General features: G+C 42.0%; 1 protein-coding gene across 3 annotated transcripts; it reads left to right on the plus strand.

Annotated features, from left to right (window-relative positions):
- Positions 1-15,993: 15,993 nt before the first annotated feature.
- PTPRJ (protein tyrosine phosphatase receptor type J) lies at positions 15,994-88,738 on the plus strand. Of its 3 annotated transcripts, none has more exons than XM_062000006.1 (24): positions 15,994-16,132; positions 64,443-64,461; positions 65,397-65,543; positions 66,312-66,572; positions 67,109-67,375; positions 69,747-70,013; positions 70,626-70,892; positions 72,028-72,294; positions 73,481-73,747; positions 74,676-74,942; positions 76,712-76,999; positions 77,247-77,381; positions 79,545-79,755; positions 79,897-80,015; positions 80,573-80,663; positions 81,725-81,766; positions 82,708-82,795; positions 83,864-83,954; positions 84,555-84,628; positions 84,771-84,905; positions 85,301-85,420; positions 86,127-86,287; positions 86,692-86,827; positions 87,750-88,738. In XM_062000006.1, the coding sequence occupies exons 1-24, from the start codon at positions 16,052-16,054 to the stop codon at positions 87,906-87,908; spliced, it is 3,960 nt and encodes a 1,319-aa protein (XP_061855990.1). In that variant the 5' UTR covers positions 15,994-16,051; the 3' UTR covers positions 87,909-88,738. The 3 variants fall into 3 exon arrangements, with proteins under 3 accessions (XP_061855990.1, XP_061855991.1, XP_061855992.1); XM_062000007.1 differs by having other exon boundaries at positions 80,576-80,663; XM_062000008.1 differs by lacking the exon at positions 66,312-66,572.
- Positions 88,739-132,732: the final 43,994 nt, after the last annotated feature.

Below are 132,732 nucleotides of genomic sequence, written 5' to 3' on the forward strand. Positions count from 1 at the left end.
CCAGAGAGGCTCATTCTTGCAGTTTTGGGAAGTACTTCCAGACAGCAGTGTGGCAGAGTGTTTAGTTTGTGTGTTCAACTCCAAGCTCAGACACAGCTACGTTGCCTTCAACAAACTGCTTAAAGGTGGCAAGTTAAATAGCCATGAGTACTCTGACAGATCAGAGGCTGACAGAGCAGACAAACACCTGCCAGCTGGAGGCTTTTTTCCTACACAGTGGGACCCTCTGCCCCAACTTTGTTTCTTTCTTTACCATATTGTGTCATGCCTCCTCCTCAGTTCCCAGAGCAACCAAGAAAAGCGCCAAATCTCTTTAGTGATTGAATTAGATATTTATTAGATAGGCAGAAATGAAGGACTGTGTAATAGGACAGTGCTGATGTTTCTGCAGTCTTCCTGAGAAGCTCTCCTTTGAATCATTTTGGTGCCATATAAGGGTCTTGCTTTTCATAAAAGTTACCTTTGGATGCCGGATTTCATGCTAATTCTTGCTAATTTCAGTTGTCTGGGGCTGATGCCAGCTGTCTGCCTTGCCTGGCTTCCTGTGAAGAGGAAGCAAGATGATCCTTTATTTTTCCACAGCCAGTCTCCAGAGAAGAAATTCCTGATTCAATCTGCAATGTTCTGCAATGCAATTCCCTCTTGAGGTCCTCTTCCCTTCTCTCTTTGTTGTAAATTGCAAGGACTTCATAATTTAGCTGCAAGCCTCCTTTGGCATCTACCTGTACCTGTAGCAGATAAGCAGTGTTTTCACATAACTCACTTCAAATTTGTGGGTTTGACTATGGAAACTTTGAGTGAGATGAACTATGGAGGATGGGAACAGTTGTAAAAATTACCCAAAGCAAGAAATTCAGATGTGTAAGAGAGACCAACACTAGTGAATCATCTTCCTGTTGGAACTAAGCAGAATGGTGACACTGCCCAGGAAGACTACACTGTTGACATTCTTGAAAATAAGTAGCTTATTTTCCACCCTCTTTAAGATAAAGGTCTTCCCCTCTTCAAGCTAATGAAACCACTGTCTGTTTACTGAGTTCAGTTAAATTTAAGAAACTTATGTGTATTATATCAGAACCGAGCTCCATGGCACATATACAATGGGAAAAAAGTCAGATGAGGAAAGTCACATTTTATGACTCAGCAACATAGTCTCAGTTTCTGGCTCTCACACAATTTCTTTCTGCAACCTTGGGCAAGTTACTTAATTGCTTACTGTGCCATGTGTAAAACTTCTCTTAATCTCCTATTTTATCTATCACCTCTTTATTGCAAATCTTATCCTACATATTTGCATGGCACTTAACAGCAAAGGAACTTTGTTTCTGGTAATCTCCAGGCACTGCTGGAATTAAGAGTAAAGTAGTAATATCTGAGCAATCAAACCATGTCATTTCCTTATTTAAACCTACAGACCTTTAACACGTCCTATGAATGTCTTCAAAAGTTGCCAAACTAGAAACTAAAGCACTAACAAGAATGTGTCTCCTGTCATGTAGTTTAGTTACAGGTTCCAGGAGCAGGGAACTTTCAATGCTGAAAGACTGAGCACAGATGCCATGCCAGCGGGGAACTCGGCTGCAGAGGGAGAATTGGAGCCATGAGCTGCCTGGCAGTTACTGCAAAGAATGAAATCCTATTTATTCTCTGCAACAATCTCTGTCTCATTTTCTTCCTGCCAGAGTATTGTGCATAGGTGGCAGAACCCAGAACACACACTTTCTTGCCTCCCTCTCTGTGTCAGGCTTAGAGTTAATAGGAGATACTTTTTTCCTATTGGATTTGCACCTGAGGTTCCACCTTCTGTAAAACAACCCCAGGTACAGCTCAAGTCAAGTAAGGTGAAGTAATCCCTAAAGACTTGTCTTTGGAGACTGAGAGGGATTACTACACAAGAGATACCATGAGATACACCTCTATACCTGTGTCATCAGTAGCCACACTTCCACATAACTAAAAAGCAATTCTTCTGAAGCTCAGACAAATCTGACAGCAGCCATACTAGTGGGTTTTGAGAAAAAAAAGAAATGCTCGATAGGGGAGTAAAAGAGAGCAACTTTCCTTCTTACTCAGTTTGAGGTGGGCCAAATTTTGCCACTCATAGGCGAGTGGGTGGGACTGGTCTCTTTGACAATACTCAAGGGCTTTTTAAGTATTTGCATGGCAGCAGCTCCCAGTTTGCTCTGCTCTCACAATCCCACAAGGAACATTTCTGTATCAAGACTCGGGAAATCCTTCTGCTGTATCTCCTGCCGTGTGAAGTAGCTCTCAGAATCTCTCTATAGAAATCTGCTAAGGTATGTGGGATAATTCTGCTTCTGAGATAGCCCAAGGCTTTGCAAGTGATGAGAGGATAGCACAGCCTTTCCAGAGTCCCCGTCCAGTTGAAGTGAGACTGGACGTTTACATTTCACTTTTCCTGTCAGAAGAAATAGCTCTGGCAAACAGCCAGCAAGCTAGCTCTAGAAAACTACTTTCCTAACATTTAAAAGCACCTGGGCACACTTTCCTTGTTCATCAGCACTGTCTAGCTAAGGCAGATCTTTAGAGTCAGAGATTCAGACACTGGATGGCTTTAGCAGAGGCAGGAACATGGGAATTCAAGGTGTTCCTTCTTTACCTTATTCGTCTTGAACGTCCATTTACAATCCAAAGTCAAGAGGACAAAGGACAGAATGATAGACTTTCATTTTGTCTCTGCAGGTGTTCAGAGATCATGAGATGAACATTAAATTACCCACCCTCACCCTCTAACACTGCCTTCTGGGTTATGATCCTTTAGAGAGTTCTTGGATCATGTTTCCAGGGTTGCTCCTGCAATCAGGAGGGATCCAATCATATTTCATTTTAAAGAAAATCTGGGAGTCTTTCCTGCTTGTGATGCAAATACAGGTCCTTCTGAAAGGAAAAAAACCCACTATTATGAGGTTGGCAGTCAAAATGTAAACAGTGGTGGTACTGCAGTTAAAAAACTGAATTGGAGAAACTGAGATGACTACAGTTATTTAGAGTTGGATGGAAGCAAGATCAGACTGTGCATTGCATTTAGGCAGCTACTAGTCAATAGGTATTTCTTAAAAAATGTTCTGCATCTAGCTGAAGTTGTCTGTGGCAGGAGTTGGGACTGTCAGGGTATCCTGAGAGAAAGGTTATCTGTTGACTAACAGCTGTCTTCCAGCTTATTTTGGCCCACATTTGTGGATAACTCCGTTGAAGAAGTCATAGTCATGAACAGCAGTTTTTTGTGTCCAGAAAAGGAGGTATGAGGAACAATGGGAGAGGAATCAGGGCATCTACTTGTCATCTACTCTCTAGAAAGGAATAGCACTAACACTGACAGCTAGAATCATAGAATCATAGAATGGTAGGGGTTGGAAGGGACCTTTAGAGGTCATCTAGTCCTGTTTTTTCGCCTATAGCTGTTGTTTTTCTTTTGCCGATGCATGCTTTAACCTCTCCCTCATCCCACGCTTGTATACAGTGTCCCAAAGTTCAGTAAGGCCCACCAGAAAGGTCAATTCCTACAGGAAAGGGAGGAATTACTGCACCAAACTAAGTATTTACCTTCCTGTCTTAAATCCTATAAAGAAACATTGAAATTACCTCTCTTAAAGATAAGGCTTGTTTAGGAAATCAAAACTTTTAACAAGCACTTAGACAGTAACCAAGATTAATCCTTGTGTCTCTCAAGGCCTAGACAAGCCAAACCCCGAGGACCTCTTCAAAACAAGAGCAGCAAATAGAAATTTTGGTAGTTAATCAGAATCTGTTGGTTGCTAAGATCATCACATTTATGGTTTTTACTGTAGTTTTGAATTTTCTACCCTTAGACATAGAATTGTTGCATTCTGGAGATACAAACTTTCTGTAGAATCAGAACTGACTAATAGGCTAGGTACAACTGACGCTGGGACAAATCATTTAAAAAGAAGAAAGCTGGATTGTATAATCTCACTAAACTATATATTAATAGTAAAGGCAAGACGAAGTTCTGGTGCCGAAAGAATACCTTTTCTAGAAGAGAAATACAGCCAGTTTTACTCCCTAAATTAATCAAGTATGCTGGATTTAGGAAATGAACGAACTGTGCAAAAGCTTCATTATGATTCCCTCTAATAATCACTAAGAAGCGCAAACATGTCCTCCATTATCTCCTGCTGTCCTCAGCTGCAGGGATTGAAAATCTCTCAAAAGGACATGCCGCCTTTAAATTAGAGGACATCCACCTGCCTGGGACCCAAGCAAGGCTGGTCAAATTGTTGTGGTAGATAGGCATGGTGAGTATTCTCATGACAATGATTTTTCTCCTCTATCAGTTGTTAAGTGTCCCTCTTAGAGTACACTAGAACAAAGAAGCCAGTGACTGAGAGTGGAGAGCTTAGTCCTAGCAGAAAGCCTCAGCACTGTCTGGTTTGAATAAGATGACAGCATCTTCTTACAAAAAACCCATGCAACGTGTTTATGGCTGCTTCTGCAGTGCTTGCAGACACAGATTGAGCCCTACCTCTTTTTAGGCTGACGATGCAACAGCAGCAGTCCTCCTTCAACAACAACAAAAAATACTACTTTCAATGTTTCCCTGCTTTTGACCTGCTGTTTCATGTTGAGGTTCTGGACAGTTGGGTTTGCTCCTGATTAATTTTTTGCTGCTTCATTTTTTTTTAATTATTATTTCCTTGCTTTGGTGTCACCTGGGAGTATGAGTTTTGTGGAGAAATAAGGCCTAATCTGCCAATCCCTTGATATCTGTTTCCCTCTCACCCTATTCTCTTCCTGTTTCCTTTCTCTCTGGTCACTGTTAAGTTATTTCTTGCCAAAAAGGAGTGAGATAGATAATGTGAGCAACTGTACTGCTCAAGAACCATGTATACTATATATTTGAAGGGAAGTATGTGCTTAATCTCTTAACTAGCAACAGAGGTTGATGGTTACAGCTCCTTAGCCATCGTGGGGGCTAAAAGAGAGAACAAACCCCCATCACCTCTAGCAAAGAATATAGCTAGTAGAGCCATTGCCCTTCTGTCCTAGCTCACTTTGGAGTTACTCTGCTCTACAGCAATTAGCAAGGAGGGTGAGTATAGAAAATAACAAATGATTGTTTGCATATCCTGCAAAGCCACTGCAATAGCATATATCAGTGTAGATGCACTTTGGGAAGATCAGGATCTTTAGGAAAATGGAAGTTTTCATTTTTAAGAGAAAAGATTATTCACTCAACCTTTTTAACTGCCAGCTGTAAAATTAACTTGGACTGTTGCTGGTTAGTACCTGTTGAAGCAGCTGAATCTAATCCACTAGTTTTCAAAAGGATCTATACATCCTACAGGTTTTAGTGTTATTTATTGATATGTTTTCCTCACCTGTTGGACTCCTAGTTTTCTGGGGGAGCAGATGTACTCTTCAGAACAGCCTGTTCTTTAACTGAGGAATGGAAGGTGGAAGCATCACACATAGAAACTATTAATCCAAAGAGTAATCTGCTGGTATATCTTTTTTGTTCTTATGCAAGTGCATAGTATTACAACATGGAGGAATGGCAATAGCAATACTTCATTATTTGATTTGTAGCCTATTATTTCACTTACTAGAGTTTAGTGAACATAAGAGCTTTTCCCAGTACCATGAGAAAGCCATATAGCACTGACTATTCAAGTGGTAGATGGCAGGGAGTTTTTTAAAAATAGATTATATTTTTAAATGTTATCAAAAAACTGAACAAGGGATTTTTGAAAAGGGTATAAGCAACCTTGGTACTCAGCTCTCATTGAGAGCTGAAAAGCCAGCATAAGAATTTGGGCAGCTAAGCCTCAGCATGTCTTAAAGGATGTTTAGGGCTGTGGTGCCACAGTAAATAGCAGGTTGTTGCCAAAACATCATTTCCAGTCAGACAGGACAAGTAAATGAACAAAGATCATAGTGCATCACCAGACATTAGAATTGCAAGTGCACAGATGCAAATTCAGAGCCAGCGAATTCAGTCATGCTAGCTGGGATGTGAACTTGTAATTTTTTGATGTCAGCATTTGTTTTCTTCCCAGGCAGATGTCTTCCTAGCCTTCTTGATATCTTGCTTTTCAAGTTCAATTGATTGGTGTTTCTGCCAAGATGCTTGAAATCATCCCAGTTTAACCACAGTCATCTGAGCATATTAAATAGGACCTGATAGCCACCAAGAGGAGCCTTTGGCTATCTTACTTTGGCTATCTCAGTGCTGAATACCACTGCTCCAGGGACTGAGTCTTACCTCTTCCTTGACGTTTTACTTCCTGATATTTTTTTTGCATACCTTTGTAAAAAGCAACAGATGTTTTTGCCAAAAGCGGATATTTGCACAGGAGAATACTGGTTATATGTAGAACAGGCCAGTTGTGCTCCAGCTAGTAGTTTTACTGCTCAAATAACTTCAAATAAAGCTTCTCCGACTTTATTACAGTATTGCCAAATGTAGTTTGCTATGAAAATTGCCCATGCTTCAGTGCCATGTGTGAAATGAGTACAAGGTGATGTGTCTCCATCCCTCTTAAGGGCAATCTCCTCAATGGAGCAAAAATTAAATGACTCTGAAGACAATAATTACCCTCCTAGGTCGTCCATAAATGTTTGTTTTCTGATATAGTTGATATACATCACACCTGTTAGACACCTGCAATTTTGCATAATTTCTCCATGTTATTACTTTTATTTCTTGAGGGGATTTGCAAAACACATTATAAAACCTCAGCATTCAAGCTGTCCCCACACTCCAATTTGCAATGTCAGAAGAAAGGGAAAAGAAGGCTCAATCCTTTTGCCAAAAATTTCAATATATTTAGTTTTTAACCTTTTAATTTTTGCCTTCTGTAGCGAATATCTGTCACTTTGGGATTTGAGCAGTCATCTGTGACTCTAGAGATGACAATTCTGTGATGTGGAAATCTTGGCGCTGTTAAAGTATCCTTGGTTTTGCAAGTGCCACGGGAACATGGTTTTACAATCAAGTTTCTTAAGGTTTCAGTTCTTGGAGGTGGCAGGATCAAGGCAAATGGGACTCATAAATTGTCCAGCCACTCCCTTTTCTGCTGCCCTTGACAGAGGCCCCCAGTCATAAACACACTGGCTAGTTTACACCAGTCAGGTGACTTCACTCATTCACTGGAGCAGACTCAGCTATCATAATGTTTTGTAGTTCAAGTTTAGAAATTAGCTTGGTGTTATTCCACTTGAATTATATGGTGTCATTTGGGGGATTTAAATAGTAATGGAAAGAGATTGCACTGAAGTTGTATATGCTGAAAACCATCTATGAATTTCTTTAGTGAGGAGGGAGACAAGAACAAAAAAATTGGCATTGGAGAAGGGGAAATCTTTCTGCCAGCTACACAGGCTGCCAGCTTTTGGTAGTTCCCAGAAGCATGACAGTCACTGCTTCCTCTTGCTCTATATGCCATCTCAGACCTCTCTCCTGTGTGAGGCAGCTGAGCTATGACTGTGCCCTGTGGTTATCCCTGCAGAGACTTCCTGTCAATCATGAACATTGCTTTCTTCCCACTCTTTCTACAGATACAAGTGAAACTCTGATGTGTATTTAATTGTGCTAGAGCCCTTTGCAACCCATGACATTAATCCTGGCTGAAGACTAGTGATTACACGGGACCCTGCTTTTCTGGGGCAAGCTATAGGACCATGACCTATTCCCTGCTACCACTGAAACAAAAGTCCATTTGTTGCTGTGTAGAGGATGACCTGTTTAAAAGACTGATGTCTGTTTGAACTTGAGTCACTTACAAAGATGTTCTGTTGTGTTGGAAGTAGCTCAGGTGCTGCAGATGCTTTAGAGTGAGGGCACTTTGTGACGGTCCCTTTCTCTTTCCCATATTATTTCCCAATATTAATAGATTATATAAAATATATCCTCCCACCCACCTGCCTTCCTACACAGAAGAAACTGTCCATTTAGTGTAATGGATTGAAGGTGTTACTCGCCTGCACTTTTAAATCTTGTTGAAAGCTGGGTAAAGAAATTCACAAAAGCTTCTTTTGAATTTGTTCTCTTTACTAGCTCCTACTATGACCAAAAAAACCCCTGTCTTTCTCCTTCCCTTCAGTTAAATACAAACATCCCAAACCTAGCCTAGAAACAGAACTCAGGTTAACTTTCCTTTCATTGTAAAAAGTGGCAGGCCAATGGCATCCTGGGATGCATCAAAAAGAGTGTGGGGAGCAGGTCAAGGGAGGTTCTGCTCCCCCTCTACTTTCACTAGTGAGGCCTCATCTCGAGTCCTGTGTCCAGTTCTGGGCTCCCCAGCTCAAGAGGGACAGGGAACTGCTGGAGAGAGTCCAGCGCAGGCCCAAGATGATCGTGAGACTGGAGCGTCTTCCTTATGAGGAAAGGCTGAAGGAACTGGGGCTGTTTAGTCTAGAGAAGAGGAGACAATGGAGGGATCTCATTAATATTTACAAGTATCTAAATGGTGGATGTCAGGTGGTTGGGACATCCTTTTTTTCTATTGTACCTAGCAACAGGACAAGGGGCAATGGGATGAAGCTGGAATACAAAAAGTTCCATTTAAACATAAGAAAAATCTATTATGAGGGTGAGGAAGCCCTGGCACAGGCTGCCCAGGGACAGTGTGGAGTCTCCTCTGGAGATTTTCAAGACCCGCCTGGACATGTTCCTATGTGACCTGATCTAGGTGAACCTGCTTCTGCAGGGGGGTTGGACGAGATGATCTCTAAAGATCCCTTCTAATCCTTCCATTCTATGATTCTATGTGTTGTTTTTTATTATCCTGTCTGCTCATGTTTTACCTTCCATCTAAAATATGGCTCTGCCAGCAGGTCAACACAACTCTAATTCTTTGTTAGAAACATGAGAAAAATATATATTTTTAAAGAATTGTTTAGGGGATAAAATGCTACACAGCAGTCACCAGACAGTACCTCCTGCAGCTACAGGCTGTGGAGAGCCTGTACCAGCAGAAACCAGGTTACAGCCATGTCTAACATCTGAGAGCTTTCTGCAACACTTCTAATTGTAGGACCATCCTCAGATGCAGCATTTAGCCATGTTCTGCTTTTTCTCCAAAGCTGCTGCTGAGGCTATTACAGTGTTTGCTGTAAATTCTTCAATTTCTGCCCCCAGATTGACTCCCAGGAAGTTCCTCACCACTCATGAAGACATTAATCTCAATAACCTTTCCCTGAGTGTAACATCTTTCCCATGGACTGTTCTGTTCTCAAGGACGATTTCCTGTTTAATGTCCAGTATTTATCATGTTCTTGATGAGCTCAGGCAAAGAGACTGAATCATGTGCTGTTATCTTCCATTTCAACTAAGAACATATAAAACAAAAGATATTTGTGCCAATTCATGTTACTATTTTCCTCTGTGTGTGTGTGTATGTGTGTATATATATATATATATATATATATATAAAATCCCTTCACCACCAAGACCTTTAGTCAATCTTTTTAATTTCAAGGTTACTTTAAAAGTAGTAGAACCACATTTGTTTCTGGGATGACACTATCATTGTGTCAATGTATAATTTAATTTCCAGTCCATCAAGGATAGTAGGACAGTCTGGATGACAGCAGACTTCCCCTTGGTGGCTGAGGATGAGTTTAAAGACTCCTTGGGCAAGCTTAACAATCAGAAGTCAATGGGGCCTGATGGGATGCATCCAAGAGTGCTGAGGGAGCTGGCTGATGTGGTTGCTAAGCTGCTCTCCATCATTTTCGAACAATCATGGAGGACAGGTGAGGTGCCTGAGGACTGGAGAAAGGCCAATGTCACGCCAGTCTTCAAAAAGGGCAGGAAGGACGACCCAGGAAACTACAGGCCGGTCAGCCTCACTCCGTCCCTGGAAAGGTGATGGAACAACTCATCTTGAATGTTGTTACTAAACGTATGAAGGAAAAGACGATTATCAGGAGGAGTCAACATGGCTTCACCAAGGGGAAATCCTGTTTGACCAACCTAATGACTTCTATGAGGGCATAACTGGCTGGCTAGATGAGGGGAGAGCAGTGGATGTCATCTACCTTGACTTCAGTAAGGCTTTTGACACTGTCTCCCATAACAACCTCATCAGGAAGCTCAGGCAGTGTGGCTTGGATGAGTGGACAGTGAGGTGGATCAAGAGCTGGGCGAATGACAGAGCCCAGAGCGTGGTGATCAATGGCACAGGATCGAGTTGGAGGCCTGTGGCCAGTGGAGTTCCACAGGGATCGATTCTGGGACCAGTTTTGTTCAACATCTTCATCAACAACCTGGATGACGGGACAGAGTGTACCCTCAGCAAGTTCCCTGATGACACCCAACTGGGAGGACTGGCTGATTCCCCAGAAGGCTGTGCTGCCGTTCAGTGGGATCTCGACTGTCTTGAGAGTTGGGCAGAGAGGAACCTCATGAGGTTCAACAAGGACAAATGCAGAGTCCTACATCTGGGAAGGAACAACCCCATGCACCAGTACCGGCTGGGGGTCGAACTGCTGAAGAGCAGCTCTGCGGAGAGACACCTGGGAGTCTTGATTGATAATAAACTAACCATGAGCCAGCAATGTGCCCTCATAGCCAAGGAGGCCAATGGCATTCAGGGGTGCCTGAATCAAGAAGAGTGTGGCCAGCAGGTCTCCTCCCCCTCTACTTTGCCCTGGTGAGGCTTCATCTCGAGTCCTATGTCTGGTTTTGGGCTCCCCAACTCAAGAGGGACAGGGAACTGCTGGAGAGAGTCCAGTGCACGGCCACTGGATCAGGGGACTGGAACATCTTCCTTATGAGGAAAGGCTGAAGGAACTGGGGCTGTTTAGTCTAGAGGAGACTGAGGGGGGATCTCAATATTTATAGGTATATAAATGGTGGGTGTCAGGAGGTTGGGACATCCCTTTTTACTGTTGTAGCTAGTAACAGGACAAGGGGTAATGGGATGAAGCTGGAACACAAAAAGTTCCATTTAAACATAAGAAAAAACTACTTTACTGTGAGGGTGAGGGAGCCCTGGCACAGGCTGCCCAGGGAGGGTGTGGAGTCTGATTCTCTGGAGATTATCAAGACCTGCCTGGACACATTCCTGTGTGACCTGATCTAGATGAACCTGCTTTAGCAAGGGGATTGGACTAGATGATCTCTAAAGGTCCCTTCCAATCCCTACCATTCTGTGATTCTGTAAATTTATTCTCCCCTTATTCCTCTGTTGCAGCGTAAAAGGGACTTGTAGTCTTGCATTGTGACTTCGTCCCAAGAGATTCCTCTCTGAGTTCAGTGCTACTTGGAAGCCTGAAGGACTCTTTTGGGGTCAGAAGAAGTGGTGTAAATAAGAGCCAGAGCAATATCAACCAGAAAGAGCACTTTGGGTGTACATAGCCTCAGGGCACTGAGAAATGATGGACAGTGCATTTATCAATCTATGTAAGTCACACAGGTCTCCTCTGAATCTGACGACTTGCAATCACAAGCAAAAACACACAGTACTTCTTGGACCTCAGTGTGACATCATAACAGAGTGTTTCCTCTCTTATGAATGACAGTAGTAACATCTTTTCCTTGCCATTTTACTTGTCTTGCTTACTGAAAGCTGATGCTAGCAGACTTGTTTCTTGCTATGCTCTTCTATAGTACTTTGTGCAGTAAGGCTGTGTACTGGGCATGGCTACTGTAAGCAGCTAAGAGATGCCCTACTTGGTCAGACCAGCAATGAATCCATCCATCCCAGTATCTTGTCTCCAGCAGTGGCAGTAGGAGATTCTGTTTAAGGAAGGGCTAACAAACCCAACTACTGAGGTCCATTCCTCAGTCATCAATTAGGGATGTTTTAGACTCATCTCTACCTTTTTCCTGTTTATGGACACATTGTGTGTGAATTTGTCTGTCCTGTTTTTGGAACTACTCATAGCGTGCCTCTAAAACCTTCTGTCACTACACATTCCACAGGTTCTTTGCCTGCTATGTATGAAAGCACCTCATTGCATCTGTTGAACAAACCTCTTACTAGTATTAGGGAACCCTATATCTAGGTGAGATTTAGTGAACAAGTTTTTAATTCATCTTATTTCCAGGTAACTTTCTCCCCTCTTAATTGATAAGTCTCAGATTTTTAAGTCTCTCCTGGTAAGACAGCTGCACTGTCACCCACATCATTTTATCTACCCTTCTTTGGTACCTTCCATTGGTCCCATCTGTCCTTTTGGCAATGCTGAGAGCAAAGTCACACACATTAGTCAAAATGTGGGTGCACCTGGGGTTTATGCCTTGGCAAAATGATGCTCTCTGCATTGTTCTCTACATCCCTCCTGATGATGCTCAACAATTTGATGCCTCTTCTGGTTGATGCTGCACACCGAGCTGATGAATGAGGATATAGTACTGTGATCAAGGCTGGCTGGGCTGTGCAGTTAAATATAGCCCCACTGAATTTATTCTTTTTTTCAGAAACCATGTTTAATTTCCAGTCTCTGTGAAAGACAAATATTATCAGCCAGGGCAACTGCTCCGAATTGCACAGCTTTGGGTCACTATATTTTTGCAGTCTCCGCTTTCTCTCTGCCTAGAGCATTAGTGGTATACCTTACTGTGTAAACTAGAACACACATAAGTAATGTGCCTGCACATTCTTCCTGGATTTGTATGCAAGAGCCCAAGGCGACTTTTAAACTTGGGTCTGTTGTTCAAAAACTTGATTATAAGGATGTGGAAACCTTTCTGATGCTTCCTTTTGAAGAGGTTTTATGACTCATATGCAAAAATTAACTTCCAGATGAAAGTACAGTATAAGCTTTAGCCCAGAAGCAACACCTACCCAGTTTTATAATCCTGTCACACATACAGCTTTAATAAAAAGCCTGTAGAATAAACAAAACTTACCTATAGAAGCAATTAGGCAACAGCAGTTGTAATTCAGGGAATCTCCAGCAGATTAGTAACAAGCTGTGAAGAGCCTGTGGCCTGAAATGCAACCTTGAGCCTCTAATTCCTAGGAAATTATTTGTGTTGTTATGGTTATTACTGCTGAACAGTTAACACCTGGAAGAGTTTTAAAAAATTGGCTTTCAATTTCTCCTTTCTATTTTCAGCATGTGAAGTCTCTGATTCCGGCATGAATCACAGCTCTTTGCCATGCAGCTCTTCCATGGCCAGCAGTCAACGAGAACACGCTATGAAGAGCAGAGGCATTGATCCAAAGAAGCAATCAGGTACACATGTGACTCTTCCTCCACAGAGCTCTCAACATCTAATCAGAAAAGCTTTTTTGGAACGTTCCTCACGGAATTTTAAACAAACTGGAAAAGGCAAACATTTTATCAGAATCTGTACATTAAAAAAAAAAAGTTTGATTGCTACCAGTTTGGGGTTTTTTTTCAATGAATCAAATGGAAATGACATTTATGTTACATTGTATTACAGGTCACTCCTTCAGTGCAGACAGAGCTATGTCCTTGATCATGTACTTCCTGCACCCAAGAAATGTCTTTGGAAAGGAGTTAGCCCTTTCCTTGAGGCCTGGTAACAGTCAGTCAGGGCTGTACCCCAAAACAGTAACAAACTTCTTATGCTCTCTTTGTGCCAGTTTCACCTACTATGTATAAATCCTACTGATGACTGGCACTAGTTATGGTTATAATTAAAGATACGGATTAAGGTAATTTTATACTACAGTCCTAGAAAGACTCTGCTTAGATATCCCTGCAATCAAATTTAATGCCATCCTCTACTATACTGGATGCTCCAGAAGTCAAACTGTCTCCCAGAACATCATAGGCCTCGGTTCAGGTCTTTAACATGAGTACTTGTGAGGACTCAGCCACACATGTTATATGAGAAAATAATTCATCACAGATTCCGTGTAGCTTGTATGTGAAAAACCCCACTAGCTATACCAGATCTGAAGAGACATATTGTGGGGAAAGGAGTTTAGCTTCCTGTAATAGCAACATGGCTTCCCAGTTGTTCTCTGGAGAAAGAAGTTAACATAGCCTAGGAAATACAATGCCCCTTGGTTCTACCTTGGGTTATGCAGCCTGTTAAGGAAAGAAGAATGAATGAAGGTGAGTTTCTGGGGACATGCAGGCTCTGGGGGTGGCAACATCAGCTTGAAGATGCCTATAAATTTGAACAGGTCAGAATCCCAATTCTTTTTGTCAGGGTGCATCTTTTTTTTTTAATTTCCCCCCTCGTGGCTCGCTGCCATCACTACCAAAACCAGTGGAGAGATTCCCACTGAATTTCAGGGGCAACCAGATTAGTTACTAGGTTGTCATACTAGAAAGGCATGCAGTTACAAAAGCCATATTGTTCTCATTGACTAAGAGCCAAGGATGACCAAGTATGATTGCTCAAGGGCAGCTGTGGAGTGTAACCCTGATCTGGCATCATGAAGGTAGTTGGTTGCATTTCTGATGCAAGTGAAACCAGGCCTCGCCAGAAGCTGCAGTTTGGTAACTTAGACTCACCAGAGCTCTGCAGCAAGGAATTTCTTCTAAGAGTCAGAACTGTAATTTCCAAATGGTAGGGTTTGATCTGCAGAAGATACCTCAGCATAACAGCTTCAGTGTAGCTAGTGAGACTTCTGGCAGGTGTGTGGTTTACACAGACTGTTAAGTCCCAGCCTCATAAACAGTAAGGTATGCACATACCCTTACAGAATCACAGAATAGTTTGGGTTGCAATGGGCAGGGGCATCTTCGACTAAATAAGGTTGCTCAGAGCCCCGTCCAGCCTGACCTTCAGTGTTTTCATGGATGGGGCATCTACAACCTCTCTAGGTAACCTGTTCCCTTTTTTCACCACTCTCATCATAAAACACTCCTTATGTCTAGTCTGAATCCACTCTAAGTTTAAAACCGTTACACCTTGTCCCTATTGCTACAGGCCCTATTAAAAAGTCTATCCCCATCCCCACGTTACAAGTGTCATTGGAGTACTGAAGGGTCACAAAAAGGTCTCCCTCGAGCCTTCTCCATGCTGAACAACCCCAATGCCCTTATTTTTTTCCCATGAACTCCTGTGGAAGTTGTTGTTTCCATAATGCTATGCATATGTTTTGAGGGCTCAGGAAAGACAGGGAAATTACAAACATGTGAGGTCAAAACTTTTGAGAAAATGAAGGCTGCCAATGTTTCCATAATTGAAGATATGCTTTGTAGAATGAACATTTCTCTCCTTTTCCCTTTTTCAAGATGAATGAAGTGTGAAACAGTGCATTAAGCCCGGGAAATAAGGTTATAAAAGTGCACTTGATGATGTCATGTTCTTTTTGATGACTTGGATAAAATCAATCAAACCAGTGCCTGGAGAGGGGCAGGATTTTTTGGGGTGCAGTAAACTGAGCCACTCGCTGCAGCAAAATCACGATCCCCTCCGCTGGGCTTGTCAGCCCCTTACTCCTGACTGGGAGCCGAGGGGCTCTAAAGGGCCGCGGCCACCGCAGCTGTCCTCTACCACTACCGGCGGAGGAGCGGGCGGTAGGGGCCGGGGTTAACTTCATTTTACCACCGATCTTCCCTCATCTCACCTGCTCCCGAGCACCGTCCCAAAGCCGAGGCGAGCGCCGGGGCACTCACCGCGGCGCCGCTTCCTCGAGGGGTGCGCACGGACACCGGGAAACTTTCGGACAGAGCCACTTCCTCGCCCGCCCCGGCGAGGGGGTAGGTGTCAGATACCGGGAGGAAGGGCTGAAGGCTGGCAAGCGCCAGCCGCAGTCGCCCCCCCCCCCCGCCTGTTGCAAGACGGCCATTTAAGCCTCGGGCGAGGCGCCGGCGGGGAGGAGGCGGTGAGCCGCGGCGGAGGGAGGTGACCGCCCTGGCGCTCTCGCGGCCGGCTGTCTAGCTCGCCCCCTCAGTCCGACCCGCGCAGGGCTTACCCCGCGGCGGCGGCGGCGGCTCCCGCCACCCGCCTTTCCAGTCAGGGAGCGCTAGAGGGAGCGGCGGGAGGCGGAGGCGGCGGCGCTGCCGCCTGTGAGGGCGGCGAAGGGGTGGGACGCCGGGCGGTGCGGGGCTCGCGGCCCGGCCATGTCTCCGGAGGAGGCGGCGTCGGGCTGAGCGGCCGTGTGCGCGGCGGGGAGCGCTCTCCGCCACCATGAGGCGACTGCCGCTGCCCCTGCCCTGCCTGCTGCTGCTGCTGCTGCCGCCGCCGCTGCTGCTGCTGCTGCCGGCCGAGGTGAGACCGCGGCGTGGGGGACGGAGCGGGGCGCGGGCGGCGGGGGAGTCTGCCGCGCCGCGGCTGCCGCACCTGCCCCCGCCGGGAGCTGCCCTGGCGGCGGCGCCCGCCGTTCCGTGCGGAGACGGACGGCAGGCGGGGCAGGTGTGCGGCCGGGGCTCGGGCTTTGTCCCGCGGCGGCCGCGCCGGTGACGGTCGGGGAGGGAAGGGGAGGCCGTCCGGCAGGGTCCGCGGCGTGGCCTGGCAGAGGCGGCGCTCACCTGGGGCGGGCCGCCGGCAAGATCCCCGCGGCCTCGGCCTCCCCCGGCGCTGTCCGCCAGCCCTTCAGGGGTCTGAGACTCGCCCGGCCGCTGCATGAGGGGCGACCGCCGGCCGGCACTGGCGAGGACATGTTGGGGATACGACCCAGTGGTACAGTCAGCCGGCCCCTTGCGGGGCGTGAGGCTGCCCGGTTGTTTAACCCCACGAAAAGCTGCCTTAGGCAGAGCAGGGACGGTTCCCGTCTCCCTGACCGAGTATTGTAGCCTGCCCTCGCCGTGTCGCTGCTGGTTAATCAGTAATACGTTGTTTGCACGTCGCCCGTGCTGGTGGTGCACGTCAGCCACTGGGCTACAGCCTTCAGGAGCAGCGTGGGGTCTGCACAGGAGAATCCAGCTGTGGTGCGGGGAGAGCAAACCTGTCAGTGTTAGGGCAGCGGGTCAGCAGGGTCCTCTGCCAGCACACTTGGATTTCAAGCCTCTCTCAGTGCCCAAGTGTGTTGCAGGATGTTCTTCCAAGAACACCTTTCGGTGATGTAAATTCAAGTCATTTGCCAGATGACCTGCCCATCGAGTGCTGGCATAGACTTTCACCCTGTGCTTCTCTTAGCTGATAGCTTCCTAGTGTTCTTGTAGGAATACTTCATGACTGCTGTGAGCTCCAATGTTTTGAGGTTTGCTGAATTTTTGCTTCCAGACGTACCTGCATGGCCTCTTTGCCTCAACAGTTTCTGCTACAGAAGCATGAATGTGTGTTGGTATGGGCCGAGGTGCTTAGTAATCTGTGGTGTCATTTCTGCCTGGCCTGTGTTCAGTCACATTCTGAGAGCTGCAGAGCAGACCTATTCCACTGCTTTAGATTTTAAACTATTTTTACTTTATCTTGCATTGGCACCAGCTTGTGATTAGCTATTGTAAATCCTTGCTTCCTCATCTGTTTGTGTCTCTTTCAGTTTGGGAAACCTTGCAGTGTTTTGTTGTTCCATCTCTGCTGTTGTGTCAAGCCTAGGTTTAGAGATCTCTCATTAAGAGCTAAGATTTAGCTCAGACATCAAACTACTCCAACATTTTGGAAAAGCTCAAGGCAGGCCTGGATTGTCCTTGGGTATAGCTATGCAGGTTCACACAGGCAACAGGACCATTGCATTGGCATGTGGCTTGTATTGACTTACCTTCCTTGAAGCAGAGGAGCCTTTGTGTGAGGATCTGCCAGCCATGACCTCTATTGTTTGTAGTTTTTCTTCTCAAACAGGATATGAAGTCTTGTAATGTAGTGAGCTACTTGTTCTCTAAGTCTTGACACTTGATGTCCACTATGATAAATGATGTCTACTATGATAAATAATAATAAAAGAAATTGGACCCTCTCCTTAATTACATGTAGTCACATTTATGCATTCATAATCTTGGGGCCTATCTGTGCACCCCACTGACTCCCTGTGGGACCCTTGAATAGGTTCTGCCATCCTCTGTATCAGACCTCCCATCAACATTCTTACAGAGCACAAGTCAGTCTGCAGATTTTTATTTGGTTCATATTTTAGGTTAGAACCCCCCAACTTATGGTATCATAGTCTGAAAATTTGGAAGACTATAGTTTTTGATGATGTCCATTGTGACTTTAGGGGTACCTGTGAACTTGAAGCTGGTCCAAGGAAGTCTTGGTTCACCAGACCTCTTAACAAGTGTTGTGGAGTTTTGACTATTAGGAGTGCTTTCTTGATTTACAGAGAGAGGTGGCAGGGAAAGCTACTTAGAAGCCTTTTCCTTAGAGGAAAAGGGTATAAGCTAAGTCCTTGCTCTGATGGTGTGATTCTGCAAATTGCCCAATAAATTTCAGTGTGACTACTTATGGCAGAAGGAGGGGAAATAATTAATGAGAAATGTAGCCTATTAATGCCAGCAATGAGGACGCAGAATAAAGCGCAGAAAGAATGCTTGTTCTGAGCATGATAGTCTTGTTGCCTGTTTCAAGTAGTGTTCACAGGGTCTTGCCCTCTAAAAATCAGGATGGTCTTTAATAGGGAACAGTTTTGCTCATTATGGTGGATTGCTTATGTAACTTGAGGCAGACGTCAGAGTTGGCCATTGTCATTCTTGGTGTGGCATGTGTGCAGGCATGGGGACACTTGGCTTACAGACTGCCTGGTGAGATATTTAGCTGGTGTAAGAAGACAACAGCAGCTGGTAAGACTGTCAGGCATGTGGCATCAACTGGACTTTGTGCCTTGCCAGTAAGTGCTGTTGCCCCTTGTCTACAATACCCCTGGCGGCTCATGAGAGGAAAGGCAGTGAGTTGAGTGGAAGTGGCTTTTGGCCGGATCTGGTCTCTGCGTTGCCTTTCAGATGACTGTAGGGTCACTAAGGGGACAGTACTCCTAACACTGACAGCATTGTCAGCCCGAACGCACGCAAGGGCTGGGAAGCATCCTGAGCTGTGGAACGGCTGTGTCATGGTGGCTCCCGGGTGGTGTGACAGGCATATGATCTCTGCTCTGTAGCGCCTTTTACTCAGGGATAAGCATCTTCCTTATTTTTAATGAATTACAACATAGTGGGCAAGATTAGAGTTGTTAAAAAACAAGCTTGGCTGTGGGGTTTTTTTTATGGCAGCAAATGACTTTGTGGGTGATCATATTAGTGGTATGACTGTAACATCTGCTGAAGAGTAGTGGACTTTTGAGGTCCAGTGTTTGTGTGCTAGTTTTGATGCTTAGAGTTACAAATGCCTTTTATGTGGTTCTTAGAGCATGCAGAAAACTCCTACTGACATTATGTGAGTCAAAATGTGGCTTGCCATACATGTATGTTGTATGGCAGTTAACTTCTATAATATATATTGATCATTGTTGATTATCCTTGATGACTTTTCTTTTGTGTGGCACTCAGAATTTATGTTTGTGAAATTATTCTGGATAATCTTTATCACATTAAAGAAAAAAGTTAAAAGTGGTGGGTTTAACCCACCATTTTTGTTAAATCGTTTAACAAAAATATTTTGTAAATGCTTTTTGCACAGATCTATGTGTAGCTTCCCTAGAGCTTTTAAAAAGAATAGGACTTGGCAAATGTGAGGCTTCTTTGCTGCTGCTGTAAATACATTGTTGGGGTAAAACCTTTAATGACTACCATTAGAAACACAGATGTGGGCATCACTGCTCTGGAGACCTGAGCAGGCCTGGACTGAGGCAGCATAGAAGAGAAAGGGAAGCTGTGTCTGTGAACTGCATTTACTTGTGTCAGAGGAGCTGAGAAATATACTCCTCATCTGCCAGGACAAGTTATTTTTCTGTGATGACTGACAGTTGATGCTGAAATGCAAACGCTTTAATTTTCATTAAAAATGCAACCCAGGTTAATTTTACATGCTTCTTTATGTTCATGGCAAGGACACAGAACACAAATACCTTCTGCAGGACTCAATAGATGCTTTGTTTTCAATGTACCATGGATGTGCTTAGCGCTTCTGTAGCTGCATGTTGCAGCACACTTAGATGGTTTCCACTACTTTGATTTTAGTCTCCAACCAGTAACACATAACAAAATATCATCTTCTGCATGTTTGAAGTCAGAATTCAGACCCACAGTGGAAATGTTGTCTGTGCAAACAGACACACTATTATTAGTACTTCCTCAATTATGTGAGCTACATGCAAGTCTTTGTTGAGGATTTTCATGGCATGTAAAATCTTTTTTTGTTTAAGTTTCTATATATGAGATAAAATGCTACTGTTTTAAAGTCTTCGGGTGTTTATTGTATAGGGTGTAATCCATACAATCCTTCTTCCTACTAGAATGACAGTGTATCATAGAGTGAGCATTTCAACAACGTTACAGTGTGGTTGGAGACTGGGAATTTGATGTTTGTAGGTATGAAGTCTGTTGTTTATTTGGTTTTTTTTTTTTTTTTTTGTTTGCTTGCTTGAAAGAAGAGAGTAAAGCTATTAAAACAGTCCATGGCTGAACATCTGGTTGTTAGCTTGATGTTGCTGCTTTTAGACTCCAAAATTTGAATGTAAATGGTACCTTGAACATCATGAAAGTGATGACACTCCTGGAAGTGTAGGAGGAGTTAGTTAAATTTCCTCTAGCAGAGAGAACCTACTGCTATGTAGGAAAGTGAGAGTGAAAAAGAACCTCACCTTAAATGGAGCCATCAGTAGGAAATTAACTTTCAGTAGGAGGTGACTGTGCAGGGGAGGACTGTAATTGTGGGGCAAAAAAGACAACTAAGTGTAGGTGAGCATGTACTAATACAGAACATGTAGAGACAGAAGAGTAATTGGGCATGTGCAGGAAGAGAAGAACGAAACAGATGCACTGCTCTGGAAGGCTGCACCAAGTCTTTCTCTAAGTGCTTTCCAGCTGTTCCCAAATGTATCTGCTCATAAACAAGCCTCCTGGGGCTATTAATCCAAAATTCCAGGCGAAAATCCAAGACTAAGTGGGAAAGGTATTTCTATAATCCAGCAAAGAAGGAACATGTACGTGTGGTCCAACCTGAGCTGGATCAGAGAATCGTTTAAGTTGGAGAAGACCTTTGAGATCATAAAGTGCAACCATTAACACAGCACTGCCATATCCACCACTAAACCATGCCCATAAGCACCATGTCTGCTTGTGGCCTCATTTAGTTATTTTTCTGTACCATTTGTGGGCATCCCGTAGAAAACGCAGGGCAACACAGAGTGATGTCTTTGTCTCTCCATAAATGTTGGTATTTGGCATGTCACTGAAGGTAGTGAAGGGTATTTTCCTACCATCACCAAGAAACTGGAAGAATCTCTTGGTATTAGAAAACACACAGTCCAACCATCTCTCTTCCCTCTGTGATCTGAGATATCTAGGACCACATATGAAAGCCTCTTTCTCCACTGGTAGAAATGCAATGAGAGAAAAGGAAACTGCATTTCAGAGCAGAGCAAATTGCCCCTACAGCTACAAATGGAGAAAGGAATGATGTTGGTGTCTGCTGTGATACCAAACCTGTGGGGTCAATAACTGATCTTGGCTTTGTGGTACTTAAACCCACATAAACAGGAAACTGAAACAGTTGATATATGTGGCGAAGAGAGCTAAGGCCTGTGTTTGACACAAGCCCTACTTCGGGGAGAAGTGATTACTCCAAGTGTGACCTTTCAGCTCTTCCAGTCAATGTCTAGAAATTGCTTTCTCTCCAGTGCTGCACATCTACTTGTTCTCTGTTTCCTTTTCCTGTTCTTCTTGTACCTCCTATTTGTTTGGTACATTTCTGACTTGTCTCATTGTTTTGTGTACTTTTAGCCAAAATAAATGAGTTAGAAATACCCAGTATGGCATTGATAAGTTCCTAATGCTTGCAAAGTAGTTGTTCTGTAAAGCGTCTGGGGTTCTGCTTTAGGCATTAGGCTGTGAGATTTTCTTAAATGTTAGATTGAGTGTCTTGGTATTGTAAAGATTTTGTGGCTTTTTGGTTGATTGGTTTAGCTTTGTGCTGTGCAGGAGAATACTATCTACATAAACACTGACTTCTGTTTACTGTGCACCATGCAGGCCAAGGATTGAGGAATAATTTGTGAACTTCAGCCCTTTTTCTCCCATTGAAGGCAAGAAATTTCTGCTTTTAAGACTACAAAATTATCAAATAAAGACTTGAACATCAGGCCCTGAGCTTTGCTGTAAATTGCAGCCTGTCTGTTGTAGCCAGGCAAGCAGATGCAGTCTACTAGCATGTCCATGTTGGAGACTGTGGGTGTTTGAGAGAGACTGAGAGTGACATCTGCTCTAGGCTCTGAGTGGGTCTCTTCTGAGCCTAAAGGTGTTGGTACTCTCTCTCATCACAGCTCAGGTTAGAGGAGGGCCTCAAGTGCCTGTGAGCTTTTCAGTGTTAGGATTTTATAGTTTGTATCTAAAACACAGCTGGCTCTGTGATTAGATGCATTCTCAGATTAATTCCTTACTTCCTTTTGGCAATATTCTGATAGGGCTTTTTTTGTCTGCCAGCTTGCAAGGAGTTGGGTTGAACCTAGTTTAAATGGGAGTGCTCCCTAAAGAGCAGTAGTTTGTGCAAACCAGCTTTGTAGAAGCTCAGCCTGTCCCTATGTCATTGGGCAATCATAGCTTGGCATGTTCTAATAGGTTTAAATGCATATTTAAAAGCCTCTGCTTTTAGCAGTTCAGTAGGATTTCTTTCTTTAAATCAAAGTATCAAGATGAACCATGCATGGTTTTAGGGCATCTTAGGAAATACATGGTAAGGCAGGGTAAGATAGTAAGGTAGTCTCCACACCCCTATGAAGACTTCTAGCCAAGGTTTTGACGTTCTGTGTCTTGTTCTGGTTGCTTGTCTCTGCAGTGGGAAATGGCTCTGGAGGGTGTTTTGTCACAAGAATGCCATTGACATTTGTTTCTGCCTTCCCTGTCATGGTGTAGCTTAATCTGAGTTTTCTCTCATTCTTTTCTCCTATGCACTTGGGTTCTGTTAAGTTAGAGCATTTTTAATAAGCTTCCTTGGTTATTTTCTCATATACATACCTGAGCAGGTCACTGCTGGCAAGTCTGTTTCTACTTCGAGACCTCATTTTCAAGTTACAGTTTCTACAAACAGTTAACAAACTGTAACAGTTTCTGTCCTTGGAATTAAGGAGAGAGGCACATAGAGGGCAGGTAGGTGCCCAGCTGGAGAGGTGACTTGGGAGTGCTCTTTTGCCTCTTAGAAAGGAGGATGCTGCCAAGGGTGGAGAAGTAGGCTGTGGCTGGAGAGAGGTGCAGCTTTGTTTTGGGGCAGGCCAGCCTACGCATGCAGCAAAGCATGGGACCATCTGTGATACTACAGACTGTGAAAGCTTCCTGCTGTCTTTTTCTACTGCTTGCTGTGCCTGCAATGTCAATAGTCCTTGCAGGTAAATGGAGGTTGCTTCTTTTTGTTACCTGCGCTCCACAGGGTTTCTTCACGCTCAAAGCAGCTCAGCCAACTGATTTCCAGAGCATTCCCTTGAAACTTTGAACTTAATTTCACCAGTGATATCATGATACAGAGTGGCAAATGGGAAAATCGTGAGTTTATTTAGCTTCATCTATCTGCAGCCTGCGTCAGCTCAAGGTCAGGAAACTTGTTAGTTACTGTCTGAAGTTATACTAACAGGAATCTCATCTTGTTCTTTGTCTAAACTTGCTCTGCCACTTGTCTTTGTGGAAGGTGGCCTGTGAATTTTGAAGTTGAATGAGTAGAGAGGATACTGGAGTGGTAAGTAGTGGCCATCTGAAATTCAAGAGACTTCCACTCCTTGTGACATCTGCAATGGGGAGAGAAGCCCTGATTGGGAAGGGGACTAGTTTTCTGTGCTGGCAGGAATTTGAGGTAAATGACCTCTCTCTGATACCAAGATGTAGGAGAAGGGCTCCCATTCTTATCCTCTGGGATGCAGGTGAAAGAAAAGTGAGTTAGTCGTTTCGGTGTAGCAGAAAGTAGCAGTGTGGAAGCATCAAAAGGGATTGACTCAGCCTTGCCAGTGGTTTTATTACAATGTTAGATGGGTTGTGGTTTCAGTGTACTTATTAAACATTAAAATGTGACTTGTGAAAACCAGTGTGAAGGGGAAACATGGGTGTGTGTGGCTGGCATCAAATTTACATATGCAAAAATGTATAGTATAATTAAGGGAGTTCAGGGTTTTCTTCCTTTTGTGATTGTATTCAGTTGTTTCCTCTGATTCTGCACAAAATTTTTGAACTCGTAAATGCCTCAGACTGAGGAGGAAATAAAATGAACAGTGATAAGTTGAAAAGGTTCTTTTAGATCTTCACACTGTGTTTTCTGTAATTATTTTTCTCTAGTGAAAGCAGATATAAAAATTCTAATATCTTCTTGATGCTGTGCATAGTACAGTCATCCATTTATAACCAAATCCAGTTTTGGGGAATTGACAGTTCATGGCTTTCCTGCTGCTTGAATTACACTTTCTAAATTCTAGTGTTCTTTCAGTCTCCTTGCAGGGTTATCCACTCCTAATAGCAGGCTTGGAATTCAGTATCAGTAAAAACTTACACGTCCTAGTCAATTCCAGTGTTGTGGTTTTTTTGTTTGTTTGGTTTGGTTTTGGGTTTTGCGCTTTTTTTTTTTTTTTCCCGCAAAATAGGCTGTGTCTAGTTAACTGGAGTCTTTGGTAGTTTCACCTTCCATGGATTTATACCTTTTTTCTTTTCTTTTTTTTTTTTTTTTTTTTTTTTGTAAAGGAGAAATACAAGAAATGTGACCACAATTTTCCTTCCCATAGCCTTTGTAAATGTGTATCTTCAACAAAACTGGGGGGGGGGGGGGGTATGAAGCTTTTTCTCTGGGGAAGTTCATTAGGTTTGGTTCAGTTTGCATAATTCTTTGAGAGGAATTCACCTCTAGGGTCTAGTTCCGTGCAGCTGGGCATCAGGGAGAAATAGGCAGCCAAGCTTTGAGTTCAGGATCTGGCCTTTTTAGCTGGCATTCTGTGGATGCCATAGACACAGACCTGGTATTTTAAACTCTGAGTTTTCAATAGATGATGTATCTGACAGCTGAAGAAAGGAAACTGAAGTACTCTCACATGAGATAAAGGGGCAGCATTAACATCTGCAGAACGAAAATACTTTCTTTTTCTTCTTTCGGTATTTCTCTGCAGCTCAAAATCCTATTTCTGTGAATATTTCTGAGATGGAGGGGGAAAAAAAAGGAGTATTTTTGTGGAAGTTTATTTTGCATTTTTTAAAGTGACTAGCCAGTTATTACTTCTAGTGAACTTCGTACTATTTTTAAGACTCTTCTTGTAGTACCAATAAAGCACGTTGGTTGCTAATTGCACGTGTTCACTTCAATGATCAATGTTTAATTAAATGTGTTGCCACATTGCGTTAAAATAAATGAAATATGTCTGAGTACATACAAAGCATTGGTACATATTAGTATTGTGAATGTGTTAACTGGAATCCAATTTTAAGACATAATTATGGGAAAGGACAAGGCTGTGAGATCTGGAATTAGATCTGTTGGCCCTTTGTCCTTTAATCTCCATAACAATGCAGGTAATTGTATGTATATAATAAATCCCAACAATACTCTCCTTTGTCCCTGTTAAAGGAAAGAAAACTTTCCTTTGTCCATAACTTATCAAGGACTTGCATTTGGAAATGTTAAAATTCCTGGGAGACTGAAGTAAAAAAGCTAGCCAGCTAACAGAAGCAAATAAATAATATTTCTCTTCTGTGTTGAATCCATTTGGAAACAGGCATGTTTTCCAGCTTAACAGTTACAGATGAAATATTGTTATAAAGTATTTAGCTGTTTCTTTGTAAGACTTTGATGGCTAATGTCCTCCAGCACCACATCAGTGCATTTTTATCTTCCTGTCGTCTCTTTCTCTAGCTGTAATGATTTTTCATTGTTCCTGAAAGGTGGTTGATCTAAAATATAAATATCTTAACACAACATATTTTATTGTGTGGATATGAGACCATGTAATGAAAGTGTAATTGCTGATGTGTCTTTTTTGTTTGTGCCTGATTCCACTGTGACTATGTAATTTCTGACGTTTTCTATACACTCCTAGTAAGTGATCCACATTAAAGAAACTAATAACTGTGTCTCTATATTCATGAAACTGAAAGCTCAAAATGCTTGAAAAAAAAGCAGCTATATCCTTCACTAACTTTATAATCATGTAACCTGCTTAAAAATGAACAACAAACTAACAAATCACCCCAACTGGGCATTATATTCTGACAGACAGGCATTATATGCTTTTGATGATTAAAGCATGTAATTAGTTTATTATACTCTGTATTAAGCTTTTCTTTTTTTTCTTGTCTGAGCACTAGCCAGCAGCAAATATTTGCAGGTGGATGCAATATCTGGAACAGCCTTAAGCAGTGCTCATTTCCAAGTACTACAAGACAGACCTACAGTATGTGGTTTAACTGGTAGTTATTTAACTATTGTTTTCTGACTCAGGCTTTATGCTTTTAAATGTATCTGTACATCTATTTCCTGCTTCAGTGTGTGAAGCATAATGTTGTGGGAGGAGCCAGCAGGCCAGAGCCTCTGATTGATTACTGCAGTGTACTTTTTCCTCTCTTCTTCACCCCAGCAATTTCCTGGTAATGAGGCCTAAGTCCCTTTATGGTGAAATTGGTTAGGACATGAAGAGGCACAAATAAAAGAATTCTTTTCTAAATTACTGGAAGTTTGAGCAGCCAAGAAAAAAACTCCACATTTCAATTACTTGCACTGTTTTGGTTTTTGACTCGCTGGAGAGGACTGCTGTTTCTCCAGCAGCAGTTATGGGTGATTCACAGAGCAGCCTCTACACCATCCTAGTAAACCCATTGTCTGCTTGCTGTACTGTTGCCTGGCAGAGAGTCATTTATGATAACCCTCACTGTGTCCCATAGGTTATGCTTACATGCAAAATTTTGTGCAGTGCACTTATGGTTTGGCCTGAAAGCTGTGCATACAGTGATTCTTTCTAAGTCTAAGTTTAAGACTATTAATGACAACTGACACAGTTACTACTTTTTATTTATTTTCCAGCTCCTCTTCAAGGTAAGAAGAATATGTTGTAATGCCCAACTCTGCCAAAGATCAGTTGCTGCAGAGGATGTGACTCCTCTGCACTTCTGTTTCTGTTACTTGCCTGCCCTAATTTGCTTCTGCTGTCTTTTTTTTTTTTTTTTGTAAGAAGAGAGGTATCAAAGGGATATCTTATGCAGAGATTTATTCAGAGTCATCACTACATGTGGTATTTGACCTCAGATTATATCAAAGTTCATTTCAGCTATATTAATCTGAGACTTGCGGTGAAAACTGGCCAGCTGAACGTTTTGTGTCCTGGTGTAGAAATGCATGGAAAAGATAGGAGATAAAATACTGCCAAACATAAGTTTCTTTTTTGAGCAAAGCTTTCTTACCTTTTGCTCTCCCGAAGTCAGACATTTGCTGTTCTGTCTTCCAGGGAGTCTGTAGAACTTCTGAAATCCTGGTAAAGTTTTGAAGACTTGAGTTAACCACTGAGAAGTTTTAGGACTTCCAGTAGATTGTATTGTCAAAATTTGTCTGAGGATACAAGAGCTTCTCACCTGCCTCCCCTCATCTTCTCTTCACGCCTTCCTCTCTGTTGTTGCACCAGTTGTGTTTTGTGACCTGAAGGTTGTAGATGCTGTGGGTCATTGTGCATTTGTACCTGGTTAGTACCAAGGAATCTTGATGGGGTTAGAAACTCTGGCAGTGACTTCAAAAACAAAATCATTCTCCATATTTCTCAGACAGGTGCCTGTAGAATGTCAATATAATGCCCTAAACCACATCTGTCTCTATGAGGATTCACTTCTGCTCACAAATTGTGTCAAAAATGAGAGCTGCAGAGGAAAAAAGCTTCCCTCACACAGCTTCCTGTATTTTGTGAATACAGTATTGCTTTTTGGTCATGAATGAGTTATAAATTGGACAAAAGCTGGGTTGTGGGGTCTTGTTCCTTTCTTTTCTAACTGAATTGGTTAATTCTTGGTGGGTTTGTAGATAGGAAAGGCATTCCTTACATCAGGCACAGATAGAGAAGGGTTTCTTGTGCTGTGAGATAGACATTCACTTCTAGACACAGGGCAGCCTGTGGTAAACCACTCGAGTGCTTGGGAAAAAGGGGTAGAAGTGTGACTGAGGCAGCACAAAGCCTTGGCAGACATTTAGTGGGACAGTGAATTTCATCCTGTATGCTCGATGTGTCATGGAGCAAGTCTGAGTTGTGAAACAGCTACTCAGAGCACGTAAGGGCAGCAAGAGGGATCGGGCTGCTAGGGAGCAAACTGTAGCTCCAACCCTATGAGAGGATGCTACATGATCCTGTTGAGAAATCAGCATTAAAGATAACATCCATTCTATTGAAATGGTACAAAAATCAGTATGCTAGTAAAATGTCTGCTTTGTTAATGGCTACCATCAGACTGTTCAGGCTCCAAACTGTGTGTATTGTACATAACTGAAACCCATTTGTTGGCCTTGCACAGAAGATGCTACTTTTTGCTGAGGAAGAACCCACAATTTGTTTCTGGATGTCTCATAGTGCAGTGACTGCTCTTGTGGGCAGCCTGTGTTTTTTATGTATTGGGTGGTGTTTAGAGGACTCTAATTTGAGATGTTCCTATCCCTGCTTTAATGCAATGAGGGATCTAAATAAGAACTGTATGTGGGTACAGCTGAAGAGGACATGGAAAAGCAAGTGTATGAGAGACTAATTGAGTTTAGGGTGGAGGCACTCTTTCGTCATGTCCATCTCTATGAAACCAAAAGTAAAGACATGAAAGAAAAGGAAGGAGGTTGTTGGAGGAGGATGATGAGTAAGCACAGAGTATACAAGAGGAGCAGGACTGCTGCCGCCATGTAAGTTATGAGCATGTATCAACTATTGAAACAGTGCCCAAGTATGTGCTGTTTCATTACATAGAGCTGAACTGTATTCATCTCTGAAATAAAACTGACCAGTCCATCTCCATTTTAAATTGATCCTTTTGGGATGAGACATTGCTTCCTGAAACGAAAGGTAAAACACGTGCCCGCAGACCTTTACACACTTGATAGCTGTGATAATATGATACTATCCTTTATAATTTGGGTACTGCCTAAAAGTGATAGAAGGCATTTTTAGACAGCTAATGCTGAACTTGCAGGCTCTTGCTATGTGTGGTTACCAATTGCATGCTGCTTAAAATGAAGTGCTGCCTCCCTTTCCCAGCCTTCCCATGAACCTTCCTTATGTGTGTCTTCTTGATACGTCACCTAATTTTTCCCCATCTTTCCTCTACCCCAGTCTTCCTCTCCTTCCATGTATAGGATGGTTAGGGTTGCTTACAGAGCATCTTTCAGTGCTTGATTTTGCTTAGTTGTTCTCTAAGTTATTACCCCATGCTCCAGTTCTGCAAAGACTCCAGTAGGCACAAATCAATTAGAACTTTTTATGTTATATATACCAGAAACACTTGGGATATCAAGTTGTTGTTGTGGTTTTCTTGTGGGTTTTTGGTGGTTTTTTGTGATGTGTCTCTTTTTTTCTCCCCAGCAATAGCAAAAACTACTTTGGTGAAGACAGGACTGAAGGGGTCAGGGAAGTCAATTTCTTGCTAGACCATAAGAAGGAAATAAGGTCACTTGAGAGATTTAGGAATGGTGCAGCAATATGCTTTCCCTCATTCTCATTTTCATAATGTTTTGAAACATTTTGACTGTAACATTTCATAATTAAGTGAATATATATACCCACATGCTGGCACATAGTCTTCATTTTTCCTCCAAATCGAAGCACTTGAGGTAAGTTATGAGCAAATGAAAATGGATCTTCTTCTGGGCTTCTCATTTAACCAGTTGGCCTTGACTTTGAAAGCATCATTGCCTTCCTCTCTTTTGTACCAAACCATGCTTCCTACTTCTACCTGTTGTCTGGCCGCAGATTTCTGTCCCCAGCCAAGCTCTGTGGCTTTGAGTGCACAATGTATTTTGGCATCCTCAGCTATAGCAGTTGCTGTGGTGATGCTTTGGTGAAATCTCTGAATGTGACCAAGAGGGGCTGCCCTGATCTATAGTATAACCTTTCCTCTCTAAGTTCTCCCATTCAGTGGGCCAAATAATCATGTTCTAACTCAAAGCAGATGAAAGCTTATATTCTGTAAAATATTTGAGCTTTCCTAATGCAAACATGGACAGTCTTTCTTGTAGCAGTCTACTTGTTTCTAAATCAAACATATCTAATTGTCTTAAGTCTTCTATCTTCCTAACTGTAATTTATCAGATATTTTGATTACAAGTCCTTCCCTGATGGCCTCATCTTTCACACAGTTCACTGTTATATATTGTTTTAGAATCATGATTGTCTTTATATTGTAGCATTTTTATCCATATAGAACTTCAGATTATCATTTCTCTTTTTTAAAATCTGTTTCTTAAATTCAGCCATGTTCTTTATACCTAAAATTTGACTTGAGGTGTGGGCAGAAAAGGAAAAGGGGAGAGGAAAAGGTATGTGGGTGGAATGGGTTTTAGTAATGTGGGGGAAATGGGTAGTTATGTGTGGTGATAATGGAGAGGAATAAATGTCTTTGTAGTAGTGACAAGGTAGTGTTTGTTGCAAAACTTAGATTGTAATTGCACTTGATATATGATGCATCTTCCACCCAAATTTTCTGTCATGCTTGTCTTCATTTTTGTAAATACATGTCAAAGAATATTTTAATTTGTATTTATTTAGTTTGCTTAGGAGGAGGAGAGTGTTTTAATCAAAAGCAAAAATTAATATGAACTTTGTGTCTCACTTTTTCAGTCAACTCTAATTAAATTTCCTTTTCCTTTCTGATCTTGAATTTTCCTCTTTCTGTGTGTGAGAACTGAAGTTGGAGATCCCCATCATTGTTATCATGTCACAGTCCTGTTTTATGATCTCATAGTTTGCTGTGTTATCAGACATGTTACTGAACATTGTGATTGCAAACACATTCCTTATATGGAAAAAGATTAGATTAAGAGATATGACATAAATATTACTCCTCTAAGTCCTTTGGTCAGTGTTTCAGAGTGGTAATGAAGACCAATGTATTGAGCCCCACAGGAAGGCTGCTATTCATAAATGTGGAGAAAAAGGCATGAGAGCCTGAAGTAACACAGAGAACTGGTGACATGCAGCTGGTGTCTGTGAACTGATGACATGCAGCTATCTAATTGCATGCATGAGGATCCTACTCATGTTTTCTCTTTCTGCCAGAAAGTCATGTTTAATACTAGTCAACTTTTGTGTAACTGTAAGATAATAGGATACTTTTAAGAGCATTAGCCAGTTCAAATCTATGTATGTGTGTATATATGCATGTGACTGTGTATACACACATGGATATATTTGTGAATGCAGAACAGAAGAGAATAAATGAACCTTTAGTGAGAAATAATTTATTTTGGTGTTAAATTTTATTTGCTTAGTATCAAGTATTGTTTGAAAGGGGCTAAAGGAAAAGGAACCATGTGTTGAGATAAGCAGTAGGAGAATAAAAAAAAAAGAGATATGTACTTGGCTTAAATGATGTCCAGATTTACTGTAATATTTGCGAGGCACTAGTGTTTTCCTTTTTTTATTAAGATTATAAACAGTTGATTTTTGTTGAGTCTACAAAATAACAAACCCCCTGCAATATGAATGCGTTTAACTATTCCTGAAATAACCATGTGAGTGCATTGTTTTACTCGTCCTTTGTGTTTAAAAAGGATCCCTGTTATAGCAGGTTTTAACTTCTATGAGTGGTTAAGGAATTGTTAGCTTGACAAATAAGCATGTGATTAATTGCAGGGAAAAAATGGTGAATTGAATAGAGAAGTACTTGAATGCTTTCACCTTAGGCACTTACAAGGGATTTTATCAATAGAACATGCCAGTGTTGTTTCAGTGGCTCCTCTCTTTCTGTTAAATCAATCTGGGCAGAGTATCCTTTTCACTGGCATTTTGTGTACCCACATCTCTGTGATTGGATCTGGAAGAAGCTCTTTTTCCATCAGCATCACTAGTGTTGATATGGCTGCCTAGTAAACAGGGCTGGGGAACTGGTGGGGGACATTAGAGTGGTGTTTATTTGCATGTGTGGGTTTGATGTGGGTGATGATTAGCTCTGCAGTCCCTCGCTTGGCTGGCATGTATCCAGTCCAGGTTCTTCTGTGGTGTCAAATTGACACGTTGCAAATATGTCCGAGTGTGGGGATGGAAAAATGAGATGAGTTGCCTGGGACTGAGCATCAGCACGGAAGATTTTCCTTGCCAAAGTGGAACCTGGTAGATGGTTTCCATCCAGTCCATCTGATAGGGAATTTGGGTTTCTCTAATACTCAAGCTCCACTTGTTTGGGTCCCAGGGGCTCTGGCTGGTTATGTATTGGCTCAACAAGATGTCATGTGCATTCAGGCTCCAGGAAACTGTTCTCTGAAGCTTTTGGTCGCTTATCTCTTTGTCAGCTTTGTTATCTGCATTACAGTGCTGTGAACTTCCCACTGCAAGTAAATAGTTCCTGCAGAAAATAGCGAATTAAAAACCCCTTGATGGGTTTTACACTTGCAATTGAGAATGTATTTTCCTATGGAAATACAATCTATGGAAACTTATGTCACAGTCCACTATGACAAGGTAGAAAATTACTTATCTTGTACTGATAGAGGTCCAAGAGGTTGGTTGTGAAGTTTGAATGTTTCCAGACATATAATGTTATATTTTCTTACTACAGTCCAGGCATATGTGGCCTTTAAATAGAGAAAATACATAATATTGTGTGGTTTAAAATCTTTCTTTTCAAAAAGGCATATGCTGAGAAGCAGTGTGCTGGGAAATAAGTTCAGTTGTCATCAGAGGGTTTTGGGTTTTTTTATTAGCAGAACTGTTTGTGAATGTGCAATGGAGATAGTGACCTATAGGGTTTACAAATGTGGGAATCTGCCTGTCTAGCCAGCACTATAAATAGATGAGAAAGGCTTTTGAAAGATTTTTGTCAGAGTGCTATACATTATTTTGTTTCAGCAAGTCTCCTTTGCTTCATAAACTCCATTCTGTATGTGGTGCTATTTATAAACTGTGGAGGAGGAAGAGTCTCTGGGAGTGGGTGATTCACAGACAGAAAATAGGGCCATAAACAATGTTAACACTGTGCATAATCTGATAAAATCAGAAACTTGGACAAAGAGTGCAACGCTGTTCCTCACTGGGGCTGTTGTGCTGCAGCTTTCTCTCCCTTTCCGCTGACCTTCTCTGACCTGCTGAAAATGCCATCTAGTTTCGTTTTCACAGGGGCCCAACACTGAGTTGCCCAAGGTTAACCTAAGAGCAGTGCTATGGCTCGGTCTTCTGCAAGGCTCTCTTGCTTGACCCAAGTCAAGAGTGTGTGGCAGTACTACTTTTGTGGCACATTGCAGGAGTGTCCCAGGGCTTCCTGGTAGCTCAGTGGCCATCTTGTCTGCACCCTGGCCAGGAGTGGCTGCTGAGATCTTGTGCTCACAGCCAAAGGTGGATTAAAGTTTGTATCACAGGCTGGGAGTTGGGATGATGAGTTATGGGTATGTATTTCTTTCCGCTGTTCCTTTCATGGTCTCTGGCGGAGGAAATGGGACAGGGGATTTAGCAAAATGTCCTGGAGCTTGCTTGTGACTACGTTGAGTGACAGAGGACAGGGCAGACGAGTTGATTTAGTGTTCTGAAGCAATATTTTGAGTGTATGTCTTTATTGCATAGGTAGAGGTAGCTTAATTACCTCCAGGATTAGTATACATGCTTCCTTGGGCTGAATAAAACACTGACAAAGTCCAAGATTACTTACTGAAAGAGGAGAATGCAGAAGGATTATAAAGAGGAAGGACATAAACATTAATGCTTCTATGTGGCAGTAATTGGAGATGTTATTTGAGCTGAACTTTGAGGCACGCATACGTTATATGCATGTACATTGCCTTCAAGGCTGTTATGGCCTGCTGGAGAGGAGGCAATTTGTCAACTTTACCCAAGTACAGAGCTCGCCCTAAAACTCGGGACTCATAAGCAGGGCTAGCATATCTACAGGACCACACTATGTCCAGCAAATAATAATTCATTGAGTCATGTAGGAGAGGAGTATGATGAAGGAAAAGATTGCAGCAAAGGAACAAAAGATGAAATTTGCCTGTGCTGGTGGGTGGGGATCTCAAAGTGCTTCCTGCTCAGAAGCCTGTTAGAACAGAATCAGAAATATATTTCTGAGCATTCAGTCCACAGTAGAGATAAAAAACACGTAGAGCTTAAAAAAAAAAAAAAAAAAAAAAAAAAGAAAAAAAAAAAAAGAAAAGCAAGCCCAACCAAATAAAAATACACAGACAAAAGTGTGGACCCATTACAAGCAGGAAAATCCTATCTTTTACTCTCTCCTATTATGGGAGGGGGTCATTGTTTCTTTTTCTAGTAAAAGAATCCTTTTTTTTAAATGTCTGTGGGAAAGGAGAATAGTCTGAATTGAGTCTTTGAGACGTTGTATTACAGAGAGTCACAGAAAATGTACTATGCAAATGACTATCTGCCTTATTAGATGCTTCAATAGAGTTCATTGTCTCAATATTGCTATTATTGGAGATGGATGGACACTACATGATTTTACCATCAAGCTGAAAAACTTCAGTGTTAGTCTCATTGCTAGGATAACAACAGTGCACTGACTTAAATAAGAGAATTTAATTAAGGGGAGTGAAAGGTCCATTACTCTGTCCATTTTAGTTTGTTTTTTGTAGACTGTACATCATTTTGGGGGTCACAACAGGGATGTTTGTGCTTTGTGGTCTTGGTTTTGTTCATCTTTCACTGCTTATAGAAAGCAAGCCCTTTTATGGCACCTGCTGTGATTTAGCTTGATTGCAGCTGTAGGGATCCTGATGGTGCTGGCATCTTTCTCAGGTGGGTGCTGACACTGTACCAGCTTGGTGTGCTCGTGAAGGAGAATCACAGAATCTCAAGGGCTGGAAGGGACCTCGAAAGATCATCTAGTCCAATCCCCCTGCCAGAGCAGGACTACCTAGACTAGGTCACACAGGAACTCATCCAGGTGGGTTTTGAATGTCCCCAGAGAAGAAGACTCCACAACCCATCTGGGCAACCCATTCCAGTGCCTTGTCACCCTCACACTGAAAAAACCCTTCCTCATGTTTCTTTGCAACCTCTTATGCTCCAGCTTATACCCATTGCCCCTTGTCCTGTCACTAGACATCACTGAGAACAGCCTGGCTCCATCCTTTTGACAAACCCCCCTTAACATATTTGTAAACTTTTATGAGGTCACCCCTCAGTCTCCTACAAGCTGAAGAGTCCCAGCTCCCTCAACCTTTCATCATAAGGGAGATGCTCCACTCTAATCATCTTCTCCCCAGTGTCAGGAGGTTATTGTGTTACTCCTCCTCCATTAACTGGCTTCTTACCTGTGGGAGTGCTCACAGAATCTCCTCTGGGCTGTCAATAGAGCCTCACATACTGCCTAGGACAAAATGTAAATCCTTTTAGTCAAAATCTAATGTCAAAGCCTGTACATTGGCCTAGTCTCCTTAAACCTGCCTTGGAGGTTTTGTTTGCATGTAGTGGGTTCCATTACAAACAGACAACAATACTTCCATGGGTAAGATGCTTGAAATAGCAGTCAACTGGTGGTTTTGTGGTGCATATTAAGATTTTTGTTTGGGCTGGGTTTGGTTAGTTTTTTTTGTAATCCAGATTCTCAAGCAGATATGGTGGGAACTTTCCCTATGAAATTGCTAGAATGGATGATCAGAGATACTTGTTTTCTTTCTAGGCTTTATTTTATTTTCTGAGCATCACTGCATGTGTTGTATCTGTCTGCTTTACAGAATGGGAATTTTCATGTAACTTTTGGCTCGGGGACTGGGTGTTTGCTGCCTGTACAGCCACATGGCGATACTTAAGGATCTATCATTGAGTTTTCAGACAGGATTAGGTTATACTGCAGTTTTGGTTCTTCTAAATTTACTGTTTGTTTCATTTGCTTCTTGGTGAGGAAGGGGAAGCAACCCAATTTCTGGTTCTCCTTTTTATTGTTTAGTTAATGTGTGAAAGTTAATGAGTAACTGGAAGAAGTACAGGTGAATTGGAAAACTGTAACTTTACTCGGTATTTTTATTCCTTGACTTTTCAGTTATGGAGGGCATAGGGAGGAACTATTATTCATTAAACAAAAGAAGTTCTCAACAGCCCCCAGCATTTCCCCCTGAATACCCAACTGTCCCGTCCTTAATCCTTGAAAGTAGCACCTGTCATGCAGTACTCATATATGAATTAACCAGGGATTGCAGTGAGTACACATCATGTGAGCCTCAGAGAAGCTCTCAACATACCAAATATACAGGAGTAAGATTATTCTGAATTTGATGGCTTTGCTTTGTGTGCTTTGTTCTTCTCCTAATTCGGCAACCTCTCCGTGTGTCACTATCCCAGTTTAACCCAGGACAGTCACCTAACACTATTTCTAAGGACAGCCCAGCTGACCTTATGGCAGACAATACAGTTGTAAATGGCAGCGAGAAGCCACTTGGCTGAAATCACAGTTCTGATCTGTGAACTTTGGCACAGCCCTGTGTCTTTTCCCATCCCTCACCAGTGCTAACAGTGGGGCTACTGGCTCTTGATTGTCCTCCTTCGTTTTATCAGAGCTCTACATGTGCACTGAGTTCTGCAATTACAGAGCTGGCTAAATCTGCTCCTTAGTTTTCTTTAAATATTAAGGAACTCTTAAACATTAAGAGACACGTTTTCCTTACAAATCTTCATGAAGAAAAACCTAAACTGCTGAATAAGGCATACTCTGCTCTTACTGTGATATTCAGCTTGGGGTATGTGGTCTAGCTTTCAGTATTTCAGTGTTGCTTATGAATGTTTAGTAAACTTTCCTTGCTTTTGGATGTACGAATAAATATAAACTCAGAAGCTCTTCTATATGGCATTTTTTCACTTCAGTTCTGCACCCCAATCTTGAGAGGTTAATTTAATACAAGTGTGTATATAGAAAAAGAAACGAAGGCATTGGTGACTCCTGTCTTCATGTTTTCCCAAATTTTGGGTCCATCTCAGAACAATGACAGCTTCTGGGGTTAAAAACTGCCCCTTGGTGTATTCTGTTGGAAGTTCTTTTGGGGCAGATTTAAGTTCTAACTTAGCCTAAATTCCTCTAGCACCTAATCCAGCAGACATAAAGCCATAAAGCTGCAGCTTCTCTGATTTTATTTTTGTAATGATACTTTTCAACTGCTGTGACATCAAACATGATGCATGCTGGAAGTTCTTTTAACAAAACAAACAACCCCAAAACATGTACGTCTTTCTGGAGCTTTTGGCAGCACCTTAGCTAAGTTAGTGTCATGTTTGCACTGTGTATTGAGTCATGTTTCATGTGTCAGCACAAAATGGGGAAGGAAACAGCACTGTAGGAAACAGTAAGATACATCTGTGAACCTAAAAGGCTTCATAAATTGTCAGGAATAAACACTACTTGAAAATACTCTTAAATAACTAGTAGTGCAACTTTTAACTTAAACTACTTTTTATGCTGAATTCAATGAATGGAGGGTTAACTTGCATTTTGACTCTATCAATGGAGAGGACTTAAGAATATGCTGGAAAAAGGATAAGAGTAGTATGATTTGTCATGTATAGAAACAGAAATTCTGCTTTTATTCTGCTACTCATGAGAAAGGCTCAGTGTACAAGGTAGTATATCGTTTTGCATGGAGCTTTCTGTCTAATCTTTAAATGCATATGTGGCATTTTGCATTGCTTGAATATATTCTGTGATTATACATAATAAGGTTTTATTGTGTGCAAGAAGCCCACTTAATACTGCTTCTGCCATTGTGTTTGTTTTGAACGTTGTGACTTTTACACAGCTTCTCTCTTTCTTGTATAACTTCCTTGTATTTTTTCATTCACTTTATAATGATAGGGAAAATATTCTCAGTATCTTAAGAAAGCATGTATTTTTTACTGGCCATGTACAGTCCAATTACTGTTTCATGAAATGGCTCACAAAGCTGTGAAGAGCTCCAGAGTCATCATTTCTCCTACCCTTTTTTCTGACTTCTTCCATTGTCTCAGAAGGGCTTCAGTTATTTACTGTCTCCTTTCTCTTAGAATTCAGATCTTATTTGCAGTATCACCACCTGCCCTGGGTGAAATGTCCTCCCTTTCTAATGGAAGGCTGAAGGTCTGATTGTCTAATGAAATGAATCCTTATGTCTATAGAATGTTGATGATGGCAAGTGGAATTGCAACCTGTCACCACTTGGCTCTTCTGACATCTCGCTTGTTCCCTTCTGTGCTGGAAGAAACGAGATTCTTTTGCTACTAGCTTTACATTGCTGCATATCACTGGATTTTCTCTTTAGGCAAAGCTGGGTTTTCTTTAATTCTTAAACTTGATCTGTTGAATCTTAGCAAATTTCATGAGTCTCTTTACCGACAAAGCAGCAGTTTAGAAATGACTATTTGTGTCTGGCAAATGCTGTAGATTTGTCTTTCCAATACATGTTGTGGGAAATAGAATTAACGTCTTTCTTTGGAGGAAAGTGGAAAATCCTTTGGAAATGCCAGCTACTTGCAAGACCCTTTTCTATTACTGAAGTTAAGTTGGAAATATAATGGGCAAGAGCTGTTTTTGCAGATGTAAGCGTGGTTCTCAGCAGACCAGGGCCCTGGTTGCTGTGTCTAGGTGTTACTGAAGTGCAGATGTGTGCAATTTGCATGAACAGGCAAAAGAAAGGGTGCTAAATTTCCTCTTGCATTTTTCAAGTTCTGCTATTTGTCTTCTCTGCTACTGTTATTGTGCAGAGGAAGGACTATGGTTTATTTAAAAACAAGTATTTCATACCAGTTAATTGTGTGATATTTATAGCAATTACTTGAACGACATGTGGTACCTTTTGTGTTGTGAATAGAAACTGTATTAAGCTCTACGAAGGAGTGGTGCAGGTTATCTAATGAAAAATTTTTGCATCATCTGGTTCCCTACTGGTTCATTCATTCCACTGTTGGTGTTGACTGAAACATAATTTGTTTCTGCTCTGTGAGAATAATCACTCTGCAAGTGCCTTGTGCATCTCAGTAATGCTAACAATAAACTAACATACCTGGAATAGTGAGTGCTTTTGAAAAGCATGTGTTTGTGTCCAGAAGTAAACACTGTTAGGCAAAAGAGCCTTGATCTGTGTGACTGAGAAGTCATTTGCCCCTCTCATGGCCTTCAATTGGGTCACACAGGCAAAAGAAAGAAAAGTAAGGCAGGCAGGTAGGGAATGAGTGCGTGCTTTTGAGATTCCCGGCCAGTGGGCAGAAAGATATGCCAATTATTCTGTTTACTTCCTTTACCTCATTGAAATATTTGTCACGTCTGTGAAATGTCTGCTGCTGGTGGAAGGTGAATGTTTTTCCTGCCTTGGTTGCCATTGAGACAGATCTCTTCCTTTATGTTTGCAGAGGGTGAGGCTTTACAAAACAGCAGAGCCAATCTAATGGCCATCTACTTCCCTGCTGTCATCCAATGACGTGAGCAGCTCTCTTTCACTCTCCCAGCCTGTGTTAGACTGGGTGAGAGAGCTAAACTGGCAGAAAGCTATTCTCATTATTCTGGAAGAGTTGTTCTCTGCCAAATTAGCTCCTTAAATTAATTCATTGTGCAGTCAGGTAAGTGACTGTGCCTCAGTAAGGACAGCCTGACGAAAGAAGGTATGGCTTGCCCTTTTTGGCAACAGCTGAAGTTGAGTAGGGTCAGGTACATTCTATAACAGTAGTGATAAAAGTTATATTCACAATGTTTTAGTTTCTTAGGCAGTGTTGTATTGTACATCTCCATAAACCTAGAATCAAACGCTAATTTCAGTGTTAAGGGTCTGAACCATTTTAATAGAGCAAATCAAGCCCAACGCAATGGTAATGACAATACGCTGATGATCAATGGGTTTGTGTTAGACTTCAGATTTTTCTTTACAGCTGCAAAGACTGGAAGCTCTTTAAAGCACAAAAATCAGTTTTCCTTTTGAAAATAATTTCTGCACCTGTTTTTTTGAGAATATAGAAGTAACGTGGTTGCAACATTGCAAACGTCTGTGGAAGAAGCAAGTATCAGCCAAACCAAAATAAATGTACTCACTTTTTCTGGAAGCTTGTCTGCTCCTAGCTAAGTGATATATTGAGAAAGTGAGTACATGTTTGTGCCTTGTTGAGCCCGAGATTAGTGACAAAGGTTAATTTTCTAATTGTTTAGGCATAACACTCTTGTAACAAAAATGTAGTGCAATCTACACATTGTAGTCTTAACTTTTACCTTACTCCAATATTTTGCCACTTTTAATACCAGCTTGCCCCCACTCACTTGAGTAAATATTTTCACACTATATAAGGACAAAACTCCTGCTTTTCTACAGTTCTTCTATATTTTTTCCAATACATTGAGAGGGTGCAGGTAAGCTTTGTTATTTATTTCAGCATGAGATGGAAAAAATCCACACACACGTTCATGTAGACTAAAGTATTTGTCCTTTAAAGTGTTTTCTTTTGGGTTAGATACAAGTGATTATGCTAAAAGTAATTAAACTGTGGAATCATTAACATGGGGATGTGATAGATTCTTCTTTACTTGGCACTTGTAAACTAAACAGTGTTTTTTCCTTGAACTGATAATTTAGCTAAACCCCAAGGCATAGATTTTGTGCAGAAACATTTGCAGAAGGAATTGGGCCGAGTGCTCTAAGGTGTGTAAAGGTCTGTGACTTGGATTCTCCACCTATAATACTTGCAGTGAAGTGTTTTGTGATTTTCAGCAAAGTGGTGAAACTTTGTGCAGGCAGTGTATGTTTTTCTTAGTTGATTTCTGCCTTGACTGTTTAGCAGGAGTTGGAAGCACTTGGATCCTTCAGTATCTTCCTATGCACTTGCGTTCTTGTTGCTGTTAGAAATTGCAGACTGGTTACTTAGAGTTCACGCAGAGGTCAGAACATGGGAATCTACTGGCAAAATCTTTTTTCTTCCTCCTCCAGTTTACATTAGGGAATTAATTTTTGTTTCTTTGTTGTTTATTTTACCCAAAGGTTCTTATCTGTTTCCCCAAACACATTTTGTTTCTTCTGAGGCTTAATATTCAGTTGCCCGAGACATTTAATACACAATTTAACAAAAAAGGTGATTTAAAAAAAAAAAAAAGAAAACCTTTGTAGTTCTGCTGGCAAGAAATTATTTCTAGTTGGGAGGCTGAGTTTAAAGCATGTTATTTTGCACTAGTTAGTAAAACCTCTAAAACAAACTGAAGTACTCTTTCTGGCTCTGACAATCTTAAGCTACTATTGCCAGATGTACTTGCTTGTAAATGTATATAAATATGGGTCTTTTGTGTATATCTGTACCTATGAACAAGGACTCTGAAAATGAAGACGTGAAAATGGATAGAAATATTGTCAACTTTATTCAATGTGATTTTTGTACCCTTTAATATTTCTTTTTGTGAGCAGCTGCTTGAAGCCAGTAACTTTTAGACCCATTTTGGCTTTGAGCCACTGTTTGGTGGGAGATAGTTAAAAAGGGATGTTAGGTGAGGTACACCTGTGACTTTTTTTGTGGTGTGTTTTCTTCTCCTAGGCTGCTGCAGGTGGCTCCTGAGCTGGTACTGGTGTTTGGTCTACACTGCCAGAGGGACTAGGCAGAAGGAGTTCTCTCCTAAGGGTTTGAATGATCCCTTGACAAAATTTGCTCTGGGATTTTACGATATGACCTGCCTTGCCTGGCAGATGCTCTGTTGCTAGCTGGGCCCAGTTATGTTTCAAACTTCCACGGTGAAACTTGCCACTTTTTGGCTTGCCCACATCCTGCAGCTGGAGCAGAGCAAAGGTTTGCAAGGGGGCACCATGTGGATGGGGAATAACTTGGGCCTGGCTAATGGAGCAACAGGCTGTCTGCAATGACAGCGGTTGTAGGAGTGCTATGTGTAATCAGGAATGGGAGCCAAGCTTGCCCCTTGTCTGTAGTCTCTTAGGGATAGAAGTGCTTGGTCAGTTCGCACAAAGCAGACCTCAAAATGCAGACTTTAAAAAAGATCAAAGTAATGATTAAAGGTTGAAGTGGGAAGAACAAAGTTAAACAGAAATTCTTTTCTCCCATTGCCATTTGTCATCTTTTCCTGTGCCCAGCCAAAGCATTAGAGTACTGAGCTGATGCAGAGAAGTACTGTTACAGGTATTCTAAATTTAAGTAGCCTTTTTGTATGTAGTTGGATGTAGGTTACCTCTTGCCATCTATTTGAGGTATTGTTGGTATATATATTAAGGTATATATTGTAATTGGAAGTTTCTATGGTGAAAAAAAAAAATCACATAGGTAATCTGTGCCCTATTTCTTTTATGCTTATGAAAGAATTTTTTTTTAAAAGGGTATTAAAAATCTTTCTTCTAAATTTGTGCAGATGAAATGTTTTGATATAGGGAAGTTTACACACAAATCTAGTGATGAGGATCAGTTAGTCATACAAACGTTTGAATGTTTACCCAAAACCAGGGAAGAAAACAGCAAACAGTTCCCAGCTCTGCTCCAGCTCTTTCCTTATACAGCTCAACTCCTCCTCTTGTTTGCTGATGCCTTATGGTACTTTGGGAAGAAAGAGATGGCTTGACATTGCTTGATGTATTTTGGGAATTCCTGTCCTAAAACGAATGATGCTCCCTGTTTTGCCCTCCTCTGTCATTGCTCTTCCAAAATCATTTTGAATTTAAGGAGTGCTGGACTATCATCTTCACTCTGCAGCCCAAACAATGAAAAAGGACAGGAACATGTCTAATGACCCATGAAAGCAATAATCCTTGTAAGCAGTTGGTTGGGAAAATAAATCACATGTCTTTATTTTGAATGTCTGGGGTGATTCAGAAAGCATATGCAATAGGAGAAAGTCTGTCAAAACAGTTCTTACTGACCCTCGTGTATACTTCAGAACCTGAGCAGCTGATTTGAAAAGAAAAATGTTTGGGAGCCACTGTCAGATCCATTCTTCAAATACTGTCTGGGGGGCTGCAGGAAGTCATGCAGCATGCAGTGATTATCCTTCATTGTCTTTATTAATGTGAAGGGTTTTTTTCAGTGCAAAGCTTTTTCCAAAGGTTGCACGTTCAGAAAAATGCTGCAAGCTCAGTAATAGTTTCCCAACTAGTGTTTTGCCTGGCTTTATCACTGATCTTGGAGATCATCAGGAAAAAAATGGAAATGTAGAAAGTGCTGCTCTGATATAATTAATTTCCATAACTTGTCAAGGTTTAAAGGCTTACTGATTTGTGGTTGCTGATTAGAATGGACAAATAAGTTTTAGGTAATTAAATTGTAAGGTCAGAGCAGTTAATATACATAGATATATCTTCAGAGGCTTTTTTCATATTTGCAAAGATAAGATTTACCTGTTTCTGTACCAGCAGTGATAGAAATCTTGCTTAAATAAACTGAAATAAAATACAATGAATGTCTTTAAATAACAAAGCATGGAAGGAAGGGGCAGCAGTTTATTGGCTCGTTGTGTTGATGACAAGCTAAATACATGGGTGTAGCTCAGGGTCTAGTTCAAAGTCTTTTCATTCATGTGTTATGTAGTCCTTAAGGGAAATAAATTCTCATGAGTGAAGGCTATCTTAGAGACCTTAGTGCTAAAATCCACACTTTATCTGTTTGAAACTGTTGAAACTGAAAGCTGTTAAAATATCACTAGGTGGCTTTAATGTGATGTTAACTGAAGCTACTTGGCATAAAGATATCCGTGGCTTTGGTGTCTGGTCATGGTCAGCAGGCAAGTTAAACATATTTTTGGTTAACTTGTATGCTGCTGTGCTGCAATTTTACTGTAATGTTTCTTCATATAACTTCTTGCAAATCATGCTTCTGTAGGGAAGTAAATGGGAGGAAACATTCCTAAAAGCAGCTCTGTGAAACTGTTAAGTGATTTCAAATTGCAGATCTTAAGTAATTAAAAAACAAACAAAAACCCCTCAGTGAGATTAAGTAGAGTAACACTGGCAGCTTGTCTTGCAAAGTCTGCAGATTTAATGTACAAATCACCAAGTCAGAATAAGGTAGAAACCTGTTGCGCTCTTTTGTAGCAGCCTTACAAGAACTTTGCACTTGGGGCAGTGCAATAAGTATGGCATCATTTTTATTACATGGATGTGTTTTACTGTCTTAAGATTTTGCTGCTTTGTGTGTTCTGATGCTGTGTTTCAAGTAGTATGTGTACTCTAAAGATTAACATGTTAAATGGCAGGTTTTAAAGGGGGGGGGGGAAGGCACAAAACTTCTTTAGATTTCAAAATTGGTCATTATTTGATTTAGACTGTTGCAGAAAGCCACAAAAGTAATAGAGCATATAAAGAGGAAATAGTGTTGACAAATTGCTTTTCCTTACCATAATTATTAAAAATACTGGCTTGTAAAAAGGCTTGTGGTTATAAAACACAGCAAGAGAACCTGAACAGTAAAAAAAAAAAAACAACCTTGATCTCTCCTCTTGGTTTTTATGTGCAGTTGGTCAGAGACTGAATGTAAAAGTGCAAACACTTTTAAAACACAAATAAATTGAAGGAAATGAGTTGTGTTAAAGCATATACAGGTTTTAGGAAAGGAAAAACAGAAGCAATACCTCAATATGATTAAACTCAGTATTCAAATTTCAAGTGCCTTGTTCCTAGCACAATCTTCTATATGCAACTGGTTTCATTTTACCTTTTAAAAATAATCATCACTTTCTTAATTCTATTGGTCAAAACCTCTCTGCCTGTTCTGCGTGATTCCTTACTCAGTGCAAGAGAAACTTCAGTAATTCTTATCAGTTTGCTAAAAAACTGTCTGCCTACACGTGTTTGACGCTGCAGATATTGCTTGCGTTCTTAAAATGCATGAGAAGCAAAAGGAGGATGAAATGTTTTAATGTGTAATACTTTCAGCTGGTTTGGGTTTTTTTTATTATCATGTTTGTTTGCCCCTTGCTCAGAGAAGATAATCCAGAAGGATAGTTTTAAATGACTCCCACTCTTACTTGTCTCTGAGAAAACCAAACCTGTATTAAGTGCTCATGTCCCTGCAGCAGGAACATTGCAGGGAGTTTGGGGGGAATTTTCAATAATTTCTGCAAAAGTGCATAGCGAACTGTTTTGGTGCCTAGTCCTATCACGGATGTGGTCTTTCAAAGGATGGTACTTGCAGTAATTGGGTAGAAGGAACTGAGTATTCATTTCCATGTCTAATTACACTTGCCAAAATGTGCAGTTCTGCTCATTGGTTGTCTGTGAAGGTGAGCTGGGATTTAAGATTCCTTTTACCTATAAAGGGAATGGTGACTTTTAAAAAAATGCACATTTATCTGCTGAATGCAAGCTGGACTTGGACTCAGCTGTGTGGGAATCAAAGCCCCCCAGACGGCCCCCCTCTACTCTGCTCGTTGCTTGCTCCAGTTCAGAGACACTTCTGGCCAACTTCAAAGAATTTACTTCAAAAGCTTTCAGCAGACACAGAACAGCCCAGGCTGAGGTTGTAGTTTCCAGCTTCAGCAGAGCTAGTGAGGTCTTGGCTTCTTGGGGAGTCCTGTTCTATTTCCCTATTATTCACTCAATGCACAGCAAAATGCTGACTGCTTTTATGGGGGACGTGAGGGCTGGCATTTACACACCTAAACTATGCAGCAAAAAGGGAAAGTGCTAGTGCAAGGTAGGTAGCTCCAGCTCTGACAGAACAAAGGAACTTCAAATGCATCTGTGGAGACAGGTTCCATATTAGTTCCCCATCATCCCTGAACATAGGGATTGTCTTTATAACTGAATTGCAAGGTTTAATTCTGCCCTTAAGGGATTTTTTTTTTCTTTTTTAGCAATCTTATTACAACTCTTCTGATTCTCATTAGTCCCTCAAAGCTCTGGTTCTTCTCCACTTCCTGAGATCTTACTTCTCAGTAACTTCCTATAATAACGATGAATTCCACAGAAGTAGTGTGCATTGCCTGGAAATTTGCTTTCTTTTTTTATTTGGAAATGTGGTAATTTCTGAGTGTCAAGGGTTCACTTGCTTGAGGGAAGACTGTGGCTCCTGCTGGCATTATTGCTCTGGGAACCTTGAGCAAGCTGGAATGTAGGACAACCATGTCCCTCTTGGGCTGGAGTGGACCCCTCTGCACTGCGGTGAGACCATGGTCTCTTTTGGGGGGGAACCCTCCCTCCCCCAAACCCCAGGGTGTTTGTCCTGTCAAGAGCTGCTGCTCTTGATTAAATGCTGTCTTAGCTTCAGGAGGAGCCCAATACCAGTGGGACTAAGGGAGCTGCTCAAAAGGCTCTGTGGGAGTGCAGGGGAAAACACCTGGTACAGTATTTTCATGAGAAGTACTTGGTGTCCTCCAAAAGTAGATAGAGAAACATGTCGAGTGCAAGCCTTACCGTGTTCTCCACATCCCTGGATCTTTTAATATGAGTAGTTCCTAGACAGTGGCCCTAAGATGGGGTGTGGTTTATACCACACACTTGCCAGGTTGTTTATATATTTAGAGCCTCAGTCTTGCTAGTGGTGGGGGAACAGGAGGAAAAAAAAGTTATCATTTTGATTTCCCTTATTATTTTAAAGGAGCTCTTTTTTGTGTATGGAGCAACAAGAGATCTCTGTGCCAGCAAAAAAACAGAGGCAGAACATTAATAAAATCAATAGCAGAAAGGAGTTTTCAAATACTATTAAACCATACAATTTTTTCTTATACATAAAAAAACTCCATATGTATAGTTATGTATATAAACTTTTCCCCCATTTCTTTCTGCAGTAGCCGTTACTAGAGTGGAAACTGGGAGCTAAGACTCTGATCCTAACAAGCACTGAGTGTGCTTCCAGTTGAGCTGTGAATGTCTGCAGTTCCCCACCCGAGCCTGGCATGTGCCACTGGCCCGGAGTTGTGCGCTGGAAGACATTATCAGACAGGAACTTTTGTTTCATTTGCGTGCACAAACACACACACAAAACTCCAAACCACAAAACAGGCAATTTTGGCTCCCATCATATCACTGAGATCTTTCATTGTCTCAGCCTTGTTTTTAGAAGTCTTGATGCTGGCTGGTGATTGAAAAAGCTGTGCTGTAGGGTGGAGGCTTTCCTCTGCTTCTGCCTGGTCTCTTATGCAAAGCAGCTGCTGGTGCACCTAGTCATGCCTGAGAAAGGGAGCTGGGGGTCCTGCCAGCATAGCCAGGTGTCAGAGCAGTGGCTGGGAAAAGCAGTTCCCAGAAACCGTGGTGTGGGAGAAACACAAAACTCAACCTTATCTATTTGATTTTCATTGTCATCAGGTCGTGTAAATTCACAAGTCAATCATTAAGATGCAAGATATGGGCAATCTTGGGGAAGTAGAGTGGGATTTTCAGCTGATGGCACCTTTGTGTCTGAAGCCATAGAGCTGAAAACATACATTCTCTTGAGTAATCACAAATTATGTACCCTGCTGGTATGTAATTGGGTATAATGCCTCATGGAAGCTATGTGGGTGCTGAAAGAGTAGTTTTGTGTACGAAGGGACACTTTTTAGGTAAGAAACTACACTTGCAACACAGTAGTTTCTCTCCAGTAAAGACAACATAACAAAAGGAGCTGCTTGAGCATAGTTCTGAGGGCAGGGAATGCTGCAATTAGGGCATGTATTAAAACACGGATTCCCTAAATACCCCGAGCTGGAGAATCTTTCCTTGCTGTGTGGTCATTGACTTGTCTTTACTGGTGTTAAGTAGAGCAGTGCATTATGATCTCACTGCTGTCACTTTGTAGCATTGTCCGGTCCGTAACTCTGATTAATCAGATCAGGTTTAGGTCTAAATTCTTAACTGTTTTTTGCCCGTAAACAAAACCAGCTTTGAATATTTCAGACCCCACCCAGGACATTAATTTCAGTGAATGTATTATGGATGTCTCCATCTGATATACAGGCTTGTTAAGTAGCATTTAGTCCCACCCAAAGTAATAGGAAATAATGAATAACGTTCTTACCATTGTACTCCAACTGCTTTTGAATGAGGGGAATGTACCGAGTGGCCTCATAGAGGAACTTAGCTCTGTTCCCCGAGTTACTGCTGTTTAGTGGGATTACGCAGAAAGCTAAACAGAAAGGAAAAAGAACAATTTATGCCCTTTTGTTAGTACTCTGCTGCCTCCCCACCCCGGCATGCAAACAGATGCCTTTCCCCAGTGCTTCTTTTTAACAGTTATTTATTGTTTTTACAGGATTTTCTGCTCCCAGAGCTGTTGGCCCCTAGGCACTAATAAAATGTGAATGTGTCCCAGACTCATCCTCTCCTAAGTGCACACAGTCCTGCAGTAGCCAGATTTTTTTCTTTAATGTCAAAAGAAAACAAAAAATCTGAAAATCTGATTCTTTTTTTATTTTTACATTTGGTGGCACAGACATGAGAAAAAAATGGATTTTTTTTTTTCTTCTCAAAAAAAAATGAAGGGGAAAATATCGTGGCAATAGAAGTACGGTGAGGGGCAGAGGGGGAAGATGCGGACAGGGCAAGTCTTACAGAAATACAGAAAACCTCAGTTTAGCTAGTTTCAAGTGAATTTGACTGTTTGATGTGACTTCATGTTTGAGTGGTTTGTTTTGAGCTTCTTGTCTGTGTGGTTTGTGTTTTCTAAAACCAAGAGCCACAAGGAAAGTAGCTTGGGGAAGGCAGTGGGAGAGGAGGGCAGCCCGTGTTTTTCCCTGGCGGTATTTTCCTGTGTCTCTTCTGTTGAAGCCCATTTTCTGCTTTGGGGTTTGACCTCAGGCCTCCTGTGCAATGCAATGTGTTTTGAGCTCAGTGGTAATTAGGGGCAACTGGGCCCATGGTGGCTCTTGGCCACCTGATGGCTCTTGAAGACTGAACTGTGGCCCCGTTCTGCAGTTCCTGTTGCCTCTGTGGACTGCCGAGTGGGTGGTCCTGTAGGCAGCTCAGCATTCCTGTCCAAAACGTGAACCTGTGTAAAGGTTTACTCTGTTGGCCAAGCAACAGGAGATTTCAACCTGAATCTACTGCATGCCAGCTGAGTGCTGTAACCATTTGACTATTGGGAACTACTTTCACTGCATTGTGGCTGAATGTAGCCCTTTGTTGCCTTGGTTTTTATTCACTTCACCCAGCATCTGAATGTTTTTGTCATGATCGAAATGAACTATTTTGATCTCCTGCTTTTCAATACATGTTGGAGGGAGTTGTCCTCGAGTGAACCCTTCTGTGAGTTCAGTCCAAATTCATGAATAGTTTAGTCTTCCCTGAAACTGTATTTTTTAATGAATAAATGATTTGGCATGGGGAGGGTGGGGGATGGGATGTCCATGCAGAAGCAGCAATACTAAAATCTACTGCGCCTGTTTCATTATTGTTATATGGTCTTTGTGCTTGTGAGCAGTGTGGATCCAGTTCAACTGATAAGTAAACTTAACTTCCTCAGCAAGTGAGGGCTTTTGTTTTGCCTTTTAAGAATCCTATAGCTTTAAAAAGAGAGCTTTGCACCAAAAGCTGTGCTACTGCTGCAGTAGGAACTGGCTCACATGGTAACACAAACAAGATATCTAAGAGGCAACATAAACTCTCTATAATAATAGAGGAAACGATTAGTCATTTTAAACTCATCCTTATTCAAAGCCATTCTGGCTCTCGGGCATCTGTTTAGTGTTTGAAATAAAGGAGGAAGCTCTGGTGCTTTATTGGAGAGATTGTTTCTGCAGAAGTCCAGCCTGGTTGGAAAATGATGTTTTGGTCTATTTTGGGTTGTGCAGCCTTGCAGGCACTGTGTTTTCTGGGATGACTGAGCCACCATTTACATACAGCTTTCCTGGTAGTTGCTATAAATACTCCAAGATGTTCTGTTGATGGAATCACAATAAAATTTATACTGATTAAATGAGAAAAAAAGAAATTAATTTATGAAAGGAATGATAAGAAATTAAGGAAAGAAATCTTGTGGGCTGCATATTATAGGTGCTAAGACTTGATAGATGCATAAAGTTCCTTGTGACGTGACAGAGGTATGTGAAACAACAATGTAAGTGCTTAAAATGTTAGTAATATTTGGGGATGGGAAGATCTCCAGTACTGCATATGTAGAAACAGAATGAGAGAGAGGAAAACTAGCAATATATTTTGGGATGAAATTCTAGTTAAATCAGGATAAAGAGTAGAAAGAATACAATACATTTCCCTTCTCTCTGCAGTCTTCAGTGTGAGTAGCTTGAATGGGTAGGTTACAGTGGATGTTAATGGGATGAGACAGTTTAGGTAAACCTACACTATAAATCCTCTGAGTGAGAGTTAATAACCCCACAAGTGTTACTCATTTTGTTTCATTTAAATAGAAAAGTTATATTTTTATAAGTCATATAATCTATCTTCAGTTTTTGAGAAATTGGCTAGGAAATATTCAGTGGTAAATGTTGGATCAGAAAACATGAAACATGTTACCAGAGTCTTTCTCATTTAATTACTGCCTTTTTTTGTAGTCCTTGTGACTTTCAGTGCAGGATTAATCCTGGGTTTCATGACTGACCATGCCATATACTTCTGTCAGTAAAAAGGTAATTCTTTTGTGTTAGGTTTCTCTTGTGCCTGGATTGTCTCTGTAGTATTGGATTCATGTCTCCTGAGTAGGTAGTGTTTGAAGGAAAGTTGGTAGCTTCATAGTCCATTATGAAACATGGTTGGCTGAAGTACATGCAGTGCAAAAAAATCTTTTTTTAGCACCTACAGCACCCTACCTACTCACTGCTTCTAGGATGCTTTAACCTTGAAATGTTTTCTGTAAACATATCTATGCTTTTGGAGCTATCCCCTGCTAAGACACTCTAATTGATGGTTGATGTTTTGAGTGACTTGTATTTTTTAAAACCATGATTTTGAGAAATGAATGATGCTATGGCTTCCCTCTTACATGTGACAATATCATATATGACCAGAGCCCATCTTTTTGGCAGCCTGTGTCTGAACACCCTAGTTAACAGTACAGAGGCACACATTTACTGGTCTTTCCTCCATTTTAAAACAAGAAGGAAACTCTTCAGTCATCCAAACACTTTTCTGTTTGTTTGACTTACTTGTAAGGAATGTGCTTTGGTAAGTGTCTTTGAGAGACAGAGCAGGAGTTAGGCTCTAAATCTTAGTCTGGATTTAAAGTGAGCTCTGAGCACAGCCTTCACAACATGCAGAGGAAGCATAGACATAAAATTTGCTGCATGGTGAAAGGAAGACTGGATTTTAAAAGGTTACGAGTCATGCAGACAGGGTATATCACTAGGAAAGAAAAGGAGAAAATGTCTTTATAAAGATGTTCGGCCCTTAGGAATTGTCTAGACATCTGCCTTCATGCCTTTTGGCATCTGGGGACTTGTGTCCCAATACATGGTATTCCCTTGACAGAAAAAAAGAAGTCTGCAGATACATTTGCGTTTTCATAGCTGGAGTCAGGTGATGGATCAGGCATCTTTCTAAACTGGGGCCTTGTCTGCACTAGTATATTCAAGCTAATGTGTTCCTCAGTCATTTGAAAAGTCTTTTAGCTTTACACCAGGCACTCTGCGTGCAGTGAACAGTGGTCTTTAGTTCGAGTTGGCTTGGTATGCCTACAGTCTCATTTGTATGTGTCTTCTTAGCTGAGTCTTTCATGTTGATAGAATTCTTCCCAGCTAGTGTCAGCAAGAGGCCTCCTCGCTGAATCTGAACCCAGGGTGGGAGTTCTGTCATACAGGCAAGGGATAAAACCCTGCTAAGTGAGGGTCAAAACCTGCTGGCACCTTTTGCTGGTAAGGCAAATTGCCCTGAAATGCTTTTTCTTTTTAATTTGTTTTCCATAGTTGAACTGCTGTTATGCAGTTGGCTGTAAGCAATGATCCTACAGATGATGTGGGGCTGACATAGCCTGTGAAGGACACACTACTTTCCTATGTGATCATCATGCTTATAAAGATTCTACATTCTTTATTCAAACCTGTTTCTCGGGTATTAACATTTCTGTCAGCATTATATAACTCTGTGACATTTTGACTATATCTGGTAGAGACAGGAGAGGTGCAAAAGAATCTAGCCTATGAAACACTCTTGGGTTAACCCTAACTGGAAGGTGGGGAAATAGCATGAGACACGAAAGGAGTAGTTCAGGGAAGTTGGTGTGAAAGTCTACATAACCACATTAATTAAAAGGTACAACATAATGAGGCTTTACCAACTGAAATGCAATTAACTTCCTCTTCACTCTTATCTCTCTCCTCTACCTGCACAAAATGTGCAGGTGAACAGCCACCTGGCACATGGCAAAGGTCTATTATTTATTTCATCTGATGCACTGATACAAGCGTCCGATTTCTGACTTGGCACTTTGACTTCTTATGGGTTGTTTTAGTGTGCTAAACTTTAAAGACCTGAGAAGATCCCACCCAGCAGTGTGATGCAGAGGGCTTACTGTTTATGTAACTCCTGTTTTATATCGCAGTTTTGCAGGCTTTACTGTTGGAAAACAGCAATTTATACATAGTTTAAAAAATGTTATCCCCTTAATCTGGAGGAAATCTGGCTATTACATGAACAAATACAGTAAATGACTTAGCGCTATATGACATGCACATAAAATATGATACAGGCATCGATGACTTAGTTTCATCTTTGTCTTAATGCTAGTTTAATGTGACTTTAGTATTTGAGTTGGAAGATGAAGCTTTGCCCCATGAGTGCATGGTGAAATGCATCAAGACGAACTGAAGGATTCCTTCTCTACTCTATAGCTCTTGCTCCAAATGTATGTAGGTTTTCTATTCAAAGCTTTGCTACTTGTCAGACTTAAATGTGCAGGTGAATGTATGAATTAGTAGAATGTTTGTAACAGGTCAGTCGAAATCCCATTTGTGGCCCACGTATGTTTTAATGCAATACTTGAGTATTGTTTTTCATAGCCTTACCTATGTACTGCCTTTTCTTTTTTTTCAAATAATAGTTGAAAGAATCTTTTTTTATTTGTTTGTTTTCAAATAAATAATAGCAGTGGTTGTACTCTAGCTGATTTGGAGTATGTCCTTGTTTCCTCCCTGAAAATGATAGAGATGTTATACTTCAGCTATTGCAAAGTATAAAAAATTAAATAGTAAATATCAGTCCAGAAAGAAATGCCATTGATATGGAAATATTTTACTACCATTTGCTATTCTCTTAGTTGGAAATGCTTAGCTACTGTTTATTGTAGGCATTATTTCATTTTTGACATGACATCCACATAAACCTGTGTATATTGTTCTTGTCCTTCTAGGCTTTCAAGGCCTTTTGTGGTGGTGCAGGGAAACTATTTCTATGGTTAAACTCAAGATTATAAAGCTTCTAGAGAACTTGTACTGGTATTTTTCAGTTTTGGAGTTTGTGGCTTGTTGAGAGCATAGGAGTAAAAGAGAATACATTTAGTGTTTCAAAGACATAGAACATAATCAGTGAAATAGTCACAGCTATGATTATGACTTTCAGATTGAATCAATGGATAATTAATTGAAGGAACTGTTTATATGGTGTTGAAGGTGCAACAAAAGTGAAGCAGGAGGATGAGGAGTTACAATTTGATTCTAGTACCTGCTACTCTTTTTTCATCCTGCCGTTTACAATATGATTCTAGTACCTGCCACTCTTCTTTTATCCTGCTGTTTTGGAAGAGAAGCATGTCTAAAATACATTGAAGATACCTGAGGGACATCCTTAGACTTGAACTAACTGTCTCAACTATGCTTTTGAAACAGTAGTTTGACTAAATGGTTTAATAACACAGGTAGAAAAAAGGCAGTTACTGATGAAACCTTGTCCTACCTCCAGTCTCTTCTGTAGTGTTGATGTCTGACTAGTATTCTTTTTAATATCTCACATTTTTCAGCCACAGTTGAGGCAATAGTTGCTCAACTCAATAGTTACAGACTCTGCCAAAGTGAGATCCTGCCAAGGTGCCTGGAGGATGATACTATGCTTGTTGCTGCCACTTTCTAGTTTTCTGTCAGGGATAATACTGTCAATTGTTGTGGAGACCTGTGTGACAAAATTATTCTTACTAGTGGAACACTATTTCTAATAAATCTTTGAAGTGCTTTTGAAGTATTTTGCCAAGGCAACCTGTTAAACAGAAGGCTACCTTTATAAAATATATATGTATGCCTTCAGAAATGTACCTTCTATAGAAATTTTCTTTTAGAAATCTTATGGGTTTGAAATGTGCAAGATCATCAAGTGGAAGGTGCTTTATTTCTGATTGAAATAACTGTGCTTCATCATTAAACTTGCTAATAGTGGATATTCACTTGGTGGTAGTACAACCAATTTGGACAAAACTGGGTACATTTTAGGATTTTTTTTTTTTTTTTTCACTTAATTGCATATTTTAAAAGATTGTTTTCAGTAATGATTTAATGAAAACTTTGAATTTGTCTATTAAGACCATTCAATAGAAAGAGGCATGCTTTTGTATTCTGCTGATATCAATAGCAGAAAATCTGTAATTGTATGGAAACAGTGAAGAATATGAGAAGCTGTATCAATGGAATTATTGCTCTAAGCAAACAATAACCAAAACTGTTGTAAAAATTGACTCATATCTTTAAAAGCTTCCTGCTTCTTTTTTTGAAGTGATGTACAAGGCTAAGTAAACACTACACAGTGATACAGTATTCAATTTATCTGAAATGAACATGGTTTGAGAGTCATATTAAATAATATAAACCTATCTTCCTCCTAAATATAAGAGTTTTAAAAGAGCTGCTATTTGATCTGTATCACAGCTAAGCCAAACATACAGATCAACAGAAACTCCTTCATGTGTCTTGGAAGGAGAAAGAAGCCATAGATATTATTTTTCTAGAGTAAAAATTTTGTAGCTGGTCAAGCCGCGGCGTCAGTTTGATCTCTGGTTCTGACCCTGCATCATCCAGCCTTTTTCCACCATAGCTGGTCCTCCCAGATGGCCATGAAGTTGACCTTTGATAGACATGTCTATTGACTAGTAAGTGAGAGAGCTCATGTTGTTGTCGGTGAATAACTTGTCATGCAGCCTCAATGTATTCATAGAGATGAGTCTGGCAATGGGATGATGGCAGAGCCAATTCTCATTCCTGTTTCTATTCAGCTTCTGTTCAAAGAGGAGAAAAAGAGACTCTACTAGAGCCCTAGATGAACTTACTGGAGCTGTACAATGAGGTCTTTTGTTCCCTCCCAGGAGTACTACTACATGTTTTGAACGCTTGCAATCCTTTTGTCTTTTGCTACAGATTTAATCCTTTAATGAATTTAAAGGGCTGACATTTTCAGGAAAACCTCGAGGATGACCTCCCAGACCCACGTTACTGTATGTGATAACAGCATATGAAAAGCTTTGTTTAATCAAGTTATTTGTGTTCATGATAAGTTGATCCTTGTAATCAGCAAGAACTCATTTTAGAGTTGGAAAAGGTTTAGCACCATAGTTTTTTTTTGCTATGAAGCAATTTGCATTTGGTTTTAAGTTGATTAAATGCTTCTTTGCTCTTTTTCCCAGCAAAAAAAATTATTTAATACACCACATTACACCTGAAGATGTGAGATGAAGTGAATAAGTGCCGTGAATTCTAAGGTCCAGCCAGTAACTTACTGTACAAAATTACTTCCTGCGTGACAAGTTTGTGATGCTTAAAGATGCACCGAGCCTGCCTTAGCCGGCTTGACACTGTGTTTTTAGCTCCCAAAATCTGCATCTGAGCCGGAGTTTATATCTACATCCACACTTTACTCTCTAGCGTCGTGATTCTTAAGGGTTTTCAGAACACGTCAACTTCTCGGGGCGTTCGGGGTATTTCACTGTAGTTACTCCTTCTGGCTGAGGTTCGATGGTTTCACTGGGACCTCTAGCGGCCTCGCGGCTGCATTGCCAGACCAGAGCCGCTCTTCGGAGACAGGGAGGAAGGATTACTTTCCTCCCTCCCTTGGGATAGATTTACCCAGCAATAGGGCAAGGTCAGTGCCATACAGATACTTTATTTGGATACTAGTGGAGCGTTTTATATGGACTTTGAACGGAACACGCTGAAGGAGAGTAAATAAATGGTAGTAAACAGTAACAGAGCGTGAAGGAGTAGATGAAGGTTAGCCTGAGAGGTTTGTGTGTCAGGCAGTGGTCACAGGCTGGTTTCTCTCAGCTGCACACCTCATTGCTTTTTAAATTAGGAAGTTTTCAGGAGCCTGGTAAGGGCAAAAAGATAAACTGTCCTAAGAAAAATATAAAAGGCAGGAAACAAGAAGCCCTTCATGTACTATGCCACAAAGGCTGCCACAAAGAAAAAGGATTTTCTCTCTGGCTTGATAGTTTTGAGCTTTGTGTGAGCAAGTGGAACGCTTTTAGAGGCCCTGGTGCTCCTGCCCCCAGACATGGTGTTACAGATCAAAAATCTAGTCTTTATTTTCAGTATCAATCATCCTTCTTCATACAAAAGCTCAAATACAGCATCAGTTTTTAAATCTTTTTGCAGCTAGTTTTACTTTGAAAAGTCTCAAATCACATCCAGCTCATTGTTGTTCTCCTTGTAAAGGATCTTTTAACACTTTCCTGAGCAAAGACTTGGTAGAGTTGAAAGTGGCTGAGGAAAGTGAAAACTACTTGTGATAAGAGGGAAATTCGAGTCCCAATTGCTCTCAGCTAAGCTGATCTGAAATTGGCCTCTCAGGAAATGCCCCTCATTTTCATGACTCTGCTTCAAAGGCCAGGCAGCTACTGGCTCTGGTGTATGTTTTCCATGTTGCCTGGGTGGCCAACCCTGCTGATTTGGGGACAGTTAGCATTGTGTCATTGCCATAGGAGTCTTTTTTTATTATTTTCCCTTCTTTTTTTTCATTGTATACTCCTTATGCCAGGGTGTGCCTGAGTAGTGACTCAGAGTGAAAAAATAGTGCTGTTAGGCTACACGCAGGAATGCACATAAAATAAAGGCTGATGTTTTCTTAGTTTGGAAAGAAAATGACTGGCAGTGTTAACCGAAAATTCTTATTAGAAGAGGAGGTTTTTTCAGTTTGGGCATTACTTATTACACACCCAGCTGCAGTCCCACTGATGTTGGCATGATATGCAGCTCGAGTTAGGGTGGCAGTTTGGGTTTTAGGAAGTTATTGTTTTAAATATTATTCATTGCTATTGTCAAGTAAGCACACGGTTCTCTTTGTAAACTCCTTCAGCAGGACCATCTCTGAAGAAATATTACATTTAGGAATTGGTTATATAAATAATTTAAACTCATTGAAACTTCTCAGCCTTTCTCTGGGATGAAGTTTTGTTGTTTACTCAGCTGGAAGATTTCAGGATGCTTGGAGGGGTGCTACTGAACTGTGAGGTGGTTTGCACCATCTACTGCCTGTAGTTCATTAGGACCTGCAGGTTTAGGGGAAACAGAGAACTGCTACTGGATTGCATAAAAAAGTTTTAAATTGATGTTTGATCTGGAAGCCATTGGAAAGAAGCCTAATGGTGCTTCCTAGGATCAGTAGTGAGAGAGCTGTTGGTTACAATGCAGTTGTGTTTGGTGCCTGGGCCTATTGTCAGCCTGTTTGATACCAAAATCCATGCTGCTTGGTTTTGGGTGCTTGTTTGTCTTGCATATGCACAGGCAGGTGAATCGCTTCCTTGTAACAAACCATGGGCAAATTTACCCAAAAAATCTTTTCTTGAAGGTAGGCAGGGGAAACAGATATAACTGGTACAGTCCTGACGAGATCTACTCTGTACTTTGCTGTTTATTTTTGAATATGTTGTCAGAAGACTTTTTGCTTCTAGGTTAGCCATCTGAGAAGCAGACGCAGGTAACATTTGGAGAAAAATCAGGAGATGAAGGAAAATTTCTTCAGTACTTTTTCGCCACAAATTTTCATTTGGTGTCTCATCTTGGCTTTCCTACAAGGCTTTGTCTTTTACAGCATTTTTAGTTCACTGGAGATGCTGCACAAACCAGAATCTCCTCATCTGTTTTCATAAAAGCCAATGGGGAAAAAACCAAAAAAGATATTTGGTCCCTCTTTGGAGAAAAGCTTGCTTCAGGGAAGACAGAATTTAGAAATGTCAGGGGTAAAATATAAATACATGCAAAATGAAAATACTCTTTCCTCTTTCTCGTAACTGCATATTAGCTCAAAATAGTCTGTGCACAGTTGTGTATGGCTCTTAACTACTTTAGGGTTTTGCATAGCTTTCCAGTGCAACATGGTGTTCTAAGAGAGTGCACCCCATCCTAGTTTATAACAAACATCAGCTGATGTTTCTTTCTCTGGGTTCTGGATCTCTGTCTGGTCCCATGCAGTCTCATTAGTGGAGCTGCTAATTTAGGGTTAAAATAAGAGATGATTCCAAAGATGTTGCAAAGACTTAATGTACTGCTTCTAAAATTAGAGCTTTTTTTCCCCAAGACAAACCCATTTAAACCAAATGTTCTGTGAAATGGTGTTTTTGTGGATGGGACATGAGTGCCTGCCTAAGATACCAGAGGAAGAACATGTGGAGCTGACAATTGCCACAGCATATTTTCAGTTTTTCATTGGAAGTGAGCATTTCACATTCCTGAAATCATCTAGAGTTAATTTGAATAAAAAAACCCTGATTTTTTGATACTGTAACTGTGTTACGGTTAAAATGAATTTAGCAGTATAAGATACAGTGGAAAAGGGAGAAAAACAACAAACAAAAAAATACCAGTCCACAAAAAAACCCCAAACCCTAGCACCAAATCCAGAAAGCAACCAGTCTTGATTGAAACTGTATGACATAATTAAGCTAACATCTGCTTAGTCTCTTGTTGACTGTTTCCTCTTTTAAGTTGTCAGGACCTGATACAGGAAGGCCATGTGCTCACAAATGCAACTGAAACTGATAACTGAACTGATGGCATATCTTGAATAAATCTACAGCACATAGATTTAATCTACATTAAGGGGACTGGAACATCTTTTGTATGAGGAAAGGCTCAGGAACTGGGGCTGTTTAGTCTGGAGGAGATTGAGGGGTGATCTTATTAACATTTATAAATATCTAAAGGGTGGGTGTCAGGAGGTTGGGACATCCCTCTCTTCTATAGTAGCTAGCAACAGGACAAGGGGTAATGGGATGAAGCTGGAACACAAAAAGTTCCACTTAAACATAAGAAAAAACTATTTCACTGTTCAGGTGAGGGAGCCCTGGCACAGGCTGCCCAGAGGGCTTGTGGAGGCTCCTTCCTTGGAGGTCTTCAAGACCCGCCTGGACATATTCCTATGCAACCTGATCTAGGTGACCCTGCTTCTGCAGGGGATTTGGACTAGATGATCTCTAAAGGTCCCTTCCAACCCCTACCATTCTATGATTCTATAAGCACAGGGGAAAAACACTTGCTCTTCTTGACTTGGTTTATCTTTAATTTAATATGCATTTCTATACATTTTACAATAGTATAACAGTATCACGATTTCTGATTAGGTGTTGTAGGCTTAAATTCAGAGAAGTGCTTTGCAACTGAAGACTTAGAACATTCTAGGAAGAAATGAGAAAATAGGGTAAAAAGTTAGACCAATATATTTTAGTCTATTTTCTGGTATGATATTTTTTCACACAAAACCCCAGAAATCACCACAGTGAGGCGTTCTATGCTACTTGAACTTGGTTACTACAGGTTTAGGCACATAGTTTTATACCCAAGTTTGAGTGATCTCATTTTTCTTTCCCATTACTGTAAGCCTATGTTAATTTGAATGTAATATGGAAATGAATGAGGTGAAACAGCCCTGAGGATGCACAGTAAAAGACAGAAATATTACATCTTTCCAAAGCCCATCCTGTCTCTGAGACTGTGTCTCTTGCAGGTAGTTGTCACTCCCTGCTAATTTAGACTTTACACTCCCAGTGAAGCAGGAAGATGTTACTAACTTGATTGGTGGTCAATGTCTTATGAATCCTGGAAAATCAGCAAGTATTGGAAAGCAGTAAAGGATGCAATACCTGACCAATGCCATGTCCATTAAGTAGGGCTTCACAGTGACATCCCAAGGTCTCATTTTCACTTGCTTTGTGTGACTTTGAATAAAACTTTTCTGTGGGAATGCATTCCGAGTAAACCTATGCCAAGTATGAAGCCTCAGAGGTGACAGTGGTCTGCAAGGGACTGAGCTACTGTGCCTTTGCTGGTTAATGTTTGTGGGCTGAGCTGTGTTAACTAATAATGTCAGTGAAGTGAAGCCTGGAGTCTTAAAACCATTTTGATAGTTGCAGTGTGGTGGCTTGCCCTGAAGCCCATAGTTCTGAATTGTGGGACAGCTAATGGTAAGTGGGCATAGCAGGACAAAAAGGGGAAACAAGACCCTGGTTACTGGGGAAGTGATCTTAATTATGCTGATGCTTTTGTAGAAAGGGCATTGAGAAATGCTTTGGAGACCACTGTAATAGCATGGTGATATTTTTGTGGAGCTCCTTCAAACTTGAGAGCATGGGTGGGTGGACAAGAGAAGAAGGGGTGTGATTAATTTCTTGGCTTTTTGCATGAGTCACACACTGGTAAGCACACAAGAAATAGTAAGTAGGAGCCTGAAGGTAGTGTTCTCAGAAAGGGTTTGTGGCTAGGAGTCTTTTCTGGGTAGGATTTTTTGGTTTGCTCACTTTTGACTGTTTAGCCAGCTTCTTAACTTTGTATTTACATAAACCAAACCACATTGTTTGTTTTGGAAACTGGAGCACCCCCGACAGGTGGGCTGCTGTTTCCAGGGGTTTTCTTCCTGGCACAGGAACCCTAGCTTCATTACAGGGTACAGTTTGGCAGCAAATCCAAGCTGATCCAAAGCCTTGCAGCTAGCAGAAGGGGAGGCACTACTGCCTTCCCCACTGCTGACCAGCTCCCTTGGCTCCCCCACTGCATGTGTACATCAGAGATGTTCTATATCCTGCTCCTGAAAATGTCTTATTCAAAGTCTTATCAAATATCAGTGGAACTTTGGCTTCTCAGTCACTTAATATTTTTGAAGATGTTTTTCTGCAACACATCTTATTTCTTTCTCAATAGGATTAACTGTGAGACTAATACTACTCCTTCAGTTAGGCAACTCATTGTATACCTGAGGAGGATGGAGCTGAATCCTGAATCTATTGCCCACTGCTAACTCCTGGCTAGTAATAAACTGCACACATCAGGAGCACAGGTCAGACTTTGTCCTAGTGCAGATGAATTATTCATCACCTCTGGAATGTACAGCCTTTGGACAGGATCTACGTGTGGCCACGTGACACATGGAAAGATTCATTTTTCTATAGCTGATAACAGTAGTGATGTGTATACCCATCTCTCCTGTTCAGATGAAAGGTTCACTGTGTAGCATTTTGCTGTCTTATTTTCTTGGGGAGGGATGTTCCACCCTTACCCTGAGTTCCATTTGTTTTAAATAATATGGATTTGTGCCATTAAAAATATGGAGATGGCAACCCTCTTGGTACATTACTTGCAAACACAAGGAGAATCAGGTGTTCATTGCAAATATCCTCTGAAATAACAAACAAATATTTTGTATAAATAATACCTCACTAAGTAATAACATAAGGCTGGAGAACAGTTCAGTTCATGACTTATGTTGAAAAATACAGCACGGAATGACTGAGTCAGGCAGGCTGACGCTTGGGAATGGGATCATTTGTTTTGCATGGTTTTGGGTTTCCGAAGGCCTGCTGCTGAAGACGTGTGCTTTTGTTGAATTTGGTTTGCACATAGGGTTCTGGAAAGTCAGAGGGGTATTGTAAGGAGATACTTAAAACAGCAAGTAAAATGATGGGAAGCTGTTCATTCATCATGTAACAGGAATTTTATCATAACTTTCCTTTTGTTTTTTGAGCATTGTTAACAAAACCCACTTGTGACAGCACAACCAAGTTCCTAGCAGCTTGGTAATAATTTGCCGTTGCATCTGGGGGCTGTAGCTAGGAATAAAACAGGAATCAACATGCATCCTGTTTGAGCTGGCAGGAAAGAGATGGGAAGGTGAGAAACGGGACTGCAAGGGACTTGGTAGTGGCATACCTGTTTCTCAGTCATACAATGTCTGTTGTTCTTGTTGATGAGGATGGATTCGGTGTTCTTGAACTCAAAACCTGGGGAGAAGATAAGAAACTTTGTATTCAGGCAGATTTACAGAAGAGAAAGTAACTGAAGGACGAGTTGTGAATGATGCTGGGCTTTTGCTATTTTGTCTGAAGGACTGCAGGAATCATTGTGATATACTCAGTCCTGTGTCATTTCTTGACAATGTGGGCTTTTTTTGTTTTGGGTTTTTTTTTTTTTCTTTTTGAGCTATCCCTAATTAAACAGGGAATCTTTTTGGCTTTGTTTTTAGATTGCCCTGCTTGAGGGAATCTTACCTCTTGCTCATCATTCAGCAACTGTTCCCATATAGCTTAGCACTTCTACTCTGAACACTGCACAGTAGTGTTTTCCTGCCTTGAGTGGCTTTTTCCTTTGTAGTTTCTTCCTTGTCTGCTTCTTCGTGAAAGAATACAGAAGGCTCTTGACCTGAGTGCACACAAAGGTTTCCTCACTTCCTAACAACCTTGCAGTTTGGCTGGGCTCTCGCATATTGAGAGATGTTGAGGAGGAACCTCACTCTTGTACATAGGACATCTGCGTCCCAAGTATTTTCTGTGCTGATTTATCAGTAGAGCTGTGCTAGAGAAGACCAGATGATAGTTCTTCAGCGTTTGCAAGTACTCTTTTGTCTAGGAAGTATGCCCAAACTCCACTGAGACTATCATGGTATGGAAGGGAGTCTGCACTTGAAGCTTGCTTCTGCAGCATTTCTCCTTATTGTAAAGCTGGAGGGGTTACTTCTAGTGTTGCTTCTAGTCAGCTGGTCTGCCTCACTTTTGTGGAGAGGTTTTTTTTTTTTTGTACTTTTTCATGTGGAGAACAAGATTTAATTGTATCTTATTACTACTTTTTGAGGATGTGTCTCCTTGAGGCCATGACTGTGATGAAGGGAGCTACTGCTGATAGAGCTGCTTGTGGCATCAGCAAGATCAGAGTTGTGGGGCAAGCGATTTGGGATTCAGGCATTGAATTGAGTTGTAGTGATATTGCTGCTTATTTTGAGTTAGCTCATGGAATTGCAGGAACAGCTAAGGAACTGTTTAAGAAAGTAGGGTGGAAAGAGAAAACGAGATTAAAAAGTGCTTCAGGTAAACATGTCAACCTTTGCAATCTGCAGACTTGGTGTTTTGGGTGGGTAGCACACCATCCAGCATATAGCTAAGCTAGATTTTCAAGGAACAACACAGTATAAGGTCCAATCAAAAGAAAAACTCTTCTGCAGGTACAGTTAGAGCTGCCAGGGCTGGTGACTGTCTACACCTGAACCCACTGTGAAGCCAAAACCAGATCCAGAGGTGCAATGGGCAGAAACCTCCTGTGCTTGCAAGTCTCCCTGGCACAAAGCACTGTGACCTGTGGGTCTCCAACTCTGTGCTGGGGACCTGCCTGTCCTTGGGACATGTATCTTTGCATGCTTGTTTTTGCTTTGTCATGTGTAGCTTTGCAAGGTGAATGGTTGTATTTAGTGCTTGTTACAACTGCTGAAGTAATTTGTTTGTTACATGACAAAAGAGGCTGCTGCAATCGTTTGGTGTCAGTGAGCTGGCTATGAGAGTCCCAGGCAATCACAGTTTTCCTCTCAAGCCCTGCAGACCACAGTCCGTCGTCTGTTTCACTCCTTTGGGAGCATATTGTGCTGCCACCTGAAGGAAGATGAAGAAAACAACTTACAGGCCAGTTAGTGCACTAACAGGAAGGGAAATGGCTTATTCTGAAGCAAAAGCATGACGTTGAAAGACTAACAGCCATTTCCAAAGCAAGACGGTGGCATGCTTGTCTGCATTACCAGCAGACAAGTTTCAGGCTGCTGATACTTTATGGATATGTACACACATATAAACTAGATTTCAAAATATATATAATAAGTGTTTTGAACTTTGAGTACTCTTTAGTACGTTTCAGAACATGCAAAATTCTCTTTTGTGAGACATAATAAATTTTATGCAGCAATCAGATGAAAGGAAAAATCTTATTAATAGAAAAAGACCTAATTTGCCGCTGCCATTTTTTGTGGGATGGTGGCAAAGGTACTAACTAAAATGTCTTTTGGCTGAGATCTTGTAGGTTTTGTTTTTAAATTTATGTGTGCAAAATGATCAGCATCTGTTATGCAAGTTGATTTTCTGACAAAATAAACTGGTTTAAAAAGAAAAAACAAAAGTGGAAACTAACATTTCACCAGCATGTTTGAGGTATTTTCTAATAGTTTGGTATTTTTTTGGTGTTAATTTTATGCCAGTAGATTTTTAGGTGTATCTTTTGCAGGTTGAAAAGTCTGAATTTTTTAAAACTGTTTCCCCCTATCACCCTCCACGTGTTAATTAAAACCAGTTCTTATTTTATTTGAGCTTCTGGTAGTTTTAAAGTTTTAATTTCTATTATTTATTTTTGTTTTCCAGGTCAGATGTACAATTGCTTGTAAGTATCATTATGTTGCTCAGTGTTGTGGGGCTTTTTAAAACATAACTCTCACTATCTTAATTTCTTTTAAGAAAAACCAACCCAAACAACCAAAACCATACAACCTCCTCTTTAGAAACAATTTTTAGAACTAAATGTAAACTGCTTATTTTAGTGACTGTAATTCCTGCAATGCATTTAAGGATATTTAAAAATATAAATGTTTACTTTAATCCCTTTGCTCTTCAGTTTGCAAAGAGTTCTGGTAAAAACAAGTACAGATATAATGTGCTTAGGAAAATTAGAAAATATACTTAAAGGCAAGACAAAACAAACCTAAAACAAAGACATCCAAAGTAATGCTAAAGATTTTCTTTACTAAGATGACAGGTTTTCATGTGGCAGAAACTTCTCCAAGTACTTGCTTTAGAGTGCTACCTGAACAGTAACATCAGACATGCATGACTTAGCCTTTAAATTTTAGGGCCTGAATCAACTCCTCCCACACTGTAGATGTAGTGGGGTCTCTCCCTTAATTGTGAGTACACAGTGTGGGAATAAGAGAATTTTCTTGCTCAAACACAGAGAGAAAAAAGCAGCTAGCTTCAGGTAATATGTGGGGAAATACACGGAATGTGGCTGCAAGTTTGCTCAATTCTTTTTAAATCAAACTGCACTGAAAAACAGAGCAGATCATGTTAGCTTTCATCCAAACCATGAGCAGAGGCTACAAATGATCAAAATAATGTGGCAATCTCTTAATCTAATTTGCATAATCTCACAGAAGTGGTAAAATCAAGAAACATGCAGTCGAATCTCAGTAGAAGAACAAATTGGGAAAACACAAGTGACTATGAATCTGTGCACTCTATCTATAAATGACTATACTTTTGCAAGTAGGAAACCCAGAAGTTTTGGAAAGATAACTTATTGGTGTGTATTCTTTCTTTCAGGCACAGAGGATTGCAGCTCAAAAAATGTAGCTGTGGAAACAGGAACCAATAGTAATGATAATTTATCAGTAAACTCTGTAAGTGGAAACAAAAGCAATGGAGGGGGAAGATGGACCAGGGATGTGTCACCACTCAACAGTCTGATAAGTAAGGAGAGCAATGTAACACATAATGGTTTAGAAAGTGACTGGGATGTAAATCTTAGGGGGTTTTGTGTTTGTATACAGCTTTGGCATTTTAAACCCAAACTCTAGTCCACGATGCAAAGAGAATTGCAGAGGCACAGATACAGCTTCTTTACTGGAGAAGAGAATGAGCCAAATAATGTACCTGCACAACTGACTGGGAGTGCAGTTTAATGCTGTGATTGGTGCATGGCCTTCAGATTGTTTTATTGCTGTTAGACTTAGGCTCCCTTCCCTGATTGTTATGGCTTTTTTTGTTACAGCTGCAACAGTTCAGACTGTGACATGTGGATTTGAAATACATAACACAGCACAGTAAAAGACCTGTACCTAGTATAGACGGTGCTGTGTCATGTCTAGAGGAGAGGTGTGTGAATCTTGCAGCTAGAAAAGGTCTTTCTGTGGGATAGCCCACTTAGGAAAAAATAACAGCAGGTTTCTAGTCTTTCTCAGCACACTGCATGAAGTTGTCAGATGACACAGGATGGTAACCATTGCTGCATCCAGACAATTTTATTCCTTGAGATCAAGTAAAACTTGAGGAGTTAGCATAGATTGCAGAGCTAGAAAGTGTACCTTGAAACATATAAAATGACTTCATTTTTTTTTTTTCCTCAGGCTGATTACTGTTTTACAGAGTCCTGTAAGTTGTGTAGTGAGAAGAGTGCTTTATGTGTTTGTCAGCAAGTATTCTTGCAGGTTAAAGGAATTTTTTTTTTGTCTTTGACAGAGCCCAGCCCAGTCCATGGTCTCACAGCAGAACATGTTGGTGTGACTTCTGTCAACCTAAAATGGATGGTGAATGACTCTGATTCCAACTCCTCCACGTATAGGGTAGAGGTTGGAAATGACACCAAGGTTTGGAACGTGATGTCCAATGACCCCACAGCTGAAATCACTGAGTTACTCCCTGGGACACTGTACAGTTTCACAGTGTTTGCTGTTATAAATGACAGTCAGACAGAAGGAGTGTCCATAAGCCTGTATACAAGTAAGTCAGTTACTTGCAGCTCTGTTCCTGGTGGTCTGTATTACTCTGTGCAGCTCAGGGCTCTGCCTACCTATGTGAAGATTGTGATTCAATACTATTTGTATAGTCATGATATTTTATTCCTGTAGCTCTCATCTAGGCTATATGCAAAGGATGGCACCTAAGTGTGCCACAGAAACATCATCCTAATGCTTTTGTTTCAATTTTAATTGTGTCCCTTCCTCACTTTCCCTCTGTTTTCGGACCACCACTCTAGATTCTCAATGGAATCTTTGGGAACACTGGCACAATGATAGTTTGTGCTTCTGCTTTGGAGTGTCAAAGGGAGGTGATACCCACTCAGGAGGATGTTTTTGGGGTTTTCTCTTACCTGCCCCTTGTAGTAAAAGCTTCTGGTGATGTTGTCAGGGTGCTCCTACATCTGCATGATGAGGAACGTCAAGAGAATGTAGTAGTGGTGTGCCTGTGTTTCTTCTGTCCATATATGTGTGCAGAGGTTCTTACAGGTTGACAGGTTGTTGTCTTGCCTTTCACAGAGCCCAGCCCAGTCCATGGTCTCACAGCAGAACATGTTGGTGTGACTTCTGTCAATTTACCATGGATGGTGAATGATCCTGCTTCTGAGTCCTACTCGTACAGGGTAGAGGTTGGAAATGGTACCAATGTTTGGAACCATTGGTTCAATGGCACCACAGCTGAAATCACTGAGTTACTTCCTGGGACATTGTACAATTTCACAGTATTTGCAGCAGTGAATGACAGTCAGACAGAAGGAGAAGGAATGTCCATAAGCCTGTATACAAGTAAGTCATGTTTCCTACAGCTCTGCTCTGCTATGCAGCTCAGAGCTCTGCATACCTGCCTGAGGTTTGAAATATGTTTCAGTGTTTTAATTTTGGAGCCTCAGACTGGGCTATCTCACCAAAAGCTGGCCTCACCAAAGACGAGTAAAAGAAGTAGATCCCACTGCAAGAAGTTGCATGATCTCTGGAAGCCAGGTCGGGCTTTGCAGGAAGACCACAGCACTGTGGTTTGTATATGTAAGGAGAAGGCACAAAGGGCTAAAACTCAGAGTTGAAACTGGCCAGTGTAGTCAGACAAGAACAGTTTTAAGTATGTGAATAGCAACAGGAGGCCTAAGGAAAACATTGGCTCCATGCTTGTTGAAGATGGCCACTTGACTAATAATGATAAAGAAAAAGCAGAGGCAATCAATTATATTTTTTTGCCTCAGTCTTTAATAATACTGACAGATGTTGAGCTGTTCAGTCCACTGAGTCAGAAGATCATGGGTACAGGAGCAGAGACTTTCCATTTGTGGATGCTGAAATGAGATACCAGCTGTATCAGCTGAATGTCTACAAGTCCATGGGGCCTGATGGGATTTGTCCCAGAGTACTGATGAAAGAGCTGGGAGGTCTTCATTTACCAAAGGTCCTGGGAGTCTGGAGGGGTCCCTGCTGATTGTAAGCTGATCGGTGCTATTCCAATCTACAAGAATAGAATGGCATGAGGGAGGACCCAGGAATCTACAGACCAGTGGGTCTCTCCTCAGTTCCTGGCAAAATTATGGAGAAGACTGTAGTGAGTGCTATTGCAAAACTTTTAAAGAGTAGTGCATTGATCCAGCACAGTCAATACGGGTTCACAAAGAGAAAGTCCTGTTTAACTAATCTGATATCCATCTATGATAAGGTCACTGTTCCAATGGAGGAAGGAAAGGTGGTAGATGTCACTTTTCTGGATTTTATTAATGCTTCTGATCTTGTCCCTCAGAGCATCCTTCTACACAAATTGTCCAGCTGTGGGATGAGCATGTTCATGATGCACTGGGTGAAGAACTGACTGAAGGCTTGAGAGCTCAAAGGGTTGTAGTGAATGGGGCTACATCTGGCTGGTGACTGGTCCTCAGCAGTGTTCTCGGGACTCAGTCCTAGGACTGGTCCTGTTCAATGTATTTGTCAACAATCTGGATGCAGGAATCAAATGCACCATTAGCAAGTTTGATGATGATACCAAACACAGAGATGCTACTGACTCTTGAAGGGCAGGAGGTCTTGCAGAGAGATCTACATAGAATGGAGCATTGGGCAATGATTAATGGGATGATATTTAACAAATAAAAATGCCAGATTCTGCACCTGAGACAGAGAAACACTGAGCAAAAGTATAAATTGGGAGAGGAATGGCTGGAGAGCAGCCCTGCAGAAAGAGGTCTGGGGGTGCTGGTTGGCAGCAGGCTTGATATGAGCCAGCAGTGAGCCCTGGCAGCCAAGAGGACAAAGAGCAGCCTGGGGTGCAGCACATACAGGAAAATGATCCAGGCAAGTGGGGGGATTATCCCACTGTAGTCAGCATTGGTGCAGCCTCCTCTTGAATACTGAGTGCAGTTCTGGGCCACACAATTACAGAAGGATATGAAGGGACTCAAATGCGTCCAGAGGAAGGCAACAAAGCTGGTGAAAGGGCTGGGAAGTAGGGAGTGGCAGAGGACTTAGGGCTTGTGTAGTTTGGAGAAAAAGAGGCTGAGGGGCCACCTCATTGCTCTTTACAGCTTCTTGAGGGGAGGGGACATGGAGAGGGAGGTGCTGAGCTTTTCTCCCTGGAATCCAGTGATAGGACACATGGGTATAGTTCAAAGCTTCATCAAGGGAACTTTACATTGGTAATTAGGAAGTATTGCTTTGCTGAGAGGGTGGTCAGACACTGGAACAGGCTTCCTAGAGAAGTGGTCAATGCCACAAACGTGTCAGTATGCTCTCAATAATATGCATTCCCTTTTGGTCATCCCTGAAACGGTCAGGTAGTTGGACTACACGATTGTTGTAGGTCTCTTCCAACTGAAGTAGTGTAGTCTAGTCTATCTCTTTCCTGATCACCTCTCTAGATTAAGAAGAGAAGCCCTGAGAGTTCCATCAAAGTGTTAGCCTATGCTTCAGCTTTAGAGTGTCAAAGGGAGGTGATTCCCACTCAGAAGGACTTCTCTTTAGTTCTCTTTAACACCCCTATTGATGCAAAAGCCTCCAGAAGCATATGATGATGTTGTCAAGGTGCTCCTGAATCTGCACAATGGATGTGAAGAGACTGAAGTAGTGGTGTGCCTGTGTTTCTTCTGTCTACATACGTGCACAGAGGTTCTTGCAGGTTGACAAGTTGTTGTCTTGCCTTTCACAGAGCCCAGCCCAGTCCATGGTCTCACAGCAGAATATGTTGGTGTGACTTCTGTCAATTTAACATGGATGGTGAATGATCCTGCTTCTGACTCCTACACATACAGGGTAGAGGTTGGAAATGGTACCAATGTTTGGAACCATTGGTTCAATGACACCACAGCTGAAATCACTGAGTTACTTCCTGGGACGTTGTACAGTTTCACAGTATTTGCAGCAGTGAATGACAGTCAGACAGAAGGAGAAGGAGTGTCCATAAGCCTGTATACAAGTAAGTCATGTTTCTTGCAGCCTTCTTCCTGGTGGTCTGTATTTTGCTGTGCAGCTCAGGGCTCTGCTTACCTGCACAAGGGCTGAAATACAATACAAGTCTTACCCTGGGCTGTGTACTATGAATGAGTTGTTAACATATAGAAGAAACATAGCCCTGACTTGTTTAGTTATTTATTTGAAATAAAATAACAACACATTCCCTCTAACACATGCTGCCCTGAAACAAAAAAATCCCCAACAACAGCAACAAAAAACAACCAACCAAACAGAAAAAACCTCTTCCTTCCCTACTGTACTCATTCCTTTCTTGAACACCTCTCTGTATTCCAAAGAGAAGTCCTGGGAGCATGGGCACAGTAATAGCCTGAGCTTCAGCTTTGGAGTATCAAAGGAAGATAATTCCCACTCAGAACTTTTCTTTGGTTTTCTCTTATCTGCCCATTGATGTAAAAGCCTCCAGGAGCATCTGTTGATGTTGTCAGGGTGCTCCTACATCTGCATGATGAGGGACGTCAAGAGAATGTAGTAGTGGTGTGCCTGTGTTTCTTCTGTCCATATATGTGTGCAGAGGTTCTTACAGGTTGACAGGTTGTTGTCTTGCCTTTCACAGAGCCCAGCCCAGTCCATGGTCTCACAGCAGAATATGTTGGTGTGACTTCTGTCAACTTAACATGGATGGTGAATGATCCTGCTTCTGACTCCTACACATACAGGGTAGAGGTTGGAAATGGTACCAATGTTTGGAACCATTGGTTCAATGACAGCACTGCTGAAATCACTGAGTTACTCCCTGGGACATTGTACAATTTCACAGTATTTGCAGCAGTGAATGACAGCCAGACAGAAGGAGAAGGAATGTCCATAAGTCTGTATACAGGTAAGGAAACTGTGCCTTTCAATTGCATGTAAACCTGCAGTTAGTACCAATTGCCTTACTTTTTTACCTTTGGTTTCCAACTTTGTACTGTTTCTCATTGTGATGTTGCTTTGATCCAGGTGGCTGAGATCACAAATGCCAAAAAGCCTGTGGTAAAAGGGAAAAAGGCTAGGGATTGTATATGTCTTGTGTGCTCATTGCCTGTAAAGCAGTTATTTCATCAGCTTGACTGCTCAAGGGTATTTAGAGATCTAGCTGCCACAACGACATGAGCTTCTTGAGGGCTCAATAGGCCTCCTACCAGGCTCCTGGGAGCAGGTTGTTGCAGCTAATACCAGAGGGCATGATGTGCAGGGATGTGGTAGCCAGCATCACAGAAGTTTTTTGTGCTTGAAGACTGTTTTGAGCTACTTGCAGAGTCCCAGGCCTGGGGCTCCTATGGGCTGTGACAGTGCTTAGGGCCATTTTTGGTCAGTATGGTGCCATTTTTGTCAGCTTTATGTCATTGCATCTTTGGCACAGATCAGAGGGACAGATGGGAGGAAAAGGTCTTTCTTTTTTTGTCTAGCTCAGGGGTGGAAATGGAACAGGCAACACACCTACAAAGCAATTAGAAACAGTGTGTCCTGGAGCTGCTACTGAGTAGATGAACTTGTCTAAGCTGCCTCAGGTGAGTTTTATTTGTGTAGTCCTGATGCTGAATGAGGCTGGCAGCCACAGCCCCCAGCATGGGTAAAGTGTTGGACCTGGTCAGGGAGCCCATTTGTTTCTACTGATACTGAGGAGAGGCTAGGCTGAAGGGCTTAGATAAAATTGTGCCTGCAAGTCTTAGAGTTAACAGACCAAGATCACCCTGCACTCTGCTTTCTTCTCTGATTTCTATCTGTTTGTCTGGAAACCTACTGTAGAAAGAAACAATTTTAGCATGTCAAATGAAATAAAGAGAATATCCCTCAGAACTCCTGTGGACTTTCTAGAGATGCCCCAGCACAAATATCTGAAAGTAGACCTTGATACTGTAGAAGTGGTGCTTCGCAGCAAATAATACTCATTCTTTGTGAAACAGGGAAATGTGGTTGTGGCTCTTCTTTCTTGACTTTTCTGTTTTGACAGGTTGTTGTCTTGCCTTTCACAGAGCCCAGCCCAGTCCATGGTCTCACAGCAGAATATGTTGGTGTGACTTCTGTCAATTTAACGTGGATGGTGAATGACCCTACTTCTGAGTCCTACTCATACAGGGTAGAGGTTGGAAATGGTACCAATGTTTGGAACCATTGGTTCAATGACAGCACAGCTGAAATCACTGAGTTACTCCCTGGGACATTGTACAATTTCACAGTATTTGCAGCAGTGAATGACAGCCAGACAGAAGGAGAAGGAATGTCCATAAGCCTCTATACAAGTAAGTCACATTTTCTTGCAGCCCTGTTTCTAGTAGACTGTCTTTTGATGTGCTTACTTGCCTAAGGATTGTAATGTAGTACTTTTGCAGGCAGAGGTGATGTTTTGATCCTTGAGCTGGAGATGGCCAATCTGCAAATCATGGCATGTTATAGTGCAGAAGCAGCATTGTCCAACCAGAAGGGTCTTGGTGAAGTTTGTCCGTAAGGCTAGCAATGCAGAGAAGAGGTTTTTCCCTGAGGACCTCTCCCTTCCAAATTTGGGAAAGAGATTGCATTCTTTCCCAAGAGGATGGGAGAAATGGATTCTTATCACATTCTTTTGAGCTTCCCACAGAGAGCATATTGTGCCAGGGAATCCTTTGTGATTTGGAGGCCTGTAGCTGCCATTGGGCTGCACAAGGAGAGTGAGACTTAGTCAGCGCTAGTTTAGGAGAACTGTTTTGGCCATCCAGCACCTTGCTGTGTTAAGTATCAAAAGTCATAAGGTGATGCTGGAGGGGCTGTTTTGGAGTTGGTGTGCAAGACTGCAGCCCAACTTGGTCATACCACAGTGTATATTGGAAATAAAACAGATGCGTTTTCTTGTCAAATATGTTGGCATGAAATGGACCTGCATGTGTGCTCCTACATTTCCAGTTGATTGCCAAACATCTCTCCTGTGATGCCTAACAATAATGGCTAGTTATCCTGTTTTGAAGATGCACAGAGAACAGGGGCCTGGAGAGAGGGTTATTGGAGATGGTGTCTGCCATAGGAGTTGAGTGTAGAGCATGAGGGTTGGAGAAGGAGAATTGTACAAGGTAATGAACACTTGTAATCCTCTTGCATCTGATGTTCCTTACATTTTGCTGTGCAGAGATGCATCATTGTCTTTCTTCTCCACACTTCCTCCTGCTCACATCTCTGTATTGCCAGAGAAAACCCTGAGAGCTCTGGCACAATGGTGGCCTATGCTTCTGCTTTTCATTGTGAAAAGATGAATTGTACCTGAGATGCCTCTTCCTCTCTTACCCATCCATTGATGCAAAAGCCTCCAGGAGCATCTGGTAATGTTGTCGAGGTGCTCACGCATCTTGCACAAGAGATGTGAAGAGACTGAAGTAGTGGTGTGCCTGTGTTTCTTCTGTCTACATACGTGCACAGAGGTTCTTGCAGGTTGACAAGTTGTTGTCTTGCCTTTCACAGAGCCCAGCCCAGTCCATGGTCTCACAGCAGAATACGTTGGTGTGACTTCTGTCAACTTAACGTGGATGGTGAATGATCCTGCTTCTGACTCCTACACGTACAGGGTAGAGGTTGGAAATGGTACCAATGTTTGGAACCATTGGTCCAATGACCCCACAGCTGAAATCACTGAGTTACTTCCTGGAATGTTGTACAGTTTCACAGTATTTGCAGCAGTGAATGACAGCCAGATAGAAGGAGAAGGAGTGTCCATAAGCCTGTATACAAGTAAGTCATGTTTCTTGCAGCCCTATTCCTGGTGATCTGTATTTTGCTGTGCAGCTTGGACTTTGCCTACCTGCACGAGGGCTGCAATATAATACTATTGCAAGTAGAGGTGCTGTGCTTTGCCTGCCTTTGCTTTGCTTTCTGTACAGAGATGTTTGTATAGAAGAGACAAAGCCTTCTTTTTAAAAACAAAGTAAAACAAATCCTCTTAGAAACTGGTGGTTGAAGGTGATCACCAAGACCTGTGACAAAATGAAGGAACTATTCCTGAGAACCTGCCTCCCTGGCCAGGGATTTGTGTGGGTAGTGTTGCTGCCTTCAATTCTTGTCAAATGAGGGCCTCACACCTTTATTTTAAAGGGTTCCTGCACAGAGAGTGTGGTATGACCACAGAACTTGTGTGATTTGAGGGACTGTGGCTGCCATTGGACTGCAGCAGGAGAGTGATCTTTAGGCAGCAATAGTTCAGAAGTGAGCTTAGGACATGAAGGATGGTGAAGGAGCAGGGTGTCTGGGTCATTGCTTCTGTTCCTCATCCAGGGATATTTGATGTTTCTTACCATTTGCTGTGTGGAGGTATACCACTATCCGCTTCCCCCACCTTCCCCTGCAATCTTGTATGTTTCCTGACCACATCTCTGTATTCCCAAGCCAAGTCCTGGGAGCACTGGTACCATGGTGACCTGTGCTTCTGCTTCAGAATGTTAAAGAGAGGTGATTCCCACTCGGAAGAATGTTTTCAATTCTCTTTTACCCACCCCTTGATGTAAAAGTCTCTAGGAGCATGTGGTAATGTTGTCAAGGTGCTCATGCATCTTGCACAAGAGATGTGAAGAGACTGAAGTAGTGGTGTGCCTGTGTTTCTTCTGTCTACATATGTGCACAGAGGTTCTTGCAGGTTGACAAGTTGTTGTCTTGCCTTTCACAGAGCCCAGCCCAGTCCATGGTCTCACAGCAGAATATGTTGGTGTGACTTCTGTCAACTTAACATGGATGGTGAATGATCCTGCTTCTGACTCCTACACATACAGGGTAGAGGTTAGAAATGGTACCAATGTTTTGAACCATTGGTTCAATGGCACCACAGCTGAAATCACTGAGTTACTTCCTGGAATGTTGTACAGTTTCACAGTATTTGCAGCAGTGAATGACAGACAGACTGAAGGAGAAGGAGTGTCCATAAGCCTGTATACAAGTAAGTCATGTTTCTTGCAGCCCTGTTCCTGGTGGTCTGTATTTTGCTGTGCAGCTCAGGGCTCTGCTTACCTGCCCAAGGGCTGAAATACAATATTGTTTCGGGCAGAAGTGCTGCACACTGCCTACCTGCAGTCAGTGGTGTTAATGTGTGGAAGGGAATTCTGAGGGCAGATATGTTATCTTCTTTTTGTGGCTGAGGCCCTCAGGTCCTTATTTTAAAAGGCTCCCACAGAGAGCATTGTACCTGTGAAGCTTCCCCCTTTGGAGAGGCCTGTGGCTGCAGCTGTACTGTGGGCAGCTCTGTGTGGAGTGGCTCTCAGCCATGCTGCTCTGCTCAGCTTATCAGTAAAGAGAAGGTTGAGGTACTGCTCTGCTCCTTGTGCTAGGCATTGTGATCGCTTTCCCCTAGTCGTGAATATGTGCTACTGTGTCTGTTCCTTCATTTTGTCCCATTTGGATTGAGGTGAAGTGAATCTGACCTAGAGTTGCTCAGTGGCATTTACAGAGGTGCACCAGCATGAGCCTGTTAAGAGATTCTCTGGCACTGTGAAAGTGCTGCTTGGCTACTCATAATGCTCAGTCTGTAAAAAACGTGAAAGTGTGACTGTGCCTCTGCTTTTTCTGTCTGCTTGTCAGCAGTCACTGGTGAGCACTGATGGAGTTGCATCTTGATGTTCACAGAGCCCAGGTCTGCTCTCTGTATCAGGGTAGAGTATGCTGATCTCTGTTTTTTCCCTGGGAGCACTGACGATGCTACTTCTAACTACACCTACAGGATAGAGTCCATGCTTCCTCCACTAGAAACCAGACACCCACTGTCACCAGAACTGTCATTACAGGCATAATCCCTGGAACCTTCTATGATTTTACCATGTTTGTACGAGTAGCTGACAGTATTAGTAAAGGAAAATAAATATTTGTAAAATGCAATCAAAGTAAATCTCAGTCACATCTGTGTTTTAACTAAATCTATTTGTTCTGGTACACAATTCTGTTTCTCCTTAATTTCTTAGAATAATACCCCTTTTTAAAAACAAAATAATTTCATCTGTGAATCTTTACCCCTGTATTTGGAAGTACTAAATACTTCTTTTATCAAGAGATGAAATAACTCTTCTGTGTATTAAAATTGTAGAAGTTTTAAGAGTTTTGGTCTTGAAGGCCAACTTTTATAAGATGTTTAACGTTTAGACAGACCTTTCTTCATGTAGCAGTTTTACTGCTACATGAACTTTTCAAATATCTTTTGCACCTGATCATATGGTTGCAATTTTTATATTGTGTCCTTTAGGGCTGTCACATAAACTGGCTTGCTGTAGTTGCTGTGCTTAATGATGACTACTGCTGTGCTCTTAATGCATAGAGTTTATATTTGTCTATTTGTTGGCCCCTAAGAACGTTGTGTAAATATGCAGGGAGTTTGGGTCCACCTAGACACTATTCTAAAAAAAATGTTCTTAGAGTAGTATGTTCAATTGTCAAACAGTAGTTTGAAAACTACTCATCTTGACAGATACTCAGCCTAAATTTTCTCAGTGAAACTGTCCACAGAGGAGTTGGAAAGCACAGAAGAGATCTGTGTGCTCAGTGTACTTCCTCATAGGGCAGCAAGCCCTTGTAGACAGCAGCTTCATCGTTTGAAAAGAGGAAGTAATAATGAAGTTTTACAAACATTTATACACAGAATTTACAAATTGACAGCTTTTCCTATTTACTACAATGCTTGATTATTTTTTTCCTCTTTTTTTTTTTTTTTTGTCTTTGCAGTTCCTGCATCAGTGAACTCATTTCAGTGTGATCCAGTGGCCAATCAGTCTTTTTTAATGCTGAAGTGGAAATGTCCTGCTGGTGTCAATTCTGGCTTTAAAATTAAAATATCTAATGGTTCAAGGGAAGAAGAACAACTGGCTCTGTCCTGCGTGAGAGAAGGCTCAGAACAAACCTTTGAAACAGCACCTTTAGATTATTTCAGCATTTATAACGTTACTATTGTGACTCGTTCAAATAATTCTGAAAGTGATCCAGTGCTGAAAACGTGCCATACGAGCATTACTGGTAGGCATTGAAATTTGAGGATAAAAGATATTCATAACAAAGTATTAACTTGATGGTTGCAGAATACCAAACTTACTATGCAGTGTGTTATCAGCCTACAGATTATGAATCAAATACTACATTCATGCAAAGTCTAACGTGAGGCACAACAGATACACATTGCATGAACAGCCTCAGTATTACAGCATATTCTTGTTTGTAAAACTTTATCAGTCATTAAGGTACTAAAAAATATCTCTGTTTATAGACCCACCTGCTCCAGACGAAGGTCCCGTAGTCAAAGCAGTCAGCCACAGCTCTCTGTCTGTTGAATTCTCCGATTTCCAGTCCAAGAGAGGACCATTACAAGCCTATGCAGTAGTTATCACAACAGGACAAGGAGGTAAAATGTTATGGTATTATCTTCTAGCTCTGTGAAACAATTTGTCAGAAAGCGTGATGTTTTAAACTCTTAAGTGGGTGTTAAATGGATAGAGAAAAAGTTGACTCAGATCTTCAATCATCCTTCAAAATGAGGCAAATACCTTGCTTGCTTGGTTGAAGCCAGATCACACCTTGTTTTCAGAAAGCCACTGTTTTCACTCAGCCTTTTCCAGGCTTGGCTTATCCTTGGCATGCAAGTCTCATATGCATTGCCATTGTGCTGTTGCCATCTTGATTTGCCAGTTATTCCTGTAACAAGATTGTGTACTATCCTTTTTTTGACAGAGAGTAACTTTCAGAGCTGCTAATATAAGCAGCTTTGGAATGTGGGATGTTTTCCCCTCTCCCTTTTTCATCTGGACAATATCCACAGTAAAATCCTAAAAAAGACCTTTCCTTAGTTGAAACACCATATTAACTGAGAGATGAGGCATGGGTAGAAGGCTTCAATAGCAGTGTCAGCATTACATGCCATGGGAAGTTGAATGTCATGGAAAACTAGAAGGTAGTCTGTTAAACTCACTTCTTTAAAGGATTAAACCAGAGAAATGTCTTTCACTGCTGAATGTCTAGTGATAAATTATAAAGGTAAAGAACTCAACTTTGTAGTGTAGGTTCCTGTTGAACTTAGTTTCATTTCTGCCAGTGAACTGAAAGCATAAAGCAGATGATGGAGATGGTTTCCCCAACATGGCATTTGATATTCATGCATATCCTTAGTCTTAACACTGGAAAGAAAACACATATGAAAACAAACAAACGTGTTTGTCTATCCTGAAAGTAATGATGTTTGTTTTTGTATGTGACAGAGGGGACTTGACTCAGTTGTGTAAGCAATGGTGTCTGGCCTAGGGTGACCCAAGACATCGACGGGGAGCTGCAGATATAACCAGGGATGTACATCCTTTTAAAATGGTAACCAGGGACCAGACAGGACATATATCTCAGTGTTGAACACACATTTCTAGGGCACTGAGCTAATTGTGATCTCAGTTGCTTTTAATGTTACCAGAGTAGTGCTGGTTAGAGCTGTCTCGAACCCAGTTCTTGCACAGGTATAGTTATGAGAGCTTTGCTGCTGGGGGCAGTGAGCCACCAGCTCACTGGCGGCAGGTCAAACCTTGTCTACACAACTGTAAACAATTTACCAGAGCTTTTCCCCCTCTTAGAACTCCTGCCAGGTTTCTTCTTTTTAAAGGTGAATTCAATGCTCTATCTGCTTTTAGAAGGAGCTTTTAGCTTGGTAAAGGCAGTCGGTAGAGAGCAATGTATGCAAACTTCAGTCAGATGAGCAAGATTCTTCTTCCCCCTGCAACACTTCGAGTATTTACATCAGTTTGCTTGCTCTGGAGTTGCGGGACAACTGGTAATTTGAGCTTGTTTATTACCTCTTAGCTCCCATATGCCTCAACTGTGTATAATCTCCCTCAAATTTCTAGAGTTCATCTTCTAACAACAGATACTGTAAAGTGATGCTGTTCTGTGGATGGTGTCCTGTTGGTCACTGTTTGGCTGCCGTAGCCTACTGTTCTTAGCCTTCTGGAAAGGAAAATGTTCTGGTCACTGTTTTGCCCAATACTTGTCTGTGTCAAGAAAAGGCAATAATTAACTCTCTTGACTCTTAGAGTTTAGATGTTGAGACTTCTTGTAAGACACAGCAAGGAGGAGTTTAGTGTCACCCTAAGTGAGGCTTGACACTGTTTGGGTAGCACAATGTTGCCAAATACCAACTGACTTTTTCTGCCCTGTTTGCATTGTCGTCTCTACATGTTAGTTGACAGAGCATGTAGGGATTTGACTGACTTGTCTAGTGATGGTTTTCCACAAGGACACCAGAACCCACCACTAATCTCCCTTTACAGAGAAGTTCCACTATATATGACAGAAGCAAAACCAAAAGGAGGTTAAACCAAATAACACGGGGGAGTAGGAAAGTAATTTGGCAGATTACACTGCAGTACAAGAGATATCTGTGATTTGCCATTACTCCATGAATACTACCTGCAATGAGAGGCTGAGTGCAACAGATAATGTGGTTGATGTCCCATCTCAGCTACTGTGCCAATTGATACAAAATCAGTGCATGATGTATACCACACTTATCCTTATTTTTTTCCCAAAGATGATGTGTCTTTAAAGTCGAAATTAAACAACACATACCAAGATTTCAAGAAGAAGACAACAGTCACCTACGTAACGTACGTCATGGGCCCAGAGCAGGCAAAATCGTCTTCTTTCCATTCTCAGAATGGTATAAACGTCATTCGTGTAGGCGAGGGAAACAAAATGTATGGCTATGAAAATGGACCATTGATTCCACTTTGTTCATACAGGTATTTATTTCAAACCACTGTTTGGTTCATTTTGCTGCAACTGAGATCTAAAGGCTCATCTAATGAAAAGATTGCAGGTTGTGTTTGAAGCAGTGATGTAATTGTACCTGTTGGGTTTTTTTTCTTCTCCCTTGTCAACAGGGCAAGCATTGCAGGCTTCACTAATATAACCTTTACTACGGCTGACATCATTGTGGGGGAAGATAGTTATGTGTCATTCTCCCCCTGGTCTGAGGCAGTCTTGCTACCCCAAGATCCAGGTATAGTTCATGTAAAATACTGGGCTGTGTATGGAGATTGCTTGATTGTGGCAAGTTTCATAGTAGCAAACATCTCTGGGTTTCTCTGTGATGGACTATTTCTTTCTAGCTTTGCAGGGATGCTGCTCTGTAAATTTATACCTTGCTATTTCTGCAGCTGAGCTCTTTTTCCACTTAGGACTTCAACTATGGAAGCAACCAAAGCCTGTGCTGCTGATGGCATGCTGAAAGGGACTGGGTGGCACAGTGAGACTTTGGTACAGAAACAAGTAACAAAAAGCAGCAGATGTTTTAACAAACAGTTCTAGTAAATTAGAAGCAGGTGTATTGGAATGCAAATACTCATCAGTTGATCCCAATTTTTTATTAATCTCTTATCCTTGGTTTGTTATTCTTAATGACCTTTCAATACTGGTACTGCCAAAGGACATAATAAAGACAAGATATTTAGCACAGCGGAGCATGTGCTGTCACTTGCCATGTTCTCTTGTACCACGTTGATTGAGATAACTACCAAAGAGGTAAATCAGTAGATAGTAATACTTGTTCTCTTCTAGCAGGTGTTGTTGCTGGAGCCGTTATTGGATGCCTGTTAGCTTTATTGGCTGTAGTCGCTATAGGGGGGTTCATATTCTGGAGAAGGAGAAGGTAATGAGCGTTCATTATTCTGTTTGTTGTGATGAGGAACACCAGTGTCTCACTGCTGTATTTTTCTCCTAAAAAGGCCTCTCTTTCTGTTTCATACACTTCTGTCACGATGCTTCAAAATACATTCTATTAAATATCTTCTTTGTATGTTACAGAGTCGGTGTATCAGACTAGCTCCATGACTTTGTTCAACTCCATGCTTACAAACTAATGACTTAGGAATTGTTTTGCTTAGCTCTTCTGAATTCATGCATGTTGTTGAAGTAATTCAGACAGAAACGAGCAAACGTCACAAGTCATTGTGCCAGAAGTCATACATAATTGTACCTTAGATGGTTCTATTTTAAATTATCTTTTGGTCATGCTTTTTAATTGCTTGATGGCCTGTCACATGAAACTTCCATTCTGGAGCTTGCAGAAGCAGATTAGTTGCCTTGGGTTTCAGCTGGTCACACGATTTGCAATGTTTTCCTAGTAATTTGGGACTTAGGAGCCCACAAAGGCTTTTTCCTGCTTCTGATCATGTGGTACATCCTTTCTAAAGAGTTAGCTGTAGGGCCTTTAGTCTTGTTTTCTTAGTTTCTTTGTAAAAGTAACAGCAGTTAATCAGGCATGTCCAATAGCTGTGGACAAGAATAATGAGAAGAGCTTCCTTTTTGAACTAGGAACGCGTATCTTCATTTCAGCTACCACTTTCAGTACCACTGACACCTCACTTGAACCCCTGCCATAGGGATTCTGGGATTAGTAGCAATTCTCCCAAGGTGTTAGCTAGCAATGAAGATCCCTCAGCTGTACTTCCAGACTATGTGCTTTGTGTTCAGGCATTATCCTCTGGTTTCAACGGAAAGAAACAGTCCACTGCACAACATCACTAAATGAAAGACAAAGTATTATATTCTTTATGTATAAGGTTTGCCTCAGGAGGAGGTTTTTTTACACAGAATGAGATGCTTTAAAAGAAATTGTTGTGCACAGGAGATAATTGTCAACAGGAATCTCACCTGCATTCTGATAAATTCTACTGTGAACCTGTTATGTTGTTTTCTTTCACCTTATAGGAAAGACAAAAGAAACACTGAAGTGTCCTTTTCTCCAATTAAGTAAGTCCATATCCTTTCACACATTAGCTTCTGAGCCCAAGTGGTATTAGAAAAACTGACTCTGAATCCTGATACCTGTTTTCTGTCTAGTTCTATATATAGAATTTTGCAGTATTAATTTCTCATGAAATTTAGGGACTCCACCCTGCAGGCTAAAAATAATCATATTGATTGAGACCTCTAGAGCTACCAGAGGGATCTGAGTGCTTGCTTTGTGAATCGTTATTAGACACACAAATGCTCCACCTAGTTTTGAAAAACAGGATGCTTGAATGAAGCACAGGCTTCTGTGCACATTCAGGAAAGAATCCAGACTGTTGATAAAGGGAACATAGGCAAAATTCTGCACTGTGGCTGGAATTTTCCTTTGCTTTATGACTACTTTGTGCTGAGCCACAAACGTACGTTGAGACTGTGCAAGCTGGCCATGGGAGGGGAACCACAGTGTATTGGAAGTCACAGGCAGTGCATTGTTGGTTCCTGCACCAATTTTTGCACTGATGGAAAGGCATGGCTGGAGCGTCCCGTGGAGTCTCTTTTCCATGTCTATCTGTGTAGACACCTATCATTGACATAAGTTATCCCAGGGAGTGGGGCCAGTCTGATGGGAATACAGAGGCAGCTGACTGATGCCTGTGATACTCTTCTCCTGAAGGATGCAATATTCTCTTCTTGGTTTAATAGATCAGTTAAATGCTATGCTTGATATCCTGTCCCCTGTAAATGCAGTTTTGTGGCTGCTATTAACAGTCATGCTTTCATTCTTAGATTCACATAGTGAAAAATACAGCTGCATGTGTCTAATCAACCTTTTTTTTTCTTCCCCTCACCTTCCCCTGAAGAGTAAAGAAGTAAGTAAAGCATAGTTTCTAACACATTAACTGAATTCATGGTTTATTTACCTAATACCAGTTACCAATACCTGGCTTTTCTCATTTTAGATCAAAAATGATTAAAGTGGAGAACTTTGAGTCCTACTTCAAGAAGCAGCAAGCTGACTCCAACTGTGGTTTTGCTGAAGAGTACGAGGTATGTGCCCTCAGCACGGAGAGCTTTGTGCCAAATCACAGAATTTTAAGAGTTGGAAGCGACCTTTGGAAAGGCAAATTAGCTTTCTTAATGAGCACCTGCGAGGCTTACTGAAGGGGAAGAGAAAGGACCTTTATTACAGCAATTATTAAACTACATGTATAGCCTCCCCTTCCATGATGCAGCTCCAATTTTAGTTGAAGTGCATGATAAATACTTTGTCTCCTGAACTGTTATCTCCACTGATGGAGCCATAGCCTGGCTTGCTGGTCAGAGTTCTCACCAGAGACAGGGTCTCTGGAGCCCTCTTGCCCTAGTTACATCACAGAGTTAGCCTAGGGTCTTTATCTTGTTTTCATTCTTCTACAAAGTGAGGCAGGTCTCTTGCTAGTATCACTCCTTTAGTGCCTAGGTGAGATTTGCACACCACACCTGTGAAGAGATCCAAGGAGCAGTCAGAGAAATGGCAATTATTTGCTTAGTGACCGCAAATGTTTTTCTATGAAATGTGCTGAAGCTCTATGGTTATGAGGGACAAAAGATCAAGTGCCAGTAAGATCAGGTGTCAGCAAGGATTCTATATTATCATGTCTGCTGTTAAAGAATCTTTTTTTAAATCTCCTTGAAACTACTGATTGCCTTTCTTCTTTCCAGATCAAATTTTGTCCCTTTGATAGCACATTGCAGGCTGGTGCTCTGCTTTACCTTCCCCTCAGGTTTTGCTTCCTTCAGCCCCTCCATGACGTACTTGCTTCCTTCCTCCCTGCTGTGTCTGCAGAGCCCGTGTGCCACCAATGTCAGTGTCATGTATTTCTGAAAAAGCTCATCTCAGGGTTTAAACTCACTGTTATCTCTGTGGTCTGTGTTAATCCCTTTTCTATCAGGTCTGCCACTGCCACTCTCCCACTCTGTAAAAAGACGATTTTTATTTTCCTTTATCCTAATTTCACTTGCCTGCCTTCATAGCAAAGGCCAAGAGTGGTTGGAATATTTGCCTGTTTCAATCAAGTGTTCCTGTATGATTCCTAAACCTGGACCAGGGGCTCACAAAGCCTTCTTTGCTTGTAGGAACTCAAGTCTGCTGGGGTTCATCAGCCCAAATTTGCTGCTGAACTTGCTGAGAACAGAGGCAAAAACAGATACAACAACGTCTTACCATGTGAGTTACTCTCTTTGGTTTTGATTTGTTAGATGAAAGTTTATCTAATCTGACTTTAATATTACCCAGGTGTTTCATGTTTTCATTAATCCCTAATGTTAACAGTTTCTGCATGAATGAACTTGGGCTGCTGCTTTCTCAAAATCACTATGGAACCAAATCTAAAGAGCTTTTCCTCAAGAATTTTCCCTAAAATTCCCAAACTTTCCCTCAAGAAACTCCTTAAAGAACTTTCCCTTAATTTTGGTTTTTCCATTTGCAGTCCAGATTGCAGTTCAAATTACCTATTTGTCTCCAAAAATTAAAACTATAAAAGTTAATGTTGGATTAAAAATATATAAATACGCAAATCCAAACCATGTTTAAAACAAGTAATCGGTTGTTATTTTGAATCTTTATCCTGGTCACTCATTTTTCTAAAGGCTTCCATTATAAAAATGCTAAACTACTGCTGTTTATGATTCCTAAAGTTATATTATTATTCTTAAAATGCACATTGTTCTGAAGCACCTTTTATTTAAAAACCATGCATTAGATAAGCAGTAATTTGCTGAAAGGTTCTAGATCTAAAATTCATTGTTTTGTTTTCCTTTTTTGCAGATGATATTTCTCGTGTTAAACTCTCAGATCAAAGCTCTGTAACTGATGATTATATTAATGCAAACTACATGCCTGTAAGTTGCTTCATTGGTTGATATGAAATAATGCATATTTTTGTGATGTAGTTGTAACTGTTCGCTCATAATGATGTTTAAAATCTGCTTTTTATGTCTCATTGATGCACATGTGTGTATATATTTGTTTTTTCCTTTTTAGGGCTATAACTCGAAGAAGGCATTTATTGCTGCACAAGGGCCTTTACCCAATACTATAGATGACTTCTGGCAGATGATTTGGGAAAAGAAAGTCTACTCTATTGTTATGTTGACAAAATGTGTTGAACAAGCCCGGGTATGTTTTTATTAAAACTGAACTGTCTCTTGAAGATGGTTGGATCTCTTCTAATATTGTTGTTACCCTGGTAGGTTGGGGATTGACTACTTTCTTTTAAAAGCCTTCCACTTACTGGAAGACTTAATTTCAAAATTAAATAAGCCCAATTTTTTTAGCTTTCTCCTATTTTTATATCTGCTGGTCGCTAGAGTAAGATGTCTCAAGACGGTTGTGGAATCACTGTTGTGTTCTGCCTAAAGAGTGATTTTGGCAGAACTTGTGCTGCCCTGGGACAGCCCTTTGGGAAGGGTGACATGCTTCCTAGCCCTGCTGCACTTGCTGTGTTGTTTAAAACTTGCTGGTTGCTTCATTGCTGCATGTAACATTTCTAACCTTGTTAACTCTCTTCTTAGACAAAATGTGAACAGTACTGGCCAGACAAACAATCCAAGAGCTATGGTGACATTACTGTGACAATGGTCTCAGAGGTTGTTCTTCCAGAATGGACAATAAGGGACTTCACTGTAGAAAAGGTGAGTACCCCTTGACTCTTAGTGAATAAATATCTATAGAAGTGATTTATGGTATCACTGTGACTTCACATGTCATGCATTGCTGGAGTGACAGAATCCAGTCATTGCACTAAAACAGTCAAAATCAAAGTTGTCTGAGGGAAAAAGATGAGTGACTTATTTTGACTTGAGTCTTGAATGTGTTGGTCTGCTTTCTGCCAAAAGTATGATTTAGAATCTTTCATGCTACTTACTGACAACAGATTCCTGTGGTTTTTATGTGTATGTGTTTGTTCATGTGCCCTGGCTTCTCATAGCAGTGTTTCACTGACATATCTGGAGGTGGACATGAGTTATCAGCAAGGCCCTCCCTGTGGATGAAAGGGATCTGCCAGCATAATCCAGCTTGCTCTAGGAATAGCTGATTGTCTGTCAGTGGTCCTGCAGCTCATGCACCAAAGCTTGTTCTTATGCAGATACTTGTAATATCTGCTAGCTTGAACGTTAGCCCCATCTCTGTCAATACATGTCATGCAGCAGTGATGACCTTGAAGTATTCTCTACCAGAGCAGAAGGAGGAGGGAAACTGAAATATCATTAAGTTGCTGCATAGTTCATCACAAGCATCTTTAAAAACGCTGAGTTCTGCCCAGTCCATGTGGCAGGAAGCCCTCCTGTTGCTCCTCTGGAGCTGATTTTCTGTTTTTTCTAATATGTATTCCTCTAGTCCTGCACACCTGAGAGCCACACCGTGCGCCAGTTCCACTTCACCTCCTGGCCAGATCATGGAGTGCCAGAGACAACAGACCTTCTCATCAACTTCAGACACCTTGTTCATGAGTACAGTAGTCAAAATCCAATTGACTCTCCTACTCTGGTGCACTGCAGGTAGGAAGAACATGTTTGTTTTAGACATGCTTTTATCTTGTGGCTTTTTTAAGATAAATTCTTTTTCAATGTGGTTGAAGAACGGGCATTGCTTAAGGACATGGGCTATTTGCCTCCCAAATGAAAGCCTTTGGCCTTGTGCCTGGAAAACTCAGCTGAAAAAGTTGCCCTTCACCTGCTTTTGTATGTAAACTTGTGCAAGTGCAAGGCTGGGCAGCCTAGAGTCATTTCCTCTTTCCCTCTTGGTGGTGGTTAGTACCACCCCTCTGGGCTGCAGAGACTTTGTATACCTGTGCCGCTGAAACAAGAGAAAGCATCTTCCTGGCTTCACTAGCTGTTCCTTGGGCCACCATTGTGCAAGTGGGAGAGAGGAAGCAGTGAATGGCTTCCCCGTGTCGTTGCAGTGCTGGTGTTGGGAGGACAGGGACGTTCATCGCCATTGACCGCCTCATTCAGCAGATGGAAATGGAGAACACTGTGGATGTGTATGGAGTGGTGTATGACCTCCGCATGCACCGGCCTCTGATGGTGCAAACTGAGGTAAGGCTGGCTCTTACTCAGCAGTGTGGCCTTCAGATGTGCCTGATCATCCAGGAAGGGTGGAGCTCACAATTACAGGAAGATTTTAAGGAGTAATCTGCAATGACTCTTTAGTTAAACTTTCCTCCTTCCTGTCTCATCTCTTCCCACAAAAGTAGTTGCAGCCAAGGGCTGTAGCAGGTCCACGCAATCTCTACAGAGTAATGGGATGAAGCTGGAACACAAAAAGTTCCACTTAAACATAAGAAAAAACTATTCTGCTGTGAGGGTGAGGGAGCCCTGGCACAGGCTGCCCAGAGGGGTTGTGGAGTCTCCTTCCTTGGAGGTCTTCAAGACCCACTTGGACATGTTCCTATGCGACCTGATCTAGGTGAACCTGCTTCTGCAGCGGGGTTGGACTAGATGATCTCTAAAGGTCCCTTCCAATCCCTACCGTTCTATGATTCTATGACTGCCATTTGCGGCTGGAAAGAGTCAAATCCTGAACAAGTACGTTTTGCAACTTGTATTAGCCATGAGACTTTTATCCTTAGAATTGTGAGGCAGAATTATCTTAAGTCAAGTGGTCTCAGTGTGCATCTTTAGTGTTCTGCGGGAACACTCATGTTCCTGCTGAAATTGTCACTTTGATCCAAAAAGGTGTGTGGATTAATTCAAGCTCATTTGAAAGAGGCTGTAAAATCTCCATCATGACAATCTTAAGACAGTGTTAGGCATGACGAGTTTTGTACAGGAGGTTGATCAGATGACATCACAAAGTCCTTTCCAGTCCAGTTTTCTATGAACTAGACATAAAACTTGTAAAAAATCCTCTGTGATAACATTCAATACAGCACATCCAAGCTCCATGCTCAGGAGCAGAATTACTTCCAAAAGCAGATATTTTCTAGAAATGTGTTACCCTCTCTTTTTCTCCCATCAGGACCAGTACGTCTTCCTAAACCAGTGTGTTATGGATATTATTAGATCCCAGAAAGACAAGAAAACCGATCTCATTTACCAAAACATGACAGCAATGGCAATCTATGAAAACTTCACACCTGGGCCGGGCTCAGCGAAGGCCAACGGCTACCACGCGTAGGCCAGGAGGAAGGCCATGTCCCGGGGGCCAGTGCCTGCACAGCAAAGGCTGCGCCTCTGCTCCTCTGAGCTGGGGCTGTGTGCGGTGGGTGGCTCACGCCGGCTCCTCCACTCCTCCTTGCGCCCAAAGGTGGGATCTACAGGAGGGAAAACAGTGCTGGCAGGAGCCATGGATTTGATACTAAAACAAACAACAACCAAGCAAAACTCTTGGAATTTTACAGAGGAACCTTGCTTTTTCTTGGGAATCTAACAGTACTGATAGGTGAAATAGCATTTGCAGTATGGACAGTGAACTAGAATTTTAATAATAACACAAGCTTTTTATTACAGTTTTATATTATTTCATTTACAGACACCAGGCTTGTGGGCTATTTTAATATATTTAATTTTAAGTTTCAGGAACATATTTTATCTACTGTATCTGGTTACTTAGCTAATAGATATGGGCCTTCTGTGATTTTTCTTTTCCTCTGTTCCTTTTTATTTAAAAAAGGAGTACAAGCAGCTCCTTCAAAATGGACATTTATACTTGGAAATTGTGCCTTTTTCTAGTTGCTACTCTAGAAAAAAAAAAAAAACAGCAGAGATTCTATTTTTGTACTGAAACTCTTAATGAGAACACAGATTTTTAAATAAGGCTTATGTCAAACTTAACTGTAGTTGCACTGTTGGCAGGACTCTCCAGAAGTTTGTAGGTGAGCTTTGTTTTAGCATTTCACCACAACTATCCCCTGCCTTAATGTTCCGGTGCCTCTGCTAGAGGAAAAGGAGTGTAGTCTGTCACTCTGAGCTTTAACTGTTGTAAAAAACCTGAGCAAGTGAGTATGTGAATTGGGGGGGGGGGGGGGAATGTGAGTGTGTGGGGGTGTGCATGAAGGACAGAATAGCTCCTCCCTGTTCCTGGCTGATACTCCTGTTTGTATACAATTTATAATGATTTATTTAAAGGTGCAATATATGATTTACTGAATAATGATCACTCTATTCTAATAGAGTTTTACTCAGGTCGGTGTCTTTTTATCATTGTTGTTGTTTTTCCTCAGATATATAAATCTGTGAACGTGTTGAAACTAAGGTTCCAAGTATCCGAGCACTCCCAAACAGATTGACTGGCTTTATTGCTTCTACCAAAACAAACTGCACAAAATTCAGCTGCAGAGACCAATTTCTCAGTTGTTTTAGGCATTCAAAACTGAGATGCATCTTACTGCCTGTATCTCATTCATCTAACGTTATTGTTTTATCTTTATTTGTAATATATTGCTGCTGTTGTCTTAACTGGTGTCCTTTTAAAACCAGAACAAACAGAAGAGCCCCAGTTGCCAATTTTACAAGTCAAGGATTGGACTGGATTTACGTTGCTGGTACATTACTGTTAGATTGCTGAAGGTCTTATCAATGAAGGACTTCTTAATTAGCTGGGAGGGATGTGTGGGCTTTGATTTTCTTTTTTTGGTCTTCGGATCATTGCACTGGCTGCACTGCAGGGGAATATGAAGTTTATGAATAATGCTATAGAATAGCTATTGAGTGGTGAAAATCTTATGAAGGTTTAATAACCAGAGTCTCTGGAATTCTGCTGCTTTTAGGGGGTTTTGGGGTTTTTTTTTGTTTGTATTATGGGAATTGTCAGAGCTACAGACACTAGGAGTGGATGTGGCTTTACAGTGGAACCTGGCAACCTTGCAAAATCCCCTGTCAACTGGAAAGAAGGAAAATGTAGGAATTCCTGGTGCACAACTGTAACTCTACAGATACCCGAGGAATTTTTTACAATCTGGTGTGAAGTATTGCTGTGCTGTGTGTAAGCAAAACTGGAGGACAAACCACAGTGTGCTCCAGCTTTTGGGTGAGTGGGTTTCTTGGTGTGTTTTGTTTTGTAGTGGCCACTTGTGGGTTCTTGGAATATTTTTTTTTCTCTCTTTCTCTGAAATACTTAAAGAAAAAGTAAATTGAAAAATAAAACACGAGGTTAATGAGCCTGCCCAACTCCATCCACTCCACATAGTGGATCTCTCACCCAGCATTCTTCCTAAGCTGCTATCAGATGACAAAAATAAACCACTTGGACCAAACAGAACCATTCCAAAGGAGCTGGGAGGAAGGAAAGTCTGCTCCTTACAGTCATGGTGGATTTTTTTTCCTCTTGTAGTGTTTTAATTACTGCACATCTGTGCAGAGCACAGAGCCAGTACTTATCATTCCAGGTCTCCCCAGAATGTGCTGCCTTAGAGTGATGAATGCTCTCTTGCATCAGAAGGCCCTTGTTTCGTGTAGCACAGATCAGAGGGAGATGAATTTTCTGCACTAGGTCATGTGTTTGCGTTATGTTGCAGCAGAACATCAGACAACTGGCTCGAATGGTGTTTCTGCCTAACCACCAGCCAGATACTCTTAGGGAAAACAAACCTATCTGTCATGTTGTTTTGGTGTTGGAAGCAGGTGCCAAATTCTCACTTGTCATCTAATGAGCATCCATTTTTAAGACAAGTGTACACAGGTGTTTTCCTCAAACTGACTCATTGTGAGAAGAGACCGAAGTCTGAAGTAAATGACCTGCTGATCCCAGGTGCAGTTGGAAAAAGCTAGTAGGGCTTAAAACATTCTAAACATGAAGCTGGCCACGGTGTTGGTGTGGATAAATAAGATGTGCCTTGTAGGGTATGTCTGCAGGAAGATAAGGGCTAGAGGTCATTCCCTGCTTACCTTGTGGGTCTGTGTTGGTCGAGGTGACTTGAATTTCTGCAAATATTTTTTTCCCCTGCCTTTGATGTTCTCTGTCTTGTTGCCAAGATCTGTCTCTGGTCAATGTTTTCTCTCACTGTTGCTAACCTAAAGCTATTCACTCTTCAGGCTGAAAGCTCCACTGTGTGGCAGTTGCACCTCCTGCATTTCTCTTCTATACCTTTTTCCCATTTGGGGCCTGCTTAAGAAGGGAAAAGTTGAAGTGTTTCAAACGACTGTTGAGTATCTTGAAATGATGTACAAATTTTGTTGTCATATTTGTTGTACAGGAAATCTCAGCACACGTCTATAATGTTTTTAATGGTTTGATTTTTAAAGATATAAAAATAACAATTAAAGCACCATCTAGAGCACTTTCTGTCTTGTTTTTCCTTTCTTGAGATTTTCTTTTTAGTTCTTTTTGAATGAAATTACTTTTCCAAGATATCTATTTCATTTAGAAGGGCTTTATAATGGATAAGGAAAGTGGCATTTGAGTCAGAGACATATGATGGTCACTGGGACTCCCTGCAAGGGTGTCAGTCTGCCACTGAGACTGGCCTAGCAGGACCAGGGCCTGATGCTCACGTGTCCTGGCAGTTGGCTCCTTGATAACAGATTACCTGAGTGTAGATGCATATAAGATTACCTCAGTTAAGTCCCTGTCTGTAAAACTTTTAATTTCCATTCCTGGTTGCCATCTGAATCACTCCCAAAGGGAATCACGAGCTTGGAGGGTGATGCCACACTTAGCAGCTCTCCATTTCATCACGGAATGCTGACACTGTAAAACCATGTGATCCTTCATGGTAACTGCTGCATTTTCCAAAACAACTGCAGGATGAGATGGGAAGAGCAAAGAGTGATTGTGTTCTCATCTTCTGGTGGGAACATGTGCCAGTCAAGCAGCGGTTGTCCTGAGTGTTCTTGGTGAGACCTGTGCTGCAGAACAGAAGGCATGACAATGACCCTCCCAGTGTATGACCTGCAGGAAGTGACCACCACTGCCACAGGCAGCCAGGGAAGCTTTCAGGGAGCAAAAGTCCTCTCTTTTTCCCTTACATCACATAGGTTTGAGCTTCAGTCAAGCAGATTCTTCTGGCTGCCATTGGGAGTGTTAGTCTCTTTGGGTGGGTAAATCTGAACCCATGTATCTGGAAATCACATTCTGTACCTGGTCTTGTTCTGTATGGCTTTTATTGCCTTTGAGATAGAAAAGATGGAGGTCAGAGAGGAGAGGGCATAGCATTTCAGTCCCGTTCTTTACTTGATAAATGGGATATAGTCAGAAATACTGCTGCCCTTGCACACTCATCCTGGCTGAGTTACCAGGCAGCAAATGGAGTTTGGAGATGAACAGATGTGAATGTCCTTGCAAAAGAGGGTCCAAAATGGGAGCTGCGAAGGGGAAAACATCCGAAGTTTTTGTACACTCTGGTTTTCCCAAGCAAAAAGCAAAAGCCTGTTAGCAATGGGACAGAGTGAATGAGACTAAAAAATGTCACTGCAATCACTTTTGTCCAGGGACAGAATGAGAGGCAAGCAAAGATCAACAGTTTACTTGCTTCAGAGGCAGGTGGATAGTGTTCTCCCACTTATCATGCCCACCAGAGAAGTTACTGTACATCCTTCTGCCAGTTGCTGTGGCTTTGCTTCAGGGCATCCCTTTTAGCTCTTCACATAAGGCCTCATGTTGTTGAAACCACTGACTTTAAATTATTCACTTTTCAGTACCTTACAAAGTGTTTACCGAACTGCTACGAAACAGCATCTCTTTCCAGTGCTGTGCTTTGTTCCATTCTTCCACCTCTCGGGTTGGGCAAACTTTTCCCATGCCAGCGTCCTGGCTAAGAGGGAGGAGGAGGCAAAAGCAGCAGAAAACCCGACTGGGGAGCTCCAGGCAGAGCTGCTTCCTGCCTGCTGTGCTAGCAGAAGGGAGAGAGCTGTTTGTACATCTCACAAGGGTGGGAAGCTGGGCCCAGACTGTTTCTTAGATTTGAAAATCAGGATCTGGGCCTTTTCTTCTTTGTCATTTAGCAGAGATCCCATTCATTCAAGTTGCTTTCTCAGAGTTTATTTAGTTTTAAAATAATAGACATGACCTCCTTATGGCCAGAAGGTAGAAAATGATCCCCTCTCACTGAGAAAAGGTAGTTTGGTTTGATCCAAAGTGAGTTACTTCCAACTCATGTTTTACCTCCAGCTTTCCAAGGGACCAGGTAAAAGCCAGATTCGGTGGATTGATGTTCTGGCTGCAATGTTACTGTTTCATGGACATCTCTAGTCTATTGATAGTGCTTACAAGAAGCTTGTGAGAGACACAGAAGCTGTGTGCTCTCCACAAGCCATGCTAGGTCTGCTCTTGTTTGAATGTGGGGCAGGATGGGCACGGAGACACATATCCTCTCCCCTTTAAGAGATTTCTAGACTCGGGGGTTTTTTTAGCTAAGGTGATGTACTATCAGAAGGAAACCAAGCTGTGTGACAAAGGCTGATCTAAGGTCAGCTCCGATGAAGGTATGTACCTACTTGAAAAGTGGCTACTGGCTCTCCAGAGAGGAAATAGAGCCTGGTCATTGCTGCTTCAAGCCTCCAGATGGCACATGATACCACTACTCTTTCCAGGGAAGGCTTTTCCTACCAGGCTGCTGCTTTTTCACTTCCTGCCCACCTTCTGGTAACCTCCCTCCACCCCACATTCTATTTCCCCTTCCTTCTCCTCGTGCTGTACCAGCTCTGCGCGGCGCGCCCTGCAGCCTTGGTGTCGTGGTTTGGCCCAGCCAGCACAGCAGCACCACGACAGTCTTTCGCTCGGTGCCCCCATTCACCCCACCCTCATTAGGATGGCAGAGGCCCCAGGAAATGGGAGTAAAAAGATAAGCAAGGTTGTTGTGGATTGAGACAAGGGCAGGGAGGGCTGGCTGCCAATTATGGTTCTGGGCAAAACAGACTCCAGTACTCGACTTAGAGAGGAAAGTAGGAAAGTTTATTCTACAATAAACAGAATGGAATAAAAGCAAAAAGGGAGTAGGATGATGAGAAAATTACAACCAGCACTTTAAGATCTCCTTCCCCCATCCCTCCTTTCTTCCCGGGCCCAGCTCACTGCTCCCGATATCTCTACCTTCTCCCCCCTCAGAGGCTCAGGGGGGCAGGGAATGGGGGATGTGGTCAGTCTCTCACAGATGGGCTCTGCCGCTTCTGTCTTCTCAGATGAGGACGACTCCTGGCATTCTCCCCCTGCTCCAACACAGGGTTCCTCCCCCGGGACACAGTCCTTAACGAACTTCTCTGGTGTGGGTTGCTCCCAACAGCTGCAGCTGCTGCCAATACAGGGTCCCTCACACGGGACGCAGTCCTTGGTGAATATCTCTGACGTGGATTCTTCACCACAGTTGCGGTTTCTGCAGTTACAGGGTCCCTCTCTCGGGACAAGGCCTCTTCTGGGCATAAGTTTAATGAGCTGCTTTGTCATGGGTTCCTCCCCACAGTTACAGCTGTGGATATTGGGTCCCTTCCTCGGAACACGGCCTGCTCCAGCCATAGTCACTGTCCCTGGCTCGGGGCCTTTAATGAAGTGAATCGCTGCCCCTGGACTGGGGCCAGCTTTAGCAAAGTGAGTCTCTGCCCCTGATACGGGCTCATTATCAGAATGAGTCTCTACCACCGATGCGGGGTCTTTAAAGAAATGAAAATAAATCTCAGCTTCACCAGTTCTCTCCATAGAATGCAGGGGAGTCTCTGCTCCAGCACACCTCCTCCTCTCTTTCATCACTGACCTTGGAGTCTGCATGGTTGTTTCTCTCACTGTTCCTACTCCTTGCACCACCACCAGCCAGAAGAAGAAGAAAGGGGCAGAAGAAGGAAAGAAGATGGAGGAAGAAACCTCCCCTTCTGGCTTCTTCTTAAGAAGTGGTCATGGAGGTGTCTAATTGGCTCAGCCCCAGAAGGGGGTCTGGCTCTGAGCTGGGGAGAGTTGCGAGCAACTTCTTACAGGAACCATCTTTACAGCCCCTTCCCCCTTACCAGAAAAGGCTGTCATGTCAAACCATGACACCTGGCCCCGTGCCCGCAGAGGGCTGGCTGCCTGCAGAAGGGTGGCTGCCTGCTCTGCAGGGGCTTGGTGCCTCATCCACAGCTGGAGAGGGTTGTATGCTTGAGCAGATTACTTTTCCCAAACTCTTTACCTTGACAACACCAAAAAATCCTTTGCTTTCTTGGGAAATGCTGTTACATTTGAGTCTTGCTGACACCTAGGCACTTTCTGATGGCGCGTGCAGCCCCAGGCACAAGGCTCGGCCCTGCCTAGCTGGATACTTGATGTTACTGACTCTGTGCAGCTGCCCCAGCAATAGTGGTTTCATAGGATTGCTGAACTGTGTAGACCATCAATAATGACAGCAAGCAAGGCTGTGTTTACTTATAATGCACAATATCAGTAGCAGTTAAAAGGCCATTTCAGTTAATGGATCTGTTTGTGTATGTAACTAACATGAGTTGTGATTCTTTCATGCATCTCTTTTTTTTACATAGGTTCTTAGGGAGATTTTAAATGCACCTTTTAAAGTATCCAGCAACATTTGCTGACTTTGGCTTCTTCCATCTCCAGCCTGAAGTACAGTGAGATTTCAAGGTAAAGCTCTAGAGACAGATACATTTGTCACAGGTACAGCTATTACAGAGATTGGTGTGTGAGGGAGCTTCAGCAAACACTCTAAATCTATTGGAAGATGTATTTACAACTACCCCGTTGCTTACAAACCTTTCTTCCTTTGAATGAGGAATAAATCAAAACTAGAACTAACACTTCCCATGCTCATGCCTCAGGACCAGGCCTGTGGCAGAGCTTGGCTGGGCTGAGAGGGCTCTTGGCTGCTGCCCCAGGCCTGAGTGATGCTCCCAGCACTGATGGTGAGGGCCAGCCTGGCACATGTTAGAGGAAAGCTGAGCCCTGGAGGCCACTTACCAACGTACTGAGAAAAATCTCTGAGCAATAAGGATCAATCAAACCTTTAAAACCACTGTAATTTAATAATAAGCCATGTCTAAAGTTATTGAGTTGGTTTTCTTCCACATGATGTGACTGAAAAGGTAGCAAAGCAGATTTCATAGGGTTAGCTGCAGTGAGACCATCAATATTTTCATTTGTCGGCTCATTGCCTGCACATTAGTACCAGTCATGTTATTTCTGTTAAGGCACTCAATGTTACCACTTGCTATTTTGCAAATCAGCTTTTTAGGGGGTTAGAAAGCATTGTTTTTTAAAAAGGCTATCAAACAACAGTTTGAACAGTTCCACAGTACCTGAAAAAAAATCATCTTGGGAATTTCATCCCATTTTGTCTTCCTCCCCATTTGGACATACTTTTAAAGCAATCAAGATGAACATCGACTGTTTCAACCAAGGTTTAAGAGTATATTTAAGAGTATATTCTTTCTCTCAAATGTGTTTTCTTGTCAAAGGGACTGAACTACTGAGAAATCCAAAGAAAGCACCAGCTTCAGTCACAGGTAGAACATGACTTTATCTCTGCTGCCCTACTTCTGTAAGTCTGACAAGAGAGGGTATGGAGGGGAGGTGAGCCCAGAGCGAACAGCTTGCACAGGGCCTTGGCAAACTGAGCTTACTCTTCTTTTTTTTTGAGGAAAATTAAGCACCCAGATAGAAAATGGTGAGAGAGAATAGGGAATTTATGAAATAGACATGGATGTCAATCAGTAACATCCCTTTAAACTTTCTGCAGATGGTAATCTGGGCTGAATCTAGAACTGAAGACAAATTACCCTAAAACCAACAGCTCTCCTATATGTAGATTGATGTGTTGACCTATTTCAGTACCTAAGATGTGTATTTTTTTCCCAGTGTTCTCTTATCTGGTTTGTAGATCTGTTAGTGCTTTACTCTGTGCAGCTGTGGAAAGTGTATGCTTCTTCCTGAAGAGTGTTGCACCCATCTTGTGTATTTAGGTACTCAACTTTCCATTTCACAGGAAGTTCTTCCCCTGCCAGGTAAGTGTGCATGACTGGGCAGGTGGAAATTTTACAAGTCAGCCGCAGGAAGTCAAAATGTTATTACCAAAGCAGAGCCTTAAGGCTCTCTCAGAGTTAGTAGCTTTAAATGGTATTAGGAGTACATGGAAGTATTATTCTATAGAATATGGTCAATTGCTTCCAGATGAAACAGGATCAGGGTTGCAATTTACTACATAAAGTGATCAATATGTTGTAAGTACTTTTACAAGGTAGGGCCACAATCTGTGTGAAAACACAACCACCAGCAACACAGTCTGCAGAGGAGGCCTCTCTGTGCTCAGAGAAAGCACAGCACCATAATTTTCCCCAGCATTGGGCTTTCATTCAATGAAAATTTCAGTTTCCAGGGAGTTTGCTCACGAGTTTATTTTGGAAAAACAGGATGGCTCTGGAGGAGTCGAGCTGGCTGCTTTCTGGGCCAGGAACAGAGCTGCTGAGGAGGGAAGGACCATCTCCTGATGAGAGCTTGCAATCAATGACCAGAGACAGGAGATAAATATAACCAGCAGCTGCGCAAGGCACAAGACAGCAGTGTGATGACCGTGGTCACCCTAATAAGCAGAATTTGCAATTGTCTGACATTTTCTGAACTACTTAGATTTTTAGGAGCCATTTGAAGGCAGTTTGGCAAAATGTTCAGAAATAGTTCCTTTCAGCAACATGGTGGAGTGAGAATAAAATCAGAGGGGTTTGTGGGCAATTCTAAGCCTGGTCCGTGAAGGTTGCTGTTATTAACAAAGATATACAGTCACCTCTGAAATACCACAAAAAAAAGACTGGCAAAATGAGCTAATATCTTTGCCAGCAGCTGCATTGTAGGGCTGTATGCTGTTCCCATGGGCTGGGGGACGCAGAAGCCCCTCTTGCTGTGCCAGAGCCAAGGAGCTGTGCTGGGGAAAACCTGTGTGTTTTGCTGCAGGTGTGTACTGTAATTCTTTGCAGAAGTGAGACTGTGGTGCCTTTTCTTGCTTCACACAACAGAGGAGGGGAAAAAACCAAAGATTTTATGCATAGTTAAATTATTCCATTGCAATAAATATAACATCTTCATAACCTGGGACTGTACCAGAAACCAGCAGGCAAAGAGCAACACGAGATTAGCATGGAGCTTCCCATCAGCCTCCGTAGCGAAGGCTTCTGCTCCAGGCTGACAGTGGCCTCTTAACTTTGCTGGCATGTACGGAAAATTCTGACATGCTAATAGTCAAATAATGATTCCCTGTGATTGAAAGGCAGGAGCTGGAAAGCATAACAAAGTGAGCTTCCCCTGCTCTCTTAAGGACATCTGCCAGCGCTGTGATCAAATCATGGCCTTCCTTGGCCCATCATCAGGAGCAAGCTGCATGTTCTTGATCAAAAGTGCACTCTGCTTGGGTGGAGATGGTTTAATTATTAGTGACAAATCTGACACAAGTCCTTTGAAGTGACAAGTCTCAGGATGGCTTGGTATTTGCATATGGGGGAATCAATTGACTAATTACAGCAATGAATAACCTCAGTGATGAAACTGAAACTCAGAGTGAGGGCGGGAGCTGCATGGCAGCTGCATGGAGTCCCAGGCAGCAGGCATGAGGGTGGCCATGCTCAGGGCACTTGCCCTGACTACTGACTGTGTGTGAGGGAAGAGACATTTAGGGTATACCAGTTTCTGATCTGAGGATATGTCTGGCTTTTTGATCTGGTTCTTGCTACACACACAAAAAAAAAACCCTTCGGAAAGGCAAACCCAAGAGGTTTGTGGATAAAGCAGTGTTTCACTGTGGTGCCTTGCCAAGCAGCTGGCAAGGGCCTTGTCTCCCTGTCATGAGCCTCAGGAGCAGCCCAGGGTCCTCCACTGCAAGCAGAGCCACAGCACAGGAAACCAGGAGATACGGTAGGCCTGCAAGGGATAGGAAAAGCCAAAATAACTCATACAGTTAAATGAAATGCCAACTTCTTCTAAGTAACTTCACAGCAAAGGCAGAAAGCAAACAGAAAACATGGAGGTGATTAAGTTTTGCTACACCTGGGCAAATTCCTCTGCCCTGGAAGCTGGCTGTTTTAGTGGCAAGGAGGGGTTTGTGGGCAACCTGAGTTCACCTGCTGCCTCCAATTCTGCCTGCTCTGCTGGTAAACCAAAACCAAGCTGGCATCCTGACTGCAACCACAGGCCTGCTGCCTGCTAACGGGTGTGGGGAGGACTCGTTTCAAAGGGAGGAAGTCAGTGTACCCAGATGGATGTCTTTTTGGCAGTAGATGAAAGCTGTGTGGTTTCAGAACAAAGAGCTTGGCTTTTGCATGTAGGAAATTAAGAGATCAGCTGAGTGATGTCATGCAGGCTGGAGGGGGAACCTGAAAAGTTAAAAAAAGCACATACTCAATGGATTCACTGGTGATGCTGACTGAGGCATTCTGTGCTAACTCAAGTTGCAGTGCAAGTAAGGGCACTGGGCCAGCAGAGCAGTGCAGAAAAGATTTATACCTCTTCTACACTGCAGCATGTCACTGTTACTACAAGGAGGAGAAAGGGGCTTTTAAAACACAAATGTAATTGTGTCTGTTTGAAATTGGAGCTGGAATAAAATGCAAGCAATGGTATGTGGTACTTAATTTACAGAAGCCAGTAATCATTTCTTACTTTTCGTCACTTTGGCTGTTCCTATGAACTTGCATGCTGGGAATCTGACTTGGAGGAACCAGCCTGGCATGAAAGGTTTTCTTTGAAGAAAGAATTCACAGCTCCCATGCATGATCCTGTTGAGCACGTATATAAGTTAAAGCAAGAATCCTGTGGCCCTTGCAGTTGAGAACAGCTTTTAAGATACTGGCTCACAGGAAAAGCTACTGTGCTAGATATAGTTCCTTATTCCATGGGTTTATACATAAGAGCACTCTGAAAACAGTGGACTAAACACAGAGGTAGTACTACTAGGGAAGCAAAGATGTAGCTGTCACCCTGAGGGTATGTATCTTGGGACACAGAGATGTGGAGAAGCCCAAATGCACTGGAGAGACTGAAACACATAGGGAAATTGTCCACGTGGCCTGCAAAAACAGGTACAGCAAATACAAAGGAAAATAGTGGAGAGACAATAATAAAGCTAACAGAAAAAGAACACAGGTAAGTCATGTAACCTGATAAATAATAATATGCAGTGGGTTGATCTTGGCCAGCTGGAGATCGCTGCTCAGCTGCCTTCTCACACACTCCATTCCCAATAGGATGGGAGAAAATGAGATTAAAATAAAACTCGCGGGCTGAAATAAAGATAGGCAAAATGCCCGCCTGTTACCATCAAGGGCAAAATGGACTCAGGGATAATTAATGCACTGCTCATTAGAAGAGGTTTGGATAGGTTACGGAGAGAAATTAAAACAGCCTTCCCCTTTTACTCAGGCTCAACTTCCCTCCTTCATTCCCAACTCTTCTGCCCCAGGAGGCGCAGGGTGAGAGTGACCGCTGCTCCTGCACCTCTCAGCCCTTTCCACAGCCCTTTCCGCAGTGCCTTTGCCCTGCAGCCAGGCCGGGCTGGGCAGTGCCTGCTGCTCGGGCCGGCGGGGAGCCACGGCCTGAACCGGCCCGGCCCACCCCTCACAACTCCTGGCGTTAACCTTCCACTCAGCACAGGTAAGTCCCTTTGTCAGACGTTTCCCTCCAATTTGAAATAAAGTAAAAGTATTGCTGAGAGAAATAGGGAGGTTCAGCCTATGAGACTACCCCTGAGATGTCAGCCCTGGAGTCTGCTGAGGCAGCTTCATGGCCCCACCTCCACTTTGGAGACTGAGAGGAGGTTGTTTCAGACTTCACTCTGGGATTTCTAGGGCACACGGTGGTGGCCACACCACATCTTTGGGAGTACACAGGGCTTTCTGCAGTCTTCAAGAGGATGGGCGAAACTCTCCACAGCCCTCAAGAGGCAGGAAGGTTGCTAGGGAACCTGCAGGTAGGCTGACATTTTTGTCCACCAGTCTCCCGGTTTAACATGGTGCTCCAATGCCCTCCTGAGGTCTGAACCAAACCAGTCAGTAGACATGCAGGATTTTGGTTTATCTGTCAAGTTGGCAATGCCCAGAGCTGGGCCAGGCTGCAGGCTCACACTCTTGGGACCTGATGACTATGAAGGGCTTGAGTTGATGAATCATGCTGATTGATCCTGTGGAAGGGGAAAGGGGAGTGAGGGTGGAGGGATTCATAAATAATTAAACACTGAGACAGAGCAATATGCATAATGCATGACAAATTGGTCCAACTGCAGAGGAGGAAGCATGGGTAAAGTTTGTTTCAACAATCATAACATGGAGTATGACAAGGTATTTATCCCAGAATGGCTGTTTGCTAAAGTTTTTCACTTATTTATACAGATTTCCTCCCCCTCACAGTTAGGGGTTCTGCCTACAGTGGTACAGAAATCAGAAAACTGATAAATTTGTTCCTGCTGGGTCCTAGGGCAGCATGTTCCCCACCTGGGAGATCTTACTCTTTGCTTAGTAACAGACTTCCCTGTTTGATAATCTGATGCAATATTTCCTATGCTGAGAGTCGGCCTGGTCGTTTGGGCTGCATTTTGATTGCAGTTAAGACAAGTAGGGTGATGCTTACAATTCCATGGAAACAGAGAGGCCCATGTTGATTCATTCTAGCCTTTTCTGATCCCAGTTTCCCCAAATGTCTTTTTCCTTCCAAACTGTGTTTGCTGTTACAACAGCAATCACTGATATTTTAAGATGTTACATTCATTACAGAAAGCAATGAGGCTGCCAACCGGAGGGCATCGACTCTATACTGCAGTATCAAACTGATTTAAGAGGGTGTGTATGTGTAAATAAAACCCCAGTCTCTTCCTTTATTTAAACAAACCTGGCAAGTCTGTTCAAATTCAGTTTTCCTGTAAATAAACACTGAAGGCCACAGGCTGCATTATTAGACTTGTAAAGTTGCTTCATCTAAATCAAAGAACATGACTTCTTTTTTTTTTTTCCCACTATGAATCACTTAAGGTCTCCTTTCCTGTGTTAATTAATAAGCTAGGTGTTTGTCATCATAATAGGGCACCATACACAGAAGGTATTTGTTACAGATAGCTGGTGCATCTACTCTGACACACAAAAACCCCATCTCTGACAGAGCTAACTTCATCTCTTTTACTCATCATGGGCTGCACATGGAGTAGGACTGTGTGAAGGCACCAGGAGCTGAGCACTGAGCCTTTCTTACCATTCCTGCACCCTTCACATGAGGGCTTCCTGAAACACCAGGTCTTTGATCTTGTCTCCTTCCAAGCTTTGCTTGCTCCAAAGCAGAGTTCCCCCTTAAAGTAAAAGGCCACTGGATGTCATCTCTACTGACCTGCCTGCTCCAAGGGAAGGTATCTTACTTCTCACAGGTGTAAACAATGCACAGGGAAATAATTTTATGTTATTCTTACTCAGCATGCTGCATTTTTCTGCTCAAGGACTGATGCCTGCTTTGTGATATGTATTGTGAGTCCTTTGCCCAGGGTAGCACTTTAATTTCTCCTTGCATCTGGAGTTGACAGAACAATACTCTGAAGCAGGGATTGCTTCAGGTAGGGAAAAAAGTACTCTGAGTTCTTCTGATTGTTTTACTGTTTTTTCTTACATATGGTTTTTCAGTATTCCTTCCCAGAAAAGCAAAAGTATGGAAAGTGACTCTGTCCTGATGTCACTTGTGCACAAAGTAGATGTGAAGAGTTGGTTGCATGTAAAACAGCTGTTTCCCAAAAATCAGTATGTTCTCTTGAAACATTGAGGTCATCTCTATATGTAAAAAGATAAATATTAAAACTCCATGCAAATAATGAGTCCATAAAATATGCAAAACCAAGAGACTGTTATTAAAAGACTAAGACTACACAACCCCCTCACTGAGGACATACAGATGCAGCTGCAGAGTCGGGTGCTGGAAAGGATGAGGAATAGGGAAGCAGCTTTTGATCTTGTGTTACAGAGAAGCTCAATGCAGTTGTAACAGCCTTAGCTGTAACTACAAAGATAAGCTTCAGTTCCTTGAAGTGCCGTAGGCTTCCTGCACGCTGCTGGATTCTCCCAGTAGTAAGAAAGTAATGTCACTTTCCCAGAAGTAATACCCTACTTCACAAAGCCATCCTAAGGATAAATGCTCTGAAAGAATAAAAATATGCTATGGCAAGGCAAAGCACAAGCATGCTATGGAAACTCCTCAGTCAGCAGGTGAGCAGAGTTCTGCCTTTTTCTTTTCTTCTGTTTTTGAAGGGTTTTTCCCTTTCAGCTGTTGCAATGACTCACTGATTTGCATGGCCACTCATGTTATGGTTTCTGAAAAGCTCTGAGTGCACATTGTGATGATGAAAAGCCCTGTCAGCTGTCTCTAAATCAGCTAGATTTTTTCCTTTCTCTCCCTTCTCCTAGTGCCTTAATCTAGATGGGCTTTGCCACTTTAAAAGTAAAGTGGGACACAGGGATGTGAGAGAGAAAAGGAAAATTTCTGAATACCCTTCGCTGTTCCAAATTAGTTAAAGCCAAACCCACCTCAACTATATGTAGAAAACAGAATAGAAAATGCTCTCCATTACTGCATTTAAGCACTGAAACTAAAGTTTATGGTGAGTGATAAACAAGATCCCGTGCCAGCAGCTCTTGATGCAGTTTGACCACACTCCAATTACACAGGAAGAGAAAATGGGAGTATTTACCAGGTTTTGAGCACCATGTGCACAGAAAGAAATCAACCCCATGCTTGCCAGTCAGCTGCCTGGCTGACTGATTTTTAATCAGCTGTATGAAAATCAAGAAGTTCCTGGAGGCAGGCTGCTGTGGTAACCTGCTTGGCATCCCCCTCCTTTGTAGGCCACTGGTGTGGGCTTTGGCTGATGGCTTTGTGCTCTCCTATTCCCAGAAGTGTTTGGACTCCTCATTTGCTTGTCCCATTTCCCTTAGTTTCCTTAAGATGGCTTCTTCCATTAAGTATACATTCTGCTCCTTTTTGCAGCCAAGATACTGTTTTCCTAAGGTACTACTTGACAAGCCTCTTTCTACAGCACCAAGACCCCTTTGAGGTAGCACACAGCATGTAATTGTCTTCAGGGTGGTGTGTGCTCCCTGCCCAGCCCTGCTATTGAATGGGCAATATGGCAGTGTACAGTGCCTTCAAATAAAACCCTATATTTTCCTAAGACAGTAGAAGATCTCCAGCTGGAAGAAAAGCCTGAGTGAATTGGTGTGGGTCTCTGCCAATTTACATCAAAGGAAAATCCTGATCATAAATACTTGTACATGTAGCTTTCCAAGATGAGAGTACAGTCCAGGCTGTTGAATTCAGTTAGGCTGGTGCTGCCTGATTTTAGCATACTGTGGCTCTTCAGAGGCCTCTTTTCCAGCTCCTCCAATGTAACACAGCCTTCAGAGCTTGGGGAATAACATCATTGGCTTGTGGTCCTCTCAAGGGCTGTAGCATCAGCATGTAAAGTGAGCAGAGGTAACACTGTCTCACATAAGTGAAAATACATCCATATTAAAACAGGAGATTGAGGGTGAACGGGAAAAGCAAATATTGTTAATGACAAACTTGCTGACCCTATTGTAATATAACCCTTCTTTCCTTCTCATTTGCTTTTTTCATTCAGACACTCCTCCCATTTCAAGGTATAGTGTCGCTTTTTGCAGTCTTAACTTTCCAAGGGGTTGTCTGCACTGCAGAGAGCCTCATGTCCTAACACATCTAGGTGAGGGTATGTAATGTTGCTGGTGAAAACAGGATGGTGTTTGCTTTTTGGTTGTGTCAGGAGACTAAAATAGACGTTGCAGGAAACATGGACCTTGGCCTGGACTGCCCTCAGATCAGGTGGCAAGTCAGCTTTGCAGATGAAATATCTTGGTGCAAAACTTCAGTGGAAACACATCCAAATAGTTTTTACTTCAAAGAAGTAAGGGGAGGTAAATGACACCAAGGGTGCAAAACAATGGGCAGAGACTGCCTGGGCTTTTACTCTTAAGATTTCATAGCAAAATGGTCCACCTGCTGTCAAAATGTATGTTTTCAGGCTGGTGACCTAAAGGCCTCATAGTGTTAATTTAGAAATAAAGACATTCTAAAGCCTTTCCTGACCTCTTGACATATGTGTAACTGCCACAAACACCTAGTCATCTTTAAGATTTACTGTAGGTTAGCTAAAACATACTGACATTTTTGATTTTCCTAGTAAAGGCAAGAGCTAAGGTGTCCCAGGATGTCAGCCAGCTCTGACTGCCACCTCTGCGTAGTCTTGTTGCATGCTGGGCTATTTTGCTGCTGCTGTAGGACTGGCAGGGTGAAATCAAGGGCTCTTCTGAATGGCAGCAAAGTCCAGGGCAAACACATGGGGCTGAAGACAGGATGGCTTCATGCAGCCACCGCAGCAGGTCCAGCTCTGGAAGATAAAACAGAGGTAAGATTTCAATGGTCTCCACACTGCCTACCACAAACAACATTTGTGTCTTCCAGTGAATGCTGAGCTGCTGGGGCAGTAATTCCCACCACCCCATAGGAAGCTGGGTCTGGTGTGGTACTACTAGCAGCATGAAGTCACGACTCCAGATGTTGTTATATTGCTTCCCAGTACGAGGCACCTGCTTGACTGATTTCTTTACCCTCGTCAGTGTTCAGAATAGCTGTGCATCTATTCTAGCCAGGCAAGTCAAGTGCAAGTTGTTTTTCATGCAGGATGACTGCGTACAGCAGCACAGGCAGGGGGAAGCTGGAGTTTTGGAGAGCAGACCCTTAGTATGGGGCAAAATGCTCGCCCTTGCTCTGATGCTGATTTTCGTCTTTATTGGCTGCTCCGGAGTCCGCAGCCGGAGGAACGGTCTCCTGTGGAACGGCAGCTTTAGACAATTTTATTGGCTGATGAATCTGATCTTGCCTGGCCACCTTCCAGAAACACTGACTTGCCCGAGATGAGAGTGAGAGGAAGGTTGCTTTGCCTGAGGCTGTAAAGCAATTGCTTCAAGACCAACGTAACACCCATGCCTTGCTGCACGGTGAGTATATAAAGCTAGGTCCGTATACACACATATATATATATGCGTAAAGTGCTTTATAATTGCTGACACAATTAAACGTGCAGCTCCCGTGGACTGTGTCTCATTCGCTGCTTAATTATGTGAAAATGTACTTGTAAATTGCTTACTGTCACAAAATGCTCCATTAACTGTTGCAATATCTAAGTTGAGACACTGCATTTGTCTTCTCCTCTGATTATTTCCTGTGCTGCAAGATGTTGATTTAAGCTTTTTTCCATGACAGAACGAAATACAGCTGCAAAATGTTGATATTAAAATGCTCTTTTCAGCTTTATTCATTTACTAGTGGAAACTCAAAATACCAGAGCTGATTGCTGATATTTGCTCAAGTCTTCTAAAAATTGCTGATTAATCTTGCGCCTTCTTTTTTAAGGGTAACTTCTGTGAAGTTTGATGCTATGAATAGTTTTGCAAGTTGTCCTTTGCAACAGTGCAAAAATAGGGCAGAGCTAAGGAAGAGAACGTTTTTAATGTAGCCCCCAAAACGTGTGGTGCTCAAAGTGGCAGGATACTGCATTGCACCTACATCAGTTGCAAACAGCTCTCCAGATGAACGTTTCTGGAAGAGCTTCCAAAACTATTGCTACCTAAGGAACTGATGGTTGACCCACAGCACTAGAACAGATTGAAGGAATGCAGCTTTTTCAACTGCAGCAGCTCTGTCATATTTAGAGATGCAGTGAATCCTGAGAGCACAGCATACCTGCTGCTTCAGAGGTGATACCAACCTGCAGTGCCCCTAAGAGCTAGAAACTGGGACTTTTTGACAGCTTTGAGAAACAACCTTTTATCACTGTACATGTTCAAAATACTTCTCTATAATGTTTCATAGTTCTTTGTTAAGAGCAGTAGGGGAGGAAGTGGGGTGGCAGTGTTTTCTACAAACAGATCACTGCTGAGCACAGTGCAGGAATAATACAGCATCTGCAGGGCTAAGACAAAGTATTATATGAAAGATGAGTAAAGCCATATACAGTCCTCCAACAGTTCCTGGGCCGGAACTTTCCATACTCTTGGACTGTGCTTCGTGCAAGTTGTGTTGATGGCAATGATATTATTCTTCTTACCAAGGGGTATTCTGAGCAGTTTCATGATTTGTGGTGGGTGAATGGGCTTTGCAGCCCCCCACTGGCCTGGGACACAAGGGCTTCCTTAAGGAGCCAGAAACACACAGCATGTTGCTGGCTACAGCCTCCTAAAATCACCTGCACCGCAGCTGCCTTTCCAAGCTCTGCTGTTGTTATGTTTTGAGAACTACCAGAAGAAGCTGGAGTAGAAGGGCCATGTTTTGCAGGTGGAGGAAAGATGTGCATTGATTTACAGCTGCGGTTGTTAGGATTTCCCCATTATGTCCAAGCGGGGAGGAGGGAAGGCCTCAGTGTAATTCCTAGCTATATTTCACATGTGGGAGGAAATAACCTTGTTGAACTGACTCCCATGACAAATGAAACAGCAGTATACAAAGTTGTATAACTGTTATCAGCTATGACTATGAGTGAGATAGGACCTTGTCTTAATGAGAACTGATACAGCAAATGTGTTTGGGTATGACTTTGATGCAATTGTGCCAGGTAGTATTGACAAACTGTGGTGCTGCGCCTTCTAAACATTCATTTTGTTGCCCTCCTAAGTAGACAAAACTAGTTTTTTACCTTCTCCTTTGTTTCTGCACTACTGCTGCTCCTGTTCTTGCTGGTGGAGGCTTCTAAGAGAACCACAGGAAGCTGACATTCATACTCATTGGATTTCAAACATCCCTTCTAGAAATTACAGGCATTGCCACTATATGGAAGGTGAGGCAGTATTTGCAGAGCAGAATTATCTAGTTTTAAAGATGGGTTTGTGATTTCCCAGGATTTTGTTGTGGAACTTCAATTAAGGTTTCTTTTAATAATAAAGGCTGTTTTAATAATAAAAAGGAAGGAAAAGGGGAGGAAGATGTGAATTCTGCTAGTTTTAGATTTAGAAGAGAAATATTTGAAAGCAACCTGTGGTAGAAATTGAGCTTTACCACTAGACAGGATGCAACTTACTTGTTGAGGAATATGTAGTCCTCTTAATTGTCCAAAGGGCTCTTTGATACCCTGTTACTGATAAGCTACTGGTATGTTTCTGAAAGACAGCAATCATTCAGAAGCTAAATACAGGCTGCTTGATGATTTATCGAGCATTTGCAATCACTCCAAGTGCTGCAACAGTTAAAATGCTGGTGACTTCGGGTGCTATCAAGCCAAAGGTTGAAGTGGCCTGACTTAGAGCACCCAAGGAATGGTTACCCAAAGAGTGTTCCTGATGCCTGTGCTCTGCCAGTGGCCTCTGTGAGTAGTTCCCAGGAAGCAAGACTGGCTCAGGTCCCTGTGTCAAGGCAAGGGAGGAGGACAGGTCACAGGCCCTTTCCTGGCCTGTCCCAGAGCTCCTTAGGAGTGTGAAGGCCACAACTGCAGCCAGCCTCAAAACAGTATGACAGATTTTTGCTGTTCTATCAGTCATCTAGTGTGGTGCTCTGCACATCAGTTGCCTCCCTCAGCCTTGTGAATGTGCCAGGACCCTGATCTCTCAGGTTTCTTGGAGATGATAAAAGATTTGGGCATTTCTAGGCCTTTTGCCTTAGAGGAGGAAAAATGGAGAAAAGTAGAAAAAATCTCAGAAAAGGAGGCAACTAAAAATATCATAAAGCTTGTGATCCTTGTTAATGGCTATATTTGGTAATTCTGTAGAAATGGATCTGAGAGAAACCGATTCTCAGACTTTGAAAACAACATTGCTTTGAATTTTTTGCTAATGGAGACTTGAGTGAAGAAAGCGAAAATGCATCAATTTGTACTTTGACAGTTTAAAATAGCTTTTGATGCAATGATTTTACAATATATTTGTTTAGAATGTGGACTTGCAACTTGCAGTAGTATTTTAAAGCACATGAAATTCAGAATGACATGTAAACTGACTGCAGTGATTTTATTTTTATCTTGGTTGTGTTTGTGTTGGTTTGAATGTGAATTTGTATTTCTGTATATGTATATAAACATAGTCTTATTAACATGTATGTAAGTAGGAAGCTGGTAGGCAATGCGCTTACATATATATCACCATGTTATTGAGCCATAATACAAAATATTTGCTATCAATATCCATTCGTAAACCTGATGTGGTTTGAATTCAAGCTAAGAGTAATAAGGCAAGAAACTGTTTATGCTCTGTGATGCAAATAGCCAGGTCAACAATGAGAATGAAGATTGGAATATTGTTCTTCAGTTTTAATTACAGCCTAACAAATAGCACATTCATTCTGCCTTGTTAATAAATGGCCCATAAGGCAGCTTTTGATGACATGCTCTGCAGCTTCTGCAACAGTAAGACACTTATTTTCAAGCAATACAGAATGTAACATTTAATCTGGGCCTTTTGAGCAGAAGATTGACTTGAGTAAGAAAAAAGTACCTACTACCAGTTCCTGTAGCTCAGTTTTCTATTCTGAAGGCTTGGTGTATGTTCCACACACTCAGCAGCAGGGCCAGCAACTTCTGCATGTTCCAAAACAAACTGCATAAAACCAGGAAGGGTTTTTCCCCAATAGCACATTTCATTCTTTAATAAAACGTGTGAGGATGTTTTTCTTCGTGGTGCACAACCCAGATTCCAGGATGCCTGACATGCAGGGAGAGACTAATCAGAGAAGAGGCCTTTATTTGGAAAGCAAAGCACAAGTAGAATTTCTTTGTGTGTGAGAAATATGCATTATAAAAACCACCCCTACCTGACCCTTCCCTCCCTTCCCCCTACCCCCTCCACCACCCAATAAACACAACCTCCTTGCTTTTAAACACAGTATTTATCATACCTTTTAGAAACTAAACTGAAATCCATAGCCAGAACACCAGCTGGAGATATTCAGGAATATCTCCATGGAAATACCATCGTGGAAAGCAAAGCTTGCTCAAGTTTGCTCATTATTATCTTCAGAGCATTGCTGTTGAGGAGAAAACAGGAGCTAGGCAACAACTTGTCTCCCTGTTTTCTACACCCACTATCACAACAAATGGATGGGTGACAGGATCTCTCCAGAGACCATGTCCTCCCTTGCACTGTAGCTCTTGTGGTCACCTTGATCTGAGTGGGCAGCCAGTGTTTGGGACCTTCCTGGGGTGCTTTTACCAGAAAATGATACTGATTATACACGACTCACATCTTTAATGTAATCTTATGTGTTTACAAAGCATATGTGTATGTATGTATGTATGCTTCTGTTTCTCTGAACACAAGAGATTTCCTCCCTTGTAACACATATTAGCTTAAAATTCAAGACAGATGATGCATTTCTGTACTATGCATCGTGTTGTATGTGTGATGAAATTTGGTTGGCTGAGTGTGTTCTGATCGGAATTGCTACTTTGAGGAAGAAATCATTACAATGTGGCAATTTGTGGGAATCAGGTAAAATAAGCTCTCTTGTGCAGCCTTAGTACAAGACACAAAGTTAAAAAAGAATGTTCTCTGCATTTATAACTGAAGTGAGAGGGGAAAAGCCTTAAAAGATTATGTAGTGATTTAAGTTACTGCTTCATGGAACTTAAACATAAGGTACAGTGGAAACAAGGTGTGTTGTGAATTTTCAGCCACTCTAGTGCTAATATATAAAAAGCTTCCTCAACATACCTGATTTCTCCTTTCAGTTGACTTTTTAGGAAGGATTTTTGAGGAAAATATTCTATCTGATGTTGCATGCCTATAATTTTTAGGCTAGACTGCAGAGGGCCTATATACTTGATATTTTGTTTTCCTTTTAGAGTTCTGCAATATTTCATAAATCCAGATGACCTGTACAGGTTTTAGGAAATACGTAATTTGCCACGTGGAATAAATGCTGGTCACTACCTCTGTTCTTAGAGGAGAGGGCAGCTAACAAAATTTATGTCTGACAGGCTGTTTTCAATGGTGTGGAATCATCTGTCATCTTCTCAGCTTCCTGTAAATTACTTTAGCTCAAGATGGGGATAAAATGTGTAAAGTTGTCAAAAGTAGCTTTAATGCCACTGACTTCCTAACTTTTACGAGTGATTTAGATAGGGATTTATGCTGTTGAATCCTGTAATCACTTTTGAAATTATTTTTCTAGTCCATCGTCCTTGAATTAGCAGAAAATCCTTATTTACCAGAAGTAAAAATTGCGTAACTTTGAACACAAAGCATTGCTGATCATGAATGTGCTGAAATATTCTCTGTGAGGAGTAAGATTTGGAAGTGACTTGCTGAAGTGATAAGACAATCAGGGACAGTAATGGCTAAATGCCTCAACCTCTGTAATATAAACACTTAGATTTGAAACTAAGCATGGGGGGAAAAATGCACTTGTCTCAGGAAAGGAACAGTGAGTACTTGAATTATTTTTCCTTCTTCTAGAATCCATACCAGAAAATGGAATTTCCTCAAGCAGTTCTATCACAGCAGACTAGATTTTTTTTATTAAATGTTCCTGCCTGGGCTGCAAACCAGACCTCATTCTTCTTGCCCTTATTTAATATGGTAGACATCAAAATTCAATACAAAATAAGAAACTTTCGGTGAACTTTTTACCCCTCTTTTGTGGTACAAGGTTCTATCTGGGTGGACAAAGATATGATACATGAAAATATTACTGGTTTGTTTCCAGGTTTATATGTTGGCTCCAACATATAGGCTTCCTCAGAGTATCAAAATGCCATGAAGACCCTACATGGATAGTGATTTCTGTGTGGCAGCCAAGGTAACAAACTTGACCCCGTCACGTGTGTGATACATATGAACAGCCAGTGCAGCAGCATGCACCAGCACAAGCTCTAAGTCGCAGGTAGACCATGAGGCCGGGGCTGGGCAATTAGTCCCCACTTCTTCCTGCAGTTAAGCTGCACTGGCTTCCGGAAGGTTATTGCATCTGTATCAGGTATTTACCTTGGTGCAATGGTGGTGTTTCAGGCTCTCCCCAAACGCTGAAGAAACACACCAGTGTTTTCCCAGGAAAAGTCTTGTCTGTATGAAGTTTTGATAAAAGATGGTTAGATTTCTGAGAAATAAAACTCAAAGGGATGTAACAGAGTAATCTGGGAGATGCTTTTCTATCCAGGCTTTATTGATGATCATTTCCTACTGTGGTTGTGTATATTTACTGAGCCCAGCAGGGCTGTTTTCCTTGCTCATAAAATTCCAAAGTATAGAGCTGTCACTGCTACTTGCCAGGGATGAAATTTTGGTGTGATGTAATTCATCTATAAGCAAGGTGGCTTAATTAAAACTCACAGTTTGCATTTAATAGGTGGGTTTAGGACATGTAGTTTTGCTTTGTAGTAACTTTCATTTTTTGTTCTACATCTTTCCCTTTTCACTGCAGCAGAGCTTTTTGGCTGTCATATGACCATGCAGCTCCTCAGAGGGACAGGGAAGGCTCTGCTCAAGAAAAGTCAATGTATTTAGGGCAGGACTCAGCAAATTAACTGGGAACCTGCTATCCTAAAGGATGATTTATGCCAACAGGGATATCCTCATGTAGTGGGAAGCAGCACTGCACTGATCTCAACAGAGCTTACTTTGTTTGGTAGGGGCTAAAAATCTGGTCCCAGGTGTGTGTGATTCTGTCCTCATGCTGATGCAATAATCACTACTGCAACTGGGGAAGGTTTTGCTTCTGTCTCCTCCTCTCTTTATGGCCTAGCAACCCTACAATGCACTGTTTATGCCCTTGGTTTTTTGGAGGTTATCCGTGTTCACATGGTGAGCTGTGTTTGTGGCTGGTGTTGGTATTCTGTGAGCTTTGATGCCATGGGTTTGGTGGCTGTGAAAGCAAGAGCAGCAATGGCTCTGCTGCAGCCTTACTGCCTGCAGCAGGGCCCTAGGACCTGGTTTGTCAAGCTCAGCCCATGCTGCCATCTCACTGCTTACTTGGTTTTCCTCCACATACAAAGAGCATGTTTTCTTCCTTGCAGTACATCGTATCAAAGAGGTAGGAGTTACTCTGAGATGTGCTCTCCTGCCAGCAGTGGCTCATCACGCTAGATTGAACTCATTTGCAATTTGCATATGGCCGCAGGAAAAGCCTGTCCCCATGCCACTGTTCCTGCTCAGCTTATCATTTTAAAAGACATGGTCTGCTTGACTAGCACTCATTCTGTGTTTGTAGGTCAGACAGAAGTCCCTGTGGGTCAGCTTTACGTCTTCAGCTGTAAATGTAGGTCAGCTGGCTGCTGTGCAGTATGTTCCTTATCCTTAAAAGCATAGGTCCTCACACGCAACTTCACAGCACATTGCATTTGTTTGTCTTGTAAGAAAGCTCATTTTGCTAGTGTAGCGAGTGATTCAGCTGCCTTTGAGACATGAACAGTCCTGCCAGCATGGTAACAAAATATTTTTCAGTCTAGGTGTTGCAGTTGTGTAATTAGAGCATTTTCTGCTGTTTCACTGGAAGACTTTCCTGGCACTTTTTTTAGTAAGGAGACACTGATCTCAGCCTTGTTAACAAAATACATTATTACAGGGTGTGACAGTTGGTGCCTGTAAATCAAGTGAGTCCTTCAGCTTTTCTGCTGTGCTCAGGATCTGTGTCCTCTGATGCTAAACCTAAGTTTTCTTCATTCCTGCATCCTAGAGAGCCTGTCAGAGATTTGAAGTCTAGATGTGGAACAGATTCTCACAAGCTCACAAGGAGCTGGTTGGGTCCAGTTACACTGGTGAAGGGCCTGCTGCTTCCTTTATAGCACACATTTAGTTTACATATCTCTGCCTGAAGATTCTAATCTTAGATATGACACTTAATATGCTTCAAATTTTTTTTAGCCTAGTTCCCTAAGTGAAGACTTATGCAATCTTAATGCAAAAGGAAAAACCCTAAAAGATTTCCCCAAAAAGACAGCACAAACCAGCCAATGGGTTCATGAATCAGAAAGTTTCATTTAAGTTTTACACAGAAGGAGGTAGGTGATGGGTAATGTGGAGCTCCCTTTGTCCATGACTGCAGGGATCCTCCAGCTGCTTGTAGGACCATAGCAGGGCACAGAGTGAGGCCCTGGATGACCTCCCAGAGGTCCCTTCGAATCTCATCCATTCTGTGATTCTGTTGTCTGTACAGAGGGGCACAGCTCTCAAAGGCAAACAAGTTATGACAAGTGTCTCCACTGAGAGGAAGGCTGTGTCATGGGTGGGGCAGTTGGATGTCTCAATTGGCATGACTATGCTTGAACTGTGTTCACAATCCCCCAGAGCCAATGTTGGTTGGTGGATATAGAAAGGAGTAAGAGGGTACACTGGAGGACAAATGTATGGAAATAAAAGACTTATTAGGGGTCTGTGGAGGGATAAGGAGGTGGTGCATCAATGCACAGGATCTTTCTAGACTTGTTTACTTCTAATGGCAGGACAACTTGTCTGCAGTATTTAGAAAGGAGATGTAGATGTGGTTATGGTAGCTAACCAGGAGTGTGGTCCCTCTTGCATAGCTTATGTTTGTCTTCAACAAAGCAAATTTGCAGAGATGTCATCAGTGTGGCCAGGAAACCAAACCTGGTCTGTAATATAGTAATGCCTCTATACAAATATGATACATTGACAACTTTCTTAGGGCAGGATTGTGTTTTTTAACAAGTGGAAACTTCTGAGAAGAAAAGGATTTTTTTTCTTCCAAACCTGGAATTTCTTAATAACTGAGACTTGAAATATTACTGCTTTATGAAATGAATTTATTTGGCTGCCAGAAAGAGTAAAACAAATTCGGGAAAATATAAGAAAAGGTTCTGTGATTCTGTGAAATGTCTTGCAATTTCTTAATGTCACAGTATAGTAGATTATTGAGATTATATGAGAAGAAGTTAAATACCATTAGAAATTACTTGGTTCCCTTTATTCAATAGCAGGATGCTTCTTTGTCCTACTCATAAATCTTCAATTCACTGCTTTATTTTCTAACCTCTGTCTTTTTCTCCTTGAGAACAAAACAGAAACGGAAAACCTCTTGGTTTTTCCCCATGTTTGGGAAACCAGAATCCCCAAATTCTGCTGCAAAAATATCAGCTAAAGTGATATCACTTTAATAAATCATTTGCAGGGCGACTTCACTTAAAAGAAACTCTTAGGGGCATCCTTAAGATCAGTCTGACCTGTTACCTCTGAAGCAACCAGATCTTTCCTGGGGGAAACTCTCAAAATAAGACAAATAGCTAAACCTTTGAAAAAAGAAACCTCAGACTCTGGGGCAGTTTTGCCTGGCACCATTTGGCAAGGTGCTGCTGAAGCCAGCTGAGTCCACCACCCTGCAGGTACCTGTTGATGACAAGTGTTGATCACTGGCAAAGACAAGTGCCATTCAAACTTCATTCAACTGTAAGTAAATACATACAAGCAGCAGAAATGGGAGAAAAAGGCTTTTTCCAGTGTGTGCTGTAGCATTCTTGAATGGTAATGGGGAAGCTTTTATTGATACCTGGGCTTTTATTGTTACCTCAAAAATGTGTTTGTGGCAGGGATTGGGAAGAAGAGAATCTACCCATTATGCTGTCAGCTGTGGGTCAGGCTGCCAGCAGTAAATGCCAACAGTTACTGTTTTAACTCAGACTGTGTCAAGGTTTTGGAGATAGAAGTAATGTGCTTTTAGAGCCAAGGTAGTGACCTGGACAGAAGCAGCAAAAGTGCTGGCAACACTGGCAGCAGGTGACATGTGACCAAGCAGAAGATAGCTGCTGGGCCAAGGCTGTTTGGCTTGGCTGAAGATGGGCACAGGAAGCAAACTCTGTGTTCACATGTGGTCACCTCTTTGTGCTATGAATGTAAGAGGAGAGGAAGGAGGAAGTCTACCTGGGTGTTCAAACCAGGCAAGATGAAGCCCAGGGAGGCAAGTTAGGTGCAGTTGGTTTTTTTTTTTTCCCTTCTTACCAAAGACTGCAGTTTGGGAAGGGGAGCAGTGGGTGGCTTGCAAATTGTCCATCAGCCTCCTGCTCATGTGCCATGCCACCTGACTGCAGCCTGTGCACGTTGGCAGCAGGAGAGAACATCATGTAGGGACACCTGATCTGCTTCTGCATGAATTTTTCTGGGTACAAGAGGTAGCATAGCTGCTTCAGCTCAGCGCAAAATCTGGGCTGAGTTAGCCTGCCTTGCAGGAGAGTAGTTCAGTGAGGTGGGGAGTAGTTTCTGGAGGCTGTGCTGCTGGTTGCACTTGCCCTGGCTGACCCTGCCCAGCACTGCATCATGCCGCAGGGGCCTTTTACCAGAGACAACTGCACATCAGAGGCTCTGCTGCATGGCAGTCAGCACTGGGAGTGGAGGGTAAGCAGACAAACATAATCTGTACATGAAAGAGGGTAATCAGTCACTGTGCAACTTACCAGTGCTTCTTGTGGACTCTTCACCACTTACAGTTACTAAATCAAGATGATGTTTTGTCAAATATAAAATACATATGTATGAGTGAGTTCAGTGACACTTTCTGCCTTGTTCCAAACAAGAAGCCTGACTATGATCACAGTGATTTTTTTTCGCCTTTATGCATAATTTTTAGAGTTATAACAGATATTAGAAGTATGTTATTAATTTTCTCTTGAAACATATCTACTCATGTCTGAATCCTTCTGACACGCAAGTACATTTAACAACAAGTTAGCTCTTCCACAGCTAGTTAATGTGAGCTGTAGGCACAGACGTAGCTTGGACCAGCCAGCTTGAATAAAGATGGTAGGGATAAGTTAATGCAGCTGGCATGCTACTTCAGAAACAGGTGCTGCAAGTTAATCAATTGGGCCCTGGGTGATCTCATGGGCAGAAGCAGCATATAAGGAGGTAGCTAGCAAAGGAAGGGTGGCTTCGAGTCAGCTCTGGTGGTTGTACTACGTTGCCCCTGTACGTCTCTGCACGTGCATTACTTAGACCCTCTACGTCTTTGAGTGATTATTGCCTTCACAACAACAACATTTGGTGACCCCGACGTGATTTGCTGAATCGGTTGGATCAAGAACCCTCGGCAGAAAAGCACTTGGATTTCTGCTTGAAAAGGCAAGTAATCTGACCAAACTGATATAATGGGAAAAATGCTAAGCAAAGAGGAAAATCCTATTGACACCCTCCAGCATATCCTTGCGGAAAAAGGATTCAATTATGAAAGAGAGCCTTTGCTAAGGCTTGTAAGATGGGGACAGGAAGTAGGTCTCTTTGCTTCCCCCCAAGAAGTATATGAAAAAGGACACTGGGAAAAGCTAGGAGACATGTTGAATAATGCTATTGGCTTGTGTAAATTGGTATCATCCATTATACACCAGCTAGAAGCTGAGCGTGCTGCCGCTGCTGCCATGAAAGCAGAAGCTGCTGCACCATCTGCGTTCCCGGTAGATGCTAAAAGATTCTTTGGAGGTGGTGACTTTATAGTGCCATCGGCTCCACCTCTAGAAGAAAATACTCAGAGATTCTTCGGAGGGGATAATGTCGTAATACCCTCGGCTCCACCTCTGGAAGAGGAGAGCGTGGATGTGAGCCCACCTCCCCCAGAACCCCCTAGAGCACCGTTCCAGGAGCCGAATACACACATTGCTTCTCCTCCCCTCCCACCCACCCTTCACCATCCTGCCCCATCCCACCCTTCTGCTATACCTGAAGGAGTACCTAACAGAGAACGAAAGGTACGTTTTACAAATGATATGCCGTTGCCCCTGAGCTCATCAATCCCTGAGTGTATTCCTCTGCCATCATCACCCCCAACTTCTAGTGAAGATCAACAAAGACAATTATTAAAGGAAGAGTTAATACAACACGGAGAAGATATGAAACACACTTTGGCCCAGTTGGAGGAACTGATAGAAAAACCAAAAGCAACAGCTAATCAACTGTTGGAACGAATTAATGAATTAACCAAAACAAAGATTAAAGTTTCATCCCCACAGGTACTCAGAGATCCTCGTCCAGATGACTATGATCCGGCTAAGAAATGGAGAGGCCTCATACGTGATGCAGTAATCGAAGGCGAATTTATTCCACAAGCCTTTCCAGTAATAACAGCACAAAGAAAACGACAATGGGCACCTTTAGATTGGAAATTGGTAAGAGAAGGCCAGAAAGCGGTAATGCAATATGGCTTGTCCAACCCATACGTTCAGACGTTACTGGATCATATTTTCGCCAGTGGGTTAATGACTCCATTTGACTGCCGGAAGCTTGCAGAAACTTTCCTGAAGCCCACTCAGGTATTATTATGGGAGTCTGAATGGGAAAAAAGAGTTGATCTGACAGTGGTGAAAAACATGGACTTACAACAGGGAGATCCGCGGCGAGTCGTCACAGCAGACATGATGCTGGGTAAAGGACCATTCGCTGATCCTCAGGTACAAGCCCGACTGCATGAAGCTATCTTGCAGCAAACACAGACACTGGCACGTCAAGCATTTAAGATTGTTCCTGATATGGGGGTGCCAGTTCCCTCATATACAACTATTATTCAAAAAACCTAATGAGCCTTTCATGACCTTCTTAGACCGTCTAAGAGCAGCTCTGGATCGTATACCAAACATGTCGGCTGAAGTCAAGGCGGAAATAGGGTTACACTTAGCAGTTGCTAACGCTAACCATGATTGCAAAAAGATCCTGCAGGCTCTCCCGCGGACAGCAACTTTGGTCGACATGATAGAAGCCTGCTCTAGGGTAGGATCGTCAGCACATTTAGCTGAGGCAATGGCAACAGCATTGAAACCTTTAGTTCAAGCCCACAAAGGAGATCGGAGGCCAAAGTGCTTTAACTGTGGAAAAATAGGACACGTGAAAAATCAATGTCGGTCCAGACCATTGGTATGGACAAACAGCTCCGCCAGGCCATCTGGGTCCAATGGCAGATTTCATGGTAATTGTTACAGATGTGGCAAGTTTGGCCATAGAGCCACTGAGTGCCGCTCTCGAGTGGCCAGACATACAATGCATAAGGGAAACGGGTTGACGAGCGTAAAAAGGGCGAGCGCGATGACACAAAAACGCCCTTCAACACCAAGAGCTGCCTGGATGGCCTCAGATCAGCCACTGCAGGAAGCGCAGGAGTGGATGTGGAAACAGCAGTAGATGTAACCATCCACAACACAGAGGTAACAATTATCTCCTCTAACGTTAATGGACCCCTTGGCTATGGATTAAGCGCTTTGCTTTTAGGACGGTCATCGGCCTCTCGACAGGGTATTTTTGTGCTCCCCGGTGTAATTGATGCAGACTATGAAGGAAATATTGGAATAATGGTTAAAGTTTGGCAGCCACCAGTTCATATACCTAAAGGAACTAAAATAGCGCAATTAGTTCCTTTCAGAGCTAAAGTTCCTTTCGCAGGAAGTCGTAAGCGTCGAGACGGTGGTTTTGGATCCACTGGAGTACCTGAGGTAAGACTGGCGGTGCCGCTTTCACAGGGAAAGCCCACTCAGACGGTTGTATTCCAACATCCAAATGGTGAACACATGGTTGGGTACAACACATTACTGGATACGGGAGCAGATGTTACTATTGTGCCATTATCCTATTGGCCAAAAAGCTGGCCTTTAGAGAATTTAGACACCCCTGTTGTTGGAGTAGGAGGAATACAGATGACAAAAATTAGCACAGACCTGATTTCGGTATGCATACAGGGCGAAGAGAATAGATGTGTGCAAATTAGGCCCTATGTAATGAATACTTCAGTTTGGCTTTTGGGTAGAGACGCCTTAAGCCAAATGGGCTTTCGTTTGTCAAATGAAAATTTTTAATGGCGGCCATTGATGGGCGACCAATCCTGAAGTTAACCTGGCTAACAGATAAACCAGTTTGGATTGATCAATGGCCGCTAAGCAAAGAAAAGCTCGCCCACATTCATGAATTAGTAAATGAACAACTAGAGAAGGGTCATATTAAACCATCCACCAGTCCATGGAATACACCAATTTTTACTATCCCTAAAAAATCAGGGAAGTGGAGGCTGTTACATGATTTAAGAGCTGTTAATGCAGTGATGCAGGACATGGGTGCTTTACAGCCAGGATTACCCTCTCCTGCAATGCTTCCAAAAGAGTGGCCCCTGTTGGTGATTGACTTAAAGGACTGTTTTTTCACAATTCCCTTACATGAGGATGACAGTGAGAAGTTTGCCTTTACAGTACCATCGATTAACAAACAAGAGCCAGCAAAACGATATCAATGGACTGTTTTACCTCAGGGAATGAAGAACTCACCAACTATTTGTCAAACTTATGTTGCCTGGGCGCTGGCACCTCTGCGCAAAAAATACCCTCGTGTCTTATTTTACCATTATATGGATGATATCTTGATTGCAGGGAAAGGCCTGGACCAGCATCGCATTCTACAAGAAGTGAACCGGCAGTTAAGCAACTCCGGGTTGGTGATCGCGCCAGAGAAGGTACAAATGCACGCCTCTTGGAAATATTTAGGTAATATTATCACTGATGCGCGCATTTATCCTCAGAAGGTGGCAATTAAAACAGATATTGCTAACTTAACAGATGTTCAAAAGCTGATAGGTGATATCCAATGGGTACGAACCATATGTGGTATCACAAATGAGGATCTTGCGCCACTAATGCCTTTGTTAAAGGGCTCAGTAGAGGCTGATAGTGCGCGAAGACTGTCTCGGCAGCAAATCCAAGCAATAGAAAAAATAGGAAGCAAGATAGTCAATAACTACAGTCACCGATATGATCCTGACTTGTCAATTAACATTGCTGTGATAAGTCAAAACCAGCATGTAGTGGCAATCTTGATGCAATGGGATTCAGTAGCGAAAGACCCATTGAGGATCTTGGAGTGGATATTTTTGCCATATAATTTACAAAAACCAATTGCCACGAGGCTTGAGGCAATTGCAAAAATAATAGTTAAGGCCAGGAAACGTCTGCTGGAAATAGCAGGGATTGAGGCAGACATCATTTTCGTTCCTCTCACAGATGAGTTCTTGAACTGGGCACTGCAACAATCTGATGAATTACAGTGGGCCTTATTGTCATATCCAGGAACTATAAATAATCATTATCCGGCCCATAAATTGTTCTCTGTTAAATTTCAAATGGAAGACCGGCCGTTGAGATCAGCAGTACCCGTTAAAGGCCTGACTGTTTTTACCGACGCCAGTAAGATCCAAGCCAAAGCAGGAGTGGTTTGGTGGGAAAATGGAAAATGGCAAAATCTAACTGTCCACTCCCCAGGCAGTTCAGTTCAACTGCTGGAACTGATGGCTGTAGTTAAAACTTTTGAGAAATGGTCAGACGTCCCATTAAACATCATCTCCGATTTCCTCTATGTGGTCGATGCTGTCACTCGATTAGAGAGAGCGCTGTTGAAAGAAATCTCTAATCAGAATCTGTATAACTTATTTCTGAGACTCTGGCATCAGATAAATGAACGGCAAACTGCTTATTATATTGGACATATTCGAAGCCATTCAGGCTTAAAAGATGGCCTATCAGTTGGCAATGAAATTGTTGACAGGATAGTGGCAGCTCCTTTATTGATACCTACGGGGCCAATAATTGACAAATTTTCTCAAGCCCGAAGATCGCACGATTTTTTTCATCAAAGTGCGAAAATGCTGGCAAAGCAGTTTGACCTGACTATATCGGACGCTCAGGGTATTGTTTCCACGTGCCCTGCATGCCAGAATCAGATCAGCCTAGGAGTAGGAGTCAATCCCAGGGGTCTGGCACCATTAGGTATATGGCAATCAGATATCACTGTCTATGCTCCTTTTGGGCGATTTAAACGTATACATGTTACTATTGATACCTATTCAGCCATGGTTTGGGCCACAGCCTTAACCAGTGACAGTTCTCGAGACGTCATAAGACATTGGAGGAGTTGCTTTGCTGTCCTTGGTGTTCCAAGAGAGATAAAAACTGATAATGGCTCGGGATACATAGCCAGTAAAACACGTAAGTTTCTAAACTTATGGGGTGTTAAACATACTACTGGTATCCCAGGAAATTCCACCGGTCAAGCCATTATTGAACGGACACATCAAACCTTAAAAGGCCTTCTAGAAAAACAAAAAACGGGGGAAGAGGGGGTGAGTCCTCAAGACAGACTAATGAAAGCCCTTTATACAATGAATCATCTCAGAATTGTGGCAAACCGGAATGAACCACCGGCATTAACACACTTTGCCCAAATGAGTCGGGATTTGGATTTTACTGACAAACCTAAAGTTTGGTATAAGAATCCCACTACTGGAGAGTGGCAAGGACGTGCAGATCTGTTAACGTGGGGAAGAGGCTATGCTTGTGTCATTACAGATCAAGGTCCCCGATGGATTCCGGCAAAATGGATCAAGCCACATCAACAGAAAGGACTTAACTGTAAGACCAATGGAAAAAACAATCTTGAGGAAAGAACCAAGTGATCCACCCTCAATCCATCACTCTATTAAAATGTAAACCCTCACAACTGTGGCACCACTTAGGCTGCTGTAAATTCCTTCAGCTATAAAAGAATTAAAGAACTTAAGATGACCAACAGATGAAGAGATATTTTCATCTTATTGATAATGCTCACAGATCAGCATGCTAAAGGATCTGAAGAAAAGTCCAGAACTACATCAGGAAAAAGAAATATCAGTGGAGCTACCAAGACCTCATCCCTTCCTGCCAGTGTGCATCCCTCCTACCAACACATATCAGATTGTTTATTTTGACTTTATGGATTTCTGTATTGTATTGTTCAGCGATGTAGCTGTTATTGACCTTTTGTTGTAAACTCATGGCCATGGGTAAAAATATTTATGTTTTCTTCATGTACCTTTAATTCTGAAATGTGTTGCTAAAGGCTGGCTGGTTCAAAAAAGAAAAAGGGGGGAATTGTAGGCACAGACGTAGCTTGGACCAGCCAGCTTGAATAAAGATGGTAGGGATAAGTTAATGCAGCTGGCATGCTACTTCAGAAACAGGTGCTGCAAGTTAATCAATTGGGCCCTGGGTGATCTCATGGGCAGAAGCAGCATATAAGGAGGTAGCTAGCAAAGGAAGGGTGGCTTCGAGTCAGCTCTGGTGGTTGTACTACGTTGCCCCTGTACGTCTCTGCACGTGCATTACTTAGACCCTCTACGTCTTTGAGTGATTACTGCCTTCACAACAACAACAGTGAGCTTCATTTGTTCTGGTATAAAACAACTAACATTTTTCCAGGTATTTCATAATCTCATTGTAGAATTAAGTATGTAAAGCAAAGTTCTCCTCAGAACTGCTGGACAACTGAAGACCCAATGTGAGAAAATTATCTCAGTAATATTAGCAGAATTGAGTATGACCAAGCATGCATTTCGGTATGGTGAGGATTTATGTAAATTAGGGGACTTTGAATCAACTGAACAGACTGGAGGAGCTTCCCTGGCAAAGATTTCACCATGTTTCAGGCCCATATGGTCTCTTGCATGTTTTTCATGTACCTGCTCATTGTTCCCAGTAGTGATAATCAGCAGTGACTGATATTTTTGAGATGATAGGCTGTATTTTGCTGGAATGTATCTATATGTAGGTTACTAGTGATTGAAAGAAGATAGCTTGCCAAGCATGCTCAGAATAGAGTTGAATCTGCGATTTCTGCCGCTCTGGTGTGTCCAGCTGCTGCTTTCCCAAAAGGCTCAGCAAATGTGGGATCGGGACTGGGATCCACTTTGGAGGGGACTGAAGGAGGGAGCAGGAGGGCCAAAGGCACTGAACTTTGGGCCCAGGCAAGGTGCCACAAGTCAGGAGCACACTTCTGCATAGCCTTGGCTTGGTTGTATTTGTAGTCAAGGAAGTTTATAAATACCTTGTTCATGTGTTGTCTTGTTAGCGAGTGCCTCATGGAAGAGGAGCCAGTTGTATCCCAAAGTAAGCTCCCATTATCAAGAGCTCTGCAAATTAAATTGCTACTTTTCATTAGACTTTTTTTTTCCAGTGGTTGTGAATTCCTTGGAGATGCTTTGCTTTATTAACAAGACAAGTCTGTGCTCTGCCAGAAGTTGAGAAGAAATAGGTTAGTGATTTCTGGAGGAGAGAATTACAAAAGCCTTTGTGGCCGCTAAGGTACAATTTAAACCTTTTCTGTCTGGGCATTGCAGGTGTTATGCTTCGTTAGGTTGGCTTGCGGCCTAAGAATGTCAAGTGTCTGCTCTCACACACTATAAATTTTTGCCTTATGGTTTCCTGGTGCATCCACAGAGGGAACACATCACTCTGTTGTGCTCGGATACTGGTCCCAGTAAAGGTCCAATTATGCAAATTCACCTCTACTGGAAGCTCTTTGCAAAAACTCTTATAAACTCACTGAAATGAATTATCAAGTGCTATTATAAACATGAATAATTCTACTGAAATGATTTCCAGTGACTTTAGGGTTTATGCCAGACATAGATAAAGCCAACAATGTAGTGAAGTAAATTCAGAGAAATGGAATTCAGTTGTTTTTAATTTGGGCAACAGAGCCCTTCTACCAAACAGAAAACAATCTACTCAGTTTTTTCTGGACATACCCAGAGGGACTAATATTTTTACATCTTGGTTTTTAGTTTCTTTATACCTCGTATTCCCTTTGGCATAAGAAGGATGATTTTCCAATGAAATTCAAAGTCAAGTCACGTACCCATCTCCTTCTCAGTTGGCTGTCAGTTCGTGTGGTAAGGTGTAAGGGAGTCTCGCTAGTAAAAAAAAGGCAAACTAGTTTCTGAATCCTCCCCTTTGGAGAAGCTGCTTTAAACCTCTTCACTTAACCAGGGTCTTCTTGTGGAGCTGTGAAATCTAATGAACCTCTGTATGAAAGCCTTTAGATGTGTAGATGCAGGATATAACGGGATCTTTTACTGTGATTCGTTTCAGACCAAATTAAATCACTACAGGAAGCTCAGCTCTCTTTCTGATAGCAATTATTTCAAGATCATTGATTTTACACTTGAATATAATGAGCATAACATTCTCAAAAATTTTGGCATTGATGTGGGTGTTTTCCCATTGAGGTCAATCATAAGATCATCCTCATTTCAATGACAGCAAGTCTGAAATGCCATGTCAGAAAAGCCTTCCAAGCAAATTTTAACTCTACTGAAGTTATTTTACTGTGTGAGACCAGCTGAGAGACTTTTTAAGTCTGACTATAGTTACACTGCTCATTAGTAGGAATGTACCAATAGTCAATGGAGAGTGAGCATTTCCAGAAGGCAAATCATTGTACCTACCAGTGATGCCCCTTTAAAAATAGGATTAACTACAGTGTGAAGATCTGTGTCACTGCACTAACTGGCGTGATTACACCATTGACTAAATGCCTATAGTTGCTTGTAGTTCACAATAAATATTTATTCTTTACCATATATGATAAAGTGTTTGAGAAAAGGGTTCAACTTAATCAGTCTGTCTCTGAAAATGTATGTTTGTATAATTGCCATAATGGTGGTGAATTTCATTTAAAAGAACTCAGATTACTCATTCTTGAAAATATTTTACCTTGATCACCTTGAGCATGCTGAATTTTCTAGGCAATGCATACAAATAATCCTGTTATTTCTGTTTACCTTTCCATTACATATTCCCTTCACTAATCAGCTGTTTTTCTTCTCTTTTTTTTTTTGTTTGCTTTCTCATCTATACTCCCAGGAAGCTGTAAGCTCTTGCAAGACAGTGCTGGTTTAAAGCTTAGTGAAATCACGTCTCAGGCATGTTTGTCTCAAAGACCCATACTGCAGTGTTATGACTCTCCCTGGTGCTAGTGGGTGTCATGCACCTCAAGTCTTGCATGTTGGTTTGAAAATATTGGAGTAGATTCAGTCTTTTAAGGAATATTGTACTCCCTTCACTTCTTGGATGATTTCCATTTCTGAACAATGTACAGATTTCTGTGCTTTTAAACCACTTATTGTGGAGAGCAGCAGAAAGAAGCAATTTCCTGTAGTTACTCTGACATATCCATTCTAGTCAGGGCTAGAAGTGGGTGAGCAAAAAATGTAAATTGAAAATGTGCAAAACACTTTACAAATTTGTCTTGATTTTGCAAATAATTCAAGGAAGAGTTAAAAAACCCCGTCTCAATATAGCCCAAATCTTCTTGAACAGAGTATCCTTTCTTATCAGGCTTATTAACTTCAGGTTACCTGTGGACCCAAGTAATTTCCTCTGCTCAGAAACATGTTGTTTTTTAGTTTTCTTTTTTTGTTCATCATTATGAGTTGAAAGTTAAGGCTATATCTGCATGATACAGAATTGCACTGTGTAGGTAGCAAACTTGTTCTGCACAGCATACTCTAAGTGCCAGAGACGTTGTAGCTGTGGTGAACAATACCAGCATACTCTGTTTTTCAGCTGAGTTGGCAGAAGGTTGTGTTATACTGCAAGACAAATTCACTGTCTTCTGGCTAAAATGCACCTCCCTGCCTCAGCACTCCTCATTGTGAAATGGACAACATGTCTCAGAAAGGCCCTGTCTTTGTCCTGGAAAGACTTCCACAAACAGGAAGCCAGCCCTCAAAGACACACACTGATGTGAACACAGAGTACATATACTCTGATACATGTATTGGCTTTCTCTGCCACTCTTTCTGAAGGACAAGAGGACAGCAGTATGGGTTTCATGGACGCTGTTTGTAATGGGCAAACCAAGTGTTCCAAGCCCGCAGAAAAACCAGTCACATACCCTTCTCAGTACTGAAATTTTTACATAACCCTGTCTGAAAAAATATTATATGAAGATACAGTTCTCATTATACATCTAGAGGTAGGCTCTAAGGGGAAGACTCTTAAAGGTTATTTTTATTCTTATAATCAGATACCTGAGGAAAGGGGAAAATCTTTCTGTGGGACTATAAAGTGCTTACCAGCTAATGAAATGGAATCAATATCAGGAATGTTAAGTGACTACATTATGTTCTCCATTAATTTGCTTTGTGCTCGTTTATCTTGAAGTCTCTTAAAAGAGCTGGTGATTGAAAAGACATGTCTCTTGAAAGTAGAAGATTTGTTCTTGAAAAGCATCTATTGTTAAGAGTCCCATGTGATGGCCATCTAATTGTATCCTTGATAGCACTGGGGTCTCATTTATCTTTTTTTCAGTAATTCCAAGGTTTAGCTTCTATTTGTACTAGTCAATAATATTCCCTCTCTAAAAAGCTCTTTCAGGGAGAAAAGTGCCACAGGGAAAATGAGAGACACATTTATCTCAGTCCTAAGGCTAGCACAAAGCTTAAAAACCTCCTAAACCCCCGCTTTGAGCCTTCCCAGCAGGCTCTGACTCTGAACACTTTCAGGTGTGGGTTCCCTGTGCAGGGCTGCATTTCACTCCATCAGGCACCTCTAGAAGGGGTACCTTGAAGAAAAATCAGAAGCATTAATGTGAGAAAGTAGCACCTTCCCCATTTGTTTTCTTGGGGTTTTTTTTAATCTCAGCCCCCCAAAATTCTGGTAGTTAGATGTGATATCTCTAAACATCACACAGCCAAAATAACTATGAAGAAGCTGGCCTAAAGTGAGCTGGGATTGTGACCATGGCAAGCCTGATGCTCAAGAGAAATGCCAAGTAAAGACAAAAAAGCATACAATTCACAGGTAGGAAGCAACATCTTAACCAGAAAGCATTATTCTCTTTTTGTTTCCAGAACCTGAGCAGCCCTCATGTTGTCTATATATTGGGCCCAGCCCTCAGCTGGTAGGCAAGGGGTGGGCTTTTTCTTCCATTTGCTAAGTGTGAGGGGATGTGATAGCCTCCAGAGTGTCTTCCTAGTGAAGATGTCCTCCGCTGCATTGCAGGCTTCAGAGATAAAGCTTTGTCCAGGTTTTATGCTAAGCATTTCTGGAGTGTTTCTGATGGCTTGCCTCCTGGAATATTTTATTCTGTTTCTCTGCAGAGCTTTGTACTATACTATACAGGATCCAGAAAAGGTTAAGCACAGTGGTTTCTTCCCCTCTTGGGATGGGAGTCAGGCCAGCAGTCTGCAGGCAGTTCCTTTCCATTTATTGAAACCTTTCAGCTTCAACAGCTCTGCATGTGCCTGTGTTGAACCAGAAGTGCCAAACCAGTTTTTTTTACAGGTGGATAAATGAGGTGCCTGAGTGTTTGCACATATGCCCAATTTATTGCAACCCATGCTGTAACGTAATAGCTTGAGCCGCAGGCTTTTGTCCCATGCAAGAAAGCGAGGTAGAATAAATGAGTGCAAATCACCAGTGCTCCTGAGATAGATTTATTCTAGCCAGCTGGAGATCAAATAGTGCTGAAACAAAGTTTATGCTGCAGGGCAGTACGAGCCTGTCCAAGAACCTGAATATGTATGTACTGAGTGATTATTTAAAAGATTTTACTATGTGAAGGATTACAGATGCTAGGAAGAGGCAGGTTTTCCATTCACACTCTTAAAGTTCCAGTGCAATGTCATGCCTATCCTGAATTTTCTTCCCTTGGATGAAGGACGTGACAAAACTAAGGAGTAATTCCACATGTCAGTGGTGTTTTGGAGTGGTTTAGCTCAAAAGTACATTAGTCATGGCTCCCATTAACCAAGATAGTTGCACATGCTGAGTTTCATCAAGGCTTAATGACAAATGTCATGGGCTAATCACTATCTTGTTTCTGTTAATTGTTAACAATTATGTTTTCCACTACTACCCGCTTGCACATGCCACCCAGACGCACTAAGCTGTGTGCATCCTCCCTGCCCACCCAAGGCTGGCTTTCCCCACCCGCACCACCACCTCTGAGGGCTGTTTTGCTCCCACCCTGCTGTTCCTGGGCTGCCCAGCAACTTCCCGCCACAGGCACTCGCAGCAGCGGGGAGCACGGCCTGCTGGGCTGGAGGCCTTCCTGCCCTGTGCTGGGCTCATTAACACCAAGCAGTTCCGTGCTGGTTAGTCTAGCACAGACAACAAAAAGATCTTTCCCAGAGCACGGGTTTGACAGACTGGGAGGTGTGGAAGCACATGCAAAGGGATTTGAAGAGACTGTGGTGACCGTAGGTCTCAGCCAGTGTGGCATCAGCCAAATGTGTGAAGCTGGCATCAGTTTTAGAATCATTTAAGACTGAGGTGCTTATATTAGCCTTCCTTCCTCCCTGAACAGAATCAAGGGAAAGGAGGCTTTTATTTGGCATTTTAAAAAGAGGCAGATGCTGAATATGGAAAGGGTTTTGGTGTATAGGGTTTGAGGTTTTTTTCCTATAGAAAATCCAAATTGGATTTTCTGTTTTGGAAAATTGGAAATTGACTGTCTTGACTGAAGAGTGACAGAGGGAAAACAAGATGAAGATACATAGCACAGGATTGCTAAGAAAGTTTCTGGCATGCTGATTATGTAAGCACCCCATTAGAAACTAGCTCTGAAAAAAAATGTGGATCTTTGTATGTTCTTTACTTACAGGGCAATTTGAACACTAAATGATCACCTATTCTGCTATCCATGCTGCTGGTGTAAATCAGTGTGCTATTTTTTGTAGCAGATAAAAGTAGTGAAATAGTATTTTTTTTTAAATGGGAATTTCTTAGATATTGCTCCAGTTCTTGTGAGTTGGTGCATTATTCTTCAATGAAATGAGAAATGTTAAGGCATAACCTGCCTCGTAATGGGGTGTTATCTATTCTCAGCTTGACTTCAATAAGCGTGAAACGCATGTTGAACTACTTAGCTCAATTGTGGTATTTATGGTTTAGACGTGTAACATCCATTCTGATGTTTTATAGTAATAAGAGTCTAAGAAATCTGGTCAGCCTGAATAACATTTATCAATTACCAGCTGCTGAATTTATCTGTGGAATCAGTTCATGTCATTCATTAAGTATCTTTTAATGTTATGCACAATGTTTGTTGCATGTTAGCTTTTGTCCCAAGAATTTAAGCTGCATTTTCGCCTCTGACTTCTGCAGAGTCATCATCAGCTGATGGGAACCAGAGTAGGAAACAGCTGAGAAGATAAATGGTCATTCTCATAACATAGCATTTCTTGGTAAAATATAACACCATTTGTTTTAATAGCTTATCTTCCACTCTGAAGTATCTGATTTTGACCTCTTAAACTTCTTTTACACCAGTGCAATTTTAAGAGTCATCTTAGAATTTTGATTTAGTCACAAATGCAGCAATGTGATTGACTACATGTTGATTTAAATCAGGAGGAAGCTTGTACTTAAAGCTGATTATGTACTTAGAGATGCTGCTGAAGATGACTTTTACACTGATTGATTCAATCAGTGAAAATTGAGCTACAGAATATGTATGTATAAGAAAGGTGTCTATTTATTTTGAGATACCGTATCCTATCTCCTCTTTTTTTTCCATTTTTCTATACTAAAAGACTCTTTTATTGGACTTCCAAAGACCTCATGATGGTGTTTGCTGCTGCTATGCTGATGTCCCTGGATTTATCCCAATCAATCCAATCCAATGCTTTCCATCTTTTCTTAGCAGTCTCACTAGAGCTACAGTAGCTGTTAAAGCAGTTTTGTTGATAAAACTTCTAGTTAGCATTTCTTTTTTTGTTCTCTCTTTTGGAAAGATTGATGTCTGCAGAGGCCATTAAATCTTTGGATTTCTTCAGCCTCATAATTAGTGATGATAAGGCACCTACTGCCGCCACAGGGCCTCTGCAGCCTCTGCTCAGCCTGGCTGAGCTCAGCAAACTCTCTGCTCATCCCTTTGCAAGTGCATCCACCTCCTCTGCTCCAAAGATTTGGTGTAAGGAGGGGAGGCCAAAGCCTTTGTGCTTTCACAGCACTCTAGTATTAGAGCACTTTACCTGTTTTCCACTGCTCTGATGTTTTCCAAAGCACGGGACCTGACCCAGTGTGGGCAGACTGTGCTTAGCTGTGGCTAACTGGTGAAAAATGAGGTGGTACTTCCAGCCTGTACCTGCCTGACATTTTTTCTAGGATTGGTGTTCTGCAGTCACCATTGCTGTTAGTGGGAAGAGGCCCTCTTGCTGGCAGTTGCAGTAAAACACCTTAACAAAGCCTAGGGTAACAATTTCTCTGTTCATTTCCAGACATGGTGCTTTGCTGAGGATTTATCTGACTTTGTACCTACTCCAGGCTAGTAAATAAAGCCTTATTGTAAAATATGGGAAGTCTCTCCCTGTGCAAGGTCAGCTTACAAGTGCTCACAATCTACAGGTGTGGAGAAAACAAAGATAATCTTTACCCAGAAGCCACTGAACTGCTGCAGTCAGGATAATTCATGCACCTCCTAACTTGAAGTTTATCAAAAAGATGTTGCCTTTCTTGTTGAACAGCGATAGTCAATGGTAAATCGTAGAATCACAGAATGGAAGGGTTGGAAGGTTAATCTAAAAGGTGTAAATCCCTAACAGGCCCTCTGGTACACCACTGGATATGTCATGCTGAGTGCTGTTGTAATTCTTCCCTAAATTGAGGTTCTTTACTGAGATACTATTCAGTATCTGTGCAAAGAGTCTCTCAAATCCAGGCACAGCAGAATATGTGTCGGTAGACAAATGATGTGCACCAGTAGCACAAGTTTCACTGGGCCTTGAGTGAATGCAGGCAGCTCAGTTGGCTTTGGTCACACTTTTTGTCTTCCTGAGGCTGATGCACCCCTGTAAGTGGAACAGAGAGGTACATGCAAACTGGGCAGCCAGTGCAATGTGCACAGGAGAGAGGCTTCAAGCCCTTTAGGACATTATACACCTGGGGACAGGTCCATCCTTGCTTTCCTGCACAGAAAGTGGATCCCTTCTAAGTAATTTGCAAAAAGAAAGCATAACCTGGTTTTGAGAGTGGAGACAAAGACAGGAGGCCCTGAGGTTGGAGCATGGTGGGGTGGGGAGGGGCTCCTCAGTCCTTTCTCTGGAGCACTGACCCATAGCTGTGCAGTTCGTAGTGCTTCCAGGGAGATGAAGCAGGATGCAGCCTATGGCAAAGGTTGCTATGAAAGAGCTCTGAAAAAAAAAAAAAATTGCAGAGGACTTGAGGACAGCTAAGAGCAATTTTTAAAGGATCAAATGGCAATCTTCATGTTTTGCTTTGGAAACCTTCTACTCTCATGAGCCACTTTCATTCTGCATCTGTACAGAAACAACCCAGGGTGTAGGGGCCTCTGTTTGGGTCAGACTGCCTCAATATCATGAGTGAAGAATAACCAGAAGATCTTGTCTCTTTAAAGCAGAAAAGCCAGAAAATATCCTTGCTGAGAATTCTTGTTATCACAAAGGTTTACAATTTCTGTGACATTTGTCTTTTAACTCTGAAAAATAGGTGACAGCAAACTGTGTGCAGATAAGCTCTGATACACTGAAAGAATCCAATACTCAGCAAAAGCTCTCTGTGGCTTCCAATATATAATGTTGCCTAAGAAAAAAAAATAAGATTTGTGCCCAGAATGTGTATTTGGAGATTTATAGGAGGGAGATAATACTCTAGTTTGAAAGGGAAGCAAGGAAGTTTAGTCATAATTTTCTTCAACATCCAAATTAAGAGCCACAGCAAGAAGACAACTACAAGACCTGGCCCCATTTATTGAGCATGAACTCATCCCAAGCATTTGATTCGGATTGAAGCAATTTTCTTATGCAGTGGTGAACTCACATATAGAACCCTACCCTTTAGGACTAGACACTTGGATCTTCAGGTGTCCGGGAAAGAAGCACATGTTGATCTGTACTCCTCTGCTCTGGAGCCATAGGGAAAGCACAGATCCACAGGGAGTTCTCTCTTTTGTTTTCAGCTTTGTGGCAGTATACTTAGTAGCTCTTAAAACCTCAGCAAAGATCTCAGCCTTTTGCTGCTGCAAATAAATGAAGTGAACTAATAGCATAGCTATTCTTTGGTGCTCTTTTTAAGCTGTGTGTGATTCATGCTTGTGAGTAGCATCCCTCCAACAGAAGGACATGGATCATTAACGCACAAGCCTGGAGGAGACGCGAGTGACAACTTTCTACTTTGATTACAAATCACATTGTATTGCATACTGCCAACCTTGTGTGTGCAGCACTCCCATTTATGACAAGTAAATTCTCCAGGCTCCAATGTGTCATGCTCAAAACACCTTGCTTACAAGGAAACCCTATGACTTCAGGAAGATGCGTGCCAATGAAAGCAGTCAGCGTTGGGTCA

Source organism: Colius striatus, chromosome 7, assembly GCF_028858725.1.
Source record: "Colius striatus isolate bColStr4 chromosome 7, bColStr4.1.hap1, whole genome shotgun sequence".
Lineage (NCBI taxonomy): Eukaryota > Metazoa > Chordata > Aves > Coliiformes > Coliidae > Colius > Colius striatus.

Excerpts from the sequence above, each read along its gene's own strand:
- PTPRJ (XM_062000006.1), top strand. The coding sequence starts at position 16,052 with ATGAGGCGACTGCCGCTGCCCCTGCCCTGCCTGCTGCTGCTGCTGCTG. Across the intron at positions 72,295-73,480 it reads GTCCATAAGCCTCTATACAA|AGCCCAGCCCAGTCCATGGT; the intron begins GTAAGTCACATT and ends TGCCTTTCACAG. Across the intron at positions 81,767-82,707 it reads GTGTCCTTTTCTCCAATTAA|ATCAAAAATGATTAAAGTGG; the intron begins GTAAGTCCATAT and ends TTCTCATTTTAG.